This window comes from Carettochelys insculpta, chromosome 8 (genome assembly GCF_033958435.1).
Source record: "Carettochelys insculpta isolate YL-2023 chromosome 8, ASM3395843v1, whole genome shotgun sequence".
Classification (NCBI taxonomy): domain Eukaryota; kingdom Metazoa; phylum Chordata; order Testudines; family Carettochelyidae; genus Carettochelys; species Carettochelys insculpta.
In genome coordinates this window covers 40,710,926-40,855,104 of record NC_134144.1, presented here as the reverse complement: position 1 = coordinate 40,855,104, position 144,179 = coordinate 40,710,926, and the positions used below count along the sequence as shown (strand labels likewise).

Below are 144,179 nucleotides of genomic sequence, written 5' to 3'. Positions count from 1 at the left end.
CCTATATACATCAGACAAGGTTATCTGGGACATGCATATGTAGCAGTAAATATCGCAAATGGCTTAAAAAAATTAGGACAGGTTAAAAAGTTTCCAGTCAGCTGTTTTGCCATTGAGAAGTGTTTTTGAGTACATGAACTGTTCTATGAAAAAGTGTTTTAAGGAAAGCACTGACTTTTTGTTGAAAGAATAATGGAAACAAATCTTCCATTCAAAAATACTTCCTCAGTGGGGGCCTTATGTGAACAGAGGTTTGGCTGCCTTATACCCCCATTCTTCTGTAAGAGTACAATTCCTAGGGGATAGCATTTCCCTGGACTCTTTAGGAAGATGACAGTAATGCATCATCAAAAGTGTAGTCTGACCAGAAAAACCAGCTGAGAAGTGGGCCATAAGACACCTGAACACCCTTTCATATTTTAAAAAAAAAGTCTTTTGGACCATAAACTTCCAGTTTTCAACCAAAAATAGTTAAGATTTTCCACACATACCACAAAACAAATCTCAGCACCCGAAATTAAAAATGACAGTCACAGTGGCCATAACATACAATAGTGGAAGTCATGCCTGAGATACCAGGAGCTAAGGCCAGAAGCCTGTTGCACTCCCAAAAGGATAGTATAAATTCACATACAACACTATGTAAAAAAGTAACATAAGGCAGACCCCACTGCTACATTGATTGTAAAAAAATATACAAAATGGTTTCTGTCTTTCCTGAAGTGAACAGAAAGCGCATAATCTTAATAAATTCGTTAGTCTCTAAGGTGCTATGTGACTGCTTGTTATTTGCGAAGCTACACGCTAACATGTCTGCCCCTCTGAGACCATTTTCCTGAATGAATCAGTCAGAATGCTAACCATGGTGACTGCAATACACTGCTCAAAGTACAAGAGCCAGTACTAAGACACTGCACCCAAATCTAGGATGACATTCAAAACAGATGTCTTTGCCATAACATTTTGCAGTCACCCTCACAGCAAAAGAGCTGGGAGAAGCTGTATTAAACTTGCACACACTCCCCGCCCACCCATGAATATTTTCCAATAAAGCCTGTATTTTTTTTAAACTAAGAAACTGAAGATCAGAAACAAAAACCCACAACCAAATCAAATCATTAGTCAAAATTTTCCTCACCATACATGGGGATAGATTTTTCAGCTAAATCGAAGGATTCATCCTCCTTGAAAGGCAGAAAAGACTTGTTCATTCTCTGAAGGGGTGTGCTATTAAATTACTATTTTTATTTGGCCACAGTTGTAAGCTTGCTTGTATATCAAGATTTGAAAAATGTTACTTGCCTCAAAAAGCTTGAAAAAGCCCAAAGGCAGGGGACAAGGGGAAACAATTGTACCAAAAATCTAGCAGGCCTCACGTAGAGCTCTCTTTAAAGTGTTTGTTTCTTCTCAGATCAGGCCACAGCAAGAGGATGTGAAAGAATTAAGAATGGTTTGCTGGCCTAGCAAAGGATCTAGCATACACTGAAATGGATGCCAAGAGGAACAGGCCTTTAAATTAGCTTTCTGGGTTGAATACAAGCAGAATATGAATGGCTCCCTCACTGCTCGAGAGCACCTCTCCTATTCAAAGGAGAAGGCAGACCACCAGGACAACAAGTGTGGTCACAGGAACCTCTAATTTGTTTATCCAAACAAAGTCATTTTCTAGAACTCTGTAGTGACATGCAAATATTTTTAGGTGCTTGCAGGAGGGGCCAAATCCTAGGAGAATGAAAAAGAGAAGAAATAGAGGAAGGGGAAAAAAACTGATACCAGGCTCAGTAATGGGGAAATGGTTTCAGTATCTGAGAAAAAGGAAGGTCATACTATACAAACATCCTCCTTCAATTAAATAGTCCCTTTCATCATGAAGGATTTGAGAATCAAACTCAAGTTAGCTTACCATCTATAAAGTGATATAGGGCAGGATCCACCTTTTTGTTACATATTTGTATACTGCCCAATAGCAATATTGAAATGTCTTCCAGAACAGAACACAAAAGTAGTATCTTAGTGGTGAACAGGTATACCACACAACGTTTGAACATAGGAAGTAAGGAATGTCTTTCCAACTGAAAACTGGGGAAGTTCGATAAAAGCTGAATGCAATTGCTGGAGTTGGAGTTTGGCCAGGCTATTGGCGTTAACATGCCCACGCTTGCAAAAAAGTGCCATGAAATCTTTAATAACCACAAGTGGTCAGGACGGACCTTGAATTTACATCTCATCTAGAAGGACCTCAAGAGTGCTGCACTGTTATGCACAGAAAAAGAAAACACAGGTGTCAAAAAGGGTAATTCTTGTAGCAAAATTTAATCTCAAAACAGATTTAAGAAGCTATCATGAGATGATCTATGAGCCAGCTAAGGATGAAAACAATAGCCTTAAAACTGAATTTACAAGCCCTATCCATTTGGTATTCTGGTTTGAGAGACACTCAAACTAGTAAATAAGACCAAATTAGAAATTTTACCTCTGGGATATAGTATTTTACATGTTATTCATGGACAATCACACCCTTCACTCAAAATTAAGAAAGACCAGTTCCAGGAACCCAAGTAATTTTTCAGTCCCAGACTCCTGGGTGGAGAGGAACAGTGTGCCAAGAAACATGAGTGATGCCTGCATTATGAGAAAGGAAGGACAGGAGATCATATGGATGGTGATTTATATTCATGTTCAGAGACGCTGGGGGAGGGTAGCAGAAGCTGAGAGATTCAGGGGTTTTGCTCAAATCACAAAAGCATTTAACTGAGCACGACACGACATTGCAGTGCCCACTCACCCTACAAGCAAAGAGCCTGGATGTCAAACCACCTGATGGTCCCTTATGACTTTAAGGTCTGTGAGTGCCTTACTGGAGTTCTCTGTTCCACTGTTTATAAACTCTTGCTAGATTTTTGCCTCCATTGACACCTACCTATGCTCAATTACAATAAATCTTTAATTTGCCTAAGTCATTTCCTCCTTCGTGATCATTATTGCTTTATTCCTGAGTCCCTTCCATTCTGTGTTTGGACTGGATAGCAAGGAACAAAAACTACTACTGTTTACCTCTTTGGCCAGAAGAGTTAGAGGATGTTAAGGAGCTTAAGACTTGTTACTACTACAAAGAAAAATTAAGGGTGGAGTTAACCAAGATTGTAAACACATTTGGGTACAAGCAATGTAGATTAAAAATCACATTTCCCCATAGCATAATAGGAATCAAATATTAAGAGGCAGTTTCTTTACTTACAGCTCCAAACCTCTTTCCAGGCAGTACTCTACCTCAAAGATCTCTCCTCAGATCACAGTACAATATGTCCATCTCTTTCTCAGGCTTCCCTCTGAAATACAGTAAACCCCCAAGTTCCACGGAGGTTGCATGCCTTGCAACCCCCATGTAACTCAAATTTTACACAAGTCAGGGGAGATGGGAGCCAGGCTACAGCCTGGTTCCTGGATCCGCTGGGCTTGCAGGGGCTGGGGAATGACCAGCCCACCCCAGTTTGCAGGATCTGGGACACTGACCAGCACATGGCTGGTCAGTTTCCTGGGTCTGACCAGCACAGGGGACCCAGGAACTAGGTTGCCACTTGGTTTCCATCTCCTCGCCACTACCAGGATCTGGGAAACTGATCAGCCACATGCTGGTCAGTTTCCCAGAGCCTTCAAGCTGGGGTGGAGCTGGGAACCAAGCAGCAGCCTGGCTCCCGACTCCCCACCACTGATGGGAGCCAGACACGGCTTCTCCCTCATCCCCCAGCTGGAGGAAACCAGGCAAAAGCCACACCACCACAGCTGTCTACCTGCCCAGCTGCCCCAGATGGGGGAGCCCAGTGGTGGGGCAGCTTCTTTGCAGATTCCCCTCTCCATTCAAATTGAAGGTGTCTTTCCCCCGCAGCATGGATTGAAGATAAAACAGCAACCCTACATGATGCAAGACCCTCCCGCAACCAGGAGGTGGAATAAGAATTTGCACACCATAATGATGGGTTATAGTTTGAGTAGTAAAGCACAGCTAGCAATCAGACCGATTGGGGAATCGGACCATGAAACATTATGCGCCACCAGCAGTTGCAGCATCTGGACCGGCTTTCGCTGAGCAAGCATCAAGGCCTGACATCCTGGCCCTGCCTGGAGCAGCAGCAACCTTTAAGACCATTTAATAATTCAACTGCTACCACACTTTGGGTTGTCTACCAGACTAGCAATGACCGACTGTTCCCACACACACGGTCCCAGCTCTGCCAGACCATTACTGTTTTCCACCGCTGCATATCCCAGGTTACTAGGTGCTTCTGGAGAAACCTCTGCCATTAAGGGCAATTCTTGTCTCAAGTGCTGTATTGATGGAGTGAAACAAAAAGGCTTACTAAAACTACAGAATCAAATTCATCATCCACACAGTTTTCAGGACTGTCACTTGATTTCAACTCCATAAAAACTAAAATCAATTCAGCTAACTGGTTACAGCGCATGTACATTTATTCAGGAGTTAAATTTAATCATTTATGCTCCTTAGGGGTGTCCTGGAGTGCTGTTAATGGACTATGTGGTGGAAGAACCCTTCCCTCCCACCCCTCAAAAAAAAGTACATTGCTCTGAAGACAAGGTAGCAAGTGCAGTTTAGGGCTGTTCAGTGTAGCAGAGGCAACACACTGCTTGCTCTGCCTTATTTCCCACCTGTTCTACCGGGAATTTGTTTTTCAAAAAGTTGCCCTCAACAGCTCATTTATCAAAGTCTTGCCAGAAAAGATGAAAGTAATTAGAGAACTGGTGGTAGCTTCTGATCAAAACTAGGTAGTATTCTTGTGTCATGGAATAATTTTTCAAATTGTAGATTCAAACACACATGGATGCTCTAATCAGCCCACACCTAGATTTCAAAAGTTCAGTCTCAGCTCCCCTTCCGTATAGTTACGGCTCACTACTGCAATGGTCTTGCATGCTCTTTCAGAGAAAGACCAAAAGAGACTGAAACTGCTTCTGTGGCCAGCTTGTGGCCATTTGCTGTACCTTGTAAAGTCCCTTCCTCCTAGCTCCACCCCACTTCTGGAAAACAGCCTCAACACAATGGGCTTCCTCAGCAGCTGTGGAGCTAGCAAGAGCCATCAGAATAGAAGACAGGTCATTGCAGAAAGTGGGGGCAGAGGACGGACATTCCAAGATTTTGTCAAATGGCCAAGGGCTGCACTTTTCTATGGTGCAGGGGCTAGGATGGAGGTTGGATGCAGAAGAGAGCTGGGGGTAGGGGACTGGGGTGCAGGAGAGAAGGACTCAGAGGAAGTTTGGGCAAAGGAGGGGTTGTGACCTGGGGCAAGAAACTGGGGGGGCAGTGCCAGGGTGCAGGCTCTGGCTAGGAGGCACTTTCATAAGCAGCTCCAGGCCCAGTCCACTGGCTGTTCCATGCAGTTATCTGTGCTGGGCAAGGTGCAAACACTTCACGCTCTGCCCCCAAAAAAATCTCAGCTCCTCTTAGCTGTTTCTGACCAATAGGAACCAAGAGATTTTGCTGGGGATGGGGCAGTACACTAGGCTCTCCCTGCCCCACAGCCCAGAGAGCCACCAGCTACTTTGAGTTGCTCTCTGCTTCAGGGGTAGCTGCAGGCCAAATTAAAAGGCTTGGTGGTCTGGATGTGGCCTCCAGGCCATATCTTCTCCACAACTGCTGCAGAGCAAAGGAAAGTACAGGCTAGGGAAGGGAAGACACATGGCCGGGACCTTTCCAGACCCAGTCTTTATAAAAAAAAAAAGTAACATCACACTAGGTCACAGGAACTGTTACAGCAGGGATGGAAGTTAGACCACCTTTCAGACACATTCTAAACTGTGATAGCCATCAAATGGAGGTATTCTAGGGCCAAATCCTTCAAGCCCAATGCCAAGCTCAGCCTAGAAGTGGGGGAGAAGAAATGGGGCTAGAGACTCAAGCCTAAGTTTCACACGGTGCATGGAGCAGGTTAGCTCAGAAGCGTGGAGTTTAGTCACCACAGCGCAGCTCCTCAAGCAGCATAAATTGAGAGGGTGTTTTTCAAATACCCCTTTTTCAGAGAGGCTTAAGTGCTTAGCTATCCCAGTCTTTTGGGAATGGGATTTTAGCTCCTCTCTCACTTTCTAAACTTTAGCACTGTGGGAAAGGTTCATAGTGATGTAATTCAGTGCTAGGTCTCCTTGATTAAAGGAATGCCAAGTAAACAGCAGTGTAGCAACTGCATCCCCTCTGACTGCTGGAAATGGATGAAAATAATGAACTTGAAATTGAGCTGCGTTTCATTACATATTGAAACCTGCATGTTAAGACAATGAATTACAGACACTTGAACTCCAGCTTTTATGCTAATAGATGCCAGTATGTTACCTTTTATAGAAGGCTGTGAAATTGCAGACTCAAAGCAAATCCAGTAGCACCTGCGTAATCTATCTTGACCTAACCTTACCTGGAAATGTGAAGCTTTACCTAATCTAGCTTGACTTGGAAATGTGAAGGGGATTCAACCAGTGATTTCTCTACCATGAGAGAAACTGAAGATGATAAGCTTCGTTAGAGATCTCAGCATTAATGCTATTGGAGATTTTCTTTACTAATATTAACACTCAGACATTTCCCATGGCAAAGAGGTCCATTTCTATTTAAGAGAGTAGTTAAACTTTGATAAAGTACTATACCTCCAAGAGTCTAATGCTCTGCAAAGAGAACAGTGACTGTGAAATGGAATATTTTGATTAAAAATGATTAATGCAAGGACTAAATTCAAGATACTCTTGGAAAAAAAAAGTTGTTTTCTTTTAATCGTGGACATCCTACCTCAAATGGGCTGCTGCTCTGGGCAAAGACCATTTAATAATCCAGCAGCTGCTAGGCTTTGAATCTTCTTCCAGAGAAGCAATAACTGGAGAGTCTGTTCCAACCAATGTAGCCCCATATCCTCCCAGACAAGTTCACCCATGCACTTTTCAGGACTGTCAATTTTAATTCAGTCAAAAAGACTGAATTCAGCCAACTAATTATAACACGTACATTTATTTAGGGGTTAAATTTAATTGTTTATGATCATCTGGGATGTTCGGGAGGTTTAGTTAAACGGAGTGCTTGGTGGAAGAATGCTTCCACCCCCTACCCTACCACACCCAAAAACTACATTGCCCTAAGGACAGGGTAATAAGGGCAGTTTAGGGCAGCTCCATATAGCTAGGACAGAGCAAGCAATCTTTTGCCCTCCTCTTTCCTGGCTAGAGTTGGTTATAAGGAGAATACACCTTTTCCGGCATCCTGATGCAGCTGTGCCACTCTCTTCAATCTCAACCTGAAGTGCCCTTGCTATCTTAGCCCCACCCTGCTCATCACAGAAACTAATACAACTGGTGGCTTCTGTTATGGCTTTCTAGAGATAAATCTCTGTAAAAACAGAGACAAGAGATCACCAGACTCCACCATTCACCATCTACGATATCAAAATTTGACCAAGCCCTCCTGAAGCAAAAGAGGAGCATGTCAAATCCACCTTACCACCTAGCACGCCTCACATTACAGCATTAGTCACTTTCATTATTCAGTCAAAATATGCGATATTGAAACAAATTAGATTCTTAGCATATCTTTCATACACTAGATCAAGTCTTGCAAGGGTTCTCTTTTATTATTTATAAGATCATGTACTGTCTTCCTGCTAAAGATGAGATGGTCTGCATGAGGAAAAGAGGTACATGAAATGCACAGAAATTAAAATCAGATATTCCCTAATGATACTTAAAAATAGAAATTTTGCTGCTGTTACATACAGCATGTTCCATCTTTTGAGATAATGGCTCTCTTGTGGCTTAATGAAGAATTACTTTCAGTAATTGATTATTAAAATTTAAAATTGCTAACCATCTTCGTTATTAGATGAGTGAACATGTTATCCTTGTAATTAAAAAAAGCTTGAGAGTCACTTTCATCCTGTTGACAGAATGAGTAGACAGGCTCAGCACTCTAGTTTGATGGTTTCAGGCTTCTTCTTTGACAAAAATTAGCCAGCAAGGTATTTGATGATGAAAATGCAGAACATACAAAGACAGAGCAGAAAAACAACGAACAAAGATAAAATAGCCCTACGAACTAATTAAACTTTTGAGGCCCAGCTACTCTATGCAGCATTTATTGGACATTTCAGTGTATTGCATTCATGTTAAAAAGCACACTCTTTTTTCTTGAAAAACACACAGTGAATTGCATCCAGAAAAACTGACTCAGTGGATGCAGAATCACATTTGCCCTTTAGAACTCAAAATGTTACTATTTGCCAAACGTGGCAGTATGGTGTCTGGGAAGGGTCAGACAATGTTCATCAACTTTAAGCAAGCATAGTTTTGGTGTGAAGGGAACATATTGACAGATGTGGTATCCTCCAGTCATCCCCTCTTTGGTGCAAAATGCAGAAAGATCTTTGAAGAGCCCCTGCTGCCAGTAAAACTCAGATGTGACCTGAGCAAGCTGTAGTAAAACATAGGACAAACTCAAACTGACAAGTGGCAAATTAAGTTCATCTTCATCAACATTACAGCAATGGAGACACTTGTAGAAATAGAAAAAAGATATAGTTCACTCTGTATGCCCATTCAGTGGCTTTTCTGCTGAGACTACCTGCAAGATTTAAAATCTCTGGAACAGCCAAATGGACCATTAATTAAAAACCTTGGTTTAGGTGTACGAAAACCACAGTTGATCAAGATGAGCAAGTTAAATTTTTCCAAGCTTGATGCTAAAATGTTGCACAAGTGTGAAAGGCACAATAGGACCCTAAACCATAACCTGCATGCAAAGCCAATTCATTACTTCCCCCATGCACAATTATTTAAAATGCTGCTGAAAGAGGGATGAGTTTTATACCCCCAACTGATCACATTTCAGTATGCTCACAAAGTCAGACTAGAGGAGGGAAGTCAACTGGAAGCTTCCACTTATGCAAAAAAAAAAACAACCACACACACACACACACACACACACACACTCTTCTTTCTGTTAAGATCAAAGTAATGTATTCCTTCTGCTACAAGTGATATGAAGCCAGAGTCTGCTTTAGTAACGTGGGCTAAAAACCTATTGGATTTCAACATTTTGGTGTTCTGTATTTAGGAGCTCCAGTAATGCAGTCTTCTAGGATCTGCCAGTTCTTGCTGGTTTGTTTGTTTGTTTGTTTTTTAATCCCCAGCATAGGCAAGTTTCCTCATGTGGCTGGAAACTGGAGCCACTGGTGGCTCACAGAGTCAGGAGTGAGGTTGTGTGCTTTAGATCTTTGTGAAGTTAGCACCAAGCAGAGCACATATTGCAGCTTTCATTCTGTAAAGTGGCTGATGGCCTATTATAGAGCCAGTTGTGCTGATGCTGTAGCGGTTTTCCAAAATGGCTGGCCTAGCCAGCAATAGCCATCCTTACTAATGGCTCAAACCAGTAGAGCTGTTCTGTTAGGGTAAAAAGCCCTATATTTACACACTGACTATCTAAAATAAAAGATCCCTCCCTACCCCTCACCCCAACTTGGCTGTTACCTTTGTCATATTTTGCTCAATTTCTAATCAGTTATATTATGATCTCAAATAACTACAAAATGCTGCAACGTATGGTTGTAAATGCTTAATGACATTTTCTTGGGAAAAAAAATCCTGTGCTCTGGGTGTTATTTTGAAAAGGTGTCTTGAGTTTTAGGCTTCCAGAAAATTAATGTAATGTTACCATTTATGACCACACAAAATATTGCTTAGAAAGGACAACTGATAAATTCAGAAAATATCATCTTGTCCTCTCCCACCCAAGTAATATCTTGAAACAAAAAAATTTAGTAGCTGACTCTTTAAAATCCTGGGCTCTATTCCCATTTATTATCTGGTCTTATACTTTGCCTCATAGAAGCATGAATAAAGCATACTTCAATATTTGTAAGAATAAAAGCTTTAGTTTTGTAAGTAAGCTGTTTCTTCGATTTTAAGCAGACCAAAATGTGAAATCTTATTGACTGGCTATTTGAAATGCAACGCCTCTCTAAAAGAGAAGTCATTTTTAAAGACAGGTTGGTTAAGAACTAAGCGGTATGATTAGCATGGGATTTTGCTAAAATAGAATGTTTTGCCATTCAAGAATAGTGATGAGTTACCAGCACACTCAACAGTGAGAAAATGGTTACCCTTCCAGTTAGTGTACATGCCTTCTGCAAAACCAGAAAGCAATAACTGGTCTGTGAGTTTTCAGTTCTCCCCCAATAAAGACAATGGGTTCCTCCAGCTCCCTGATGTTTGCTTTTCATCACAATTCTGGACTTTAAAGACAAAATGGTACACAGCTGAAACACCACTATTTCAAAATTCTTCTGGTGGCTTATGTTCACCAGGTTCTTAAATTACAATCTGAAAGAGCATCACCTACAGTTCTCACCATTCAAAACCCGGAATTTGTTAACACACTTATCTCATAGCTATAGCTGAAACTGCATGATCATTTCCTCTACCTACACGGCATATGAGCAAGCATTGGCTTTTTAAGGTCAACCACTGTTCCTTACATGGATCTGAACCACCTCTCTCTTCCTCCCTGCCAAAAGAGTAAGTTGTACCTTCTCCAACACTTATCTAAGTATTTGTAACCCATTCTTGCCAGTCTGTGTCCTCTGCTTTTCCTCTTGTACACAGTTCTTTGCACCTTCCTCTAGAGTCTGGTAATGCTGTTTGCTGTTGTGACAGCATGGACACAAGTCATCTCAGTGCAATGGAAATGGCAGATTGTGAATAATCAACAGCAGGCATCACGGCACTGACATGTCATTCACTGGTAATACCATGGGATGGAGTGCCAATAATACTTTTAAAATATGCCATTGAGGGAATTCCCAGATCCTGCACAGAGTGTGCTTTCATACATTATGGATAAGAGAGCATCCAGTTTCTCCATAGAACTTGTGCTAAAAAAGAAATGTGATGGTGCACAGAGAAGGGGAGAAGACAGTAAGTGTATTCACACTAAAATATGCAGAACATTAGTTTCCACTATTAAAAATACATGTGGTTTTTATTACTGTAAAGGACCAATATAGATGAGATCTTTTAGAATAAAGAAATCCTACCATTAAAGCTACAATGGTTTTGCAATGCCCAATACCTGGAATGCAATTTCCTTAACAGGCAATTACAAAATCAAGATCCTAGTACTGCACCATGAGCCACACATGGCTCCATGGATGTGCAGAGACCCCATTATCTTAAGCAGTTTTTTTTTTTTTTTTTTTTTTTGCGCCTGCTGCAGAATAGTCTATCGCTTACAACCTAGTGCATCTTGGTGCAATGCTTGGCAGGAACTGCAGACAAATAGCAGCACAAAGGTTTAAAAAAAAAAATACAAATAATTTCACTTTAGAATCAGATACAGGGAGTCTTCTCTGTTAGTACATACTCATTTGTCCCAGATTAGGTTTAAAGATACTCTGTTGCTATAATCACACATGCACAGAGAATCTATTGGGAAGTGACAAAGTAGAGATGGACCAGTGAAGCAGGTTGTGCAAATTTAAAGGAGTTCTTTCAGAAGGCATGCTTCAGCGCTTACATAGAGAAGCCTACATTCTCTAAGCTAGCTCAGCCGCACAAGTTCAGAAAGTAAAGAATGGGGAAGTCATATTTTCATTTTTTCCCCCCAATATTCCATCACCTGATAGACAAAAGCAGTCTGAAGGCAACTCAGTTCTGGTCTATAAGATTACTAGCAGCCCCCAAGGGACCTTACAGCTGCTGGATATGAGCCGAGTTCAGAAGTGGCCTAACCACATCACCTGTGCTGAACTGGCAGATCCATACTTTAAGGCCAGAAGGGACCATTAGGATCAGCTTGTCCGACCTTCACTATAATCCAGGCCTTAACTTCCCTCAGGTAATTCCTAGTGCACATCTTTTAAGGATAAAAACCAATCTCAATTTTAAAGTGACCAGCGATGGATACAGCCTTTGGCAAATTGTTCCCGCAGTTGCTAACTGTTAAAGTGAAAGTACCCCTTACTTCCAGAGTGAATTTCTCTAGCTTTATCTTCCAGCAGTTGGATCCCGTTCTGCCTTTGCTAGACTGAAGATGTCCCTTATTACAGTCTAATCAAGTCAGCCCTGAACCGTCTAACCATCTTTGTTGATCTAAATAGACTGATAGAGTTTAGCTCCTTTTGTCTGTCAAGCTAGCACTTATGTATAGGATGAGGGGATAGAAGCCCTGAATTATTAGGCTAGGGCTACACTGTAGCCCGAGCTCAAAATAAGTTATGCAATTTGCAAAATGCAGGCTACACTGTACCCAAGTTCAAAGTTAGCATTTATTGTGAACTTCCCGGTAGTGTTACCAAGATCAAAATACTGCACTCAAAATAGCCCTGGTATTTCGAGCATCATGTTTGGCCACCTGGTTCTTATTTCAGGATAGAAATGTATCCTGAAATAGAAACAATAGAGTACCCTTAGCCTTACAGACTTATCCAATTACAAGGGGAATTCTCCACGGGCAGCTTAGTTTGTTTTACATCTGTTGGTTCAGCATAATGCAGATTTAGTTGTCCACCTCTGTAATTAGGCAGTCCCCACTCATATAATTAACTCCCACTAATTTTAATGGCTGCAATATGAAACTCCAAATGTAGCCAATATACTACCCCAATGCTTGGGCTTTTTATTTAAAACCACCCCCCCCCCCCACACACACACACCCCCCAGAAACTTCCATCTTTACATCTGTATGTTCTCAATACCTGAATGGCAGGTGAAATAGCCATTCCTATGACAGACCTTCCAGGTGAACATAGGTATTCATGATCCTTTACAAAGGCTTGCACTCCTAACGGATAGTAGGGCAAAATTAGAGGCTATATGTGGACATCTGGTCATCAGAACCTATCTTTTAAAAAACAGCCTGATTCGCCACTATCTTGCCCATTGGATAGTTCTTTTCATCTTTGACAAAATAGTAGAATTTCTTTATTTGTCCACTCATCTGACTTAGGAACATTTTACATATGGTGCAGGATAAAAGATGACTCAGGCCCACAGTTTCCAGTTGATCAGATTAATTCAGCCCTGGTGTTTGTGCAACAGGTGCACAAGAGACGTAAAAGTACTTAAATGCACTATGGAGCATGAAGGATCTATGGCAGTGCCCAACAGGAATTCAAGGATCACCACACTTGTGGCAAATATGGAAAGACGACCACATTATACAAAATGAAAATAATAAGAATATCGGTAGTTATTTCACACCAAAACATTTCAAATGATCCATGAATATTAGAAACCAACCAATGTGACACTTTGCAATCTTTGCCTTTTAGTAATTTTTTTTTGAATGTGCCCCAGAGCCAGGCGCTCCCAGCACACACACACACACACACACTCTAAATAAATGCCCTCCTCCTCGCACGGAGCCAGGCACTCTCAGCCACCACCCTGATCTAATTCAGTGCTGGCAATTTACTAGAATCATGGCAGAGGCTGCTGCCACACACTTCTCCCACCAGGTGGTGGGGCACAGGTGCAGAGCAGGCAGATGGTAATCCCCACATGCAGCTCTCAGGAGCAGCTTCCTTTAAAGGCTCCAAGAGCCGCATACAGCTCAAGAGCTGTGGGTTGGCCACCCCTATATTCACAACAGTGTCCTATTCACCACAAGTGGCAAGTAGCAAACATATCAGACACTGTGGCTCTAATATGACAGACTTAGGGATCTTACCAGATCAGTACTTACAAAATGGCTACATTTAAAGTTTAACCCACTAAAAGCAATATCTCAAAAGAAGTAAACCACAATCCTTTGAGAAGGAATAGCCTCCAATTTCTGAGAACAGCTACAGAGACACTCTTCCCCCCTCCCCAAACATCCAAGCTGCTTACAGAAGACCTGCCACAAATCATCCTTTTGATATAGTTTTCATTTGAGCCAGTATGAAACTAGTAATATTTAGATTTTAGCTATTCTACTTTACCTTGTTGATTTAGTCTGACACCCATAGGGAGCTTTTTCCCCCCCCATGTACCTAAATTACTTGCCAGAACTGCAAATCCAATGCTCATTTCACATTAATGCTTGAAAACGATGGGGTCTGGGTGGATCCGAATTGCTGAAGTAATGAAGTGGAGAGATGACATAAAAGCTATTAATATCTTAAGATTCTGTACCAACACAGGGGAAGTGATCGTTTTGGATGCCCTCAGAGCCAAAACGTTTCACACTTTACTTCCAAGTTCCTCCCTCCAGATAGGAGCAGGAATACCAATGGGCACAACAGCTTCCTGTGGTGCTCCCTTGAAGTTTTGTTCTAAATAGGCCTCTACTATTTCTGCTCTAAAACATAGGTTAAGAGCACTACCACTGGTCAATAGTGTCAAAAATAACTAGTGAATCCATATTTTATAGATTTAGACACATGACTATGAAGTGCACAGCACAAGTAAAATGCAATGTTGCTGCCTACAAGTATTAACAGGCTTATTAAATACTTTCCCAAAGGCCAGTTTTGTTCAAATAGACAACTAAGTATTTGAATTTTGTGCTATTACCTTTATCTTAAAAAATTTACTGCTACGCTTTTCTTTCTGTTCTTGTAACCATGACAGTTGTTGACCGATAATTTAGGTACTAGTTTAAAAATATCTTCATTAGCATAAAATATCACCATTCAATTTTGATGCACAAGTGTTTCAAAGAGCTACAGCTGACGTCTAGAGATGGTTATTAGTCAACTAATCCATTTCTATTCTATGGTGAATGGGGTGATTAGCAGCTAATATATTTCATAGAGGATTTGCTCGATTCCTCAAGACCGTTCCCTCCTGGTTTTAAATCCATACCCACAAGGTTCATGCAAGGAAATTTATTGCACAACTCTGAGCTACAGAGTCCTACACATTCCAGTTCCATTACAGTAGAGTGGGATTAAGGTGACCATTTGCCCCGTTTTTGCTGAGAGGGACTCATATTTTGGATGCCAGGAAGACTTCCCGATTTGTTTAAAAAAAAAAAGACTGACTAATGGCGGGGGGGAAGCCTCTGAGCTCCTGGCTTCCTGCTGCTCTGGGGACCTGGGAGGACCCCAGCAGGGCCACAGTCCCATTCCTGGCACCCCAAGGCATCAGGCAGCCAGGAAAGAGAAGTTACTCACCATAGTAACGATGGTTCTTCGAGATGGGTCCCCGTGGGTGCTCCACGCTAGGTGTCGGGCTCGCCCCGGCGCTGCAGATCGGATCTTTCCAGCAGTTTCTGCCGGACCGTGCATGCGCCGGCGCGCGCCGCTCCCTTGCACACTCCCGGCCACATGCACGATCCGGTCCCCGCCAGTTCCTTGACCAACCGCCTCAGATGCTCCTGAAAAACACTAAACAGAGATCCAAAGCGGGGAGGATGGGCAGGTGGTGGAGCACCCACGGGGACACATCTCGAAGAACCATCATTACTACGGTGAGTAACTTCTCTTTCTTCCTCGAGTGTTCCCGTGGGTGCTCCACAATAGGCGACTACCCAGCAGTAACCCAAGAAAGGAGGTGGGTAATCGGGTTATGTGCAGCTTGCTCCCGAAAGGACCGCTGTCAAGAGACGGGTATCTTCTTGGAATACCCTGTGTAGGGCATAATGCTTGGTGAAGTTGTCATAGGATGACCATGTCACCGCTCTGCAGATGTCTTTTAGCGCAATGCCTTTGAAAAAGGCTGTTGATGCTGCCACGGCCCTGGTGCAGTGAGCCCTAGGCGGGGCCAGTAAAGGAGTCTAAGTTCGTAGCACATTTTTATACAGGATACGATGTGCTTCGAGATTCTCTGCGAAGAGAGACCTTCTCCTTTTGATCTGGGAGCGAGAGAGATGAGGAGTCTATCCGTTTTTCGGAAGGACTTAGTCCTGTCTATATAAAAAGCCAGGGCCCTCCTCACGTCCAGGAGGTGTAGGCGCGCCTCTTTGTTGGAGTTATGAGGCTTTGGATAAAACGAGGGTAAGACTATAGGTTCGTTAATATGAAACTCTGAAGAAACTTTCGGAACAAAGGCTGCATGCAGCCGTAAGGCTACCGCCTCCTTCGAAAATACCGTGCAGGGTGGCGTTGCCATAACTGCCGTGAGCTCACTCACCCTGCGAGCTGACGTGATTGCAAGAAGGAAGGTCATCTTTATTGTAAGGAGACGGAGGGAAACTGTGGCTGAGGGTTCAAACGGTGGTCCCGTTAGTGCGTTAAGCACCAGGTCCAAGCTCCATGAAGGTGGAAGCGGTTTCCGAGGGGGGTACAGGTTTACCAGCCCCTTCAGGAACCTGGTAACCATGGGATGAGCGAACACCGTGGGCCCTTCCTCTTCATGTCAGAAAGCCGATATAGCGGCAAGGTGGACCTTCAACGAGGATAGAGAGAGTCCGCCTCTCTTGAGGTCCAGTAAGTATTCTAATATTACAGGTATAGGCACAGCAAGGGGAGCTAATTGCTTGGTAGAACATCATGCAGTGAATCAAGTCCATTTCTGCTTGTAGGTCTTCCTGGTGGAAGTCCTTCTGCTACTTTCTAGGACTTGTTGCACTCCCTCCGTACCTGTGCTCTCTAGGGAGCTGAGCCATGGATTAACCATGCTTGCAGTCGCAGGCCTCGGGGGCGTGGGTGCACTATAGACCCCTGGGCTTGCGTGAGCAGGTCCGGCGCCACCGGAAGGGGCATCGGTGGGTGGTCTGACATGCGCAGGAGTAAGGGGAACCATTGCTGTCGATCCCAAGTTGGGACCACTAGGATCATGCGGGCTCTCTCTCTCCTGGCTTTCTGCAAGACCTTGTGGATGAGCACTGTGGGAGGAAATGTGTAGAGCAGGGGGCCCTTCCACGAGATCACAAATGCGTCCCCCAGGGACCCCTGTCCCAGTCCTGCCCTGGAGCAGTATTGTGGGCACTTCTTGTTGCGATGAGTGGCAAACAGGTCTATCTGGGGAAACCCCCATGTGTGAAAAATTGGTCGTAGCAGATCGGAACGGATCTGCCACTCGTGTGTGAGTGCGAAGTGCCTGCTCAACTGGTCTGCCTGCACGTTGTGAGCGCCTGGTAAATACGAGGCTTTCAAGTTATATTGTTGGCGATGCACCAGTTCCACAGGCAGACTGCTTCCGCACATAAGGAGGAGCTCAGTCCCGTGCCTTGTCAATTTATATAAAACATGGTGGAGGTATTGTCTGTATTGATCCCGACTACTTTGCCTTGTATATGGTCTTGAAAGTGTTTGCAGGCATTGAACACTGCTCTGAGCTCCAGAATATTTATGTGCAGCGACTGTTCCATAGGGGACCACAGTCCCTGCGTCACCTTTTCACCCATGTGTGCTCCCCACCCTATGTGGGAAGCGTCAGTGGTGAGAAAGAGATATTTGTGGTTGATGAAAGGGTACCCCTGTTAGCATGTTCTTGGGGTTCACCCACCATTGCAGGGATCTGCGCACCTCTGTCGTGGGCGACACCACCCTGCAGTCGGTGTGTGCTGCCGGTTTGAAGACGCTCGCCAGCCAGTGCTGCATGCTGCGCATGTGCAATCTGGCGTTCTGTACTACAAACGTTGCTGCTGCCACATGGCCTAGCAGCTGTAAGCACATTAGAACCGGCACCGTGGGGCTGAAGGTGATGACTTGTACGAGGGAACCAATGGCGCGAAAGCGGGCATCTGGTAGATAAACCCTTGCTGTGATGGAGTTTATGCGTGCCCCTATGAACTCTATGTCCCATGTGGGGTCGATCTTTGACTTCGCCAGGTTGATGACCAGGCCCAGCGAAGAGAACGTGCCTGCTGTAATGCGTATCATGCGTAGTACCTCTTCCTTCGAGGCCCCTTTCAGTAGGCAGTCATCCAGATAAGGGAATATAAACACCCCGTCTGTGCAGGTAGGCTGACACCACTGCCAGGGTCTTGGTAAATACTCTGGGGGCCGAGGAGAGGCCGAACGGCAGAACCTTGTATTGGAAATGTTCTTTGCCGACCATAAAACGGAGAAAACGTCTGTGAGCCGGGTGGATTGTTATATGGAAATACGTGTCTTGTAAGTCGAGGGCTGCAAACCAATCTCCATCATCCAGCGCCGTAAGTATAGAGGTGACTGATCATCCGAAAGCGTTGTTTGCGCAAGTACCAATTGACGCCTCGAAGATCTAGGATGGGCCTCCAGCCTCCTGTTTTTTTCTCTGTAAGGAAGTATCTTGAATAGAACCCTTTCCCTTGGAGTTGCTCCGGCACTCTTTCCACTGCCCCTATAAGCATAAGATGGTCCACCTCCTGTTTGAGTCTCACTTCGTGGGAGGCATCCTTTAGATGGGGCCTGGGTGGAGGTCATGGCGGTGGGAGCGACTGAAAGGGGATCGCGTAACCCGTGGCTATGATCTCCAGTACCCATTTGTCTGTGGTGATCTTTTGCCACTGGGCGTAGAATGGTCGGAGGCGATGATGCAACATTAGCTTTGGATGACATTGCGCGATGGTAGTGATAGTGCAGCCCTCGATCTGTCCGTCAAACTTGTTGCCTTTGGCCCTGCCCCGAGGATGCATGGCTCTGTTGGGAACGTCGCCTGGGAGTTCTGTACTGTTGGTGCTGTTGATGCCGCCCTTGCTCGTAGCCCCTTTGGTAGTGAGCACGCTGGGGTTGATACGGGTATTGTCTTTGCTGAGGGTAATACTTTTTCTTCCTGTATGGAGGGGTATAAATCCCCAAGGTTCTAAGAGTAGCCCTTGAGTCCTTACTGGAATGAAGGACTGAATCAGTTGATTCGGCAAACAACTTCTGTGTGTCAAAGGGGAGATCAACGATCTTCACCTGCAGATCCCTTGGGATACCCAATGTCTGAAGCCAGGATTCCCTGCGCATGACCACTGCCGTAGCCGTTGAGCGTGCCGCCGTATCTGCTACGTCCAGGGCGATCTGAACTCCCGTCCTCGAGGCTGTGTAGCCTTCCTGCACGATGGCCTTCAGCACCGGCTTCTTATCCTCTGGAAGCAAGTCCATGACGGAAGTCAGCCTGGAGTAATTGTCAAAGTTATGGTTCGCTAGGTGTGCTGCATAATTTGCCACTCTCAACAGTAGGGTAGAGGAGGAGTAGACCTTTCTGCCGAATAACTCTAGCTTCTTGGCATCTTTGTCCATTCCCCCTGTCTTGTACTGAGAAGTTTTCGACCTCTGTTGAGACGATTCCACCACCAGAGAATTTGGTTGTGGGTGACTGAACAGGAACTCCACGCCCTTCACCAGGACAAAGTATTTCTTATCTGCTCTCTTGTTTATAGGCGGAGCGGATGCAGGGGTCTGCCATATCATGGTAGCGGACTCCATAATTGCTTCGTTGAGCGGAATAGTTATTTTGGAAGAGGCCAGAGGTCTCAGGTTTTTGAGGAGCTTATGGTGCTTCTCCTGCACCTCTGCTGTTTGGATGCCTTGTGTAAAGGCCACCCTTTTAAACAGCTCTTGGAACTGTTTGAGATCGTCCGGGGGGTGGACGTCCCCTGGGGCCGTAGCCTCGTCAGGGGAGGATACAGAGGAACCATTAGGGTAAGCCTCTCTGGATCCCTCTGGGTCCTGTTGACAGTGATACATCTTCTCGCTAGATACTTGCGAGGGGAAATCTCGGGGTTCCAGAATCAACTCCCCCTGAGATATTTGCGTTTCCGTCCCCATCCATGATTGCCCTTGGGGATAGTGAACCATCTGAGGGGACCTGTCCCTGGGGGTATGCCTATGGTGTCTATGCCCCGCATGATAGGGGCGACCATGGCAACACGGGCACGGTTCCTGGGATGGAGACCTGGACCACTCTCGAGGTGCATACCCCTGGCATCTGGGGGAGCGAGATCGTCTGGGTGATTGAGACAATGGTGAGACTGATTTGTGATAGTACTCCAGGGCGTCAAATCCCAGAAAAGGTGAGGGTGGCCCGAGCCATGATGATGCTGGCTGGAGGAACGGGGAGGGAGGCTCAGGGTAGACTGGGGGAGACCCCTACCTCCTTGTTGGAGTTCGTGGCATAAGGGGAGGGCTTAGAGAGAGCAGCCCTGCAGTCCTTTCTGGAGAAGGGCTGCGGTGTCAGGTTCTCTCTGCTGCCTTTCCCCTCCCCTGTAGGGCTGACTCTGCCCCTTTCCACACCGGGGATCTTGGCCCCCCTGTCGGCGCCACGCTCGGCACACTTCACTGCAGTGCCGCGCGGGTGGTCTCCCCCGGCGCCTGCAGGCCGCGTGCCTGCAAGCTGTGCACTGTCGGCACCCTGGGGGTCTGTGCCGCTAGCTGCAGTGCCGCCGGTTCTGGTGCTTGCCTGGCCGCCACTCTGCCCACGGTGCAGGCCGGCTGTTTGATTATCGGAGGCTCAGCCTCTGCCACGTGCGCTTCCGTGCCGCCACCGCCTGTCTGTGATTGCAGCTGGGGCATATGTGCTGCACCCGTCCCGCTCACTGTGGCTGCCAGCAGGGATCGGATTGGCAAGAGCTTCCTCCGTTTTTGCACTGATGGGGTGAGGGAAGCCACCTTCCTTTTATGGGCCCCTGCAGGTCCCTCTTGTTGGGGCCACTCCGGCACGTCTGGCTGGAGGGCCTTGTCAAAGAGCAGCATTTTTAGCCGCATTTCTCTGTCTTTCCTTGCTCTAGCCATGAGCTTTGCGCAGAAGTAGCATTTTTGGGTGACGTGAGATTCCCCCAGGCACCTAATACACTGACTGTGCCCATCGGAGGCCGGCATAGCTTCGCGGCATGACTCACTTCTTGAATCCTGAAGAGGACATTGCAGTGAGTCTTTGAGTTGTTAATAGGGTACTTAGCACCTTCTCTGTGCTTGTTCGCCTCTCGGACCCAGCCTGCCGCGGCAGGAGGCCTAATGGCCTTACGTCCCGGGGCCTCCGCTGCTCCTCGTTACTAAGGCTTTTTTTTTTTTTTGTAATAAGAAAAACAACAAGCTAACTTAAAGACTGAAAGACCGAAAAGAAACTCTAAAAACACTTAAAACATTAAATACGCTGACTCTGGCCGCAGCCTGAGCAGATTCCGTCTGCAGCCAATGGCGATTAAGAAGGAACTGGCGGGGACTGCATCGCGCACGTGGCTGGGAGCGGCGCGGTCCGGCAGAAACTGCTGGAAAGATCCGATCTGCGGCGCCAGGGCGAGCCCGACACCTATCATGGAGCACCCACGGGGACACTCAAGGAAGAAGCACCCTTCCCCCACCAGGGTGGCAGCCCTCACAAGGCAGCCACTGCCCAAGTAAGGGGACAGACGGTCACCCTTTGTCCAGGACAGTCTCCTATTTCAGGCACCAGGAAGGCATCATCCTCATCTCCAGGGTGTCCTGTATTTAGCCTAGAGCTGTGTCGACACTAGAGTGTTTTGTCAACAGAAGGGTAGGTGACCATCCATATTTGGCAGGATGGTCCTGTATTTGGTATGTCAGAAAGGCATCCTTACTTATTTTTCAAAAGGGACTAATTGTCCCATATTTGAGCCCTTCCCCATCGACTTCCTCTGCCAGCAGCTATGCAGGCACAGCTGCTGGCAGGAGTCACGTCCCCAATCCTTGGGGAAGCGGGAACAGAGCGGGCCAGAAGCTGCTGTTGCCACCTCCCTGGCTCACCAGGGCTCGATGGAGCCAGGAGAAGCCACCTCTCCTGTGATATCTCCTTGCTGCGTATTTGGTCATCCTAAGAGATATGGTCATTCTACAGAAGAGGCTGTGTGTCAATGTAACTCAGGGAGTGTCTACACACAAAGCAGTCTCTTTGACAGGACTCTGCATTTGTCTCAGTGTTATCCCTCAAATTTGAGGGGTAGCACTCTGTCACCAAGAGCAGCACAGACACTTCTGCTGACAGAGGGCTTCCGGTTCCATGGGCAGCCCAGTTTGCAGAGCTTCCGGTCAGCCCCTCTGTTGAGCGAGGGCAGAGCAGTCTGGCTGCTCTCTGGTCAAAGCAGCAGATTGCTCCATCAATCTGCTTTTGTATGTAGATGCAGTCTGTCAGAGTTGTTCAAAACTACTCTGTCGACAGATGCTTCTAGTGTAGGTGGGGCCAAGAGGAATATGGGTCACCCTAAAGTTGGGTCTACACTACAAAGTTTTGTTGACAGAAGAGGCCTTAGGTTGACAAAACTAGGGGGCATCCACACTACAAATGCATTCTGTCTAGAATCTGTTGACAGAACACAATCTTTTACCCCAGCAGACTTGTGTCTTGAAAGCTTGAGGCATAGCATGACAGAGGGAACCCTTAGCAGATGTGGATGTGTTCTGTAGATAGAGCTTCTGTTGGGAAATATTTCCTGACAGAACTCTGTAGTTGAGACACAGCTTAAGTGGGATGTATACAGTGGTTTTGCTTTTCTGAAGCAGGATTCCAGTGTGGATGCTAGATGACATTTGAGGAGTATGGGGAAAAATGAACCAGTACAGCATACAGACTGCTGTGCATCAGCTGTGGGCAGATATCCAATATGGGTCCAAAACCTTCAGAAGAAAAACCTGTAGAAAACTCTGCCACCATTAGACATTCATCATTTTAGTGGCATTCTCCCCTTTTGGGAGAAAGATTTAAGGCAGACCCCTAAGGCTTCTCCACATGGTTCTAGGCTGGGCTCTCTGCAGTACTGCCTTTCCTACCGCCAGCAAATTATGCTCTGCTCCCTCAAGTTCTTTCCCAGCCTCCACCCACTGTACCAAGTCCCCTACTTTGATAGGAGAAAGGCTCAGCAACATTTACTCCCAAGCAGCAATCTCTTAAAGGTGTTGGGGAGAGGCAAGAAGGGCCACATACCCCTCCCCGGATGCCTGGGGAGACACATTCATCATCAGGGAACAGAATACAGGAATAGGAGGCAGCTCCTAGTTCTGCTCCTTTTGCCATGGCAGTTCCCAGGAGACCTTGAACCCCAGGGAACTTTTGATTCCTTTTGCTAGTGTTGTTTCCAGATTTGGGACTGCTACTCCCAGGAACCAGCCACACCATGCTGGCAGTTCCTCTGGCACAGCTGTTCCAGTACCACCCTAGCCCTGTCCTCTGGCAGGTCTGTACAGACTCCAGGAAATGCAGCTACAAGGAAGGACTGGGGTAGTACCCAGTGTGAGGCTGCCCCGCATTCTCCTCTTGCTGCTACAGTTCTGGACAACCCTGTGGCTCAGAGGTCTGTGTGGTATGGCGGGTGGACTTTCCTGCCCCTATGTCATGTCTCTTCCAGTTGTGCAGAACAGCCATAGAAGGGCTGATTTACACTTTGGGATGAGTACAGCATATCACAGAGCCATTGATACTCCTGCTTCCGTGCTATGCCCACTTATGCTTTCCTCTAGGACTATAGCTGTTGCAGAGTAACTGGTCTCTAGTAATCACCAATCAGAGGACAGCGTGAAACAGCAGCCATTGTGCCACTTTGATTTTGCAATGGCACTGGAAAAAAAAAAGCCAGCAGAGATGCAAAGTGTGGCCTGGTAATTTAAAAGATGGAAAAGGCTTTACAAAAACATTAACAAGAAAAATAGCTTATGTAGACTCAGCCAGAAGAGCGTGGACTACACAGAGCCAAGTGATGATGTTAGTGACACTTGGGTATATCTGAATTAACTCCATTGACTTAAGTGCAAGCCAGAGCCAAGTTTATCTCAAAGTATAATTAAATAGGTTTTCCCTCTGAGTCCTCAAGCACTCAGATATATATTTTACACACACTGGATTTACCCAAATCAAAACAAAAAGCAGTCAAGTAGCACTTTAAAGACTAGCAAAATAGTTTATTAGGTGAGCTTTCATGGGACAGACCCATTTCTTCAGACCATAGCCAGACCGGAACAGACTCAATATTTAAGGCACAGAGAACCAAAAACAGTAAGAAAGGAGGACAAATCAGAAAAAGATAATCAAGGTGAGCAAATCAGAGAGTGGAGGGGTGGGGGGGAAGGTCAAGAATTAGATTGAGCCAAGTATTCAGACGAGCCCCTATAGTGACTCAGAAAGTTCCCATCCCAGTTCAAACCATGTGTTAATGTGCCGAATTTGAATATAAAAGCCAGCTCAGCTGCTTCTCTTTCCAGAACAGTGCGATAATTCTTCTTCAGTAATACACATACCTTTAGGTCATTGACAGAATGCCCCATTCCATTAAAATGTTGACTAACTGGTTTGTGGATCTGGAGTGTTTTGATGTCTGTTTTGTGCCCATTGACCCTTTGTCTAAGGGAGCTCGAAGTCTCTCCAATACACAAAGCATCTGGACATTGTTGGCACATGATGGCATATATGATGTTAGTAGAGGAGCATGAGAAAGTGCTCGTGATTCTGTGAGTAACCTGGTTAGGTCCAGTGATGGTATTTCCAGAGAAGATATGTGGACAAAGCTGGCAGCGGGCTTTGTTGCAGGGAAAGGTTCTGCTCAGGTCCTAAACTCAAATGAGGTTTTTTCTTAATTTCATCTCATTGCTTTGTGGGGGGGGGCTGGGGATGAGGGGTTCAGTATGCACACTGCCCTGAGATATAGAGGCCAACCCCAGCCCTCATTAACCACAGCAGCTTGGGGCACAGGTGGGAAGCTCCAGACCATGGCAGCTGCAGCAAGCACAGCTGGGACAGACACACAAACATCCTCAAGTATGTAGATGGCCCTTTCTCCACCCCTCTGCGCCCTGCCAGCCTGATGGGGTTATAGATGTCCCAGTCCTCATCTCTGGCCCCTTGCTGCCTCTCCATGGTCATTTTGCAGTATAACTGTCCCTCCCACAAGACCCTTCTAAGCTCTGCCCAAATTGCAGTGTGACAGGCAATGACCTACTATCCCCTTTTAGCCTGCAGTTCCTTTACATTGTTACAGACATTCTGTCCAACACCAGCCAGCACAGGTAATATCAGATGTGTATAGCCAGTGACAGAGTGCTTTGAGATGCTTCGATTATGAATGTTACATTGATCCTTCCCTGTCAAGATGCCAGCTGTTACAAGCAGACTCAAGAATAAGCACATACTATGCCTAGTCCTAAATAGATACCTGCTAATACTTAGTAATGCCTATTGTGGCAATATCCACATTCCATTTACAGTAAATTCCATCTCTAATGGGTTTACATATGCAGCACTTAAGAGGTTTGAAAGCCTGAGATCTTCTTGTTAAGTTCACTGCTTAGCATTTGGAAGCATTATAGGAAAATCTTTCCTCCTCCCCTCTCTCGACCCTTTCCCAAAATTCATACACTTAGTATCATACGTACAGTGATAGATGGGAGTGCTTTTTCCCCTTATGTTTGCATGCCATTCCTAACACCAATGACACTATTAACCTCTGTTTTTCAGCATCTAAACTGTTTTGCTTGTGACATCTAAAGTGTAAACTCATCCTGTAATATTCTGTTTGGAACTAAGGTATGTAAGAAGGAAAACGTGATATAAATGAAATAAAGATTTTAGGGAAATTTTATTGTATTTAATCTACCATTTTTCCTAAGTTGCTTTCAAGTTAAATGGCTTTTTACCAACTCCTTTTCAAAAGGTTAGAAGGGTATTCCCTGAGCGACAATCATTAGCATATAGATGTCTCTAAGTGTTAATTTCTGTTTTCACTGAATGAATGTAATTTAAAATGAGGCTTTCAAATCAGTTAACTTCAGCCATCTAAGAAAGATAAGGGGCGGCAGGGACACTGACTTCAACATGAGCCACCTCAAAATCTGTTTCTAAGGATAAATATGTAGTAATGAAGATTTATGTATGGACATCTGATAGATTTCCAGATGGTTATGGGGAAGGGTGGGTGGTAGGATTAGAGTCCTATTGCTAGGAGACAGGATCCATTAACAGGTTAACAATAACAAGGGGTTAATTTTCAGTTCATTTTAAAAATATTGAAAACCAGCCCAGAAATTAGAGCTGCAACAAGTAATTTTTATACCAACAGCAAAACACTGAATTTCCTTTTGTTTCATGTAATAAAGGGAGAATTTGTAGCCTGATCCAACTCTTGGCACAGCAACCTCTGACTTCAGAGGAAACAGGACAAGGGACATTTGTAGGTGTTAGTGCAGTGCAAAATGGTGTAGGCTCTACAAAGTGCTTGTGTACCAAAGCATGAACCATATGGAGTTCTCTAACAGCAAAAAAATGCTTTTTAGTCTATGGGCTTATAGGCATGTGTATGGCCTATAGAAAGGATCTTAAACACAAACCATGTGTATTTATCTGACGCAACATGCATGTCCCACCTAAAGTCAACCTTTCCTGACCACCTATTTTAAAACTGCTTATATCTTTGCCAAATGTCAAATCATTTGGGCTAATACTGTCAATGCTGCATTGTTTGCAAAATGGTTTGTCTGTTAAGAACAAGATCAGGGAGAAAGCATGTTCTGCCCAAGACAAAAAATATTCTTACTACTGTTTTAAAAGCTTAGCATCTGTATGCTTTGGAGTGGGAACTTGAAATTTATGGGTCACCCTGGTCACATCTTCCAGAAAAGTTCGCCTGATTTTAGCCAAGTTTTAAGATTTCACGATGTTTTCAGTTTTCACATGCTCACTAGAGCTTGGCAACTAAATATATCTGAAGACTGTCTTCAATGAGCATGCTCAGGGTCCAGGTGGGAGAATAACTTTTCCTGGCAGCGGAAGGCAGCTGGGGCTCCAGACACGAGAACTGAGATCTCCATGCTTTTGGTGCTGCTGCTGCTGCTAGTGCTCAGGCAGCAGTAAGGAGAAAACAGGATGCCATCTCACTAAGTTGGGGGAGGTGGGGAATAGTGCAACAGCCAGAAGATGATTGGAGCTGACTGGGGTGGGCTGATTGAGAGAAGGAGAAGGACAGAAATCAGCAGTGAGTATAGTAGACAGGAGCAGAGGGGAGATACAACCAGACCAAAGGCACAAGGCAAAGTACTGAAGTGTAGTCCCAGCTTGAGTCTGAAATAGATTCAGAATTCCAGAGCTCAATGTTCTTCTGCTGTCAGCAAACACCACCAACTGGTTAAGTGTGTATCTTTCTCTTGTGTTGTCCAGTCCATCTAGAAGACAGCTTGGTCACAGCTATGGTTACTCTTAGTTCTGTGGAGACTTGAACAGTAGATCAAAAGATCTGAAAACTTACTGATGACCAAGAGTCAGGGGTCAGTATCATTCCATGAAAAATTGTATTATCCAAATAACTTTGCAACATTAATGTTGCAAAGTCAGGCATTTAAAAGTTAGGAAACATCAGTACTAATACTGACAATGCAAAGCAAGGCTAAGCTCACATAAAGGAGTCCTCCTGGTTAGCACCTTCCAGGAGGTGTAGCCCGAGGGCCGGCTCTAGGAAAATGCAACAGCTTGGTCAGTAACAGATTCAGAAGCTACTAGATTGCATATTTCACAAGCCAAAAAAAAAAAAAAAAAAAAAGACACACAACCAAATACAAAGTAAAGAGCCCTAGAGAGCGAAGTACTGTTAACCCTGACAACAGGACAGCACCAGTACAAAGTTTCCCCAAAGTCATTGTGTCTCAGACATGCCCCAGGGAAGAGTCTGTAGATTGGTACCAGTGTTGCCTGGAAGCTGTGCACTTGCATGGCTTCCCAGGAGAGATTCTGGTGCAGCTTAGCTGATTGGCAGAGTGCCCACTGCCAGGTTTGTGTTTATCCTGGAGTTGCATATTTACATGCACCTTGGTGCACTTAGCAGCAGCAGCCAACAAAAAAAACAAAACAAAACCTTATTCTGCACCTACATACAAAAGAGTAAAGGAAACATTGATCAGCAATTCTGTCTAGACCTTCTGCCTCTTTGCTCAGTCTGCCCACTAGCCTGCTTGGCTCTGGACTGAGCTCCCCATGGTTGCTAGGATTTGATCCAACCATTTAGAGGTAAAACACTGTAAACATGACTAAAGTCTGGAATCATCCAGACCGTCTGTTTGCTAAAGAAGATAGAGGCACATGAATGTATCACTGTAAAGATACGTTCTTCAACTGCAGGAAAAAAAAAAACATGCTTTGCTTACATGCTGATTTGTGTTAGTGTAGAAGAACTGGCTACCTCTGGAAAGATGTAAAAGATCACCCTTTTTATCCTCATGTAAATAGCGAGTTTATCCAGTAGCATGCTGATAGGAAGTGGTTTGTGCAAGCATAGAAGTGTTGTAGATTCAAAGTGACATTAGAAGTACTCAGTAAGGGTGTTTTTGTTTGCCAGTGACCAAGCACTAGTTGCTCTTGACTGAAGATGGTTAGTTTATAATGGACCACTTCATTCAAGCAGACATTTCGGTTTCACAATCAGCCTAACTAAAACTGAAGTACTGTACCTGCATATGCCAGGGTTGCACACGTATAACCAAGTATTATAGTCAACAATGCAGTTTTCAAGGCCATACAGAAGTCAGACTACCTAGAGTGGTGGTTTGTGTGACTGCAGGCAACTGATTAAGACAGATTACCCAACCCACAGCCAAAACTAACTCTGCATTTGAAATGCTGTCACACTGCCTATGGAACAGGGCAGTCAAAATAATCATTAAACTAAATGTCTGTTGGGCGGTGCTCCTGCAGAACTGAGACACATTGACAACATGCCTCCACCACAACCACATTAGGAAACAATTTCTATGCACTATCTTCGGTCTGTCTGCAGGGTCAAATGGCTGGACAAGACTCCTATATTGAAGTCCTCAATCATTGGCAGAGGACTCAAAAGCTCAGATGCGTTGTCTGGGCATCTCATTCATAAGCCTAGCTAGAGTACATGCAAGGCTGTATTTTAAAGCACGACACCTGTTCTCATGATGGCTAGTGCAAACAAACAATGTAAAGACAAAAGAAGTTGACCAGCTTTTGAATTTAAGTTGATCCCAGCAAATGAGCAACAGCCCACAAACCGAGCAAGGTGGCAGCACATTTGTCATGCTGCTGTTAACTGCTTTGAAGCCAGACACATTAACCTTTTACATGGGGTGAGGGGGAGAACAGTACAGAGTAAGGATACGACAACCTGAAAATGGCCATGGACAATCTGTAATTTTGTTTGTGACTCTCTCATTGGTTTGACCCTGAATATTCATGTCCCCTGTAGTGTTTGCTGAATTCTGGTACATTAACACAAACTTAAGTTTGCATCATGTAGAGAACTTACCAGATAGTGACTGTCCATAGCTGCGTCTACACGTGCACGCTACTTCGAAGTAGCGGCAGTAACTTCGAAATAGCGCCCGTCACGTCTACACGTGTTGGGCGCTATTTCGAAGTTGAAATCGACGTTAGGCGGCGAGACGTCGAAGTCGCTAACCCCATGAGGGGATGGGAATAGCGCCCTACTTCGACGTTCAACATCGAAGTAGGGACGTGTAGACGATCCGCGTCCCGCAACATCGAAATAGCGGGGTCCTCCATGGCGGCCATCAGCTGGGGGGTTGAGAGATACTCTCTCTCCAGCCCTTGCGGGGCTCTGTGGTCACTGTGGGCAGCAGCCCTTAGCCCAGGGCTTCTGGCTGCTGCTGCTGCAGCTGGGGGTCCGTGCTGCATATACAGGGTCTGCAACTAGTTGTTGGCTCTGTGTATCTTGCACTGTTTAATGAAAGTGTGTCTGGGAGGGGCCCTTTAAGGGAGCGACTTGCTGTTGAGTCCGCCCCGTGACCCTGTCTGCAGCTGTGCCTGGCTCCCTTATTTCGATGTGTGCTACTTTGGCGTGTAGACGTTCCCTCGCTATGCCTATTTCGATGTTGGGCTGAGCAACGTCGAAGTTGAACATCGACATTGTCAGCCCTGGAGGACGTGTAGACGTTATTCATCGAAATAGCCTATTTCGATGTCGCAACATCGAAATAAGCTATTTCGAAGTTGGGTGCACGTGTAGACGTAGCCCATGTGTGTCATTAACCATCCCCATGTGCCCTGGTTTAAAATTAAGTTAAAATGCAGTGTGCACTACTTATTTCAACCTAAGAGCAGCTTCTCCTCTGCCACCTGCGCCCCCACCAAAAAAAGAGGGGAAGCTATAAGTTTTGTAGATATTTGCATATAAATATCAGCTGAAATTTCTGCAATTCCAGACACGTGATCAACTACAAAATGTGTAAAAAATACACACTGGCATTGTTGTCCCCAAGACACTGTATAGGCAGAATCCTTGTGCTTTGCTCCCAGTGTTTATTAAGTGGGCATATTCTTTAGAAATGCAGATAATCAGAAGAGAGCCACAAGGGACACAACATAAGAACATTAGTTAATGCCACACAGTAATGTTTGTTTAACAAATCTGTGTTGCATGCCTGACATGTCCCCTGGTATCAATTTATTTTGTTTTGCTTTTCTCTCAGAACACAAATACATTTAAAATGTAAACTTATTTTGCACATACCACATTGTATACACAATCAAAACTATACACATCTTTTTAATGTCTTGGGGGGAATATGCACTAGAGATGTGCAGAATGCCCTGTGGCCAAAATAAACAAACCATCTAGATTATGGAAAATGAACATTTTTAGCTCTTTCAAAAGCTACTGAAGCTGCAGCTGTCATTGCATTTTATCACCACATTGTGCTGTATACAAATACTGCAAAGTGACAAAAAAATGGTGCTACACATCAGGATCCAGCCTGAAGTAAAATTTGCAGAGGGAAGAGGAGGGGATGGAAAGGAGTCTACCCAGTCTATTCAAGATGGCAGTTGGGAGAGTCTACACTCGGCAGTTTTTAAAAGCACCCCACTGATTCTCTGAACAAAGTAGGACACAAACACATGCTCCCTCTCCCCCAGCCCCCTTTCATGCAGTCCTCCTACTTTACTACTTCAGACAGGGATTAGGATCCTTCAGGGGTACAAAGTTCTGGTCAGAGTTTCTATAGCTGCTAAACATTTACCATAACCTGAAAGGCCAGTGACCAATCTAAAACAACTCCAGCATGTGTTTCCACAAGATATAATAGAAAACAGAAAATATTTTTAATATTGGGTCTATACCTTGGCAGATGTAAAATATGAGAATTCTGTCAAATGTATGGACTTGGGCTTTCAAGCCAAGGAGAACACTGACTTGATGAATTGCCTGCAGCTCCATATGTACTGTATGAGGCTATGTGACTGAAGAATTCATTTGCATATCTGTTACAATTGTACAACAGTGGTAGCAACAATGTTATGCAAAGTGTATCATGCAAGGTCTCAAAGTGTATTTATCCTGTTAATATGCCTGTATCAGTTTTGTATCTGAGGGCTCAAATATTGGCTGGATACTTATACCTCAAAATGCCATGTCCTTGGGCAACACCCCAAACAGATTCACCTCAGAAGTAGACAGCTATATGTTCAGGGCCCACTAAAAACCTTCTCATCCCAACCAGTAGGTTTTTTATGTGAATGCCTTAGAAAGCCAGGATTCAGCTGCCAACCGTGAATCACAAACCATCTATATTGCCACCACAGAAGCATCTAGAATGGGGTACTGCTGTTGGCAATTGTACTGTACCTAGCTGACCTTCTCCAACATGGAATAATGTTTGGTTCCCAAACTAGAGAACAGTTTCAGCTATGAGAGCTGCTTACTAAAGAGGGGGAAGCTATTCACCTATAGTTTGCCCTTAAGAATTATATATATATATGCTACCATATATGTAATGTACTATTTCAAAGAAATCTCATTTCAGTTTGGGTCAATCAAGTTATTTTTTCCATAGCTATGTTTTGTTTGGTACAAGACAGACATGCTGAGTTCAAGGTCCCAGATTCCTTAACTTTGAAATTTTAGTTTAGCAAATCCTAACAGCACATATAGAAAACATTGTATTATACAGTGTAGTGTAAGGATTGTTGGGCAACAAGTGTTCTGCTATCACATGCTCAGAAGTCATTGTTTTGACCTTGACACTTTAAGATACCCCTATTTGATCTGATGCCCTTACCTTGATCCCATGGTATTGCCTCAATACAATACACTTCCCCCCAATAAGCTGGTAGCTACAAAGATCGATTGAGAAGTTGAAGTGACATCTCATATTTGCAATTAAAAAACTGTTTCAAGTACTATATTCCTTCACAAGATTTACTTAATTCATTGTGCTGTATTCTTCATAGTCTGCTCTTTGTTTTTTTGCTTCCCCTACAATAGCCTTCTGATGTAAGAACTGCTAGAGTTGCTGCTCCCATGGACAAAAAGAAGCTTCCGGTCTTAAGTTAACTAGACAGCTGATAAGAGAAATACTTTCTCTTCCTCAAAAGATTTCACCCAGATCTTTAATTGCTGGAGTAAGTTTGGATTTACTGGGCCAGTTACAGTAATATTATTGTATTTTAATCTAATGCCAACTCTGCTAGGGAGGAAAAAAGTAAACATTTATTAGGGTCACTCCATTCTCCTCTGACCCACTACAAATTAGGGTTCAAAGATCATCATTCACCATTCCCGATCTGCTGGCACGGCATCTTACTGCTAGAAAAGTACAGGTTGAACCTCTAGTCCAGCACCCTTGGGACCTGACTGTTGCCAAATGAGTGAATTTGCTGAACCATGGGAGCTCAGTATTGTCTAGCACAGCATTTCCCAATGTAGGGTCCACAGCTTAGTACCAGTCCTTTGGGGAGGAGTGGGGGGAAAAAGCCACAAATACCGGTGCTTAGAAAATATAAAAATTATTGCTACGTACTATCATTGTGAATAAAATAATGAATTAAAGTGAATAAATTTTCACTTTTTAAATGCATTTATATTTTTGGGCCGCAAAAAAGGGTACTGAAAAAAACTGGGTCCCAACGATATTAAGTTTGAGAAACCCTGGTCTAGCACATTACTAATACTTCCACTGGTTACTGGGCTCTTCAAAGACATTTTAGAGGTAAATTACAGCTAAGTCATTGCACAGAACACAGAGAAAGGACTGATAGTTGGTCCGATAAAGTTTGTTTACATGGGAAACTTGGCCACACCCATGATAAGTTGACATCTGGCTAAGTCAAGTCAGGCTGGACAATGGTTTGCATTGGAGACAAGTGAGAGTTTTATTTAGCCCATTCCAATTTGTTACACTTCCTTGTACATAGGTCCTTAAGACAGCAGAAAACAGCATTACAAAATAAGACAGTTAAAAGAAGGAGTCTAATCTACAGACTAGTATAAATACCTTTGGACTCAATTGTTCTGTGATTATTGCAGCCGAAGTCACTGAGTGGGTTTAGGAGCTATGATCCCTGACTAGTGCTAGTCCTATCAGCTCTGTTTTTTAACTACTTGAGATTGGGGCAGGGGGCAGATTGCATCTAGGACTCTTTAGGCAGAATCTGAGCCATACGGTTGACATATCTGTCCCTACCCTCCCTCCCAGTGTCAATTACATTTGGTATTTCTACCCCCTGCTTAGCAAGTGCTGTTCAGGGCAAGTTAATAATAATTCTGCCACCTCCACAGCACAGTAAGGAGAACAGTTCATTACCCTTACATTTAATACTAAAGTGAATTGAAACTCAAAAGTCAACCAAAAAAAGAGAAAGTTTAGCATAGTAGATCTGGCCGCTGAGCACCCAGGCAAAGTAAGATGGTCTATGCCAGTATGATCTGCTCATCGAGTCTTTTTGCCCCAGTGCATCACCAGAAGTCAGTGGAGACCTCCTGCAGACCTTTACATTAGTAAATCCAGGTTGGCTAAATTACCAACCAATGATAATCAAAGCATAACAGAGGGGGAGCAAGCAAAGGGAGTCAGAGCACAGCACATACTGGACTGAACACAGGTGAAAGTCTGCTTTGTCATCAACCAGACTGATAAGACCCTACCCAAGCTAACAGCAGAGTCCAGAGAGATCCAAACGAAAACCAAAGTAAACGTTCGACTCCCTAGGTAGTCTCTGCTTCCATTTACAAACTGTCTCAGGACTTCCTCCTGCAGGAATCTACTCTGTTCCCTGTAAGTTCTCTCTCTATATGAAGGTCCCAACTCCTTTGCAGTCTTTCCACATATCATTCCCAGGCCTTGCCCCTGGGTTCTGCCTCTCTGGTTCTCTCTCTAGTGTATCTGTTTCTGAAGAACATGGTTGATAGGCCACAGTTGACTCCTAGAGCCCTGGGGAACTTTAGGCACAACAATTAATGCAACAACATTGAGGGCACAAGGTGGTCAGCAAACCAGATCCATCCTCAAAAAGGAAGTCTGGAAAGAAACTAAACCCATTTCTGTAGTTGGTCTTATATCCTCTCCTTACCCACCTCCCAGTTCCTTAACAGCCATTGTTCAGATACCTCCTTCCTGCAAAAATCCAACTATTTAATCCCAAAGAGAGCACACTCACCCATGGAGCACCCTCTTTCATCTGCAGGCAGCATTGCTAGTATCCTTTGCTCCAAAGCCTCCTGCAGCTCCTCTGATTCTTGCCAGGTCTTATGTGCCTCAGCCCGCTACCTAAGTCATATAAAGTTGAAACCTCTTCCAGGGTAACTGAAAAGTCCAAATGAAAACCAAAGTAAACGTTCTACTCCCTAGGCAGTCTCTGCTTCCATTTACAAACTCAGGTCTTCCTCCCATGGGAATCCACTCTGTTCCCTGTAAGCTTTCTCTCTATATGAAAGTCCCAACTCCCTTGCAGTCTTTCCATATACCATTCCCAGGCCTTGCCACTGGGTTCTGCCTCTCTATTTTTTTCTTCTCTCTCTTTTTTTTTTTTTCCAGGCTGCTTATTTCTACAGAGCAGAAATTCTCTCACATAAGCCTTCTTCCTCAACTCAGCTCAGCTCTATTTAAGTAGGCCTCTGCAGCCATGTTCAGTCACTAACACCACCTCACCCACCTGAGATCACTAATTACCACTCTGCTGGCTAGATCAGGAGTTAGTGTGAGGAGTTACTGCTAGGTCATGGTTCAGACCGAGCCCAGCATGCCTTAAAGGGCCAACCCACCGGTAACAGTGCCCCCATTGCAAATACTGAGGCAACAGCAGGGGACAGCTGCACTGCCAAGAAAATCCAGTAATATCAAATTACTCTTAGCCCAAATGGTTTGGGAAAGAATGCCTGTTTGTATGCTCATAAACAGAGGCAAAGTGCCTGCACATCACCCTCAGGCATGGTAAAAATGGAGATCTCATCTGCACAGATCAACAGACAGACAACCTGGGAAAGCATCCAACACCCAAAGCACACAGAGGCTGGTCATTTGGCTCCAGGCTCTGGACATACAACCTCCCAGACAGAGGGCATCGGTGATGAATGCCTTTGCATGCTGGGAAGTAGTGACTGTGACCTCTATTAATCTTTAAAACACTAAGAGTGGCATGATACAATACAGATGTATGATGTAAACACTGGCCCAATCCCAATAGCTTCTGAAGTTATAACAAGCTCGATTTTGAAAGAGTTTACTCTGGCTTTTGGCCAGTCCAGTGAAGTACCCCTGCAAATGCTGATTAAGAAGTTTGCTTTTACTAAAAGTATCACAAACCAAAAAAACAAGTTATAAAAAATACTGCAGTTTAGGGACATAATGTGTTTGATCAAAGTGCATCAGAAAGCCCTTCTGCCTATTTGCTAAAACCTCAGGTAGGATTTTATCATCAGAACAGAGAAGGGAAATAGGGCTCCAGTTCCCTAACTCACACAGGTCCCCTGTCTTTGGCAGCAGGATTAATTAGTGCCCTGTGACAGCTGATGGGCAGCTTCTTCTCCTGGCCACACTCGAACACTCCCTGGAAAATATCAGAATCTGTAAGATTCCAAAAACACTTAAAATTCAGAGGGCTGTCTATTCAAACTGGGGGTCTTGCCTGTAGAGAGGGAGCTCCCACAGAGACAGGCACATTCAGATGCCCCATCTCCTCACCAGTCAGCCAGGGCAACCCTAGTACAGCTTCCAACATCACCGGCTTTAGGCAAACACAGAAGTGTAAAAGGAAACAGGTGCCCTCCAGATCTCGACAGTGTCAGTCATTACATGACCACCAAGACTATGATTCCTCTGGTGATCCATAATCTTTTTCTCATAATGAAAATAAATAAAACCCTTGTGGGAACATCAGTGTCATGCAGGTGCATGAAACAGGCACAAACCAGGACTTCCTGCACCTTCCTCTTCAGCAAGTACCTTGGAAACTGCTACTTATACCACACGCTTGTCTGACTATAATTCAGTCCCTCCCACTTCCTGTGAGTAGCTTCCTCCTGGCACTTTAATGCTAAACTGTTGCACAATTTGACTTTCATCCAGGCTGTGTTTTGGTAACACTGGAAGCTCCAATAGAAGCCCTTGTGTGAGTCCATGAGGAAGTGGTGGTATGTCAGGAAAGTCCAGTACATCACAGAGATGAGAAAAAAAGTGGAAAGAAGGGTATCTAGTGCGACATGAGCCAAGAGGGAGTCCATATGCCCTGAAAAGTCCCTGAAGGCTTTCTAACTACTTGGCATCTTTCTGAAAGATAAAAGTTTCATCCAATTGCTAGAAGTGTCTGAAAGTAGTGGCAGCTAAGTGGGCTAAGCACTGAAAAGCAGGTAAATAGGCCTTGACCTCAACTTACCACTCCACTTTAGCACCACCTAAGAAATCACTGGCATCTTGCACACTTTGTCTTCCCCCATATAAGATATAGTGCATAAAAAATACATACAGTGCTTCCCTTGTTTAAAAAAAATAAAAGACACTGATACTCAGCCTTCTCCCCACTCCTCCCACCCCACCCACTGAGGTGCTGGTACTCAGTTCCAGCAAATACTGGCACAATAAAAGCACAGAGAGAGAGAGATACCAGTTATGATTCACATGAGGCAAGGTAAACATTTTTGAAGTCTTGAAAGCTTTTGCTTTCCACCCAGCTCTACTTACGTAATCCATTGAGAGAAATTCTCTTCATCTGCTTGCTGTGCTGTTGAGGGGGAACTGGATCCAAGATTTTATGGAACCTGAAAGACCATTTTTCTCAGTGGCTGTTAAAGTGGATGAAGGCTGCAGCGGAATGACAGTCACTGATCATGTCCTAGCGATTGGTTTATGGTCCTCATCCTGTGTAACATCTTGTGGACATGTGTGCAACACTGTTTTCACGTTAAATGCATTCTTACATAGGCATCTTCCATACTCATGTCCAAGTCCTGTAGTGATCAGCAAATAGCAATGTTGTTGGGAAGCTCCTTGTCATAGACTGGTGCACTGTTGGTGGCTGTCAGATGGTCATGTTTGCATTTAGACAGAGAGAGGAGGCAACTCAACAGTTGCATCTGTGATCATGAAGCCCTCTTCAGGCTCCACTCTGCTCAGACTGCACAGCGAGGGGGGCTAAACAAGGCTCCCTAAACATAGTCTGCCTCACTTCTCCAAGACTGGACAACCACATCCAAAGGAATCACCTTATTGAGACTGAAACTGAACAATCAAATTTGGAACCTGGACTGTTCGAACCCTGATGGACCACCTGAAAACTAACCAGCACATGAAGTCACGGGAAACCCAAGCCCTTGACTGACCAAAATGGAAAAAGAACCTTATAGCTTGGAACAGAATGTCTGGAGATCCAATGGAGACAAGAGGAAATGGAGAAACAGAAAAGGAGGAAAGAACACAACAGCACAACTAAATAATCCAGATCCACTCTTTCTTCTGGGAAACGACTGCCCCAGATTGATCCTATGTCCCTTTGGATCCTAGATCAGTCTAATTAGCCACCTGCAGATTGTGTGGCAATCAATCTCGAACTCTGAGGACCTGCCAATGGTTTAGGAAATCAGAACAACTATGTTGATAAACTTATTTTATTTATGAAATATACTCCCAGTATTTTCCACAGCCCGTAAATCACAGCTGCAATATATTATGAGGGAAATGAAAAGCTGTTTGAAACCTCTAATTGGAAATCTAGAGGTATTTTTCACAAAGAGATTTTCCTTTAGCAGATGGTTAACACTGGTATTTAGTAATAAAAACTGGTGAAGGAGCTTATATGTTCAGTTACTTTGAAAGATGCCAGAAACCATACAATTGTGCCAGCAATTAATTGCATTCAGCTGAGTGTCTCTGTCAATTTCGTCCTGGTATTCAACAGCTATTACAGCATATTTGAGTTCATGCTGATTTGATGTCCACCTCACAGCATAGCAGACCTTTCATCAGAAACACTGTTTTTCAGCTAGATGGAACAAGCTTTTAATGCAAACTTAGCAATATGTGGGCATATTACCATTGTTTTAGCATAAAATGTAGGGTGACCGTCCATCCTGTATTGGGTGGGACAATCACGTATTTGGGATGACAAAAAGGTGCCTCAATTTTTTTTTAAAAGAAACTCATTGTCCTGTATTTGCTGCCCCCTCCCCAGCCTCAGGGAAGCAATGGGAGCATGGGCAGCTGCTGCTTCCTCAAAGCTCCCAGGGAGGCTGGCAACTGCAGCTTCCCACTGCTCCCAGCAAGTGCCAGCGGCTGACACCTCCTTCCCGGCTCCCCAGGGCTTGGAGGAGCTGCCCCTCCCTCTCCATATCTCCCTGTCCCATATTTGGGACAGGGAGATATGGTCAGCCTAATAAAATCCTCTGTTGTTTGTGCCACATTTTTACCTCCGTCCTTGATCTATAACTATCACAGGACTAGTAGAGTATATACTGTATTGTTCATCAGATGTACTTTGGTCCATCCATTTCGTAAACTATAACTTTGTTTGCTATGAAGTTTCTTGACATGTTGCTTTGTACAACAGCACTTTTTCTACTGATCCACTTTATCAGCATGTGAATTTCACCAATTCTTGCTCAATACTGATTGCTCTTTGACACACTATGGCTACGTCTACACGTGAAGCCTACATCGAAGTAGCCTATTTCGATGTGGCGACATCGAAATAGGCTATTTCGATGAATAATGTCTACACGTCCTCCAGGGCTGGCAACGTCGATGTTCAACATCGACCACATCGAAATAGGCGCAGCGAGGGAACATCTACACGCCACAGTAGCACACATCGAAATAAGGGTGCCAGGCACAGCTGCAGACAGGGTCACAGGGCGGACTCAACAGCCAGCCGCTCCCTTAAAGGGCCCCTCCCAGACACACTTGCACTAAACAACACAAGATCCACAGAGCCGACAACGAGTTGCAGACCCTGTGCATGCAGCATGAATCCCCCGCTGCAGCAGCAGCAGCCAGAAGCCCTGGGCTAAAGGCTGCTGCACACGGTGACCATAGACCCCCGCACGGGCTGGAGAGACAGCGTCTCTCAACCCCCCAGCTGATGGCTGCCATGGAGGACCCCACAATTTCGACGTTGCGGGACGCGGATCGTCTACACGGTCCCTACTTTGACGTTGAACGTCGAAGTAGGGCGCTATTCCGATCCCCTCATGAGGTTAGCGACTTCGACGTCTCGCCGCCTAACGTCGAAGTTAACTTCGAAATAGCGCCCGACGCTTGTAGCCGCGACGGGTGCTATTTCGAAGTTAGTGCCGCTACTTCGAAGTAGCGTGCACGTGTAGACACAGCTTATGACCTTTCAGCAGCCCACCATGGGGAGGGGCAAAAGGGGAACTGCCCTGGGGCCCAGTGATTCAAAAGGGCCTGGGGCTCCTGGCTGTTTCCACCACTAATGTGGCAAGAGCAGCATCCGAAGCCCCATATGGTCTCCTCTGCCCAAGGCCCCACCCCTTCCAAAGCCACAGAGACAGTCCTTCGTTCCCTGTCTTGCCCAGGGACTCAGTGAGTCTGTTGACTCCACTGCTTTTCAGATCAGACCAGCAAATGCATTTTATCCCAAAATAATTTACATTCAGCTTGAACCCAAATTGCCCCATAATATCAAACTCATGTATTAGCCCCACAGATTTTCATATTATATATTCCACTGCATAGAAAAACACAGGTACTGTATTAGACTTCTTACAGATATGCAAACTCCAGAAATGTTAATGGTAAAGCAACACCCAACCACTGCTGCATATGGCTGTGGAGTGGATGAATTTGTTTTGGAGTTGGAGCTAACAAAAATATGTATAGCAGTCACTTGTAAAAAGTTTCCTTCTCCATAAGGAGTGGCACTGTATGTGAAAGATAACATAGAATCAAATGAAATAAGAATTTTAAATGAATCAAAATGTTTCCTAGAATCACTATGGATAATAATTCCAAGCTCTACTAAGAATATAGCAGGAGGGATATATTATCGACCGCCTGATCAGGACAGTGATAGTGATGTTGAAATTCTAAGGGAGATTAGAGAGGCTACCAAAATAAAACAATCAATAGTAATGGGGGATTTCAATTATTCCCATATTGACTAGATACATGTCACATCAGGACGAGATGCAGAAATAAGATTTCTCGATGCCGTTAATGACTGCTTCTTGCAGCAGTTGGGACGGGAACCCACAAGGGGAGGGGCAATTCTCGATTTAGTACTGAACGGAGCGCAGGGTCTGGTCCACGAGGTCACTATTACAGGTCCGCTTGGGAATAGTGATCATAATGTAATAACATTTAATATTCCTGTGGTGGGAAGAACACCTCAGCAGTCCAACACTCCAGAATTTAATTTCAAAAGGGAGAATTATGCAAAAACGAGGAGGTTAGTTAAACAGAAATTAAAAGCCCGAGTGACTAGAACAAAAACCGTGCAAGCTGCATGGAGGCTTCTCAAAGACACTATAATAGAGGCCCAACTTAAATGTATACCCCAAATTAAAAAACATACTAAGAGACCGAAAAAAGAGCCACCATGGGTTAATACTTATGTAAAACAAGCAGTGATGGATAAAAAGGCATCTTTCAAAAGGAGAAGACAAATCCTAGTGAGGTGAATAGAAAGGAACATAAGCACTACCAAATTAAGTGTAAAACTGTAATAAGGAAAGCCAAAAAAGATTTTGAGAAACAGCTAGCCAAAAGCTCAAGAGGTAATAACAAAATGTTTTTAAATACATTAGAAGCAGGAAGCCTGATAAAAAAGCAGTGGTTCCCCTCAGCGATACAAATACAAAAGGAGCAATCAAGGATGATAAAGCCATTGTGGAGAGACTAAATGATTTCTTTGCTTCAGTCTTCACAGCTGAGGATGTTGGGGAAATTCCCAAACCTGCACCATTTTTTGTGGGAAATGAAACCAAGGAACTGTCCCAGATTGAAGTGATATTACAGGAGGTTTTGGAACAAAATAGATAAACAATGTTATCAAATCACCGGGGCTGGATGGCATTCATCCAAGGGTTCCGAAAAAACGCAAATGGGAAATTGCAGAACTATTAATACTAGTTTGTAACCTGTTCTTTGGATCAGCCTCCATACCTAATGACTGGAAGATAGCCAATGCGACACCAATATTTAAAAAGAGATCTAGAGGTGACCCTGGCAGTTAAGACTGCTAAGTTTAACATCTGTTTTGGGCAAATTAGTTGAAACAATAGTAAAGAATAAAATTGTCAGGCATGTAGAAGAACATAAGAACATAAGAATGGCCATACTGGGTCAGACCAAAGGTCCATCCAGCCCAGTATCCCGTCTGCCGACAGTGGCCAATGCCAGGTGCCCCAGAGAAGGAGAACAGAAGACAATGATCAAGTGATTTATCTCCTGCCATCCATCTCCTGCCCTTGTACTGAAGGCGAGGGCACAATACTTTACCCCTGGCTAATAGCCATTTATGGACCTAACCTGCAAAAATTTATATTGAGCTCTTTTTTAAACCCTAATAGAGTCCTGGCCTTCACAGCCTCCTCCGGCAAGGAGTTCCACGGGTTGACTGTGCACTGTGTGAAGAAAAATTTCCTTTTATTAGTTTTGAACCTACTACCCATCAATTTCATTTGGTGTCCCCTAGTTCTTGTATTATGGGAAAAGGTAAATAATTTTTCTATATTCACTTTCTCCACACCATTCATGATTTTATATACCTCTATCATATCACCCCTCAATCGCCTCTTTTCCAGACTGAAAAGTCCCAGTCTCTCTAGCCTCTCCCCATATGGGACCCGTTCCAAACCCCTAATCATCTTAGTCGCCCTTTTCTGTACCTTTTCTAATGCCAATATATCTTTTTGGAGGTGAGGAGACCACATCTGCACACAGTACTCAAGATGTGGGCGTACCATAGTTTTATATAGGGGAAGTATGATATCTTTTGTCTTATTATCTATCCCTTTTTTAATAATTCCTAACATCCTATTTGCTTTACTAACTGCTGCTGCACACTGCGTGGATGTCTTCAGAGAACTATCCACTATAACTCCAAGATCCCTTTCCTGATCTGTCGTAGCTAAATTTGACCCCATCATGTTGTACGTGTAATTTGGGTTATTTTTCCCAATGTGCATTACCTTACACTCACCCACATTAAATTTCATTTGCCATTTTGCTGCCCAATCACTCAGTTTGCTGAGATCTTTTTGTAGTTCTTCACAATCCCTTTTGGTTTTGACTGTCCTGAACAACTTGGTGTCATCTGCAAACTTTGCCTCAAAATCTTTTTTGGCTTTTCTTACTACGTTATGACACTTAATTTGGGAGTGTTTATGTTCCTTCCTATTTTCCTCACTAGGATTTGACTTCCACTTTTTAAAAGCTGCCCTTTTCTCTCTCACTGCCTTTTTAACATGGCTGTTAAGCCATGGTGGTTCTTTGTTAGGGCTCTTACTGTGTTTTTTTATTTGGGGTATATATTTAAGTTGGGCCTCTAGTATGGTGTCTTTAAACAGTTTCCATGCAGCTTCCAGGGATTTTAGTTTAGTTACTCTACCTTTTAGTTTCTGTTTAACTAGCTTCCTCATTTTAGTGTAATTCCCCTTTTTGAAATTAAATGCCAGGGTGTTTGACCGCTGCGGTGTTCTTCCCAACACAGGAATATTAGAAGTTATTATATTGTGGTCACTATTTCCAAGCAGTCCAGTAACAGTTACCTCTTGGACCAGATCCTGCGTTCCAGTCAGGACTAGATCGAGAATTGACTCTCCCCTTGTGGGTTCCTGTACTAGCTGCTCCAAGAAGCAGTCATTTAAGGCATCAAGAAATTTAATCTCTGAATCCCGTCCTGAGGTGACGTACCCAATCAATATGGGGATAATTGAAATCTCCTATTATTACTGTGTTTTTTATTTTGATAGCCTCTTTAATCTCCCTTAACATTTCAGCATCACTATCACTGTCCTGGTTAGGTGGTCGGTAATATATTCCTAATGCCATATTCATATTAGAGGAATTAATTGTTATCCATAATGATTCTACGGAACATTTTGATTCCTTTAGGATTTTTGTTTCATTTGATTCTATATTATCCTTCACATATAGTACCACTCCGCCACCCGCACGACCTCTTCTGTCTTTCCGATATAATTTATATCCCGGTATGATAGTGTCCCACTGATTGTCCTCATTCCACCATGTTTCTGTGATGCCTATTATGTCAACTTCCTCCTTTGATATGAGGTACTCCAGTTCACCCATCTTATTAGACAGACTCCTAGCATTTGTGTAAAAACACTTTAAAAAACTACCACTATTTATATGTCCGCCTTTCACAGACGCCTTGGATTTTTTTATATGCGATTGTTTCACATCTGATCTTGCCCATATATTATTTCCCACGTTCCCTATCTGACTAACTTCTAGGGCATCCCCATCTATGGAGCCTCATGTAAGAGAAGTCTCCGTCCGATCCACATGCTCCCCCGCACCAATCGGCTTTCCCCCACCTCTTAGTTTAAAAACTGCTCTATGACCTTTTTAATGTTTAACATAATTTGATGGGCAAAAGTCAACATGGTTTCTGCAGGGGGGAAATCATGTCTTACTAATCTATTAGAGCTCTTTCAAGGGGTTAACAAACATGCAGACAGGGGAGATCCAGTGGATATAGTATACTTAGATTTCCAGAAAGCCTTTAACAAGGTGCCTCATCAAAGACTCTTATGTAAATTAAGTCGTCATGGGATAAGAGGGAAGGTCCTTTCATGGACTGAGAACTGGTTAAAAGACAGGAAACAAAGGGTCGGCATAAACGGTAAATTTTCCAAATGGAGAGGGGTAACTAGTGGTGTCCCCGCAAGGGTCAGTCCTAGGACCAATCCTGTTCAATTTATTCATAAATGATCTGGAGAAGGGGGTGAGCAGTGAGGTGGCAAAGTTTGCAGATGACACTAAACTGTTCACGATAGTCAAGACAAAGACAGACTGTGAAGAACTTCAAAAAGATCTCATCAGACTGAGTGATTGGGCAACAAAATGGCAAATAAATTTTAATGTGGACAAGTGTAAGGTAATACACATCGGAAAAACTAACCCCAGCTATACTTACAGTATGATGTGGTCTAATTTAGCTATAACTAATCAGAAAAGAGATCTTGGAGTTATCGTGGGTAGTTCCTTGAAAACATCCACACAATGTGCAGAGGCTGTCAAAAAGGCAAATACGATGTTAGGTATTATTAAAAAAGGGATAGAAAATAAGCTGAGTATCTTACTGCCTCTATATAAATCTATGTTACACCCACATCTTGAATATTGTATACAGATGTGGTCTCTTCACCTAAAGAAAGATATCCTGGCACTGGAAAAGGTTCAGGAAAGGGCAATTAAAATGATTAGGGGCTTGGAACAGGTCCTGTATGAGGAGAGGCTAAAAAGATTGGGACTTTTCAGTTTAGAAAAGAGTAGACTGAAGGGAGACATGATCGAGATATATAAAATTATGACAGGTGTGGAGAAGGTGAATAAGGAGAAGTTATTTACTTGGGCCCATCATACAAGAACAAGAGGATACCAAATGAAATGAATGGTTAGCAGGTTTAAAACTAATAAAAGAAAGTTCTTCTTCACTCAGTGCATAGTTAACCTGTGGAACTCCTTGTCAGAGGAGATTGTGAAGGCTAGGACTATAGCAGAATTTAAGAAAGAGGTAGATAAATTCATGGAGGTTAGATCCATAAAAGGCTATTAGCCAGGGTAGGAATGGTATCCCTGGCCTCTGATTGTCAGAGGCTGGAGATGGATGGCAGGAGACAAATTGCTTGATCATTGTCTTCAGTCCACACTCTCTGGGGCACCTGGCACTGGCCACTGTCAGCAGACAGGCTACTGGGCTGGATGGACCTTTGGTCTGACCCAGTATGGCTGTTCTTATGTTCTTTTAATAAATGTGAGATCCCTTTGCTCCGAAAAGGCATCTAATTTCCAGGCCTCTCTCCATTACTCACATCCAATGAGGAAGCTGAAATCTTCCAGTCACCTTCAAAACAGTGATCATTTCTGATTTGGTTGGAAGGGCCAATACTCAATATTTTTGTTGCTGTTCTTCTTGTTTTAAACTACATTGTGTTAATTGGTACTGGTAGATGGAAGGCCTTATCACCTCCTTGGGAAGCTCTGAGCTCAGATCATTAAGAGGGACAATAAATAGTCTTGTTCTTTAGCTAGACTTCTCACCACTTCAGAACACAGCTACAATAAGCATCTGGTTCACCTCGTGCAGCACAGAGGGCTACACAATGCTAGAATACAGCTTTTGTTCATCTTAGCAGTGCATGCATGATCACCAAGCTCAATTAGCAAAATTAATAATTTTTAAAAGGCTCCAGGTGACAAATCTCAGCCACCCTCTAAGCCACCCAAATTGCAGGGCACATACAACCCTAGCATTCTGCTGTCTTTGTGAATGTGCTGTTGAAGTCTATATCAAATTCAAGGTTTTGCTATATGCCTTCACTGGTTTCTATATCAAATTCAAGGTTTTGATATATGCCTTCACTGACTCAACTTACTTGAGAGATCAAATCACTGACTCAGAGCAATCGGGATCACTTGGAAAACAGGATGCAAGCCAACAACTTGTGTTTGAATGTGGCTAATTGTAAATGTACGCATCTAGAAATGAAGATTGTAGGCCATATGCACAGGATGTGGGAATGCTTTCTTATGCCTCTGAAAAAAATATGGGGGTTGAGGTGGATAATCAGCTGAATATGACTTCCTAAGATGACCCTATAATCAAAAGAGCTAATGTTATCCTTGCCTGCTCCAGCAGGGAAATCTAAGTAGACAGGTTATTTTACCCCTACATTTGGCACTTGTATGACTGCTGGTGAGATACTATGTCCAGTTCTGGTGCCCACAATTCAAGAAGGATGTTGACAAATTGACGAGCATTCAGAGAACAACCAGTAGAATGACTAAAGGGTTAGAAAACCTGCCTTATCGGGATAAATTGTTTGAGCTTCTTGAATTTATCTTAACAAAGAGATTGTTAAGGAATGATTGATTTACAGGCTATAGGTACTTACGGACGGAACAAATGTTCAGTAATGGGCTCTTCCACCTAGTAGAGAAAGGTATAACGTGGAAGCTGAATACAAATTCCTACCAGAACTAAAGAGTAAAATGTTAACAGTGAAAGTAAAAACCACTGGAATAATTTATCAAGGGTCAGGACAACCCTGACAATTTTTAAATCAAGCTGGGGTATTTGCTCAAAGCTATGCTCGAGGAATTATTTTGGGAAAATTCTATGGTCTGTGCTGCACAAGAGGGCAAACGAAATGATCCCAATGGTCCTTTCTGGCCCTGGAATCTATAGCTCCTACACCTCACAGTGACACATGGCTATAGCTGTAGAACTGTCAGCCTCTGGAGCTGAACTGAGATAGAGCTTAGTCAGCAACTAACCCACAGATCTGGAACTCACTTCCAAAACTGATTAGACTGTCCACAAACCTCAGTGCCTTCAGAAAGGAAAGTTAAAGCCACTTCTTTGACAGATACATCTTTCAATAGTCCAGAAGTCATATTTTTTTCAAACAAAGGATTTATAAGTATTGCTCTCTAAATGAAGAAAGTCTTGTCGGTAAGTTAGAGAATGGATTCCATTCCTGGCTCTCATGCAGCTACAATATAGCAGTGGGTATGACACTGAAATATTGCTGTAGCTGTTGCAGGGCTCCACCAATAAAATGGGAATACTGCTACATTCACATGTGAGGGAGGGCATTGTAAAATCCATGCATGCCTAGTAGCCAATGCTCAGGTGAAAGCCACAGGAGTTCCTAGACAGACAAAATGGTGGAAGGGAAGAAAAGAGAGAGAGGGAGCTTATGTTCACTGTAATAATTGAGTGGCACAGTCTGCTGTCAGATACCAAAGGCTTGTGTTATCAGAGTCTCATCTTTCTCCTGCAGGTGCCATGCTTAATGTTAGTCTGTGATTCTGAAATTTTCTCTTTTGTTCCAACAGAGCTGACATTTACTGAGTTTAAGGGCATGCTATATGTTCTATGCCCAGAGACACAGTTAAAGGGGACTGCAAGTTTTGTTTCTTTGGGGCGCAAAGGATTTTACTGCTCCTTGCTGTCATTGGGTTCAAGTTGCCATGTATGAGTACCTGCAATTTGAGAGTGTGACAAAAATGACATGAAAAATAATCAGAACATGGTTTTAAAAAATCAACTTCCCATGTACAGGTTACAGTGGAAAGGAAGCTATAACCAGGGGGGGAAAAGAGTGCTTCCAAGCAGAGTACAAGGGCTGAATATGAACTTTAAAAAAGAAGTTTCATTACTTAACAGTGAACAAATTTGAAGTTTCCATATTTATGAGTATATCTGTCAACATGTATATTTGCTTTTATAAAAGCATTCTGGCTTACTGAGGTCTATTGGAATGATTTTCTATTTTAAATTAAAAGACCTTTTGTAAAAACTCATGCTGATCAGGGTTCCGGCTTCTCAGTTCTTGAACCTTCTTGATTGCTGGGAAGTTCATCTTCATGAAGGGGAAGGTAACTGCCCTTTATATCTAATATGTATTTTAAAGACTTTGTCTGTCTGCTTCATCAATAATTCTTCCTAAATGGTAAAAGCTAGTACCACCAAATTTGGTTTACAGCTTCCTCTTATCCTAATTTAAATCAACATAAGGGTTTAGTTGTGCCAGGAAAATGGGATGTGCCTTGAAAGGGATTGCTTCTCATAAAACCAAACAGAAAAGAGAATCACCAAAGCAAGAACAGTCCTCACAGTTGCCATAACTGAGTGGCTGTTGAAAGAAACTGAACCAAGATGAGCCAGAAAAATAGGATAAACCTGGAATAGATGTGCTTCTCAAAAAGCCTTATAGAAAAAGAGATGAAATGGAGAAATTTGGAGTGGTGCTTTGTTTTGGCACATCTAAATCAATGGTTAAGGTTTGAAAACTAAACTAAATGTTATTGGAAACCAAATTGACTATAGCCATTTTTCTCATTGTCACACAACAAAAAAAATCAAAACAATACCAGGAATATAAACCAGTTCTCACAAAATTATATGCAAAAATGCAAACACCAACACATGAAATGCCACACACAAAAACAATAGTATACAAAGGGGGACTTCACTGGTCATAGGAAAAAGGAAAGGTTCTAGAGAAGGAAAGGGTGAAGGGTATCTAAAAAGCTACAACATCAACAATATAACAAATTCCCCGCCTCTCAATATTCACAAGTATATCCCTGCCCCCAGCCTGCTCTCCAGCACCTTCCCAGGAAGATGGCTTGCATAAGATGAGTCTGGACATGGGTACAGCAACACTGCAAATGTTGTTTTACTTGGGGAAAAACACATAGTAGGGGCTCCCCTGAAGCATTTTTACCCTTTGGAGAGGCACAGTCCTCTGTGGGCTCCCTGTTCCAGAGCCCCGTGGAGGTATTGGCGCGCGCGCGCGCGTGTGTGTGTGTGTGTGCATATTGCTTTGGACATGGGCAACTGTAGAAAGTGGAAGAAACCTGTTCTAGCAAAAGACAGAAAATCTGCAAATATTATCTAACAACAAGTTATATCTAATGTTTAAATCACATTCATACTTTTATTAATGCAAGCTTCTTTTTAGCTTAATTTTTGAAAAATACGTTCATTTAAATAAAGCATGTACTCTTTCATTTTATTTTCCAACTCAAAAAAAAAAACGTATTTCAGGAACACCAAGTAAGTCTGCTTGTTTGAAATATCTGATGAAACTCCGGAGACTATGAGCACTTCATTCATGAGGTCACAACTTCAGAACAACTGGCTTGTTTATTAAAGTGCCTCTTCATGGAACATAAAACATTGAAAATAGCCCTTGGAACTATTAGTCTGGATGGGATGGAGAGTCAAAAGTTCAGAGTAAAAAGTTTGAGTTACAGAGGTCCCAAAACAGATCAATCATGTTATGATCTTGCCTCATTGTAACCGTTGCCACACATTGGTACAACTTCACAAAGTTCCACTGATTTGTCTGTCTTTCTCACACTCCATTTTTCTCCAAAGCTTCCTGGCCTCTGGATTTATGTGGCATTTCTTCCTAACCGTTCTTTATTTGTGCTGCATTACTCCACGCAGTCTGAACCAGAGAGCAACCTTGTGCCTGCTATTTCTTTCTGGCACTATGATGCCAGCCAGAGCATCAGTATCTCCAATCAGATATTCCAAAATAAATCCTTGCAACAATTTTTCCAGCACCATGAGGCTCTTGAGTTACAAGTTCAGGATTACTGAAGAGTATGACTATCCAGTGTGTCACCAATTACTGCACAGTTATTTTCAGTACAACTTTCTTCATTACCTTTATAGCAACTCTGTCTTAACCGGCATTCTATCATCCAGAACTCTCATATAACTGGCATTTTAACCATAAGTAAATCTTAGTGACAATTCCCATAAGTACAGGATAGTGAAAGTAAACACAAATAAATATAGCAAATCCAGTATAAGTTTACAGTTTACAATACTGCTGTTGTTGATAAATAAAATACTCTGCATACATTTTTGTTTCTTAATATTCAATCCTGTTTTTCTTTAGTGTTATGCATTGCTAGGCACACCTCTATATTCTCCTGAATATTTGAATATCCAGAAACCTCCCGGCCCTAGGGCTGCTAGATATGAGAGAGTTTACTGTACTCTTACATTTGAAGAGCTCCGTCACTTCCCCTTTCAAATTTGTTCCCCAATCCTCTTGATGTTTAGCTCAGACTTTTTTTTTGTTTGTTTCAGACTAATAGCCTCAATTATTCTTCTCCTTGTTAATGTTCATGCCCTTCCTACAGTTATTTGTCAATGTGTAACACCCACTCCCACAGTTTGTGGTTGGCCAAGTTACAGTAGTTTATTAACCTTTGTCTGAAGGTCAGGTCTTCCAAGCTCTTCAAGATTTTTGCAGCTTTTCTTTGGCTCACTTCCAATTTGTTGATTTCTTCTTTGAACTGGGGGCAAGCAAACTGTCCAGCATGCTCCAAAAGCAGGCAAACCATTACTCTGTGGAATGGTCAGTTGGCCCCTGTGCCATGATACTATTTCTCTGCCCAACCAACCTAGTATTGCACTGGATTTTTTTGCCATCCACATCACTTTGTAACTTCATATACAATTTACCATCATATTATTTTTTCACCATTATTGCTTTGAACACATCTCTTTCCCAAGCATCTCAATAAGCACATGTAGTTTAGCCCCTTCATTGATACGTTTTGCCAGCGGCAGAGTTCTCACATTAAAACCATATGATGAAATGTACAGGTGTAGTACTCACAATACTTTCAGATGCACTTTTGTTGTTAGAGAAAACTTATGTCATTCTGTAAATGTACAGAAAATGGGCAAGACCCATTCCCTGTCCCTGAAGAGCATAAAAAATATGCAATAATCAAGTTCTCCTCTGATAGGTCATTTAACAATAGCAGTTCAAAGTTTAAAATGAATGGTGAGATGAAATGTTCCAAAAACAAAAGAACAAAGGAAAATAAGTTGTGCCAGGAGAAAAAGAAAACAATTCAGGAAAGAATGCCATCAACTAGTTCTCTCTGATCTTTAGAACTAATGTGATGGCAACAGTAGGTTTATTTTTGTGATGCTGAGTTCACACAAGATGTTTAGCATCAGTTCAAAATGAAAGAAGCAGTAGGAGTAGAACGGTGTTTCTGTTGGCGGATATAGTAATTGTATTCATTACATTAGTTCTTTAATAAAACTAATAATATCAGTCAAAACTCCATTTTGCATAAAAGGCACGATCCTAGCAAACAGCAAGCCATTGACTTATTAGAAGTATTTTCTTCTACAGTTTACTTCTGTCTTTGGATTTTCTGGGGTGCTGTGAATGAATGTAGTAGTTTATTTGTAGCTACCTCTGGATGAAACAACAGTTGATTTGTGTTGTGTTTGTTAGTTTCTAATATTGTTTCCATTGACATGTATAATGTGGATTCCTTATATTTGTTATTTGCTGACCACCAGCAACATAATGCATCCAACACAAAAGAGAGGACATCATCATTTCAAATGTATCTATCCGACTGCACAAACAAATTATTATTTCCATTGTGACTACAGATTGAACCTCTCTACTCCAGCACCCTTGTGACCTGACTGGTGCCAAAAAAGAGAACTTGCCAAACCACAGAAGGTCAATATTGTCTAGCAAAATTAATATCACTTCCACTGCTTACTGGACTCTCAGAAGACATTTAGTGGTAAATTAATCTAAATAACAGCCCAGGCACTGGTGGCTGTAAACAAACTTTATGGGACCATGGGAAACTTGGTCACAGCCATGATAAGTAGACATCTAACTAACAAAAATCATGCTGGACAACGGATGTTTCCGGACCAGAGAGTCCCGTACTAGAGAGGTTCCACCTGTACAATAAAAGCATTATTTTATTTCACCAGTGGTTTTCAACTTGTGGTCTGTGGAACTCTCAGGGTCTGCAGACTTGGTCTAAGATTTCCGAGGGGTCCATACTACCATTTGTAAAATGTTTTAGGAGTCAGTAAATAAAAAAGGTTGAAAACTTAATTGTGTATGTCAAGATTTCCAGTCCTGAAGTCTTAGGTCCCAAGCCTGAAAAGATTGACTTATCAGCTTAAATTTACGCACTGTACTTAATCCCAGTGAAGTCAATAGTCCTATCTATGCTGCATAAAGTTAAGTGCCTCCTTAAGTCCTTGCAGGATCAAGGACGTAGGTTTTCCTTCCTACTACAGAAGCATAAACTGGGCCCCTCCGGGTACAGATGTGACGGTGTACTGCACTGTGGGTAGTAAGAGCCACAGTGTGGAAATGAGTCCAATGGCACATCCTCATATAATCCTAGGGCTGGAAGAGACCTCAGGAAGTCATTAAGTCCAGTCCCTGCCCAAAGCAGGATCTACCCTAACTAAGTCATCCCAGCCCAGGACTTTGTCAAGCCAGGACTTAAAAACCTGTAGGGATGGAGATTCCACCACCTCTCTCAGTAACACATTCCAGTGATTCACCACCCTCCTGGTGAAATAGTTTTTCCTAATATCCAACCTTCTCTTCTACCTCTGTAACTTCAGAGCATTGCTCCTTGATCTGCTGTCTGTCACTACTGACAACAGCCTCTCTCCATCCTCTTTAGAGCCCCACTTCAGGAAGTTGAAGGCTGCTATCAAATCACCCCCCATTCTTCTCTTCTGCAAGCTAGATAAGCCCAAGTCCCTCAGCCTCTCCTCATCGGTCTAGTGTGGCCACAACAACTGTGTAACAAGGAATAAATGAATTTTTGAACAGATAATCTGTACTTGTCATTTGAAAGGCATTTTCCACAATCCACTTTCCAGAATTTTGGCACTTAGACTGCAACTGCAAACTTGTGAACTTCCGTAACTTTGGCAGAGTTTGTTTTGTGATAGAAATTTACTGCAGCAAAAGAAATATCTGCAGCCCCCTAATTCCTATTTCACACAATGTGATAACATTTGAATGCTAATACTCATCTTTGCCAGAGAATTCAACAGTCTTTTCTTTAGCAATGGCTTGATATCAATAGTCTAAACTTATTGCATACTCACAACTAGATCATCATAGCCCTTTCATAGCCATGCCATGCATGGCCTCCTTCCCTGGCTACTCAGATTTTAATTCTTGCCACGGTGATAAAGAAATAGCTACTCACCCAGTACTCCCTGTGGCTAGTATGCACGAGGGATCGAAAGATGTAAGTAGTGGGAAGTGTCTTTTGCCCTGCCCCCTCCTCCCACTAACTCATTGGCCAGAGTAATTAATTGATGCATACTAAGGGGCAATAACCTTCATGAAAAGGGGGAACAGACCTACCCTCCTTCCCTTCACAGCCAGGGGGAAAGCAGGAGAAGAACCGTGACTCAAAGTTGTCTGCCAGAGTCCCAGCGCCTCCCACTACTCCTCTTGAAGTAATACAGCTGGGGATCTACTCCTTACTCCTGGCTGTACCAAGCATCACTTCCTAATCCTTTACAATGATCACATATGGAAGCATTTTGTTGCTAACAAAGCTTGGCATGACTACTATTTTCTGTTAGACTTGTTCTCACATGAGTGAAATCTTTGCTATTCAAGCTCGGTGATCTGAAGCATTTGAAATATTCTCTTCAAGCATCATGCTAAAAGTTCCTACTATATGAGATGTTGCCTATTATAAAAAGCCCAGGAAATGCTCTGTCCATTAGATGCTATTCATAATCTAACTAGAGAGTCTCAGCTAATTGCACTGCCTTAGCTGAAGATTTTGTTTTTTTAAATGACCAGTTCCTCCCACTTTACACAAATGCTAACTGTACAAGGCACAGACTTTACACACATAAATTTCAGGTTGAATTTCACCTGCCAGAACTCATTAGTTTCATTAATTTCTAGTTATGTTGAGTTTTTGTCAGAAGATACATACATTTTTGTGGGCCTCCTCAGGCTCTGGGGTGGGGTCAAAATAAGGGTTCAGGGTGGCGGGGGGTCTGCCAAGAAACAGACTTGGGGTGTGGGGTCTGGTCAGGAAAGAGGATCCCAGTGGGCTGGGGTTTGGGTGTCTGAGAGGGTGATAGGATGCAGGAGCTGGCTGGAGATGGGTGATCTGCATGAGAGTGGGGTGCAGGAGCAGGCTGGGGGGGTGGGGAGTCTGGGTAGGAGTGCGGGTGCAGGAGTGGACTGGTGCGGGGAGGTTGGGTTGGGAGGAGAGGTTCAGGAGTGGACTGAGAGTGCAGTCTGGGTGGGAAGGGGCACAGGAACAGGCTAGGGGTGGGATGTCTGCGCAGGAGGGGGTTGTAGGAGCAGGGGGTGATGGGGATCTGGGCAGGAGGGGGGTGCGAGAGTGGTCTGAGGCTGTGGGGTCTGGGTGATGGGGGTTCCTCACTAGTCCCAGGCACTGCTCCCACCCCACTGCTCTCATTGGCCACAATTCTAGCCAAGCAGAATGGAAAGGGAAAGCCTCTCCAGGGAGCACTACAGCTGCATTCCCCCAGCTGAGAGATGGAGCGCAGCAGCAGCGCACACAGCCACTCCTCCCCCTGCCAGCCAAAGCCCATGGGCCATATCTGGCCTCGCTTATGTGACTCTGGCCTGTGAGGCTTGGGGCTCCACATCCCCATCCCATAGCAGGATGGAGCCTGGAGAGAGGAGCCCAAAGACTTGGGGACAGACCCAGCCAAGCCACAGTCCGGACACAGACCATGGGCCAGGGTTTCCCCACCCCAGTTCTAAGAGACAAGTCAAGAGGAAATGGCCCATGAACACTTTGCAGTCACAGAATAAAAGAAGTTGAGGTTTAGGGGGTTACAGATTGTTGTAATAAGCCATAAATCCAGCATCTGTATTAAGACAATGGTTTTTAATGTTTAGCAACATGATGAATTTAAGCTCCCAGGCTTGGTTTTGAAGGTGTGCAGGTTTCCTTTGAAGGTGAGAACTGAGGTCACACACAGATAGAATGATTGTTCTGTGAGAAATGTTTGCCTAGGGGTGATAATGCTTTGTGTCTTTTATCATTTTTCTGAGCAAGTTCATTCACGAGCAGTCATTACCTCTTTTTACCCACATAGTTTTTGTGGGTGCATTTGGTACATGAGTTAAGGTACATCATATGTGATAGGCATGTGTTGGACCTGTGGATCTCAAAGGTGTGCTGTGAGGGGTACAGCTTATTACAATAGTGGAGCGAAGTCTGCAAGTTTTGCATCTATTGTTGTAAGAGGTCTGCTGCACTGTGAGTTGATGGCTCCTAGTCTGTGGAGAGCTTGAAACTATTAATTCCGTAATTATTGTAAAGGGGAAAAAGCAAAAATATTCTATAAGCAAATAACTTTAATACCAGCTCCTTTAACAGTCATGTTCACTGCCTCCTCTGTATTTAATCCTCTCTCATGTTCTACTCTGCCTTTTTAAAAGGAGTCTTTCATGCTTTTTTTTTAAATTAATTATACAAATCATTAGTATTAAAAAGGTAATGTAATGGTTTCAAGAACAAGCTTCACAGACTATCTGCATATTTAATCATCTCTACTAATAAATTTTTTATCATTCATTGAGTTCAGGTTCTTGAAGCTTAACTTGATAACAAACCTAGCAACTGGTAGAACTAATTGGTACAGAACTAGTGAATAATTTATAAGAGGAAAAAGCACTGTGTGTTCTGAAGCTGTATGCAGACTGCAAGTCCCTGATATTTCCAGGACGGAATAGGCAAACAATGGGAGATGGTAGAGATTTCATGATGCACTGCTGACATCCAGAGGCCAACTTTCAGTATCGTTCACATTGTTTTCTATACGACTATAAAGGCAACTATAAAGTCAAATTCATTACATTTTAAATATTCATGCATTTCATTAAAGTTAACATTAATTGGACTACCATACACATTGATTATGCACAGACCATCAAGTGTTTAACCTCTGAAAGCTTGCAAGGTTCAAATAACACTATGTCCCATCTTGGATGGCTTCAAATCTTCTGCTATGACCTGAATTAGAAAAAAATTCCATTCCAGTGCTAAGAGATAACAATTTAGAATATCAGAGAAGTAATACAAAATAATTGTATTAACTGAATATGAAAATTAGTATCTGTTATGCCTTGCTTCCATATGTTTGCAAAGGAATATAGATGTAAAACATTTGTAAAACTAATAAGAGGGTAGTATATCATTGATAAGGGCAGGATATCTCATTGATAGACTACCTAAAATATAGTATGCAAGCTTTCAATTACATATTTAATAAAAGTGTGTAACATTCAAAATACAAATTAGAGTCAGATGCTCTTTTGGTAAAAATGACAACTTCCACATGTGTATCATATTAAAAACAAGATGATTGATCTCTTGAACCAGGGAAAGATAATGTTAGATGCCAATATTTAATAAAAAGAGCTACACAATAGATTTTTCTTCCCTTGCAGAAAAACACAGAGTACTACAATCACAAAATGGAATGCCCATGCCACTGGCAATTCTTGATCCAGAAAGAACCACCATTTAGCCAATTATATATCTAATGCTGTAGTATTTAATAGGTTAAGCCTATGGGCTTATCAATGCACAGCCACAAAAAAAATCCATCATGGAACAAGAAATCTGGCCTTTTGTACATTTTTATTCTATACTGATTTCAGAGGAGAGACCAGCATTTCTCAAACTGGGGGCACTGACTGAAAAGGTAGTTGCAGGGTGTTTGCAAGGTTGCTTTAAGGGGTCACAGTATTGCCATCCTTACTTCTGCTCTGGCTTCAGAGCTGGGCAGCAGGGCTACATCTACATAGCAAAGTGCGGGAATCAAACACAGGATTCCCCCCTTATGAGAATTCTGTATAAGGCAGGGGAGGAAAAGAATCAAAGTCTTCAATTTTCTTCTTCTCTGACTGCCCCCCCAAGAAATATTCAAAAACACTGGGGGGAGGGGGTGGAAACCTGAGGGGATGGAGAAAACTGCTGGACCCAGGCTAGAAAGATACTTCTGGCTTGTGAAGGACTCTACCTAAAACCATATCTAAGATGACAATATCTAATCCATTATTTTTAGTAAATCCCAGTTTGTATTTCTCACTCATCTGCTTTGTTCTGTTTTCTATCCCTTTAACCAATGAAAATGCACTTCTTTATAGTTAAACTTCTCTTATTACATAACCTAATTTACACATGCACAACCTCCTCCACATTGAAGGAGAAAACAAATTTCATATAATTTTGGTTTTATACTTTAAGGCCTGATCTACACTAGGGATCAAAGTTGATCCCAGATACACAATTCTAGCCACACCATTAGCACAGCTAGAATCCAGGTGTCAGGATCAGCTTTGTTCCCTGCTGTAGATCAGGGCTCTTGAGGCTCATGATGACATCCCTTACTCCCTGAGGCAGTGTGGAGTACCAGGGTTGAAGGCTAAGCCCAGAGAGATCAATTTTGCCACATCTTCAATGACATGGCCAAACTGAATTCTAGCAGATCGATTGCAGCATGTCATACCCACAAAAGTATAGACATACTCTAATGGAAGCAAACACTAGGGGCTCTGGGAAGTCCCTTCAGCTGAATCTTCCCAGTGCTGAGTGTTTTAACTCTGCTTGGCTGGAAGAGGCCTATGAGCCTGGCCCAGCAAGACCAGGTAAAGGGGACCCAGGCTGTAAGAACAGGCTGATTCAGTGGTATTTTAGCTTATCAGGTGACAGCCCCAGGGTGGTCAAACCTGTCACAGCAAGAGAGCTGCAAGATTATTTTAAGGGGTCACAGTATTGCCACCCTTACTTCTGTGCTGCCTTCAGAACCAGGCAATCAGAGAGCATCAGCTGTTGGACTGGCGCTCAGCTTTGGAGACAGCACCCTGGCAGTGCAGAAGTAAGGACGGCATGGCATGATACTACCTCACTCGCTTCTGTGCTGCTGCTTTCAAAACTGATAGGCAGAGAGTAACAGCTGAGAGCTCAGCTCTGCAGGCAGGAGCACAGAAGTAAGCCTGACAATACCATACTATGCCATAGTTACTTCTGCGCTGCTCCTGATGGCACCTCTGCCTTCAGATCTGGGCTCCTGGCCAACAGCCAGTCCTCTCCAGCTGCCCAGCTTTGAAGGCAGAACCACCACCACCAGTGTAAAAATTAGGGTAGCAATAACACAACCTCCCTACAATACCCTTGTAGGTCCCCATCCACAACTCCTTTGTCTCAGAACCCTATATTTACAACACCATGAAATTTCAGAATAGCTGAAATTCTTAATTTAATGATTTTTAAAATTCTGTGACCATGAAATTGACCAAAATGGACTGTGAAGTTGTTAGGGCCCTAGTTAAGTCTGATTTGACGCTTTCCAGAATATGCCTAACTTAAAGCATGTGCTTGAGGTCTGTCTGATTTGAGCAGATTAAGCGCTTTGTAGAATTGAAGACTTACCTCTTACATACAAATAATTTACATTCTTAATAAAATTATTTTTTAAAATTGGGAAATAGCAGCTGTCTTGTGCAAATTTATTTCTGTCCTTTGAACAAACTGATTATATAAAGAGTATAATAATACAAATTCTCTACAACCTCCCCACTCCTTAAGACCACAGGAAAACATGGTCAAAGGAGGAGGTTTTTCTTTAATGTCTTTTTATTTCCATCAGTTATTTATTGTTCCCCATCCAAATTCTGCAATGAACATTGAATTCACTTTTCAGGAGGTTTTCTGCAACAGTCAATGCTGTAGTATCAATGTGCATCTCAAACATTAATGAATCCCCATTTTACTGAGTGCAACCGAGGAGCAGAAAGATTGCAGCCAAAATATACACAATGTGCATTAATTATGGTTCCTCAGTAATTGAGCACCCCACTTGACACATCTTGGAGCATTTTGTTTTTTGCCATTGATTTCAACATGTTCTGAACTTCACCCTTATATGTTCCATGCCCCTAACTAATCCTCACAACATACCTTTAAGGTAAGGCTGTCATCCTCATTTCGCATATCAGGAAGCTAACAGACGGATCGCTCAAAGTCACATATCAATTAAGTGGTAGAGTCAGCATTGGCACTCATGCTCTCCAGACTGCCCTCTTAATTTGGGTCTCCAGAAAATGAGAAATATATAATTATAGTAAAACCCTGAGTTACATGGCGGGTTGTGTTCCTGCAGCCCCCATATAACTCAAATGTTTGTGCAACTTGGAGGGCAGATGGGAGTGAGGCTGCTGCTTGGTTCCCAGCTCCCCTCCACTGGCAGACCCAGGAAACTGACTGGCCCACCAGGGCTGGTCAGTTTCCTGGCTGCTTCTCCCTGCCTTCCCCCAGCAGTGCGGCTGTCAGGCTGACAACCATGTGACTGGGAGAAGGCAAGGAGAAGGGGCTGCACAGCAGCATCAAGTTGTGCTTAACTCATGTTAAAGTGTCACATGCAACTTGAAGCTGCACGTGGCCAGGGTTTAGTGTAGGGGCCATCTGCCAAAATTTTGGTTTAAATGACAACATCGCATTGAGAGTCTATGGTAGAGGCAGAACTAAAACTAAGTTATCGGGGGTGAAATTAATGTTATATTCACTATATGGCTTCCAACTTTTACCCTGTGTGAACACTAAAGCAGGGTCTACACATAGAAGTACATTCAAAATTTCTGGCTCTCTTTTGAAAGAATGCAAAGAGTGTCTATACACAGAACACATTCTTTCAAAAAGAAACCGAAGGACCACAGTGCAGATTTCAAAATCCCTATCCTGATCCCATTTTAGGAAGAGAATTCCCTTTCAGAAGACTCTTTCAAAAGCATACACATGTAGACGCTCCACGGCCTCCTCTTTCGAAGATGAGTCCTCCACAGCGCCAGCCAGCTGGAGCATGGAGAAACCCTAGTCTGCAACAGCGGGGTTCTATGATCGCAGCATCTGGCCACCCTTAAAGCTGTATGGACCCAGAAACCCTGTAGCAGGAAGCTGACAGCATCCTAGTTACAGGCAGACCACGAGCCAGGCACAGAATGTCCTCCCAGTCCTCACTGCAGGCCAGATGCCCCACATGGTGAACAGCCAGCCACCCCCGGAGCCCCAGGGCCTCCCCTCAGAACCCTTGCAGGAGCCAAGGCCTGAAAAAAGGGCCTCCTCCTGGATTAAGCCAGAGCTCAGAGACCTCCTGGGACTGTGGAAGGAGGAGGAGGAGGTAGTTCAGGAGATGGGGGTAAAGTGGTGCAATGCTGCAGCCTTCGGCCGCCTGGCCCACACTCTTGCCCCTCAGAAACACCCCAAGTGGACCTCAGACAAGTCCAGAGCAAAGTGCAGGAGCTTCAGCAGGGGTACACCGGGGCTTGGGACAAGGCCGGTTGCTCAGAGGCAGGTCTCGCAATCTGCCCTGACTGCAGGGAGCTCTGGGACATCCTGGAACCCCAGAACAGCTCCCACCGCTTGTCACCCTCGAGACCTTGGCAGATCAGCTGGACCTGGAGGCCCAGGAGGAGCTAGGACCAGCAAGCCAGGGCCAGGAGCCATCCCTCTCCACAGAGTGGCGCAGTGACGAGGGGCACCTCATCATTGATGTGTCCTACCAGTCGTCACCAGACCTTGGCTAGGGACCATCTGGTAAGCACTCAGTGGGGTATGCACCTGGCTTGTGGAGTGGGAGTGACACAGCTGCCAGTGAGTCACATACATGCCCCGTGATCCCAGCCTGGACACATCCTAGATGGCTGTGGCCCCTGGCACGCCATGACATCCGCCAGTAACACTCAGCATCTGCCCCCATGGACAGCACCGTGAACCACAAGCACAGCAAGAATCGGGCAGGGATGGACCATACACAAGGACTACCCCACATGGGCGGGGACCTCTCTGAGCTTGCAATACCCTATGGCTGCCATGCCTTTGGACAGGCGGATGCTCCCCCAGGGGCAGGAAGCAACATATGCCAACTGGCTGCCACCACTGACAGTAGAGGTTTCCTTGCTCCTGTTAGTGGCAGCAGCCGAGAGTCAGGCTTTCGACTGCCACCACTGACAGGAGTGGGGAAACTAATGAGCTCTGGCTCACCAGCTGTGGCCAGTTTCCCAGCTCTGCAAGCAGAGGGGAGCCAGGAGCCAGGCTGCTGCCTGGTCCCCAGCTCCCCTCCACTCGCTGGAGCTAGAAAACTGACCAGGGCTGGTGCCCTTATCAGTTTCCTGGCTCCCCTAAGTTGCATAGGAAATTTGACTCACACTGGGGTTGCAAAAACACAACCCCACGTAAGTTGGGGGTCTACTGTATCCTTGCTTCCAAAACAAAACACCAATATCAGGTCCCTCTAAAATATTTATGGAAAAGTAAAAGATTTCACATATACACATTATTGCATTACAAAATAAATATATGCATGTATATATGCATATCACTTCCTAATCACTATAATCAAATGTGATTCTAATAACTACTTAAAGTAGAAAAACCTACAAAGAGTAGCAGCAATAGAGCAATTCACAATACAACTGATCCAGAATTAATCAATATATTAGGAATAATTTTAATTAGTTAATTCAGGTCACAAAATAGCACTAAAATATAGCGCAAAATAATTTTATTTACAAATTTAAGAATAACCATCTTCTAGAGTTTTTCCCACCCAAAGTTTATGTTATACTCTACAGTGTGCAATAGCAATTGTGTGTGTATGTAGGAAGTATTTCTGAATGCAATTAAGCCATTTATTAGTCATCTATTACTAATTAAGAGGCAACCTTCAATCTCATTTTGGTAAATCACATTGCATATTAAAAATATTTGTTTCCATTTGAAAAAAAAGATTCCAGTACTGCAACATTACATGACATATTTTTTTTCTGAAGGTCATTTGACTGCAAAGTTATTTTGTGGTAACAATTACAATGCAATGTACTTTCTGAATGGAGTGTACAGTTTTTTCTTTGCATTTGAAATTTCCAACCATTCCAATGTAATGACTTTTCCACTTCAGAAACTGTCTTTGAGAAAGAAAGAAAGGAGAGGCTAGAACACTATCTGGTGAACAACCTGTCTTTTGGTTAAAGAGCAATTCTGGCACAATAATGTTTTAACTTGCACGGTAACACTCCTTTATTAAGCTGGTAGAACTCCACTAGCTGGATGAGATCAGTAAATCTGGTGTGACCATCATCCAGTGTATAGAATGGCTTCCCATCATCTTCCAGCTGCAAAAGGGAAGATACAAAAGATAACAAAATACTACTGAGCTACAGCATTTCAGAAACTCAAAATATGTACTTTGTTGATCTTTAATGAAATCAGGACTTGTGACATCTTGGGGTAGATTCATGATCTTGAATTACTTATAGTCCGTGGGAAAGGGGAGAAGTTTAGTATTCATTCATCGCAAATTCAAAAGTGACTAGTACAGAAGAATGCATTCTTTAACTTCTTGTTAATTTTAGGTAAATGCATATGGTAAAAGGGACATAAGGCTGAATACGTAATAGAACATTAAGACTGCTAACCTCAGCCTATTATGCCTTTGCTTTTATTCAGAAAGAACATCTGATGATCACACATGCAAATATTTAACCGGAATCATAAGAGCCTCAAGCCTTCATGGAACAAGAAATCTGAATTTATGCACACTGTCTCTCTGAACAAAGAGATCTTGTCAAACATTTTTTGCCCTACATTCGTTATATCCAATGTTCTGTGTACTTAGTATATTCTGTGTAGCAGCAAGTGCCAGAATGTTCATAGCTACTATTCTGCACTGAAGCAGAGGGTGCTGCAGAGGGTGCTTCCAGGCACGAGCCTGTGTACTGTAACTTACCATGTTAGTGGCAGCCATACATATGCTAACATGCTAATCACAGGAGGCACGAGGGAGGAGAATTCGAAAATACCTATAGTTTGAATACCTGGGCTGACAAAGATTTGCAAGGAATATTTACACTTTTAAACTATTATAAATAAATAAGCACACAATTTTAAGCAAATTCTTTGGCTAATAGAATATCCTCAATCAGCACAAAAGTACAAGGGGGCTTCAGATTTCCCAAAACATTTGATACTTCTCAGTAATATTGATCAATTAATGAAAGAAAGAAATTTATAGGCAGCAGAGAGTAGTGCACAAACGATGACCCTGAAATTGGGCTAACGTTGTAGCTTCAGTTACTGCAGCATTAAGAAAATATGTAACTATACTTCTGGAAGGAAGAGAGTACGTTTTCTAACCTGTATTTAAGATTTCTTGGTGGAAGCAGCAGTTGGATTGGCCCACAACTACTGGGTTATCCTACCCATTCTAAGTCTGGAGGCAGCTCTAATTTTTTTCCCCCCCAAATTCACCAATCCAAGGCAAACACTACTAGGTAAGGAAGTATTAACAGCAGTCATTTGATGGGTCTCAACACTTATTTTCGAGCAAGAAAAAGTGCGGTCATCCATCCAACGCAATAAAATGCACACAACTATTGTGCTAGCATGAGAGAGACTGCAGAGCTGAAACATTCAGAAGAGCTGAGGCATTTGTTAATCAGGAATTAAAATTTATCAATGGTTTTTTTATACCCTAACCTCTATTTGCTTTGAACTGAATCTCAGTTCTTCAGTAGATTAATGAGGAAACCATATTGTCAAAGAACCTAACACATACAGCATGTTTGCAACACTGTTATTCAGAATCATCAAGCACTTATTAAGAGGGTTGTCCAAGAACTAGTATAATTGTAACCCTTTTTCACTCAACCTGAACAGTCATTAGCTTTCTGGACGTTAGAAAAGCAGTATATATGGTGATTAAACTGGTAGCGGTAGCCCAAAGACAAAGCGTAAATTGGGAACGGAACATACAGCAACGAAGGATTTTTTTTTAAAAGGAATGTTCAAACGTTTTCATAATGAGGTGTACCTCAATGAAATAGAGAAACTGCCTGCTACCATATCCCCCTTCTAATCACCCCATCAGACATACATTTGCACAAAAACCATGCATGAACTGCTAAATAAATTGCTAATATTGGAGAAGTTGGAGAAATTATGCTCTACAACCATTAAATACAGGAACTACTTTGGTGTGTTTTCTCAGATCTAACAGGCTAGAATCCTTGTGCAAAAGCAGAGAATATTAACAGATCAATTCAAGTTTCATTCATCTAAAACTTGGCAAAAACCTCTAATCCTTTTGGGATCTAAAGCATCTGAAGCTGAATTCCTAACTTGAGTGATCTTTGGTAAGTGTGCTGATCATATTTTTATATATATATATATATATATATATATATATTTTTTTTTTTTTTTTTTTTACACAAATAAAATGATTTGTTACCTTGAATCCTGGGAAAAGCTGAGTTGAGGAAATAATTTGGAGGAACAAATATCCTTTGTCTAGGATTACTAGGCCACATTTGTCCAAGCATGTCACCCTCCCTTATAAGGAATTAGTTAATGGAGATGATAAAACCATCAGAATTAAATAAGAGGAAAAGCTGTTTTTTTTTTTACTTGGAAAGCAGTTAGCATCTATTTTTAAAAAAGCAGAACATGCTATCCTTCAGACAATTGGAGGATTAAAATAATCATGTGTTCTTTTAAAAAAAGAAATCAAAGTTTCAATGCCCCTGCTTCCTCCACTGAGATCAATATCTTCCTATACGAGGAGCACTCATGGCAGAGGTATAAGGAGGAGGGATCAATATTTGGAATGGATGAGAATTTTAGAATACTTTCCTTCCAGACCGATATTTTAATGAGGCTCTTTCTGTGCTCTCTCCTTCTGGCTGGAACTCTTCTGATTTATGCTATTTTTTCTCACGATTTTGGTATAAGATAAAAGGGAAAGTAAAGGAAAAGCAGTTTATAAGAATCTATCTTTTGAAGTGATACAGACAAAAGTTACTCCATTTCCAAAAGATAGGAATAAGTGTGCTGAGATCTTCCAGATCATTCCTTGGAAAAGTTGGCTTGGACTCTTGATGGCAAATGTTACTAAGCAGATATTTCCTCTTCCTTGATCAAGAATCCCATTCCAGGAGAGAAAGGTGTTAGTAACCATAAAGGACGAACAATACTTGTAGGTTTTGTACTATGTTTCTGTTTGGAAGAACAGCCTACAGGGGAGTGTGAGAAAGGACTAGCTTTTTGAGAAGGGAAAAAGGGGCATGTCTGGGTCAGAGAGAAGGGAAATTTTCTTTAGAGAAAATGAAGTTTTCTGCATAGGAGAAGTTAAAGAACTATGGGGCCTGTTTCCTGATAGGGAAAAGAGGAAGTGGTCTCTGAAGTTGGAAAGTCAAAGGAATGTCATCCTGATGGGACTGAATCATTCACAGTTTTTGTATGGAACCCTAAAAGCTGTTTTCGGCTATATACCATCGGCTCTAAGAGTTGGATACAAAAACAACTGGATACTGGAGGTGAATCCTCAGTGGCCCTGTCTACAGAAAAATACAGGATGGGTCCAAAGAGGAATGACACAGGTACCAAGATGCCTCTCCTTGGATAATTTGGGCTTGTGATACCACCATCCGATTTGTCTAGGCAGTGCAAAACTGTAGACATTTCTTTCCACTGCCATTGGTTCTCCTTTGCTTAATGGTTCACAGTGCTTCAGGGGTTACAAGCTGGTTTCCAAGCAGATCAAGTTCACTGAATCCTAAAGTGTTTCAGCTTCAGAGGGAGGTTTCTAGAGTGCTGACTTACAGGAGCAGGGTGAAGCATGGAAATACCAAGAGTGGGCCTTTGAAATCTCTCAGTGGAACCACTGAGCACCAGTGAGTCCAGGGACAAAGCATTTGGGGAAGTGCCTGGTCTGGCAGAATAGACAAAATCCTGAAAAACCCGACAGGGGACGCTGGCCTGGAGATGGTGGGTTTAAAAAAAAAAAACACCTAGGAGGGTGTTTCTTTGGGAAAAAGGAAGTTGTATTTGTCGCTCCCCACGTAAAGTGCTAGAGCTAAAGCAGGCAATGAAAATGTATGTCAACATACAGCAGAATGGACAGAACGTGGAATAATTTTAATGCTGCTTCAGAGTCAGTTCAATGGATGGGATAACTCCACAGTTGTGACAAGAGCATCACATGCTATGCGACTGCTTTCACTGAGAAATTAATCGACATATGGCTGTACCTCAGTAAACCCGCTGAGGATTTCAAGATTTACCACAGGCAATTGATCTGTGGAAAAAACATACACATTTAACCAAAAATGCAATGTACACTGAGAAAAAATGAAAATCCCTATGTATCCTACTGGCCCTTGTACATGGAGAGATCATGGCAGCATGGAGGCAGGAAATGGTGCCCCAAACAAAAAATACTGAACCCTAAGACAGGAAGCTGCTCTGAACAGAGGGACTGCCTGTGCATATGGCTAAAAGTTCTAACCCAAATGCATTCATCTAACGAAAATTTAAGGGGAAAAAAAAAAGGCAGAGGGCCAGGAGGCTGAGAGACATTAGAAAATAAAATATCTTCATCCCATAGAAGGCATTTCTATTTCACTTGGAAAACAGATTTGGCCTCATCTTAGGACGGCTCACACAAAACTCAAACAATATTGCCAAATCTTATAACAAATCAAGCAGCAAGTACCATAAATGTTTAATTCTAGTGGTGCCAGGTTGTTGCAAATGTGCTGGTCTCAGGATATCAAAGAGATAAGGTGTGTGAGGTAATATCTACTAGTAACAGAAAAAGCTTTTCTAATGTCTAATATTGTTGTACCAATATCCACCATTTTCCATATACGAGAAAAAATATCTTCAGAAGCATGGTATGCTATTATGCCTTTTCAATTATATACAAATTAACAAGTTGTTACTTACTGGTACAATTTGAAAGTGCTTTATTTTTAATCCATGGCTCATTGACAATACAAATGTTTTGGGGTTACTTTGGCTATCCCGTATCAAGAAAACCCTAGGGAAAGAGATTAGGAATTTTCAAAGTAAGCTCATTGCATGGTAAGAATTTTTTGTAGCTGTCCAATAAACACTATAACGAATTGCAAAACACATTCTTAATGATCACAAACAATTCATTCAATATTGTACTAAGTTTAATTTCAAAAGTTCTGCTTTAAATCTTTGTTTTGAGAAACTATCAAAATTGGAAATACAAGCTTTAAAAGTCTATTTCATCTGTTTATTATCCATCGAACACTGTCTCTATCACGTTAAAGCATGTCTCTCCACAATGACAGATAGAGCAGCCATTAACTTTAAATACCTTGTATGTCTATGTCAAGGTGTATCTCTTTATCACAGACATAAAACCATGTTTAAGAGTTTCCTAAAAAGTGCAAAGTTTTAATGAAAGCAAAAAACAACCCATAAAATAAGACAAGTGTAAAACTCTAAGAATCCACAGCCTATGTTTTTTCATGCTGGAAGATTGCAATTGTACTTGTAAAACTTTTATTTTCTTCAGAAGAAGCCACAGGCACCTATCACTAGTAGGCTGATACACAGTAATTTTATTTAAGGAAGTACTTCAGTGTGAAAGGAGAATATTTCAGTTTCTATAGTCCATTTGATACATTTCTACTTGTTCTTTCAAGTCTCCAAATAGCATGGCTGGAAATTTCCTATGAGGCTAAGGCAGTGGGTTGGCAACCAAAATAGCAAGAGGAGTCATTTATTCCAATTCAGTAAAAAAAAAACTCAGTAATTCAAGAGCCACAATGCATGTGAATATGAGATTGTCCTTAATAAATAATGTAAAACCATAATTTTTGTAAACCCTATTTTAAGAACAATGCACACACAATTATTTGCAGTGTGATACATGTTTACTGCACAACATTCACAAACTTTTTACATATTTTATTTCCTCACACTTTACTTGTGTGTTTGTACCACTGTCATCCTGACTGTCACTCCCAGACCTGCTCTCTCTCTCTCTCTCTCTCTCTGGAGGATGCTAGGAGGAGTTATCCAACATTTCAAGATATCGTCTGCTATTTAGATAGGAGTTGTTCATTTTCGGGCTTTTAGACTTTTACTGTTTATATAAATTAATCAGGAGTGTGGAATTTTTTTTTTAAATTTTGCAGTTAATGTCAGGAGCCACAAAAAAAGTCCTTAAAGAACCGGATGTGGCTCCGGAGCCACAGGTTGCAGACCCCTGGACTAAGGAACTAAGCATCTTACTCACACTAAACTCTGTGTGATTTCGGCATCTAATTCCCTTAAGGATTTACAAAAAATTCCAATGTACACATGTTGCAAATGTTGTGTAACAGCATATACATAAAATAACTTGCAAAGTTAGGACAGGTTGAACTTCTCTCATCTGTCACACTCAGGACCTGACTGGCACTGGACGAGAGAATTTGCTGGATGACGAGAGGTCAATATTTTCTAGTGCATTACCAACACATCCACTGCTTACTGTGCTCTTAAACATTTGGGGTAAATTACAGCTAAATGACAGCACAGAACACTGTGAGCCAGGACTGGGGGGCTGTAAACAAACTTTATGGGACCACAGGAATCTTGGCCACACCCGTAAGTGGTTGTCTGGTTAACTAAAATCATGCCGTATTACGGAGTTTGCTGGATGAGAGTGTTCTGGATTACAGAGGTTCAACTTGTAGTTCAATGGAAGGTTTGTAGGAAATACAGTACAAGACTTTAAGCTGGCCATTGTATAGGCATATATTTGCCAGCGCTAAACACTAAAATCTGCACAGCAGGAAAATTCACCATTCAGGAAGAAACTTTCAATCCTACAAATTATTGGTTATTTTATTGTGAGCTGAAGTAAAAAATATTCTTAACTATCAACAGTTGGGTTGATAAGAGTGAACCCTAAGAGTGAAAATCCATTGCAGACCAGTTTTTCTGAGAGCCCTTGTCCTGGGAACTGTTGAAGCTGAAGGGGTTTTGTAACAGTATTGGCAATATGATGGAATAGAACTGTAAACTGCTGTGCCCTCTGGGGCTCCAATTAATGGGTCTGGGGCTGGAACACATACAGAAGAGAATAGCTTAAAGTTGTAGAACTAAGCAGTCCCTACAGTTGGGAGATAATCTGGACTGGATGAACAATATAGAATAGAGGGGTAACTATTCCCAAATGAAAAAGGGGAAATGAAGAAAATCCAAGGAGAAATCCAAATGGGTGGAGAAAAATCAGTGCCTGCCTCTTATAGTCACCTTTATGATGAGAACTAGCATTGTATCCACTCCAGGCCCATGCTGTGAGGGTATAAGGATATTGAGCAAATGGGCCTTCCCCTACCCTTAGCAGACAATTAATATGCAAAGGAGAGGCCATTGTTAGGGCAAGGAAAGTAGAGTGGGAAGAGTAGATAATAGGTGACTTACAGGGCCCTCTATTGGCTCATGTATGGCCTCTGAACTGCTACACAAATTAATATAAATCCCAAAGCTTAAGGCTCTCCCATCACCAGGTCTACAGGTATTGTTTTAACCACCATGTGGGACAATCTGCCTAAGTTTAGCAGTTTTGAAGTCCTTGATAATTTTATATTAAATTGAAATTCACCAGGATTTACTCAGAACCCTCATGCTCAGCTCATTTGGAGGCATGTCCACGAGGAGGAAAAATACATATACAGGCATCTATTCATACATTACACCAGTAAAAGGAACCAAGTGGGTTTAATTATAGCTATAAAGCAATAAATCTATCTAGACTTTTCTAACAAGCTCTCCCATACCATCTAGTGGCCTATGAAAGTCATCTCTTAGCCCTTTCCAGGGCTGTACAAAAAAAGGTTCAGTGTACAATTAGATTCCATGCATAAATCATATGGTATTTTATAAACTCAAAACATTAAGGATGGGCAAACTGGTCTGGAAAACTATCCATTCTGACATCCAAAATAAGGCCACCCTCCTACACAGCTTACTGCCCAAACTAAACATTGTGGCTATGTCTACACTAGAGAGTTTTGTCGAAACCCCCCATGGATTTGTCTACAAAACTTGCTGAGCATCCACACTAAAAACACATTCTGTCAACATACTGTCAACAGAACTTGGCACTTTTGTCGAAAGCCTTCTACCTCTCCGCCATGAGGCGGAACGCCTTTGTTGACACATTCTGTTCTTTTGACAAAAACCAGGTGCAGACACTCCATATGGGCCTTTTGTAAACAGAACAGTCCTCCCTGGCTCTGGGGATGCACTGGCCACTGCAACCACAGCTGTATACTCTCTGCCTCTGGCCATTCTTTAGCCACAGGGAGCCCCAGAAACCCTGCAGCAGGGAGTTAAGAGCATATGAGCAGCAGTGTGATGAATGGCTGTCCAATGTGCCTCAAAGCCACACAGCATAACCGATGGCTGAAAGCTAGCCACCCTGAGACACCTCCCAGGACCCTTGGGGGAGCAGACCGAGGAGTCCCAGACCCCACCACAGGCCAGCAAATGCCAGGTCCCATCCTGGACCAGCCCAGAGCTACAGGACCTGCTGAGCCTGTGGGCTGAGGAAGTCATGCTCCTTGACTCCACCGCTAAGAGGCGCAATGCCCTGGCCGACTGCAGACACCATGCCTGCCCCCTGGAGTAGGTGTGAGCCAAAGTAAAAGAACTGTGACAGAGGTACGTCCAGACACAGGTCAGGGGCAGGCACAGCCACCTGCCCCTTCTATGCAGAGCTCCACCAGCTCCTGGGGGGCAAGGACAGTGCCCCCAGCTGATAGACCATGGATATGGCCGAGGAGGTCCCCACAATGCAGCAGGAACCAGAGCAGGCAGGAACCCTGCCAGAGCCTGAGCCAGAGCCCAACTCAGACCCTGAGTATACCCAGGGGTCCCTCTATCAAGGCAACATCCAGGGCATCTCCAGACTTCTTTGAGGGATTCTCCAATGAGTACCCCACGAGCCCCAAACTCCATAGCATGGAGGAGGGGTGAGTGCAGATGGGGCGTGTGATGAGCCTCACCCGGCCAGCTGAGGAGGGACTCCACACTGTGGTCCCAGTACATGCAACCATGTGAAAGGCAGCATGTCCCAGCTGGACCCAGCAGGCAGCCTCTGCTGCCAGCCCCACCGGGGGCCACACAAGCCCCAGGTGAGGGCCTGCCGATCCCTGCCACAGCTGGGAGCAGGCCAGCCACACGGAAGACAGCCTGACACCATACACACCACCGAGGAGTACAGCTCTCAGCTCGCAGACATGCCCACAGGCAAGAGGCAGCACCCGCCCCCGTGGACAGTGCTGCAAGCTGCACACTTTTGGAGGAGGGTAGTTCTGGGGAGGACCATGCTGCTCCTGGTGCACCTACCACTCATGTAGGGACCCCTCTGTGGCCGGACACCCTACCCTGGGCCACTAGCCTGTTGGGCAGGGCAGGAGGGGCGCAGTGGTCAGCCTGGTCCAGGCACCACAGAGCTCTGTGCATGGAATATATGCCTGTGCTCCTGGGACATGCCTGTCTCTTGGCCTGGGGGTGGGGGCTACCCTCAAGGGGGTGAGGGGCAGGTCCTTAGAGACTGGTGGGAATGACTCACCATCTCTCCTCCAGTCCCATCCAGTGACGAGAGCCAGTCAGCCCAGGAGTTGCAGCAGAGAGGGCTGACACTCCACCACCACCAGGGTGGGTCTGTGGGGCCATCACTGGCCCCATCACTAACACCCTGCAGGCCTACATGGCTGCACTCAGGAAACAGACTGAACTCTTGGGCTATATCTACACTAGCCCCGAACTTCAAAATGGCCATGTAAATGGCCATTTCAAAGTTTACTAATGAAGCGCTGAAATACATATTCAGTGTCTCATTAGTATGCAGGCGGCCGCAGCACTTCGAAATTGATGCGGCTCGCTGCCGCATGGCTTGTCCCGACCGGGCTCCTTTTCGAAAGGACCCCACCTACTTCGAAGTCCCCTTATTCCTGTGAGCAGATGGGAATAAGGGGACTTCAGAGTAGGCGGGGTCCTTTCAAAAAGGAGCCCCATCGGGACGAGCCACGCGGCGGCGAGCCGCGTCAATTTCGAAGTGCCACGGCCACCCCCATGCTAATGAGGCACTGAATATGTATTTCAGCGCTTCATTAGTAAACTTCTTTGAAATGGCCATTTACTTGGCCATTTCGAAGTTTGGGGCTAGTGTAGACACGGCCTTGGAGTGATGGCTGTGGGAGGACAAGGAATGGCAGGCATGGGAGTGGCGGATGTGGGCCTGTGACCAACTGATGTCCTGCCTGGATACTGTCGTCAGCGTCTGGTGGAACCAGTTAGCCCAGCCACCCACAGCTGCCACCCCTGCTCCTCCTGCGGCTGTCCTTTCCCACCTCCCTTTCCCACCTCCCAAGCCCCACTTCCTTGCCCCTACCAGACAGCCTGATGGCTGTCCTGAACCTGCTCCCACCCAGCATGCCAGCCCCCACCCCTCAGGTTCTCTCTACTCCCTCTGCTGATCTCAAGCCCTCTGAACCACCCCCGCATCTGCACCTCCCCTTGCTCTTGGCCCCATTCCAGCCTCAATGGGAACCCCAAACCTGTAGCAGGAGGGGATCCTGTGGCCGATGCCACTTGGGATCCTGCACCCCAGCAGTGTCGCTGCCCCGACCCCCTCTGTAGACTGAAGCCCCATCCCCACCCCGTCCCAAACCCTCTCCTCCGAATTCAGCTGCCCCCAACATATATAGTTACCTATCATTGCACACTGCAAATAGTTATTTGCACAACTTTTATTTTGCATGTTTTTCTATTTTAAAGTAAACACATTATTTGTTCACAACCCCCGTGTGCCTCATTATTGTGTAGGGGCCGGAGACGGGTGAGTGGATGAAGGGGAAGGTTGTGGTGGGGAGAGGACAGGGTTGCAGGCCCGAGGAGGCACCACCTGGAGGACATTGTGCTCCACCAGATCCAGCCAGGTCAGGAGGTACCTGAACCATGTCTTCAGACAGCCAAGGGCACACATGAACTCGTTCTGTGCCTGGTTGAGGCAGATGCTGACCTGGTCCTGTGTGGGGTCCACTGGCCGGTGTAGGACCTCATGAGCTAGGGCATGAGGGGGTAGGCAGCATCCCCCACGATGCACAGCAGCATCTGAACGACCTGACCACCAGCTCCCGTGGGGGACGTAGGTGCCCACTTCCATCCTCTGGCACAGGCTGGAGCCGCAGAACATGTGAGCGCTGTGTGCCCAGTCCGACCATCCAATGTAGATGTTGAGGAACCCTCCCTGCTGGTCAACCAGGGCCTGCAGCATGATGGGGTAGTACCCTTGTAGTTTATGTACTGGTCCACGTTGCGGTCCAAGACACGCATAGGGATGTGGATCCCATCAATCTCTCTGACGCAGCTGGGGAACCCCAGGGCGCTTAGGCTGGCCATGACCGTGTCCAGGTCTCTGATGCAGACAACCCTCCAGAGCAGGAGCATGTTGATGGCTGTAACTATCTTCAAGGGGAGGAGACCAAACACACAGATGATGGACTGAGGGAGGGTGTCACTGAGCCCCAGTGGGCTCCCCTGCTCCCTCCCCACCATTGCCAGGCTCTCTGAACACCTTCCATCCCTCTGGAAGAGGTCTGTGTGAGGGTGGGATGGCATAGTTCCCAGAGACAGGGCTTACCTGCCTTCCCAACCCCACCTTTCATACCCCACTCCCCAAGGTCTCCTCTCAGGTGGGACTCCCTCCTCACTCTTCCACCCCTCCCCCCTGCACTGCTTTGCAAGGCCTGCAGCTCCAGGAATGCCTTACCTGTATAAGGACAGCCCCAGTGGCGGATGCCCCCATGCTGAACTGGTTCCCAACAGAGCAGTAGCTGTCCAGGGTGGTTATTTTCCTTAGAGCAATGGCGACCCACTTTTCCCTTGGCATGGCAGGTTGCACATCCAGGTGTCCTCTCTGGAGGGTGAGTGTGAACCAGGTGCAGAGCTTCAGGAAGGTATCCTTCCTTATGCAGAAGTTCTGGAGGTGCTGCTGAAGTTCTACTGCCACATGACCAGCCAGTCTCACCAGTAAGAACAGGTGGGCCCCTGGGGCACTGAAGACCTGCTCCTTGATACCAGTGGCAGGTGCATCCCCCCAGAAGAGCTGGATGACGGCCATGATCAGGTTGATCAGCAGCTCAAACAACTTGGAATGGGTCCAGCGCAAGCCCCAGGCTGCTCTGGCACCATAGCTGGAACAGTCAAACTCCCACAGAAAGTGTGTGAGCCCTGCAATAGCTATGCTGTCCATCAATGAGGTAGGCAAGCCTTAGCATGGATAGGGAATGTGGGTTGCGGGGGAGTCCCTTTAAGGATGCGCCTGGCCAGGGCTCCTAGAAGGGCTTGCTGGCCATGTGACCCTGTCTGACAAGGTCCTGGGGTCTGTTCTGTCAAGAGAGTGGCCTGGTTGTGTGGCCACTCTGTCGACAGAACTGATCACTTTTTCAATCCACTTTTGTGTGTGAACATGTTCTACAAACAGAGTTTTTGTCGGAAGATCTCTTCCGACAGCAACTTCTGTTGACATATCACTCCAAGTGTAGACACAGCCTATGAGTAACTACATCAGACCACAAGAGAGGGCCTGATTCAGCTAAGGTGTCGACATTCACACTCTTTTTAGGGCACATTACAGGGCCTATTCATTTCAGCAGCCTGGTCTCTCTTACTGGGACCCATCCTTTGTTTTATTAGCTATGTATTTTTTTAAATTAGTTATAGCCTTTCCTAACCCCGTTTCAGTGTGGATTATTCTTTAAAATGACGGAATCCCTCAACACTAAAACTATCCTTGTGCATGCTTTAGGAGCTTTTAAAGCTTATTATAATGAACAAACAGAAACAAATATCCAGGGATAGTGTTTTTCGATACAAATCTAAAAGCCATCTTCCTCCCTCATTAAACCCACCCGATTTCTAAAAACATCAGTCCACTAAACTCCAGGTGGCAAAGCCCAAATAACCTCCATTTTTTTCCCACTTGAGTAGACACATGCTGAACTAGGCTCTTTGTTGATACAATGCTGCCCAGGTATCAAAAGCCTGGTAGTTTTAAATTCTGGCTGTCAGCCATTTATTAATTGAATAGCCTTCAAATAGCCACTAAGGGTCTAATATCATCATCCTAATCTGGCTGCAGTGTCTGACCCGCTTTAAAGCACACATTGTTGCTTAAAATGTAGTGGATTCAAAATGAAATAACACCCCAAAGTACACATTATATATACACAACTGATACTGCATGTCAGTTACAGTTGCACTCATTTTTTCATTTGTAAAAGCTCCACAGAGAAACTAAAACATGTGAACTTGGATTCCAAGTAAAATAAAGATTTAACCTCAAATGCTTTCAAAATTATTGCACTACTTCACCTAAACTAGGGAAGAAGAATGGCGTAGAAATATCACTACTCACAAAATTTCCTGAAAATACACAATTTGTAAAACTGCTGGAGATGAGACCTGAGACTTATTAGTATTATCTTGATTTCCCAAGAAAGCAGTTGTACCATGATGAGTCTCAAATATGCTGTAAATAGATTCACCGCTCTCTTCACACGACAGCACCATTATCAGCCTGCTGCAGTTCCTTCACATAATGCACCTTGTTAAAACTATTAACTTTCCTCTTTTATACGACTACATAATCACTATTTATCAGGACACACATTAGAGCAGCAGCCCATAAATCTGTTTGTATCTGCATAGTGGGTTTCATTGTCTGGAATGCTTATCTTTGAGCTGAAATCCACAAAGCTGCTGTACACAGTTTTGCCTGATACATGAACGTAACTATACAGAAAGAATATGCAAAGCCTCTACATGTTCATGGTGGCAGTTCATTTTTTAAGACAACTAACTAAGTGGAACAATTTGGCACAGAGGTTACCTCTATACTAGAAGCACCTGTTGACAGTAACGTCTGTCGACAGAGTTGTGTTGACAGAAACGCCGTCGACAGATTGAATCTACACACAAAAGCAGATCGACAGAGCAATCTGTTCTGTTGACATAGAGCAGTCAGACTGCCCTGCCCTCTGTTGCCAGAACAGCTAGCCAGAAGCTCTGCCAACAGGGCTGCCTGGTGAACTGGAAACCCTCTGTCAACAGAAGCATCTACAGTTTTTTCAGGCATAAGGAGCTGGTGACAGAGGGGCTTTTAGCCAGCAGAGGCACATCTACAGCGCCTGTTTAATGCCAGTGGTAGCCTCTACCAGCAGGGAGATCTCATGTAGCTGGGCTAATTAGCCCTGGGATTATGCTAATGAGCAGCCATTTGCAATTGTGAGACTGCTCATTAGCATGAAGCTGCCGGGAGAACAGGTCAGTGTAGCCCCAGCCGCTTAGGTGTATTATTAGAAACCTTATTGCCTTATATTAAGCCAGCTACAATCTCACTGCAGTGAACAGAATTTAAGGAGGATGGAGCTCTTGATTTTGCAGTTGACTGAGATTCTGCGCACCACAATGGAAAATGTTTTCAGTTCTGTGAACCACTTTTTCTGCAGTCCTTTCTGGGAGGCACAGGAAAAACTGTTAAATCAGTGATCCGAAGGGGGATTCCAACAGCACCACTCTGAACTCCAAAAAAGATTAGAAGTGGTGGCCAAATATCAAATGTGAGATGTATAACTGGCATTCCTGTTTGGAATGCCAATAGGAAAGCTAAAACGTGTGCGGAACTTACCTATAGAAGTTATGGGAATGAGGAAGCCCTATACTTAAAAAGTGCCACAAAATTCAACCATATTACAGTAAGGTAAGAGAAGAGATCTGTAAGCAATAAAATATGAGATTTGGAAAAATAAACATAAAATATGTATTATCTTTCTCTGAAGAAGTACAAAGTATATTAGAAAAGACTACATGACTCATCCTGAAGCTCAATATTTTCTCTCTCTCTCTCCCCGCATTGCTTCCGTACTGTCTCTGCTCAGCTTCCAAATTAAATGGCTTCTTCCAACTGCCAGTGCTAGAAACTCAACCTTTGTGTTTACTGATTCATAACCAGTGAGAGATGCTGGAATCCAATGTCAGGCCCTCATCTTACAATTGATAATATAGACGGACTGTTGTGCCAATCCAGTGCCCACTGACTTCAACATCAGTGTGTGCAATGCAGCAGCCCAGACACACAACTGTAGGATCAGTGCTTCAGAAAACTATTTTATTGTTACAGAAAGATGTCTAATACAATCTAACTCATCCTCCCATAGTTCTAAGAATATGAATGTTTAATTTTATTTCTATTTACATAAGCTGCTATCATGAGACAAATCCTAGAGTAAGGAAATAATATTATTTCTACATAATTATTTTTGACCATTTTTCTAAACGCAGAAAAGTTTAAAAAAAGAGTCAACTTACCCATCTACAAGTCCTTGCTGTAAAATAAGTTGTTGAGCTTCATCTCTCGAGATTTTATGGTGAAACCACAGCTGTGTTCTATGTATAGCTGGAAAAAGTCATAAAGATCTTTGTTCTAACAAAATTGTTTTATAACAAACATTATTGCATTGTGTTTCTTCTGGAACTATACATTAGTTGACCCATACCTACACTGGATGGGGCACTTTGAGACGTATTAGGACTTCCATGTGTGTTGAGTCGTAAACACCCTTTTTTCTGAGTGGGAGAGAAAAAAACATACAAAAAAGTGTGTCAAAGCTAATGTGTAAGAATAGAATTAGAAAAAATACTGGGGAAAAAGTGAAATATTTATACCCGCCATGCTAACCCTTCTTCAACTGCAACTGAAAGGGCCTCTGTTGGATTTTCAATTACTCTGCTTTTATGTCCTGAGAAGTCCATTGCTACCAAGGAATTTTCTGAAATGCTTCTCTGGGAAAGAAAAAGGAGGGCAGGGGGAGTAATTCAGATTTGGGGAAAAAAAGGTTAGGAGTTTCTAAGTCTTATTTTGAAATGTTATAATTTTGCCCGTTGTTTCAGATTTCTGCAAGATTTGCTCCTCTCAACCAAGATTTCTCTCACTTTAGATAACATTTGTAGTTCTAGTAACAGAGATAGCCGTATTAGTCTATATTCTATTCAAAACAAAAAAAGCAGTCCAGTAGCATTTTAAAGACTAACAAAATAATTTATTAGGTGGTGAGCTTTCATGGGACAGACTCACTTCTTCAGACCACTTCTTGGTCTGAAGAAGTGAGTCTGTCCCATGAAAGCTCACCACCTAATACATTATTTTATTTGTACTTCTAGTTCTGAAGAGAGTCTACCCAGCTGAACTCAAAGCTTTCCACCACTGCTCTGTGGCTCTGATACCTTAAGAGAAGGTACGCCAAGCAAGGATTCAACTATCCTTCTCTTTTTCACACTGACTAGAGTGGTTAAAGATATGGAAAGAAAAATGCCAACCAAGATAAAACACCAACAAAACAACCTTTCTGATGGCTAAATTATACATTGTGAGTGCTACAGTTACAGTTTTGTGAAAGTATATCATTCTTCCAAGATCCCACCCAAATTTTCAAGTGGGTATTTGATGGGGCTCTCTAACTGACTAACTACCACAGCTTTAGAAAATTGATGAACGTGCACTTCTTAATATGATTTCATACGCACAATGCAGATCTCTTCTTAGCATAACAGTGCTACTCACCTGACACAACTCAGCTGCATGTGAATAAGAAGGTCAGGATAAGGCAAGGGGAGGAAGAGAGTTTATTCTAAATCAGAAAGCCCCTGTAACTACATTAGCAGGAAAACCTATTAAACTCCACGCTTCTCCATGTACACCTCTACATCCAGTGCTATGCCATAGAATGGCCAGCCTGCACAAACTGCAATTAAATGTATTTAGGCACAGATTTTTCTGGTACAGTTTGCACCTTTCTGGTCTGACATCCTCAGGATCTGACCAGTCCCACATGAGGGAATTTGCCAGATCAGAGGAAGTCCCTGGCCCTGGTGGCCCCCTAACCGCAGGCCCTGTGGGCCCTGGGCTCAGGAACAAAAGCCCTGCAAGCCTGCCCTGTGCAGTGCTACCTGCCTCTCCATCACCAGGCTGCAGCTAAACAAGGCTTTCAGCCACTGCCCCTCCTTCCACTAAGTCTTCTGGCCCAGAGCTCTGTGGTCTAGTAACATTCATGGTCCAGCAGCACCACAGATCTTCCCGGAGCAGAGAATCCCAGTTTTAGGAGGTGGAACCTGTAGTGCCCAATGAAGTTTATTTTTCTGTTTTGGAACAGTGGATACCAGTAAATCTCACTGTGCTATGGTTTGGCTTTGGCACTTTCCTTTCTATTCAAAAGCCCTTTATAATGCCACTAAAACCAAGAAAAAATGGAGATGCCTTTCTGACCCTCACAGAAAGATTCTTATACTCTTTCTTCCCCCAAACAAAACCCCATGATATTTAAATTCAACCAAAATTGCTAAGGATTAGGCTGATGAATTACAATCTCCTAAAACTTTTATTAAAGTTCAAACAAGAACTGGATAAAAGGTCATGGCTTGCCTCTAGGGGGAGTTTGGAGAATGGGACCTGCATTACTGAGACCATTGGGATTATGATTGAGGGGGTGTGAGAAAGTAACTGCTTTCTGTTCTGAGAATATTCTGCACGTTCAATCTCTGATCATTTATATTAGCCCTTTTTCAAGAGTGCTACTGGACTGATTTACATAAAAAAATAAAGCGATAAATTACTTAACACTCCCCTTAGCTCAAGCATGGTGCAAGTAACGGCTAGATTCTTTTGTGCACCAAAATCCACTTGGCACACAAACAGACACACATGAAAACTGCAAGCCAGGAAATCAGTAAGGGCTCGGGTTCCAATGTGAAGGAGGACAGCTGGACACTGTCATTAAAGATTTTAATAAGTGCTCACATCCTTAAAGTTAAATCACAAATACAAACATTTCTGGGACCACAATCACAGGTTATATTGCTTCTGCCATAATTTCTATTAAAGTAATTGATTTGCTCAGTAAGTTATTACAGTACATACCACGGGTGATATAGTCAGAGAACTGCAGCCACCTCTACCTTGATATGGTTGCATGTAATTCTGATACAGCTGCATTCCATACTAAAAGCAAAACAGAATATACCTTTTCACTATTGGGTTACTGGGGGGATTTTAGTAGTGCCATCCTGAAGAATTCAATCAAGATTATACAATGAATTTTATTTAGAAGGATTTTGACTTACTAGCTTAATTATATTATTCTAAAAATAGAACTGCCTCTACAGGCCATCGGAATCCTTGCCTTAAAATATTTTTCCATTATAGTTTTCTGACACGGACTTTTAAAGAGAATTTTCTAAATACACAACTGTAATGTTACATTTTGCTCCCTTGAAAATAAAACAAAAATTTGGCAAGAATGAGCAAATGGCTCCAGTCTTCGCTTTCTTATGGAATAACCTACATGTATGTTAATTCTAGCCATTTATATGCATGATATGACCATTCTGCCTACTTTGTCACTAAAACTAGCCTCTCTGACTGCTCACATAAGTTCCTGCATCATAATTGGGGCCAACACCTGTAACGGCAGTGGCTCAAATTGTATCATTGATTTATTATAATTCTACTTATCTTAGGAACTAGAAAGTGTTCTTCCATTCCATCAAGTACTCTACTGAAGAGTTTGATATTGTACTTTTATTGTACTAATTATATATTACCATAAAATAAAATTAGCTAAAAAGAATTAAATTCAGTTAGTAGGTAAGATTTAACACCTGAATGTCACGCCTCAAATACATTTCAAGGCCTTGGTACTTCCAACATTGACACATGGACTTAACATTACTCATTTTAATAGTCTCACTGAATTCAAAGGGTGTATTCCTGCGCTTAACGTTCAACACCTTTATAAGTGTGTGCAAGACTTCAGTGCTCTTAAATAAAGAGCATCATGCCAGCTTTTTCTGTTTTACTGGAAATTCAATGTCAATTTTTTTTTTTTTTGAGAGAAGAGTGTACAGATTTAAGGAATGTTATTGCACTGAAACCTCTCAGTAACCCCTGCTTCTATAGTCCAGAATATAAAAAGCATTTAACGTGGTAAAGTGCTGGCAAGAAATTAAACTTCACAGATTTTACCTTAAGTAATCGAACTGCTGTCATCCAGCAGGTCCTACTCTGCTCATCATCTGCACAAAGCTGCTTCAGGTCTCTGATTCCTCCTGCTTTGTTGGGCTAGAAGGCCACAGCATATTGTTTAGCATTAATGTATATCTTGAAGATAATACCTGTTGAAATAAAAGCCACTAATTCTCCTATTTTATAAGAGGCAGCTGGATCTTTTTTTTAAACTTTACAGAAACTTAAGCTTACCTAATAAATGTGGCTTGCTTTAGCATATATCTATCAAAATATTAAGCATGTACCTTAAAGCAGAATCCATAGTTTGTTGGTGTTCCAGACATCTTTTTGCCTGCCAAAGACATATACATATCACTACCGCTGAATTCACTGAAAAATTGCAGATGCCTTGGTTCCTGAAAGGCAAAGCAATATAAAACAATTAGGCTTTTTTACTTTATTATAAACTGATGAAGGAATAAGTAATTAGATGAAAAGTAGAAAAAAATTCACAGTGAACTATGTATGATAAAGATCTCTTAAAATACACAACAATCCACGTTCAAATAGATCTAGGAAAGATTCCTAACTAGTCAGTTAGTTAGCAATCATATCGCCATATGATAAATGTACCCAAAGAGCTGGGCTAACAAGAACATTCAGCACGGATAGAAGCTAAAATTTTAATCCTATTTTAATTCACAACTGTTTTACAGAAAGCAGGTAAAATTGCTATGCACATACCAGACCTGACAAACTAACAACATTAAGATTATAGTCAAGCTACGTAGTAGTACTTGTACTCTGAGCTTCCATCTCAAGCATAGACACCTTACAACCCCTGCAAACGATGCACTTCAGTCTTAACACTGCCCTTACTTTCACCCTATTTCACACATCCCTTCACCAGATTATCTACTCCCTCTCCCAAAAACAATACCACATAGTTGTTTGGGAGAGGGGAGTTTGGTAAAAAGTGTGCAAGACAAGAGGGCTGGAGGCTAGCATCTCTAGAAGGGGAGAAGTAAAGGTACAGGACTACTGCTGTCTGATAAAATTTGACATCTCCCCATGGAGATGAATTCATGTGCATCTAGGACCCTCCCCAACAACCAGCCAAGTTTGTATGTGCGTAAGCCCTTACTAACAGTCAAGTTATGTGCTTTGTGTCTATCAGGCTTATATGTATCTGGCCCAATCAGATTTTCATGCATCCAACCCCATTAATTAATTTTCATCCGGCCTCCATCAATAAAGGATTGTGCACAATGCATACATTTTCACATACAATATAAAGAATGGCTATAATGGCCTTAAATCAAAATTTTAAAAGCTTCCCTGTTTCACCTTCTCTCTGAAAAGCCTAACTTCTTAACTAGCTGTGTGCTGATAGCATTTCACCCAGTGAAACATGCTCTGCTCACAGGAAAAAATAAACAAACATACATACATTCAGGTGGAGTCTAATCCTAATTATTAAAAATGCACGAGAAGAAACCAATCCAAGCTGTATGAAAACTAACCTGGTGTGACATTTCACAAAAACTGTTCACCCTACTTTTAGAGAAACAGGTTTTTATTATCAATTTTAAAACACAACCTTGAGTGCCCAAGTGAAGTCATCCAGCGCTTCCTAGTGAAGAAGCTGGGTGGAAGAACTTTTTTTGTTTTGGGCAGAGTTGCTTGTTCCTTTCAGCAAATAAAAAGGGGGAGACAGGAACAAATTGTACAGCTGTTTTAAAATTACATTCTTTGTATGTGCTCTAAGGTACAGTAATAGAATTTCTCTTGTAAAACAGGAATCACCACTTTCTCTGCTTGAGGGAGTTTGAAAATTCACCTTGTAATTTACTTTTTAAAAGGAAACAAAAAGAGTTAGGAAAAGCGTAATACAAAAAGTGTAAGGCACACAGAACACCTTCAGGGAAGAGAAAACACAGACCACTTCCCTTTTAGGCAAACAGCTCTTTTTAAATACTAATAACCACTGCCATCTGAGGTTCTTATGTTGTTCCAAATGGCAGCCTTCCTGAAACTGTGACAGTAGAAGTTGAAGTGACTGAAGCATTATACAAAAGGCCACAGAACATTGTACCTGCTGCAGTAGAGCAAAATGACCAGAACTAGACAAAACCAAAAAGCAAACTCAATTTTCTCCAAGAAAAACATGAAGTACCAATGAGCTAATTTCTAGAAACACATATGTGAAATGTAAACCACAATGCTTAATGATTCACTATGCTAAAGTCTAACAACTTCAGAACTCATTCTGCAATTCATTTGTAATCCCATTTAAAGCAAATTGTCAGATACAAGAAAATATATTTTAGCTGTTACTGTGCAGTCCCATTCTAAATACTAATTCCATTCCCCAAGGTGGAGCCAGTCAAGTTTCTTTTGTTTACTTCTGTGTTTCTTCAATTAGATGAGTATAGCTGTGGAAATACCCTAAAAATAACATATTCCAAGGATCACAAAGCCTTAATTTTAAGTGAATTACATAAAAGTTCTCATTTCCAATGCACTTTGTTTTACATAGGTGACAACAGTTAGAGCTCGTCTACACTAGCCCCCTCCTTCAAAGCGGGAACGTAAAAAAGCCTGATCGGAGAATAGCAATGAGGTGCTGCGCTGCATACGCAGTGCCTCATTAGCATAAATTCCCACCACACAAAGTTTGAAGTTGCTCACCTCGAAGCAGCACCAAGCAGTCCAGCTGTGGGCACCTCAGAGTACCCGTGCTACTTCGAAGTTCCCTGCGGCTAGACTGCTTGGTGCCGCTTCGAAGTTAGCGACTTCGAAGTTTGTATGGTGGGAATTATGCTTATGAGGTGCTGCGTATGCAGCATGGAACCTCATTGCTATTCTCCGATCAGGGTCATTTATATACCCCCTTCGAAGGAGGGGGCTATTGTAGACAAGCTCTTAAGCTTCCAGTATAAATAGAAATAGAACAAATGAAGTAGAAGGAGTATGAATAGTGAGGTTGAGAGTAAAAAAAACTGAGGCTCTCTAAAAGCTTTCCTATGAATTATTTTTTTGCAAATTTGCTCTTTTCATTTGGTTTAAAATAGAAAAATACTCTGAAAGACAAGTCCAAATGGTGCATTCAAGAACAGTTAACATTTGCTTATGTTCACACCCTTCAGACTTCTAAACCAGTAGATCTCAAACACATATTTTAAAGAGCGCTGGTGTTGACTGAAAAAAATTTAAATTCATATATTCAGAATGCACAAGACTTGTTAGGCCAGAGTCCTCTGGTTTATACAAGAAATTCTCTAATGTATTCTAAACCCCTTTTATTGCATATCCTTACCCCCACCATTCATATGTCTTATACTTAGAACGGATGCTTTAAAAAGAAAAAAACCCAGCCTTGCTTCCAAATTTCCTGTTGGTTATCATGCACTGAAATGAAATTTGGTTAGAAGTACTGCAAATAAAAATACATGCTTGCCCTATGCTTATTGTTCTTTGTCACGTTTTACCTTTGATGTCCCTTCAGTCTTACCTTTGACGTCCCTTTAGTGGAATAATACAGGCCAGATCTTCTCAAAAGAAAGAATACTTTTTTCCATTTCTTCCCCAGCTCTTTTGCATGCAAATAGCCATGAATTTCTGGATATGTGCTGGAACTTAGGAACATCTGAAACAAATACTACAAATGTGTTTCCAACCTCAAGCCTGCTTTTTCTTCTATTGACATACTATTCCATAGTTTTGCCTACATCATGCTAAAATTTAAAGGTGAAACTTAATTCTCTGCGAAAAAGAAAAATTATACACATGCTTCAGAACAGTGGGACCATCTACTTACAACAGCATAAAAGACACTGAACAAAGCTTCTGGAAAGTAAAGATGCTTAAACTTTCAAAGAGTCATCAGAAATTTTCAGAGAGCAATAAATATCATAGGATTGAAAATCTAACTTCTTACACTCTGAAATAAAGAACAGCCTTGGCACAAACTCAGAGTTCAGAGACACGTTGATGGCAGTAGTTTACAAGTTTTTAGTTAAAACCAGTGCTCTAGAAGTTTGGGGTTTTTTGGTTCCATTTTTTTAAAGGAGTAGGTTATTGCCATATCTCCCATTTCTAACCCCTTCCAACTGAAAAACCACTGGAAAGGAAACAAGTTCCGTTTATACGAGATAGAAACATGCTATCATACCACAGTGAAGGAGCTTATCTCTTATACATGTAGGGCCTCTTTCTCTGTCCCACACAAACCCAAACATGAAAACTCTGAGTGCTGACTGATAACTAACGTGTACATGAAGTGACCCTGAAATCAAAGTTAAATTTCAAACACTCAGGAAAAGAGGTTTTTCCTCTTATAGAAAACATTTAGCTGCATCATTTTTCAAACATGCTAGACTGAGAAGTATTCCAAGTCCTTGAAAAAGTAAAATTGTGTTATCTCTAAGGACAGTTTGCAGATATCTTCACAGTACATTTTCACAATGTTTTGTTCCAAAGTGACATTATAGTTTTACGAACACTGAAGCCACAGAGAGGCAAATGCCATTTATTATAAGGGAATTGGCCTTTAGTAGACGGATGAAGACATGTACACTCCATAAAGAGCATTCCTTATTAGTTCAATGCATTGCCCTTGCTATTTGGATTGAATTTTTAAAGGAATATATCATGCCTTTTGAAAAACTTGACAGAATGCCCAAGAAATTGTATCAGACACTGGAACACTTCCTAATGCAACACAAGAAAATTGATCTCCAGGCCAGGAGATAGATTTATAAAAGGGAAATGGTTTTGAGATGAAACTCTCATCTTCAAGTCCTTTGTGTACATTCCTGGAGCTACTCAAAGCATTTCACACACCTGGGGACAGGGCTCCATTCACTCTTCTTCTCTACCACTGCCCAACTCCTCAAAGAAGGTTAGTGCCTTCTTTGCTCTCAGAGGTGTCTGAGCCATCCAGCCCCTGATGCTGGTCCTTTCAATGCCTCTCAAATACTTGTGTTTTTATAGCTTTCTCTGCTCTGCCCTGTACACAAATTAAGGAAAGTTTGAAGCCCTCCTGGGATCAACACTCCATTCCTTCTCTGAGACCAAATGGAAAAAATTGATCCATGCAACGCCTACCAATCTCTCTTTTCCCAGCACACGCCCCCCTCAAAAATAATTAAAAAGGACAGTTTGCCTAAAGGACAAAAGTATCTATTCTAGCTAAGAGGTTCAGTTGCAGATAAAAAAAGAACTTGTGTTCCGTTATCAACAGAGTAATCTGTCTGATACACTAGTGCATGTTCTTGTAAAGTCTTAAACAGGCTTTATGCACTCTGTAGCTAACTGTGCATCAGAAACTCATGTTCTGCAGCAATATTACATTTTGCATATTGTCATGCAATACCCTCCATCCCCACATCTTTCCACCCTGAAACACAGAAGTGTAAATACTGAAATACAATTCTTGATTGTTTTCTGCAATGGTTATTTTGTGTCACTCTCCAGATGGACTATTCCACACCAAGGTCCTGGACTACGCACAATGTTTTCTAGACAGTCGGGTCAGAATCACCTTCCCTTCCTGCATGGCAAGGAAAAGGCAATGCTCTAGCTAGTTGTCATGGTTCGCCTCCCTGGCTCCAGAATCCTTGGCAGTTGTGCTTTTCGTCAAGTGGCCTAGCTCATAAACTTGAATTTCTGACGCTCCCTGCTCAACACCAGAAGCCTGCTGTAGCATCCAACAACAGGATGGCTTCACATCACTGAGAAAGACGCATGCACTAAAACTGAAAATAAGAAATGAATTAATGGTGAGAATGATTTAGCCACTGGAATAGTTCACTGTGGTCCTGGTGGCTTCTCCATCACCAACCATTTTAAATCAAGATTAAGGTTCTTCAGTCACTGCAGTAAATCCACCTCTCAGAGGCAATAGCTAGGTCAATGAAAGGCTTCAGTCATCGTAGCATTGTCCACACGGTGTCTTACACACCTGAATGACACAGTGAGATCAATCTAAATTTCCAGTACAGTTTAGCTGTTTGTTATCTTTATGCAAATTGTGATTAAGACACTCTGTCTCTCTCCATCCCTCTGCTAGCTCTTAATTTCAATGCCTTTACCTATTTTATCTAAAGAGTCAAGAGTCACTGTCTGCCTGACAACATAAGACTCCATTAGACCCTGTATCCTTGCACCTAGGAAGATAGCCATGACATCATCATAACTAAAACAACATTCCTGGAACAGCAACCCAAAGTTACTGAAGAGCAACAGAGCTCTGTTTTAGCAACCAACAGAACAGATATACTAATAGTCTATTAAACTAGTTCACAACAACATTACTTGGAAAGAAGCAAGACTAAATCTTTTATTAAAATTCTCTCTCTCTCTCTCACACACACACACACACACACACAAAGTTTGCATGGTATCAACTACTAGCATCTGACAAAAATCATGATTGCCACAATGAAAGAAGGCTGAAAAATCACCGATAATGAGAATAATTTGCTCTTCATGATATTGTGGAACTGTAAAAGATAGTTGCATGCATAAGTTGGTTGGATGTTCATGGAGTATGTTTAAGACCAACAGTCATTACAGCTAGAAGAAGTCAATGTCAAAGAGAAGCTTTATTCAGGACCCAACTAACAGTGGATAAAAAGGTGAAGAAAATTAGAGGATTTCTCCCCCAACTGATGGGTTGATTATAAAAAATGCAGTAGCATTCAATTTATTTTACTCTATGGGAGTAAGATTTTATATCTATATCTATACACACACACAAAATACAGGAGTATAGCAAACAAAACTGTACACTTCAGTGTCATTGTGTGCTACAGATTCTAGTATACAGCAGTATCTGACTTTTATAATTTGAATTGGATCTCTCTAAAATTCTTGCAAAACAGAAATTAAATTTAGTAGGTGACAGAAGGATAGAAAAATTCAAAATCTGAGATGAACATTAAGGAAGAGGAAAAAGTTAGAGGCCAATAACCTTGCATGAGAACATCTAGACCTAATGTTACATATCCCATTTATATACACTTATTCATAGCATCCCCAGAACTTACACTGAAACAACTCTACCACTTTAGATGTTAACGGCATCCTTACAAGTAGATGCACCACCTACTGAAGACTAATTTCAGAGAAAGCCAGCTTCTTTTTAACTTTCAGATTTGAATGAGAGCCTTTTTTGTACCCAGTTTGTGCCAAGACTGCTTTTAAGCTTCTACTTAATTGTTCATATTTTAACTTAGTCCCATAAAATCCAATTTGATCTTGAAAGCTTCCTTTTTGTTCCATATATGTTACCATTGGTCAATATTTAAGAATTACCTCTAAAACTGTTCAAATACATTTGTGAGCTGATAATGCCGGCACAGATGGAGGGTTACATGTGCACAATTAGCACATTAGCTACAGGTACAATCTGCAAATAACTTTGAAAATTACTAACTTGAAAACAACATTTTGGGCTCAGTTACAGACCAAAACAGTAGCACTATAAACAAGTGAAGTTGCCAAATTACTCCCATTATAAAGCCTGGTTTTCAGTTGCTTTAGACTTTGCCAAACTTTAACTGTCCACATTGAGCATCTGCCTCAGACTGAATATTTTTTATAAAATCATAGACTACTAGAACTGGAAGGGCCCTCAAGAGGTCATCAAGTCCAGTCCTCTGCCCTCATGGCAGAGCCAAGTACCATCAGGATCATCCCTGACTGATGTTTATCTAACCTGCTCTTGAACACCTGCAATGAAGAAGATGCCTTGACAATTTATTCCAGTGCTTAACCACCCTGACAGCTGGGAAGGTTTTCCTAATGTCCAGCCTAAACCTCCCTTGCTGCAATTTAAGACCATTGTTTCTTATACTTTTGGAAGGTGTTGGCAAAAAATAGTTAATTATTTTTGCAGAAAATAATTTGGTTTGCCCATCTTCAAACCATTCTCACCATGCCTGTTGCACAGTTCTAATGCCTTCACTCTTTGGAGCAAGGACATGAAATTTGATTTTAAATTAGATTTGAAGACATCAGCTTCATATGTAATTACCAGAAATATGTGAACTATAAATGACTTCATTCATACTAAGAAATCTACAACTTCTCAAAGAAACAGATAAAAATGAAATATTAAAATATTCTGTTACTGTGAAGGCCTCAGGTTTAAAATCCATTTGGCTATTAATTTTCTGTTTAAAATAGATCACATTCATGAAAACCCAGAACGTTAGTTATTCTCACCGATTCCACGCTTAATATCCAGGGAATGTATGCACAAATATCGTGTATCCCTATGATGTAGCCTTGTACCAGCTGCCTATTGCACCTCCTTCATACTTCAACTTTTGGGGACAGGAATTAAACCTTTCACTCTTTAGGAAATATGACCAGCAAGATTTTTTTTTTTACAAAAATCAATGCACGTCTCATAGCTAAGTACCAGAATAGGCATGCAAGGGAGGCTGAGCAATTTTCATCACTGGAGATTTTTAAGAACCGTTTGGGGTGGGGTGGGGTGGGGAATAGCTGTCAGAGACAGTCATGGTATATTTGGTGCTACCTCTGTGCATGGTGCTGGATTAGATGACCCCCTCACCCTTGCATTTCTATGGCTACTGGAGAACAACCACCAAGGAAAAGAAATCAAGATGATTTTAGGTATTTTTGTTCTTTGAGGTAAAGCAGGATTTTTGGTTCCTTGCTTGTATCCTACTCTTGCCTTACAATAAAAACGCAAGAAAAATGGTTTACATATCATCGGAAAATATTTTACTTGCTTATAGGACAACACAAACTATAAGAAAATTTAATAACTGGGTTGTTAAAACTAACATCTTTTGATACTTGACCAAGCATGTCACAAACAATAATGCAAGCCCATTAACTTGCCTTAATGAAAGTTTCCAAGGAAATGGTAGCATACTGTAAATGAGCTTCTAAATGTGTTTTGCTGAAATGTGCACAATGGCTGTAATTCACAAGGGTACTCACCACTTAATGTCTAGTAAATGCTATTAAACCAAATATAAATAATCAGACAACACAATGTATGTGCGTAGGGGTCCGTTGACTGATCTGCCCTAGGGCCCAAAATTGCTGTCAGTGTGCCTGGATATGTTTTGAAATTTAATTCATTGATGTTTCTAAAGCACTTGGTGGCTTTCCCAGCTTGGGCTCACCAAAGTATATTAAACTATCTTCAAATTTTAGCAAGTCATCCTATATTTCTTTTTTAAACAAAAATCCTACATTGTCACTGTTTTTTTTTTTACCCCAGTAGGCATCCTTCAGTCTACGTATACTATGGATCGCGCCCTTCGTAGTTCCATTTGGAATCATCATTTGCAGTGTCGACTGTGAAGGCCCACACGAGAGTGACAGTCCTTGCTGCATCTGTTGCACGTGTAATGGGTGTCTGGCAGGTCCTTACTGTGCTTTCTGTGGGCTCAATTCTCCTCTGCTAGCTGTCTGATCCTCATCTCGCCCTTCTGAAGGCCCTTGTGTAGTTCCTGCCTCCATCTGCTGCGATCGTCTACCAGCTCCTCCCAGTTGTCCGACTCGATGTCTACCTCTCTGAGGTCCCTCTTGCAAACATCTTTGTAGAGCAACTGGGGGCGTCTGGGAGGTCTTTTGCCGGAGGCTAGCTCACCATACAGGATGTCTTTTGGGATCCTTCCATCATTCATACTGTGGACATGGCCAAGCCAGCGGAGCCACCACTGCCTGAGGAGGGTGTGCATGGTTGGGATTCCAGCTTGCTCAAGGACAGCAGTGTCGGACACTCTGTCCTTCCATGTTATTCCAAGGATGCGCCTGAGGCAGCGCAAGTGGAAGACGTTCAGCCTCTTTCCTGGTGGGCGTACAGGGTCCAAGACTCACTGCCGTAAAGGAGGGTGCTGAGGATGCAGGTTCTGTAGACTTGCATTTTGGTGTGGGTGTACAACTTGATGTTATTCCACACTCCCTTGCTGAGTCTGGACAGAGTTGTGGCTGCTTTTCCGATCCTCCTATTTAGCTCAGTCTCCAATGACATGGTGTCAGTGATGGTGGACCCGAGGTAAACGAACTCGTGGACGACCTCTAACGTATAGTTGTCAATGCTGATTGATGGAGATTCAGCAATGTCCTGACCAAGTACGTTTGTCTTCTTTAGACTGATGGAAAGCCCGAAGTCCTTGCATGCTTGGAGAACTGATCCAGCAGTTTCTGAAGCTGGTCTTCTGTGTGTGACACTACAGCAGCGTCATCTGCGAACAGCATCTCTCTGATGAGGACTTCCCGCACCTTAGATTTAGCTTTCAGCCTTGCAAGATTAAACAGTTTCCCATCAGATCTTGTGTGCAAAAAGATGCCCTCTGTTGAAGATCCAAAGGCATGTTTCAGGAGGAGTGCGAAGAAGATCCTGAACAATGTCGAAGCAAGGACGCATCCTTGTCTGACGCCGCTCCTGATGCTGAAAACATCGGATAATGTGCCATCATATTGGATGGTTCCTCTCATGTCTTCGTGGGAAGACTGGATCATCTTGAGTAACCGTGGTGGACAGCCTATCTTGTGGAGCAGTTTGAACAGTCCATCCCTGCTGACCAAGTCAAAGGCCTTGGTCAGGTCGATGAAGGCAATATAGAGTGGCTTCCTCTGCTCGCTGCATTTCTCCTGCAGCTGCCTCAAAGAGAAGACCATGTCAATGGTAGATCTCTCTGCGCGGAATCCGCACTGTGATTCGGGATACACCCTGTCAGCAATCTTCTGGAGCCTGCCGAGGATGACACGAGAGAACAGTTTACCAGTGATGCTTAGGAGGGAGATTCCACAGTAATTGTTGCAATTGCTTCTGTCTCCTTTGTTACAATGTTAGCATCGCACATATCCTGTGGAACCTTTCCCTTTCTCCAGCACAGGCACAGTAGCTCATGTAGGGGTTCCAGGAGGGTGTCCGTGGCACACTTGATTACCTCTGATGGTATATCAACCTGGCCTGGGGCCTTTCCTACTTCAATGCTGTCGATGGCTTTCTTCAGTTCGTCCACAGTTGGTTCCTGATTCAGTTCATCCATTACTGGTAGGAGCGCAACGGCTTTGAGGGCTGTATCAACCACAATGTTCTCACGTGAGTATGAGTGCAGCTCGGAGTAGTGCTCGACCCAGCGCTCCATCTGTTTGGCTTTGTCAGTGATGACTTCACCAGATTTGGATTTCAGAGGTGCCATCTTGTTCTGGGTGGGTCCTAATGCCTTCCTGATGCCCTCGTACATTCCTGGAGATTACCAGTCAGCACTGGTCTGGATGCTGCTGCATAGCTCGAGCCAGTAGTTGTTGGCACAGCACCTGGCTGTCTGCTGTCCTGTTTTTCTGGCTGCTCTAAGTGCTTGCAGGGTACTCCGGCTCGGTGTGCGTTTGTACTCTGAGTGCAGCGCGCTTCTTTTCCATGGCTGGAATCATCTCATCGCAGTTAGCTTCGAACCAGTCATTTGTGTTTCTAGTTCTTCTTCCAAACACCAACAAGGTCGTGTTGTAAATTTTATCCCTCAGATGCTGCCATCTGGATGTCACATCGGCACCCCCAAGGCTGCTGCACCGATTCTCCTCAAGGGTCAATCTGAACATTTCAGCTCTCTCTGAGTTTGCTGTCTTTCTGGCATCAATGCGGGGCCTTCCAGTTGGTTTACAGTGGTACAGCTTCTTGGGTTTCACCTTGAGTATGGAGCAAACTAGGGAGTGATCAGTATTGCAGTTGGCACTATGATAGCTGCGTATCAGAAGGACATTTTTGAGGTTATCACGTCTAGCGATGATCACATCTAGTTGATGCCAGTGTTTCAAGCGTGGGTGTCTCCATGACACCCTGTGCTGTGGCTTGGTTTGGAAAAATGTGTTTGTGATGCACAGATTGTGGTCTGTGCAAAGTTCAAGATGACACTGTCCGTTTTCATTCATTTTTCCCCACACCAAAGTGGCCTAAGCAGGAAGGCCATGAGTCACGATTGGCTCCATCTCTTGCATTGAAGTCACCCAAAACATGCAGTTGCTCTCGAGCAGGTATTTGCACTATGGCAGCACTAAGCACGTCATAGAACTTGTCTTTTACTTCTGGTGTGGCGTACAGGGTTGGAGCATAAGTGCTGATCAGGTGGGCAGGACCGGTGCAAGTTTGAAGTATGACCTGAAGGAGTCTTTCTGATCTGCCCATGACTAATTCCATCATTTCTAGAAGGGTGTTTCTGATGGCAAAGCCAACACCATGCTCCCTGGGTTCATCTTGGGCTTTACCCTGCCAGAAAAAGGTGTAGTCCTTTTCCTTTAGAGATCCTGAATCTGCGAGTCACGTCTCTTGCAGAGCAGCAATATCAACTTGGAGCCTCTTCAGTTCCTCACTGATGACAAGCAGTTTTTTGGGTGTTGCTCATGTCCTGAAGATCTTCAGTCAAACCAGTCAACATGGTCCGCACATTCCAGCAAGCAAGCTTAAAACGTTGATGGTTTCCTTTCTTGTTGATTTTCTTATTGGTTTGCCTGGTGCTCAAATTTCAGTCACTTGTCAGGTTTGGGAACCTTAAGCCTCACGCACCCAGTGAGGCAGGTGAACTGTGGCGGGACAGTACCCTTCTGGCTGGGGACTGCCCAGCTTGAGGTGGGCAGTGACTGTCCAGTGAGATACGATGATCTCTCCCACTGTCAAAGGCAACCTCTGGCGCTCATTCTCTACGCCAATCAAGGAAGAGCTTATAACCGGTATCTGTTACCTCCTGTGTTGGTTCAATGCTGTTAAGCGATGCTGAAGTACCTCTCCAGGTGCGAGCCTGGGCAATTTTTTTGGGACCCTGGGCTGCCCAGACGCCAGTGTCCCACTCTCATCTTTACTGATATAGTCTTAAGGAGAGGATAACCTCTACGTCTGGTACCAGCTCAGCTACAGGAGTTTCCGGGTCAATGCCAGAAGTTGGCACAGAACCGTTTTAGGCACCCTTCCAGATTTTCTGTCAGGGTTTACTCCCCTAGCCTTGCTCCTTCCCAGGATAACTCATAAGGCAGTGGGGCAAGGAGAATGTGGGTCACGATCCCACTACCTCTTGCACCTCCCTGGCACCATGTGTCCCCACGTGTCCAAATACATGTGGCAGGTTGCTCTTCCTAGAACCAGTGTAAGTTTGCCATTTTAAATATATACAAAAAAGAAAGGGAAGATGCTTGTTTAGGTCATTAGTCCATCTCACAGCCATTACAGGGATTGTTTTTTATGCTGCACATTGTGCCCAATTTTACATTTACATGGATTAATTAAGTTTATATTTGAAACATGCTGTGGATATTACTCATTATTTGTATTACCATCATGCCTATAAGCCTGGAAATCATGGACCAGGGCCCAAATGCTCAGTTCCACCACTTTTTTTGGAATACTGCAGCATTCCACAGAATAAAAAACTTCACCAGCCATAAGACTTTTTTGCCAATCTGTCCAAATCTTTTCATTAAGTTTATCCCTCTACTCCTATTTATGCCCACTTATAACATGTTAAACTCTTTCCTTTGCATATTCCACTTTCAAACAATTGAGAATGACTATGCTCCCATCCTTCTAGACAGGCTACACTACTTCAATCCTTTCTGGTAAATCTTCCCAACCATTTTTTGCTCCTTTTTTTTTTTTTCTTAACTCCCTTCAATTGACCAATATTTTTATGGCAATGAATTTCCCAAAACTGAATCTAACATTCCAGGTGCAGCCGTATTAGAACTGCACAGTGGGGAAATATTTCCTTTGTGACGTCTCTCTAGTCAACCAGAAGTCCATCACAATTCCATCAATGACAAAATACTACATAAAAACAAACTTGACACCTAAAATTGAGGTATTCTGCTGTGACTTGGTTCATCTTAATGCAAATACTGAATACCTGTAATAGCATTGCGTGGCCTAGGACTCCAGTGGTCTCGCTTGACAATGACACCATATGCTCTGGAAAATAGTTCTGTTAAAACAGAACATATTAAAACTTCTGTAAAATGTGAATACAAAATCCTTCAGATTTCTCTTAGACATGTAAACAGAGCCACCATCCAACTGCAAGAGGAAGAGCAAAAAGACAATGGGATCTTCCCACTCAAAAAATTTAGGAAAGGGGGAAAGCTACTAACAATCTCAAATTGTGGTATTTTGTAAATTCACATGGTGAGTTTGTGAGAGTAAATTCGAAGTTTTAAAATATTTCAATGCAGGCATAAGGGTTGGCCAAGTTAAGTCAGATTGCCAGAAGGACTATTCTTTGGCTCTGTTTACACTCAAAAAAAAAAAAAAAATCACAAAACTGCACACACACACGTCAGCGAGTCACAGGTTCATATTGGCTACACCTACAAGAAGTTTTTTCCCTGCAAAACTGGACTTTAGTCAAAAAAACCCATGGAGGGTCTACATGCAAAATGTGCTTTGCTGACAGTTTGTTACCAATACTTGGCACATCTGCCAGCAGCATTATATCTGAATGGGGAGAGGTATAATGCCTTTCTTGACAGTTTCTCGTTGAGAAAAACACCCATGTAGACACTCCAGGGCCCTTTTGTCAACAGACAGGGCTTCTGGTTCACCTGACAGTCCTGTCTGCAGAACCTCCTGTCAGCTGTTCTGTTGAGAGAGGGCTGGGCAGCCTGGCTGCTCTCTGTCAGAGCAGATCACACTTTCGATCTGCTTTTATGTGTAGATGCCACCTGTCGATAAAAGCCTTGCTGGGAAATCCCTACTGACAGTTACTTCTGTCAATAGATGCTTCCTGTATAGACTTCACCAATGTATAATAGATATGTTCCCACTTGAGCTGGAGCACAAGCTTTGAAACTGCCACAAGCCGAAAGAGGCCAGGTCTGTTGACCCAGGGCTTGTCTATACTATGTGGAAGGTCGACCCTGACTGGCTCAATCTTCCAGAGTTCAATTTCACACCTTTGGTAGAGATGTGTGAAATTGATCTGTCTGGGGTCACCAACTGACCCCTGTACTCCTTGCTATTGTGAGGCATAAGGGAGGTCAACAGGAGAAATGCTTCTATCAACCTCCCTCAGTGAAGAATGTCAGGTAAGTCTATTTCAGATATGTCGATTCTAGCTACACAATTGCCATAGCTAAAATTGCATATCTGAAATAGGCTTATTCCCCTAGTATATACCTGGCCTTAGGCTCAAACTTGCTGCTGGGCTGTGGTTATTTGTATTTTTGGTAATTTTTGTTTTACAGTGTTGAAGTACTCTGATTACCAGGTCATCGTTTACCTTTCCCTTCACAGAGCATAGACAGACCCTAGGATTCAACAGAATACCAAAAAAAATGGGAAATCCTTCTAAAATGTATTAGCATGTAATGTTTTGTTGAAGTTGACACCCCAATGGAAGGGAAAAAGAGGGATACACTGCCAAAAACATTTACTTAAATCACGTAGAAATAAAATGTTGGTTAATGTATTGGATACTAGCTTTTATCAATGCAGAAAAATCCTCTATGCTTTGCTGTGATTGCTCTCTTTATTCTGTATGATATGAAGATGGATCAAAGGCTGGAGAAGTAGCAAAGAACGTAAGTGGTATTATAGATCAGAGCTAGAATAAGTCAGCACAGCTCCACTGCTTGAACTGCAGCTATGCACCACAGACTTTCATTCCAAATGATCATGTATATTATGTTTAGGATTAATTAATAGATTTAAGTGGTTTTGAGACAGTGTTCCAATTCCACCTCCTTTTGGGACTGTACCATTGTTGTTGGGCATATAAGGGCGCCAATGGGTTAGCTAATGAGAGCCCATAGGGTCTACCAATACTGCATGATTGTAAAGTGCACAACAGTGCACATGCCCTGGTCAATCCACCTACTAGGTCTAATTATACAAAGTGATTTCAACAGACCACTGTAATAGGGGCTCCTGATTATTAATTCACTCAGCAACACCCGTGATATAGAGACTAATTCCCATTCAGAAATAGGGAAAAAGAGAGTGATGCAGGGCAAACAATAGAACCTCAAGTTCTTGTGTCCCTTGAAAGACATGTCTGCACCATAGCCAGAAGGCGTAAATTTCAGCTTAAAGAGACATGCCTACATTAGCTCCAGTCAAGCTAGTGTGGTAAAATAGAGTGCAAGTAGGACACAGTGTGATGACAGAGAGGGGCTAGCTGCTGTAAATACAACCACATTGGAGACTGCTGATATCTACTTGGGCAAGAACCCCATCCCATAGCTCATACTGTGGTGACTACACTTGTGCTTTTAGCATACTACCACAACTGGAGATAGTGCGGGTATGTCTCCTCAAGTTTGAATTTACAACTTCCAGCTCTGGCATAAACATAGCAGAAGTGATTTCAGATCATTCTGTCTTTCCTTGAACAGTTCACAGGTAGATTTAAGTTCCATGTCACAGATAATTCTAAATCCCCCTACATTTCTAGCATTCCCCCTCATCACTATGCAACATGGCTTCAGATGTCAGGGCAGTGTCTGAAAACCCACAGTGTTTTTAAGACAGACAGACTTACCATTGGGTGTTTAAAAAACTCATATTTAGCATAGTTTTTCCTAAAATACAGTCTATTTTCTTCTTCCATTCCCCAGTTTGACTGAACTTCAATTACCAATTCATGGTCTTCTATAATTCTTTCTGTAAAAGAAAGAAAAATACATTGTCCTGCACACAAGTCCACCATCATGGTAAAACCATGAAAATTTAACACTTCAGTTGTGTCCAAGCTCATGTTGAGATCAACATGAGCAAGTCATGTGAACATCAAGTTGTTTTTTTTTAAATGTTTCAACACCATAATCAGTTCTCTTGTATAACCCACGTCTGCTTATAAATATCAATGTCTGCCTCCTTTTCTTCAAACATCAACAAAGTTTTATACTCAAATACAAAAGGCCAAAGCCAAAGCCAAATTACTACATATTGTAATGTTTTTTACATCACTGGGATGAGAGATGGTGATTTTGGCAGTAAGAAGTTTCAATTATGTAACTTCCTTCTTTGAGACAGACAGAATTAATTAAAGGGAATGGTTGATTACAAAAACACCCTACATTCATTCATAAAAGCATTATATCATATTGGAAGAATTCTTCATGAATTAGTCAAGAGCTGGCAAATCTATTAGAAGTGATCCATTTGTATAGATGTGAGTTCATAAGTTAGGTTGGATGCCAGACATTTAGATCTGCAAAGCCATGTGGGGAATTGAAATTTCTGAAAACCAATTCTGATTGCTAATTAATTTTTCAGTAATAGGGGATTTTAAAAAAATCTAATGAAATGGCAAACAAAGGACTTATGTAAATGAATAATAAATAGCCAATCACTTCATCTTTGTCTGCTCCGGAGTTCTTTTGAAATTTTTGTGGAATACCGTTGCATGTCCCTGCAAGCTATTTTCATTTCATTTTGTTGACCATTTCCTGCACTGTAAAGAACACTAAACTATATATGAAAGGGCATATGATTTCAAATTTAAGGCCCCAATCCTGCAAAGAGTTGTGAATGTGCTTAAGAGCACAATCATTGATTTCAATTAGACTACTCAGAGTGTGTAAAGTTAGGCCTGTGCATAACCCTTTGCAGAATTGTGACTAATTTTATTTCTGTAAATTGGATATCACTTTTTAAAAAGCTCATGATATTAATGCTGCAAAGAAAAATATTTCAGTGCTTGGACAAAGTTTAGTGGGCAATTTTTATTTTGATCCCAGGATGAACCAATAAGGAAACACAAGTTATTTTACATGTAAGTGGGAGTTTTCTTCTGCAACTATATTGAATTGTAATTAGAAGGGTGCATTTCAAATCTAATGTAACAAATAAGTGATTTTACACTTCAGCTATTGTTACTTCTCCCCCAGCCAATTATACAGGTTTACACAACATTATAATTTTTCTATCCTTCCCAGCATTGCCAAAATGCAAGAGCACACATAAAAAAACCATAGTCAAGCCTAAAAACGCATGAGATGAGAGAGAGGTTTCATAGAACACTAGGACTGGAAGGGACCTCAAGAGGTCATCGAGTGCAGCTCCCCTGCCCTCATGGCAGGACCAAGTAGTGTCTAGACAATTCCTGACAGACATTTATCTAACCTGGTCTTAAATATCTCCAGAGATGGAGATTCCACAACCTTCCTAGGCAATTTATTCCAGTGTTTGACCACCCTGACATTTAGGAACTTTTTCCTAATGTCCAACCTAAACCTCCCTTGTTGCAGTGTAAGCCCATTGCTTCTTGTTCTATCCTCAGAGGCCAAGAAGAACAAGTTTTCTCCCTCCTCCTTCTGACACCCTTTTAGATATCTGAAAGCAGCTACCATGTCCCTCCTCAATCTTCTCTTTTCCAAACTAAACAAGCCCAATTCTTTCAGCCTTCATTCATAGGTCATGTTCTCTAAACCTCTGATCAATTCTTGCTGCTCTTCTCTGGACCCTCTCCAATTTCTCCACATCTTTCATGAAATGCGGTGTCCAGAACAGGACACAATACTTCAACTGAGGCCCAACCAGCGCCTAACCTTTCTATGTATTTTCCTTCTAGTTTTTCGGCCATTAAGCTATAGCCAAGTCATGTTCTCCAGCTTCACTCCATAACACGAAGACTTTAAAATTTAAGCTTACCTAGTCACTTTAGTCCAAGACCTGGAGCTTTAAGAAACATTAGTTATCTCATGACATGTGATAATATTATGAGCTGGCATTGGCAACACTGCTTTCCAGAATGGATGTAAACAGAAATTTTGGAATATACTAGGGAGAATTGTTTGTTTCAGAAGACAGAGAAAGTAACCCAGGGAACTGCCAGCAAAGAATTTATTTTAACAGCATTGTGAACCTAAAGTTGAAGGCAATTTGGGCAAAGGTGATCATGAAATGATTACATGAAGGAAAAAGATGACCAAGAGTTGCAGAATAAGGACAACAGCCTTTTTTTAAAAAAACAGGCCTTCCAAACTCAGAGAAGTGGTTAGGCATGGACCCTAGGAATAAAATCTAAAGGAAAAAAAGTTCAGGAGAGTTCTCAGATACACTGAATGGTAAAACAGCAAACAGCTCCTAGCAAAAGTGCTTGAAGTACCCTGTATCTGTGGATGCAGATACCTCTGGGCATAAAAGTGGATATCCAGGGAGCTACAGGGCTCCACCAGCAACCACAGCAGCATTTCAGCCCACCACAGGATCCACTATGCAGCCTGGGGCAGCTTCTCTGGCATGGCTGTACTTACTCCAGCCCTGTTCACCTGGACAGGCACCAGGCTCACTGGCAGCTGTCCCTGTTCATGCTCGTGTCTTCAGGAAGGTCACAGGCTGCAAGCAAGTAGTAGTAAGCTTAAGGGGCAAAAAACAGTACATTTCTATCTTTTTATGGAATTGTACCTAATTTTCTGTATCACTAAGGTAACACAAAGACTAAGATTTTTTCAAAGGGGTTAAGTGATACCTATCCCCTACAAATCAGACTCTAAAAAAATCTTAAGTTGGACACACAAACTCAAAAATCTTTGAGTAACTTGGCCCTGAAAGAATTTAAAGGGCAGGAACAGGGGCTTCCCACGAACGGTCCTCATGTATAGTGGCAAACATCCTCCCCAACCTCAGAAAAATAATACTATTTACAACCCAAATACCATCAGTTCTACAGACCTAAATTAATTACTGTGCCAAAAAGCTTCCAAATGTCCGCTGAGTTATTATACTCACTCAGCTAAATTATACCAGTAAGGAAAAAAAGGTAGGCTCATTGTAGGTTGTATATACTAACAGGGCTCATGCAATAATTACACCAATCATTCATCTTAAGCTATTAGCTTTTTAGTTACTGCAAATATGAATTGGTTAATTCCTCGATTTAAACTAGCTTTATTATAACCTTACTGCTTTTTTTCCCTCCAAATTGTTCGTGCTTCCTTCAAGTGTTAGAAATGACTTAACTATTCCTTAACCATTAGTTGTTCATGCTCTTAAATAAATATTGTAAAAATCCACACTGGCTTCCTCTGAAATGGTGACAAGGTAAAAACACCACCTTAATGGAAAGGACTTCAATTAAACATTTGACACAACTGATGAAAACCCTACTACAGTAAACCCCGGATATAATGGCCCAGTGTGAGGGGGGAAGGTTGTCTGCTAGTATATTACATGAGAGGGTTTACTGTCCCCCAGCCCTGTGAGGCTCCCCCAGCTCCAGTCCCTCCCCCCAAAAGAGAAGCTAGAGCTGCTTCGCCATATGTGGCTGGAGGGGCCACTGCATGGCCTGAAGTAGCCACTGCCAGAGGCGCCATGTACACGAGTACCAGTCTGCCTGTGGCCCCACCCCTTGTGGGAGGAGCGCATGGCAGGTCTGGCAGAGGAGGTGGCAGCTCCTCCAGGCTGCACCCATCAGCAAGTCTCAGCTTTTCTTTGGTTGGCATGGATGATTTTACATACCCCAGCAGACTTCAGGAACAATGGGCAATGTTCATTGTTCCTGAAATCTGCCAAATCGGGGTCCATAAAATTGAGGGTTTATTGTTTAATTACATCTTGCCCAATCCAAAGAAAAAAGCAGCAGCCCCCCATAAACTACTAAATACCATACGCTCAGAGAGATAGCCATGTTAGTCTGTATCTTCACAAAACCAAAAAGCAGTCCTATGACACCTTAAAGACTAACAATATTATTTATTAGGTGATGAGCTTTCATGGGACAGACCCACTTCTTCAGGTCCGTTTGGAAACTAAATGACTTCCCCTCACAGACTCTAAAAAAAACACTTCAACTCATCTGAGAAGCTAATTTAGCCCCTTGTCACAGGCATAAATAAAGGAGGCGAAATTTTGAAGTAATAATTCAACCTGAATAGTTTCTTGAAAATTCTCTGTGAAAACTAAACTGAATGAGGCAGACAGAAACCCTTTCTCCAAAATGTATCCTTCACAGTTTCAGAGCAATGGGGTTCTCCCTCAAAACAGTTTTTGTTGACATTTTCCAGACAGCACGTGCTGTTCTGGTATGCCATTTAAACCGTTAAATTTCTGGCACTGTGATAAATAAATATGGTCTCCTGGAAACTTGCTTCTTGGAACAAAAAATAGGTAGCAGATTAAAAATAATGTAAATCCACACAAATTCTATAAAGGAATCGAAGTATTAACCAGATACCATAGTTTAAAATAAGCCTGTGATAGCATTACTAAGCAAAGTAATTCAATCTGTCCTGTCTTGCACGTGACTAGAGACTCCTTAAGACAGGGTTGTCTAAAAGCAATTGATCGCGAAAGTCTCCTGTCCCCTCCCCCCGCCACAGCTAGGCACCCTACTCCCAACCTCCCCCAAACTCCTGGTGACTCACCAGAGCCATGCTGCCCCACAGCTCAAATAAGCCACAGGAGGAGCAGCCTCTGCAGCTGCCATCACATTTGTCCCACCAAGTGGCAGGGCACAAGCATGGAGGGCAGAGGTGTGTGCAGCTCCAGTGAACTGCTTCACCACACCACGCTGTCCAGTTTGCCACATGTAGTGAACAGACAGCGTATTGGACACTACAGCCTTAAGACCATAGTGCAGTTCATTTAAATGATATAAAAAACTTCCAGGAAAATAATCAGTAGAAATAACTACAATCTCAAGATGCTATCGAAAACATTAAGTCTCAACACCACAGTAAAATGATTTAGACATTTTACTGATTGGTAAACTGAAGCCACAGAACTTGAGTGTCCAAAACTCCTCATCCACTGTTCTAATTGGTAAACCACACTTCCACTTCCACTTCACACTTCCAGTTTACAAAATAATTTTAACTTCTTTGCCCAGCTCTTTCCCCCGAAAGCCTGCCTAATAAATGCTGAGATCATTTTCAAGCAGAAATGTAACAAGGTTACTTACTTAACGTCTTTTAAAAGGCTTCTTTTGGTTATGGACAGCTTTCAGCATCCTCAGAACCACTTCCCCTTATGAGAGCATACAAGACTGAATTGCAACAGACAAGATCCCTAACTAAAACTTGTTATGGAGTGAAGAGAGCTGGCAAAATTCTGTCTGGGTTTAGAACAGAATAGTTTTACTCTGGAACTTAGTTTCCTCATTCTCTATTTCTAGAAAGATCCAGATGGCAGCCACCATCTTCCTCCTTCTTGTGCCAAAGCTATTTCCTACTATGCTGGCTAGCATTTATCATGGCCCGATACTGAGATTTTTCCCTCATTCAAGGGTGAGGCTTAAGCTTACAGTAGATTATCATCTTGAATGCTTTCCAGCTCCTGTCTTGTGCTGTTTATCTTATTCAGCTTTTCTTTTGGGGATAAGATTTCATCCTTGTCTGGGTTATAATTCCTTTTCCTAAATAGTGCGTTTTGCGAAGCTTAGCCTGAAAAGAAGGCTTCAAGGCCTATGTGTTTTCACTGGCTAGGTCTATAGTTGGGAAATAGGTCAATTCAGATATGTAATTCTAGCTCTGGCATTTGCACAGCTAGAACAGACACATCAGAATTGACTTATTTCACTAGTCTAGACCTAGCCTCTATATTCTCCGTTAACATCCCTTAATCCACGTGATCGGGGTTTGACTGCTGACCCCTGAGAGCTTGATTTTGCCACATGTTTACCTGACAGACATAATAGAACTCCAGAAGCCTGACCTTGACTGAGTAGATCTTCCTAAAGTACAGAAATAACCACTGAGAAACCCCAGAACCTCCACCTGACAGTCAGAAAGAATGCCAGACTCCTTGACGTAAGATTCAATTAGCAGCTGAGAATACAAGCAGGGACTCCACAACTTTTCTTCCTTGAGTCAGAGAAGGCTAAGTGGCAATTAGATGAGTATTTAGACTTAGCTTGCAAGACATCCTTAATCAACTTAGATGCTAGGTCTCAAATGCTGACCTCTGATGTCTTAGGAGAAGTCTCTCACTCTATGGGACTTCGGAAAACTATCCAAAGTCTAACACTTTCTCAAACCAAATCGTGGCAGAGCTCATTTTTTGCAGCACATGGACAATCTTCATATTCCATTTTAACTGACTCTGCCATGCTGGAGAAGGGAATCAGCAGCGGGATCCTTACAGAGAATAACTGGGAGAGGGGAAAAGGAGAAGAGGGAGAGGATAAGTACGTGACTTCTGCATAAGGAAAAGGAGTTGGGGGGGGGAGAATACCCCTTCTCCAAAATTTGGCTTCAAAAGTCTAGGATGACAAAGAAATAACATGGTTCTCTGCATCCAGGCAGAAAATCTGGAGAAAGGACTGAGCAGGCAAAACTAAAAACTGTATCTCTGACAAAAGGGAATTGTTAAGAGCTTTAAAGAGTTTTTAAATGAACATGCCAGAAAAGTAGTAAATTTGGAAGAAACAAAGTTAAGTGGATTTCCTAGAAAACACCCCAGGGAGGGAACATTAATTCCCCATCTCTGGGCTAAACCTATGGAAGTGTCCGTCCCCTTGTGGAGAAAAGAAAGGTTACTCACCGTAGTAACGGTGGTTCTTCGAGATGTGTCCCTGTGGGTGCTCCACATTAGGTGTCAGGCTCGCCTGGCGCCGCAGATCGGATCTTCCAAGCAGTTTCTACCGGACCGCGCATACGCCGGCACGCGCCGCTCCCTTGCGCGCTCCTGGCCACGTGCACGATCCGGTCCCCGCCAGTTCCTTGACCAACCGCCTCGGATGCTCCTGCAAAACACTAAACAGAGATCCGAAGCAGGGCGGATGGGCGGGTAGTGGAGCACCCACGGGGACACATCTCGAAGCACCACCGTTACTACGGTGAGTAACCTCTCTTTCTTCTTCGAGTGTCCCCGTGGGTGCTCCACATTAGGTGACTACCCAGCAGTAACCCAAGATAGGAGGTGGGTAATCGGATCATGTGCAGCTTGTCCCCGAGAGGACCGCTGTCGAGAGACGGGTATCCTCTTGGAATACCCTGTGAAGGGCGTAATGTTTGGCGAAGGTGTCATAGGATGACCAGGTCGCCGCTCTGCAAATGTCTTTTAGCACAACGCCCTTGAAAAAGGCTGTTGATGCCGCCACCGCCCGAGTGGAATGAGCCCTGGGCGTGGCCAGTAAAGGAGTCTTTTTGAGTTCGTAGCACATTTTTATGCAGGATATGATGTGCTTCGAGATTCTCTGCGAAGAGAGACGACCTCCTTCCGATTTGGGAGCGAGAGAGACTAGGAGTCTATCCGTTTTCCGGAAGGACTTGGTCCTGTCTATACAGAAGGCTAGCGCCCTCCTCACGTCCAGGAGGTGTAGGTGCGCCTCTTTGTTAGAGTTATGAGGCTTTGGATAAAACGAGGGTAAAACAATAGGTTCGTTAATGTGAAACTCTGAAGAACCTTTGGGAACAAAGGCTGGATGCAGCCGTATGGTTACCGCCTCCTTGGAAAAAACAGTGCAGGGTGGCGTTGCCATAACTGCCGCAAGCTTGCTCACCCTGCGAGCTGACGTGATTGCGAGAAGAAAGGTCGTCTTTATCGTAGGGAGGCGGAGGGAAACCGTGGCCAAAGGCTCGAACGGTGGTCCCGTTGGCACATTAAGCCCCAGGTCCAAGTTCCACGAAGGTGGAAGCGGTTTCCGAGGGGGGTATAGGTTTACCAACCCTTTGAGGAACCTGGTAACCATGCGATGGGCGAACACCGTGTGCCCTTCCTCTTCGTGTCAGAACGCCGAAATGGCGGCAAGGTGGACCTTTAACGAGGATAGTGAGAGTCCTCCTCTCCTGAGGTCCAGTAAATACTCTAATATTACAGGTATAGGCACCGAAAGGGGGGCTAGCTGTTTGGTAGAACACCATGCCGTGAAGCGAGTCCATTTCTGCTTGTAGGTCTTCCTGGTGGAAGTCCTCCTGCTACTTTCTAGGACTTGTTGCACTTCCTCCGTACATGTACTCTCTAGGGAGCTGAGCCATGGATTAACCACGCTTGTAGTCGCAGGCCTTGGGGGTGCGGATGCACTATGGACCCCTGGGCTTGCGTGAGCAGATCCGGCGCCACCGGAAGCGGCATCGGTGGATGGTCCAACATGCGCAAGAGTAGGGGGAACCATTGCTGTCGATCCCACGTTGGGACTATCAGGATTATTCGTGCTCCTTCCCTCCTGGCTTTCTGTAAGACTTTGTGGATCAGCACTGTGGGAGGAAAAGCGTAAAGCAGGGGGCCCCTCCACGAGATCGCGAATGCATCCCCCAGGGAACCCCGTCCCAGTCCTGCCCTGGAGCAGAATCGTGGGCACTTCTTGTTGTGTTGAGTGGCAAACAGGTCTATCTGGGAAAAACCCCATGCATGCAAAATCGGTCGTAGCAGATCGGGACGGATCTGCCACTCGTGCGCGAGTGCAAAACGCCTGCTCAGCTGGTCTGCCTTCACATTGTGAGCGCCTGGTAAGTACGAGGCTTTCAAGGTTATATTGTTGGTGATGCACCAGTTCCACAACCGGACTGCTTCTGCACATAAGGCACGGGACCGAGCTCCTCCTTGCCGATTTATATAAAACATGGTGGAGGTATTGTCTGTACTGATCCCGACTACTTTGCCTTGTATACGGTCTCGAAAGTGTCTGCAGGCATTGAACACTGCTCTGAGCTCCAGTATATTTATATGCAGTGACTGCTCCGTGGAGGACCACAGCCCTTGAGTCACCTCTTTGCCCATGTGTGCTCCCCACCCTATGAGGGAGGCATCTGTAGTAAGAAAAACTGATATTTGTGGTTGGTGGAAGGGTACCCCTGCTAGCAAGTTCTTGGGGTTTACCCACCATTGCAGGGATTTGCGCACCTCTTCTGTGGGCGACACCACCCTGTGAACGGTATGTGCTGCCGGTTTGTATACACTCGCCAGCCAGTGCTGCATGCTGCGCATGTGTAACCTGGCGTTCTGTACTACGAACGTCACCGCTGCCATGTGGCCCAGCAGCTGTACGCACGTCAGGACTGGCACTGTAGGGCTGAAGGTGATGACCTGCACGAGGGAGCCGATGGCCCGAAAGCAAGTCTCTGGTAGATACACTCTCGCTGTAATAGAATTTATGCGTGCCCCTATGAACTCTATGTCCTGTATGGGGTCTATCTTTCATTTTGCCAGATTGATAACCAGGCTGAGCGAAGAGAACGTGCCTGCTGTGATGCATATCATGCGTAGTACCTCCTCCTTCGAGGCCCCTTTGAGTAGGCAGTCGTCCAGATACGGTAATATAAATACCCCGTCTGTGCAGGTAGGCTGACACCACTGCCAAGGTCTTGGTGAAGACTCTGGGGGCCGAGGAGAGGCCAAACGGTAGGACCTTGTATTGAAAATGTTCTTTGCCTACCATGAACCGGAGGAATTGTCGGTGAGCCGGATGGATAGTTATGTGAAAATACGCATCTTGTAAGTCGAGGGCTGCGAAGCAATCTCCATCATCCAGTGCCGTAAGGATGGAGGCGATTGTGATCATCCGAAAGCGTTGCTTGCGCAGGTACCGGTTGAGGCCTCGAAGATCTAAGATGGGCCTCCAGCCTCCTGTCTTTCTCCGTGAGGAAGTACCTCGAGTAGAACCCTTTTCCTTACAGTTGCTCCGGCACTCTTTCCACTGCCCGTATGAGCATGAGATGGTCTACCTCCTGCTTGAGCCTCGCTACATGGGAGGCCTCCTGGAGGTGGGGCCTGGGTGGAAGTCATGGCGGTGGGAGCGACTGGAAGGGGATGGTGTACCCCGTGGCTATGATCTCCAGCACCCATTTGTCTGTGATGATCCTTTGCCACTGGTCGTAGAATGGTCGGAGGCGATGGTGGAATAAGCGCTTCGGATGACCTTGTGCGATGGTAATGATGGCGCAGCCCTGGATCTGTGTGTCAAACTTGTGGCCTTTGGCCCTGCCCTGAGGACGCACGGCTCTGTTGGGAACGTCGCCTGGGAGTTCTGTACTGCTGGTGCTGTTGATGTCGCCCTTGCTCGTAACCTCTGTGGTACTGGGGACGCTGTTGCTGGTACTGGTACCGTCTTTGTTGAGGGTAGTACTTTTTCTTTCTGTATGGAGGGGTGTAAATCCCCAGGGTTCTAAGTGTGGCTCTTGAACCTTTACTGGAATGAAGGACCGAGTCAATTGATTCAGCAAACAGCTTCTGCGAGTCGAAGGGAAGATCAACTATCTTTGCCTGCAGATCCCTCGGCATACCCGAAGTCTGGAGCCAGGACTCCCTTCGCATCACCACTGCCATAGCTGTGGAGCGTGCTGCTGTGTCCGCAACGTCCGGGGCGATCTGAACTCCCGTCCTCAAGGCCGCGTAGCCTTCTTGCACGATGGCCTTGAGCACCGGTTTCTTGTCCTCTGGAAGCGAGTCCATGAGGGAGGTTAACCTAGTGTAGTTGTCGAAATTATGGTTCGCTAAATGCGCTGCGTAATTTGCCATTCACAACAGTAGAGTGGAGGAGGAGTAGACCTTTCTGCCGAACAGCTCTAGCTTTTTGGCATCTTTGTCTGTTCCCCCTGTCTTGAATTGAGATTCCTTTGATCTTTGTTGCGACAACTCCACCACCAAGGAATTTGGTTGTGGGTGGCTGAACAGGAACTCCATGCCCTTCACCGGCACGAAGTATTTCTTATCCGCTCTCTTGTGGACAGGCGGAATAGTCGCAGGGGTCTGCCGTATCATAGTGGCGGACTCCAAGATTGCTTCATCAAGTGGTATTGCTATTTTGGAGGAGGCCGGAGGTCTCAGATTTTTGAGGAGCTTATGGTGTTTCTCTTGCACCTCTGCTGTCTGGATGCCTTGCATGAAGGCCACCCTCTTAAACAGTTCTTGAAACTGTTTGAGATCGTCCGGAGGATGGACGTCCCCCGGGGCCGTAGCCTCGTCCGGGGAGGAGAGCGAGGAAACACTAGGGTATGCCTCTCTGGACCCTTCCGGTTCCTGTTGGTGATGGTACATCTGCTCGCTGGAAGCTTGCAAGGGAAAATCTCGGGGTTCCATAACCAGTTCCCCCTGAGATACTTGAGCCTCTGTCCCCGTTCATGATTGCCCTCGGGGATACGGGACCGTCTGTGGGGATCTTTCCCTGGTAGATTGCTGGTGGTGTCTATGCCCCGCGTGATAGGGGCGACCATGGCAGCATGGGCACTGTTCTTGGGAAGGTGACCTAGACCACTCCCTTGCTGCATACCCTCTGCGTCTGGGGGAGCGAGATCGTCGAGAGACCTGGGACACTGGAGAGAGCGATTTGTGATAGTACTCCAGCGGCTCAAACCCCAGGAAGGGTGAAGGTGGTCCCAGCCAGGGCGAAGCTGGTTGTAAAAATGGAGATGGGGGCTCCGGGTAGGCTCGGGGGGACCCCTGCCTTCTGGTTGGAGTCTGCAGCATAAGCGGAGGGCTGAGAGAAAGCAACTCTGCAGCCCTGTCTGGAGAGGGGCTGCGGTGCCTTGTTTTGTGTGCAGCCTTCCCCCTCCCTTGAGGGGGTAGCTCCGCCCCCTGACGTGTAGGGGATCTCGGCCCCGTCCGCGCCGTGCTCGGCACGCTCATGGGCGGTGCCGCATGGGCGGTGTCCTCCGGTGCCTGCAGGCTGCGTGCCTGCGCGCTCTGCACTGCCGGTTCCCCGGGGGTCAGTGCCGCTGCTTGCGGTGCCACCGGTACCGGTGCTTGTTTAGCCGCCGCCCTGCCTGTGGTGCGGGGCGGCTGTTTGATTATCGGAGATTGAGCCGCCCCCACGTGGCTCTCCGTGCCGCTGCCGATCAGCTGTTGCTGCAGCTGGGGGCTGTGCGCTCCTCCCGTCCCGCTCGCTGTTGCTGCCGGCAGGGATCGGGCTGGGGAGACTTTCCTCCGTTTTTGCGCTGATGGGGTCAGGGAGGCGGCTTTCCTTTTATGGGCCCCGGAGGGTCCCTCCTGCTGCGGCCGCTCCGGCACGTCTGGCTGGAGGGCCTTGTCGAACAGCAGCATTTTAAGCCGCATCTCCCTGTCCTTCCTTGCTCTGGCTGTTAATTTTGCACAGAAGGAGCATTTCTGTGTGACATGGGACTCCCCCAGGCACCTTATGCAGAGACTGTGCCCATCAGATGCTGGCATTGCCTCTCAGCAGGACTCACATTTCTTGAATGCTGAAGAGGACATTGTTGGTGAGTCTTTCAGTTGTTAATGGGGTACTTAGCACCTTCTCTGTGCTGTTTTCTCCCTCTCCGATAGCCTGCCGCGGCAGGAGGGCCAATGGTCCTAGGCTCCTGGCCTCCGGTGCTCCGCTTGTTACTAGGACTGGACTGAATGCTGTCCTGCTTGTTGTTTCTTTTTTTTTTTTGAAAATAACAATTGGCTAACTTAACAGTAGCCTAAGAACTTGAAAACTTTAAAGAAAAACAGTTAAAACCATTGAATACGCTAACTTGGCCGTAGCCTAGTCGGATTCCGTCTGCAGCCGACGGCGGTTAAGAGGAACTGGCGGGGACCGGATCGCGCATGTGGCCAGGAGCGCGCAAGGGAGCGGCGCGCACCGGCGTATGCGCGGTCCGGCAGAAACTGCTTGGAAGATCCGATCTGCGGCGCCAGGCGAGCCCGACACCTAATGTGGAGCACCCACGGGGACACTCGAAGATCTGGACACCTCTTCCTGATCTCTAAGGAAGAAAGACCTAAATTGCATAAAAGGAGAGGAAAAAAAAAAAAAATCAGATTCGTGGATGTGCTACTCCTGAGCAAAAATATTCATGTATCAGTAACCACTGGAAAACCTTTGGTGGGGTCTGAAGGACTGTTCACCTGTTGGACGTAGGGTAGGCTCTGATAAGCTTAGTTGCATGTGTGTAACTTTTGATTGTTTTCTCCAAAATTCTTGTACTTTAAGAATAAATGTGATTGTTTAGAAAGAACCATGTGGTTACCTATTCAGGGGCAATTACACTGTTTAGTGTTTGAGAAAAAGTCAAACAGGAATGCTAAGGCACTCTGTTTTGCTGGGGAATTCACAGTACAGGCAGGGAACTCTGCAACAAGGAAACTCCCAAAATGGGTTGGGGATCGAGGAAAGAAAGAGAGAGAGATGGATGCACTTCTCTCTCCAAGATAGGTGATGGCTGGGGAGCTGGAAGCCTCAGAGAAGAGATAGATGTGCTTGTGCCCTGAACTGTGAAAACGGCAGTTATGCTGTTTTTATACATTAGCTTTATGCGTACTAGAACTGGAACTCAAAACTCCCCTCTCCAAATGTAGATGTAACCTAAAATACCTGTCTACACAGCTGCCCTGTTTGGGCTATGTGGGTATGCATTGTATCACACTCTTGCACTCCACTGTACAGACAATGATAATGCCAACTACAAGGTACATAGTTCTCTTTATCATCGTCTTCTTTAAACAAGATTATGGGATTGCAAACTAAGTATCTTTTAGTTTGCATCCTCAGCATCTACACAGGGGAATTACAGAGAGGCAATCTAGTATGCACCGCAATTCGTACCCCTACAGTCTGAATTGTGGGACTGTGTAAACAAACTTAAGATTCAAGTGCTACCTTATATTCTGCAAAAATGAATCTGGAACCTGCATAGGAGGAACAACAGTGACATCCAGTGGATATTAAAAAAAAAATTTCCAAACACCTGTGATGAGCATAATTGTTAAGAGAAGGAACTGTATGTTAAATAATTGTTATTTCTTCAAATAGTTCTGAAGTGTACTACGCAGAACCAAATATATTTTAGTGTTTGCTGTCCACCACAAAAGGTCAATACTGTTTAAAAATTGTAACCTTACATTAACTTAATGAGGTCTTTAAGATTCTGAAGTTTCTGGAAAACACATACCCTTCCAGTATATATACACACCCATTTGACTGCAGAAATAGCTATTCAAATATATGCACACAGATGAGACCTTATTCCAGTGACTTTATTATAATTGTCATTTTTATAAATACAGGTGACTTGATTTGCAAATAAACACCATGAAACACCATGTTCAGTTCACTAAGATTCATGGAGTCAAAAACCACAAACATTTGGAAAGATGTTAAATATTAATGAAAAATGTGCGTGTTAATGGCAGACACCACAATTTTTACAATTATTTTTCATTCCAAAAATTTTTTTTACTTTAATTTTTTACTTTTTTTACTGTTAATTAACTATTTATTATTTTTACAATTATTATTCATTCCAAAATTTTTTTTCTTTAGTTTTTTTTTTTACTTTTTTAATTTTTTAAATTTTACTTTAAATTTTTTCCCTATTTTTGGTTTCAAGGGCTTCAGTCATCCAACCAGGCAGCTAAAAAAAAAAAAAATGCTGCGTGCAACTTGGAGGATAAACCACACAACAGAATAAAGGGTAGCAAACAGTCAACCAAAACAGTTCACAAACAAACCAGTCTGAAGCTACATCTACACTACAAGATAATACTGAGGTTAAGAATTTGAATTTACTAGAAGCAGAATTTACGAATTTGAATTTAAGGGTCCACAAACCTTCTGGAAATTCAACCCTCCATTTTGCTGTGTCAAGTTTCTGCATCCTCATTGCCTTATCCAAGTTCGACTACGTGAGCAATGCATTGTAGGTACCTATCCCACAGTGCCTTAGCCCCAGTTGCTTGTGGCTGTTAGATGTCACTATCACAGAATGCAAAGTACTGTCCCAGAATTCAGAGCACCCAGTAATCGCACAAGAACGAATGGGGACAGTGCTAGTGCAGTCATGGACCCTCAAATGCTTCAAGTCATTACACACACATTGTAAAGCAACTTCACAGGCTGGCGTGCAATTTTTGCGTCAATTACAAAGTGAGATGATGATTCACTATTATGAAGAGGATGATAAAAGTTTTGAAGAGGAAATCTTTCCACTGTGGTCCAAGAACTCAACTGCTGGCTGCCCTGAATGCACTGTTGACACTGGAGCAGTTGTTTTGGACTCATGAGACCAGCACACACTGGTGGGACCACATTTTGGAGTCCTGGAATGAGGAGCAGTGGCTGCAGAATTTTCGCATGCACAAATCCACTTTTATGGAACTTTGTGACGTGCTGGGACCCACTCTGAAGTGCAGCAACACATGAATGAGGCTGGCTTTAACAGTTCAGAAGCAAGTGGCAATCACTCTGTGGAAAACTGCAATGCCCAACAGTTACTGGCCAGTGACAAATCAATTCACAGTAGACAGATCTACAGCGGGGGCCATGGTGATACAGTTAGCCAATGCAATCTGTCAGCATCTCTTCAGGAAGACTGTGATCCTGGGAGATGCACAGGCCATAGTAGATGGCTTTGCTGGCCAGGGGTTTCCTAACTGTGGTGTGGCAACAGATGACACACACATCTGCTTTATGGCCTTGGCCCACCTGGCTTCTGAGTATATGAACAGAAAGGGGTACTTCTCCATGGTATTGCAGGTGTTGATAGATCACAAAGGTCGTTTCACAGACATCAACATGGGATGGTCCACGACACATGCATCTTCAGAAATTCTGGGCTGTACTGAAAGCTCATGGATGCGACTTTTTTCCCCAGACCAGAAAAAAATCAAGATTGGCGACATGCAAATGCCTATTGTAATATTGGGAAACTCTGCTTACACTCTGCTCCCTGGACTTATGAAACTCTACACATGAGCCCCGGACCACAGCAAGGAAAACTTCAAAGACTAAACAAGTGCAAAATGGCAGTTGAATGTGCCTTTGGCCATTTAAAAGCAAGGTTCAGATGCCTATTGACCTGTTTGGACCTTTATGAAACTAATGTCCCCACTGGGATTACAGCATGCATGATTATGCATAATGTTTGTGAATCCAGGCAACATTCTTTCCTGAATGCCTGGAATATCAAGGGTAAGGCCAGAGGCAGGGCTTACTTGCAGCTGCCTACACCGCCATTCACCAATAACTACGTGGAGGTAGCAGCAATCAAGGACATTTAAAAAAATAGCTTCATGAATGACCTTCCATGCATTTATGGTGATGTATTTCTCTGCTGTAATAACAGCCAACCTCGACTCAAACTCATTTGTGCTCTCTGCCAAATGCAAAACAATAAATCAGATTGTCTTACACAAATGCTTTTACTTGGAGGGAGGGAGTTAAGTTGCAGGCAGAAGAATGGATGTGGAGGGAGGGTTATTTTCCCTAAAAAAAAGGCAGCTGTGCTATCAGCCCTCCCCACCCCATACCCAGGAGCCTCTGCCATGACTCCTCTGTGGACCTTGGTGTAGCGGTGAGCAGTTGTGCTATCCCCACCCACACCCTGTTCCCAGCAATGATTTGTGCATCCTACTGCTCATGCATGCCAAATAACAACAATAATCACAATCACACAGAGTTCACACGAATAAGTTTATTTTGGGTGGAAGAGAGGTTTAAGCAGCAGGGGAAAGAAACATGGCCAAGCTTGGCTGAATAGTATTTTGCAGTGGCCCTTGGGGCTGTAACGACAGGCTGCCCTTTCCCTGCCTCCCCATGTTTGGGGACCACAACCACAGGGGTGAGCAACCTGTCTTCAGGGGACTCCCAACTGCTGCATTGGGAGCCCCTCTGCAGTTCCAGCATGGGGTGCAGGACCTCCATTTGGTTCCTCACTGCTGTTATGAGCTTTGCTACATTTTCCACCTGCTTTGCTGCTGGCTCTCTCTGGAAATGAAGCATACTCTGCTGCCACTCTACTGTACTGTGACCTAACTCTACTGTCTCCCTTTTCACATCACTGGTTTCTGCTTCACACCAGTGCATGTGCTGCAAGATCAGATCCTGCTTGCACCTTTTGCGCTTCCTCAGCCTGTCTCCCACGCTGGGCATGACAGCTAGAAAGTGAAAATCACAATTCACACTAAGCCCTTACCCATGGATTGAATGGTCTCTGTCCCTACTATCAGGGAAAGTTTCTTTCTGCAAGACCCTTAAGGCTTATTAAGGATGGCATTCAAGATATGCATTGCACAAGCCATCATTTGCCACCATTTATCCGGGTAAGCTACTGGCCACTTTAAGCAGCGGCAAAGTACTATAAAAAAGGGTAAGCCATCTGTTGTGTGTTCCACCCCCCCAGCTCCAGGACAACTTTTTTCACCTATTTATGGAGCAATCCTCCACAAGTAGCAAGGACTGCAGCGATCAGCAGCCACATGGCAAAGGGGAAAGGTTCCATTCTAGCCACATGGATGACTGGGAGTGGAGGGACCCCTGCAAATGGGGGGGAAAAAAAAAGCCAGAAGAGGGTTTCCAGCCATCTGCCAGGTTGGGTAAAAAAAAGGTTTCTTGGCAGTCACCAGAGCAGCCCTCATCAGGGAAAAAAAGGCCATGTACAGGAGGGGAATCTCACCTGTGCTGCACACGCTGGTTTGCGTTAACAGGGTCTGCAGAGCTCGGCAGTCACATCGTGAGGGGGTAGGGTGGGAAAGGGTTTAATTCCAGCCACATGGACAGCTGGGTGCGGAGGGATCCCTGTAAACTGGGGGGAAAAAATATGCAGGGCTGGGGGAAGGGAAATGGGAGGGGAGAAAGCCCAGAGAGCCCACCACGCACATGGAGGGGGAGAGACATAGCGCGCACCAGCCACATAGTGCAGCAATGCACTCCAGGGAAATGTAAAAGGTCAGGAAGCATTGCAAAAAAATTCAGTCCAAATTCCCATGGTTGTTTAGGTTGTGAAAGAAGACGTCACCATCCTAAAACTAACAGATATCAACAAAGAGCTACTTATCCTGTGTGACCACAAGCCTGGAAAATTTGCCAAAATGCTGTGTGGTGCCATGATACCCAATCGCTATCTAGTTGCCTGGCATGGCAAGGTGTGCTAACATGGAAGCCACAGTAAGTTAGGCCTGCCCAGAAACCTGGGCAAAAAATGCAAGAGTGCCTGGATGAGGCCTTCGAGGAGATCTCCAGAAAGGATAAGCGCTCCATCTGCAGAAATATTAACATGCTGTTTGAGGGGCACAGATGCACAGAAAATCTGTACCCATATTTACACCTATCCCCACCCACAACCCATTTCTAGCATTCAGAAAAAAATACTCACCAGAACAGATGGGTCCCAGAGACTTGGGGACCAGCGTGGGGGGCAGGGCCCAGGGAGACCAGTTCTAGCTCTAGGGTGAAGACATCCAGGCTGTTCGGAAGAACTTCCTTGGGCCCTTGCTGGTTGCCCCAATCCTCCTCTCTATTGGCCTCTTTCTCCTGGCCTTCCAGCTCCACTCAGATCACCCTGGACCCCAGACCAGGGCCTCCACAACTCTTATAATCAATACTGGGCAATATAGTGGGGTCCCCCCTGCAAGAAGCATGTGCAGCTATTCATAATATCAGCAGGTCTGTGGAGATGACCCAGAATAATGTTGGCTTCCCAGACTCTGTGATAGGCCTGCCGGAGTTCTTTCACCTTCAACCAGCATTGCACTGAGTCCCAGGAGTAACCTCTGGTGGTAAACAACTGTGAGATCTTATCATATACGTTTGCGTTTCTCTTGGATACTCAAAGTCTGCTCACCATGATTCCTCTCCCCAGACTGCAAGAAGATCCAAAATCTCCTGATGGGTCCATGCTGATGCTGTCTTGAAAGCCTGAAAACTACTAAGCAGATCGCTACCCTGAATGCTCATGATTGAAGGAGATGGCTACCAGTGCAGTGCAATGCAATGAGTAAAAGAAATTTTTCATTGTGGGTGCCCTTTACATTTCAAGTACTGGATGCTGATGAATTCAAATTAAAATTTGCAGGCTTCCTGTGCACCTGGAGAGCAGCAGCCATACCTGGCGGGTAACCATGTAACTTCGTGGGATACATACGTGACACTTCCAGAGGCTAATAAAATTGATTTTAAAACATGGAGCTTTCAAACTGGCCTTTATTTGAAATTTTAAATTCGAACTTGACACTACACCCAGCCAGTACCAACGATATTATGGTATCAATATTGGTGCTCCCTAAGTCGGACTAAGGGTATTTACAGTGAAGACAGTGACATTTTAATATTGCATTAAACTTCCTTAATTTGAATTTATCTCATAGTGCAGACTTTGCCTGAAAATCATTACTCCAGTACATACATATAGTGAATTCATTCGATTACAAGACAGATCAGTTTATGACTATATCACACATTTAAAAAGTATCTAGATTTGTGTCATCATAATATTTAACCCAACTCAATGTTTACATGTTACAGCAGGAGGAGGCATCCTGAAAGGGAATTCATCTCCATACCTACTGGTACCTAGTCAGTTTCCAGCACCATCCTGAAGAAGGCAGACTGATTAAAAAAGGGAAATCTAGCTTCTTGCTACAATTACACCTGAAGGAGAACGAGATATCCTAGAGGATTGTTTAGGGAATACAGTCTCTTAATTCTGATTCACATTCAGCAGAGGTCAGTATTGAGCCCAGGAGTTACTGCTATAGGAGCTTGTATGTCTAAGTAAAACAGCCTGATGGTCTCAAACTTGTTCCCTAAAGGAAGGACACATCCTTTAACAAAGCATATTGTATGTACATTTTTAAACTTCTGCAGATTTAAAATGCTAGTACTGAATGACATGCATTAAAAACAAAATGGTTCATTGTTCAAATATCCTAAGAAAAGTGACAACTGAAAGACTGATATTTCTGCAGCAACAAACATCATTGTGGTTAGTGCAGTCCAACTACATGACAAAATATATATTGCAGGGGTGTGCAACCAAACTAGTGGGAAGAGCCATTTTTTTCAAATTCAGTTAGGAAAAAAATCAATACTTCAAGGCCAAAATGCATGTGAACATGAGACAATGCTCAAAAAATAGTGTCAAGGTTTTAAACTCATTTTAGGAAGAGGTCTGTCCCCATCATGCCAGAATAAGATGTTTTTGCACAGAGGATCTAGGCCCCATCTACTCCACATGCTTTAAATATATTTGTAGAATTAGTGCTCTAATATAATTGAGTAGTAAGCATGGTTATCGACTCAAGTAAGAAGTGGTAGGAAGTAGTGTTTCCCCAACAGTAGAAGATTCAGTTAGCTAGCAGAACTTATTTTCTTGGAGCTGGTTCAACTCTTTAAGAGCTGTTCAGTTGCAAGGTTATGATGGCATAACCATATGGTCAGTTCACCTATCTAAGCCTTTTTGACATGAGGGACTGGCTTGCTGCCTTCTTAAATTGTGTCAGGGAGATTTCAGTGCTCCATACTGGTCCATCAACTAATCATTGAGATACTTTGTCCTATAAAAGAAGGCAACACAGACTGCATTTGCTAGCGATGCTCCACATGCATATCCTGCGGGCACTGCCAGAGTGAGGGTCTCTGCTCTGCACCCTCCCCCTGCTGTGCAGCAGTAACAGGCCCAGTGGACAATCACTGCTTTGCAGAACCAGCACACCCAGAGCAGGGTGGGGACAGGATGCTGTTGCATGCACAGAGATCCCAGGGCTAAAGCGGAATGGCAGAGACATTGCCAGACTGGCTTGCCTGGAGACATGAGGAGTCACCACACAGCTGATGGGGACAGAGCAGCAAGGCTAAGGGAAGGAAGATTCAGGAGGAGCCCAGCATCAGGTGGGGGGGCAGGAAAATGAACCCGAGAAGGGGGTGGAGACACCCAAACCATGCCATACCTGTCTGGAGCAGGAGACCCCACCCACTGTAGCCCCTGCACCATAGTCCGCTCGAGCCCAGATGGCTCAGCAATAGGGCCAGCCCCCACTGCCACCCCTCCCACTGCCACATGCTGGCCAGTCCCTGCTGACGCCTTACCTGGCTAGACGTGAGATGAGGAGGAGGAAGAATCAGAAGGGCTGGCCAGGCTGGAGATAGCCTCTATTGTTTCAGCAGCAACAGGGCAGGGTCATTATGATGTCAGGAGCTGCAAATGACTCCTTATAAAGCCCCATATGCAGCTCCAGAGCTGCAAGTTGCCTATCCCCTGTTATATTGTATCAAATAACTGTAATAGACTGGACCAGGAACCATTGTAGCATCACTTCATTATAATTTATTTTTACTATCTGTCATCTCTGTTTTACACACCAGCCATATAGTTAGAAAATGCTTCTATTGTAAATTATCCCTAGCCTTCCCCCAATTGCACACTTAGTCATTGTACTATCCTGACCCATTTTTAACACTGTTCAAGCACAACTCTTACTGTTTGAGCTAGAAACATCTTACAATCAATGTACTCAGGGTAAAAAGTTATAAAATCTCTCTAAAAGGCTACAAAGGAGAAAACTTTCTGAAAAGTATTTGTGGCTGTCTTTATGCACCATAAAAAAGTGGTAAAAGGCAAAAACAATTTTAGCTTTGAGTTCATCTTTAAAATATTGCTCTTAAACATAAAACCATAAACAGGGTTACTGATCTGTCTAGGTCCACGTGTGGGGCATGTGCACAGGCAGCCTATGCAGGCAATGGCTGCCCCAGCAGGGAACGGCCTGACCACAAAGTGAGAGGCTATGCCTTCTGAATGGGAAAGAAAAAAAGGCTTAAAATCCATAGCACCACAGACTGGAAGAAAACTGCTTTTGTACACTCCCCCAGTACTAAGCACATGTTTTATTGTTACTGAGCTTGTGCCCATGTCATCATTCCAGGGACTCTGCCTGCTTATGCTTTTTTTTTTTTTTCCAATTTTTCTTTTATGCTAACCCACAAGGAGACCAAAAGTCATGTAATATAGTCTAAGGTGCACAGTTCACTATAATTTTACATAAACTTTGGACCGGTCTCTCTGGGCCAGCGGGAGCAATTTTCACAAACAAAGAGATAAAGGTAGTCCCAGTCCTGAAGCTGCTTTAAAAGTACAGTTCCCTCCATGAGACAGAGTAGCCTAAAGGCCACTTTGAATTTACCTCATATCCCAAGAATCTTCTAGAAGGTGTAGATGCAAAAACTTCCAAAACATTTTGGGAGTAAGGGAACTTCAAAGTTTGGCGGGTACTTTGAAGCACCTGTGGCTACACTGCCTGTCAGCACTTCAAAGTTAGCAACTTCAAAGTTCCCATGGCAGCCCATTATGCTAAATACGTGATGCATATGCACCATGGCACCTCATTAGCCTCCTCCGATTGGGCTGATTAGCATGTCCCCTTTGAAGGAGGGGGCCTAGTGTAGACAAGCCCATACTGTATTTGCTGTATTTACTTTCACTACACTGTACTTCTGGAAACATCATTATGGTTAAAATGCCAGTTATTTGAGAGTTCTGGATTATAGAATGGCAAATGTGAAAGAGTTTACTGTACAGCTTTATGAGGATTCATGGTAGATTTCTCCACTGTAGCTCTTGAAAAGTCACAAGCTCTAATATGAGGAGATGATATCTAACTTTTGATCCTGAGAAAATGTTATAGTCTGATTAAGGTAACTTTTAAACTGTTGCCTTCTGGAAGAAGCCATCTATACTAGATCCATACACAGATATAAAATTTTACCTGCATCTGCAAAAATGATGGGCAGATTAATTTGTGGGGAGATAATCTATACTAATTCTTTGGGGATTGCAATCTTTGTTGAGTTACCTATTTTCCAAATCCAACACTTGATATGCCTTAGTTTCAAACCTTTTACATTAAAAAAGTAAATTATGTGTCTGAATTAAAGAGTAGTGAGAGCCCCTACAATAAAATCATAGTGGTTACCCAAAACACACAAGAGTAGTTTTCTGTCACATTTCACCTTAAAGTATAAATGTTCCCGACTTTATACTTGAAAGCAACATATAGATAGTACCAATAGGGTAAATATAGTTGTTATTGTAGAAGTCTGAATAACATCAATTTCTTGGACTTGAAAGCTTAAGCTTAATTGTTTTACTGCAGGCTTTCAAATATTTAATATGTAGATTTGGGGCACGGGGATTTAAAAAAAGTGTAGGTCCAAATTTCTCTAGCTTTTAAACCAAAGCCTCACCAAGCTAATTGACTATTGCAGGAGGATGTTGTAAGTCTACTCCAATAGAATGGGTTGTAATTTTAGAGGGATGACACCCACTGTCCACATAAAAGTATGAAATAGGATAGTTCCTCTGTACTATGCCCGAGAGATCACTGCTTCAGAGTCATATCAAGGTAATCTGGGAACAGTGAAAATGCATACCTTACAACTGTGTTCCAGGAAAAAAAAATAAAGATGGGAATGGGAATGGGAACTAGAAGAATGATTTTTACTAGCTTCCAAGCCTTCCTACATATATTTTAAAAAAAATAATCACATAAGCATCTACAATACTTTTTCATAGTATGAACAAGGCAATCTTACCTAGACCTATGCGAGGAAGGTGTTCAAACAGCGTCCAGCTGTGGTCATCTATGTAATGATTCTTCAGTATTAATAAATGGCATACGTCTCTTGCTGTTATATCATTTGGCACTTCCAAAGCTCTGCTACTCTCATCCTCACTGTATACTTTAATTACCTGCAAAAACAATGAGAATACACACAGAAAGCTAAAGTGCCCATGCATTTACAATGGCATAGCATTGGTTTAATCCACAGAAAGCTTCCACGTCCCCCTGTAGTGACTGGAGGATCTCCACCTTCTTGAGAGACAAAGATGATGATGCAGTTGATGCAATGTCAATGAAGGACCCTGAGAACGCAGTTCTACAGAAAGATTGTTAAAGCCAGGTGTTAACTTGTTGGAAGAAGTTACACAGAGAGAGGGAAGCTAATCTGAGATGCAAACAGTTCTGTAGAGAACAGAATAGATAGAAGCCACAAGACTCAAAATTTTGAGAAAGCAAAAATCGTGGTAATAAAGGGGAGGCACAAGGGAATGGAAGTAGAGTTTAAAACAAAACAAAAAAAAGTGAGACCATGGCAATCTTTTGCATGTATATGAGCAACTAGACAGTAGTTCAAAATATGGCAGAACATAACATGATTTACTCTTACACCTTCTACATTGCTTTTATAATATACTTTTCTGGAGACTTTACAGCAAGATTTAAACTACAGCCAATCAGACGGAATTAATGAAACTTTCTACTGCCTATTTTCTGAGTGCTATGCACCTACTTCTCCAATTAAAGTTAACACAGAAGAGTTTCTGGTACTCAGGGACAATTTTGAAAATTTCTTGACTTGTAAGCAATTATAACAATCTTAAAATTGAATACATACAGCATAGCATTTTACATTTGCCATTAGTTTTAATTTTCCAATTTGCAAAGATATAAAAATAAGCAAGACAAAATAGAGAAGATGCCCAGCAACAGACTGGGATAGCAATAAACTTCACTGTGGTACTGAATTAACACAGCTGTTTTGTGTTTAATTGTAAAAATGATAGTCAGGTCAAGATATGAAGTACATGCAGGAGAAATACACAAATTTTAAAAGAGAGTCTTCTAGATCTTCTGAAGTCTAGTAAAATGGCACAATCTGAAACTCAGCCCTTTACTTTCATTAACCTGTGTTTTGTTTGTTCCAGGAAGAATACTGTGTTCCTAAAGCTATTTTAAAATTATTGAAAGGTAGAGAAAAAATAAAATTCTGTAGGTCATTTTAGTAATATTTCGTGCCGGTATAAGTTTCTTCCCTAGCGTATATATTTTCTAATAGCTTGAGACAACACTAAACTGGCAAAATGATGTCTCACATAAGCTACATCTATACTAGAGTTTTGTTGACAAAACTTGGAGCATCTACATTAAAAATGCGTTCTGTCAACATACGGTCAACAGAACTCAGCACTTTTGTCAACAGCCTTCTGCCATTTCCCCCATGAGGCAGAATGCCTTTCTTGACAGAATCTGTCAACAAAAGAGCCATGTGGACACTCCAGGGGGCCCTCTGTCGACAGACAGTGCCTCCAGGTCACTGCGGTGCTTCTGGTTGGCCATTTTGTTGAGAGAGGGCCAGGCAGCCTGGCCACTCGGTCAACAGAACGGTTAGACAGATGGCTACAATCTGTCAACAAAAGTTTCGTCAGAAGATATTTCCAAAATTAACTTCTGTCGACAGACTGCTGTAGTGTAGACATAGCCTAAGCGCCACCATTCCCTGAGAAATCCATGACACGCAATTGCAGACCTCACCATTATCTAGTTCTTCATATTCATTTTTAAAATTTTTCTCCATTTTTCCTAATGTATTTAAATGTCCTTTTATCTACTTGTATGTATACTCATCTGGGCTTCTGAGGTCTGTGCACCAAGTTAGCATAGCTTTGTACTCCCTTACTTTGTAATTGAAATGAGCTAAAGTTAGTTATCTTCTTTTTCCTTCATGAGGCAATCCTGCATCCCTTAAATGTGTGTCACCCTTCACTGAATTTCATTTTGCTTAACCTGTGAGAAGTTTATTGTGGAGCACCTCATCCATGCTTCAGCAGCAGTGCACTGACAGCTAACTCCTCTGGCACTCTGTTTCTCCACATGAAAATTGGCTAGACAGCTGTCAGGAAAGCCCAAGCCTAAACCATGCAGCCAAATAAAGAGCGACACCACAGACTCAGAAAATGTAGTTACTTCTGCTGCAGGAAAAACAACAAATCCAAATGGAATCTTCCAGGAGAAAGACTAGGAGATTAGTTTGAATGAAAGATCACTGTAAGCCTGCACAGCAGGCATGACTTGCCAACACAAGGGGAAAGATTCCTTAACATAAAGGAATGATTCCTGAGCGGAACCTGAGATTGTTTTTAGCACTGGAGTTACATCATTAAACACCTTGGATTTGTGTCACACTCTCATTAACTGTCTTTTTCAATTACAGCCACCTTCTGTCTCTATAGGTGTTGGAATAGATCTATACATGGGAATGATTCCTGCAAACACAGCAGACTTGGCTAGGATATTTCAAAGAGGCCACTATCTCTAGGAAAAAAAAAAAAGCAGCTATGTCCAAGATACACAGTATTATTCATCATATATATTAAACATTTCACCCAGAGGCACAAGGGAAGTTTGGTCACCATTGCAGTGGGCCCTATCCAAAACAGCTTACTGTTTAAACTGACAACACAGAAACTGTGGAAAATAAACAGAGAGAAGTGACTTGCCCACAGTACCACAACATGTTGGTTGCAGGGCCAGAAGCGACTCCCATGCCATCAACTGGTCTCTTCAATGATACTGCCAGTACGTGGGCTGTGTGTAGAGATTCCTTTTGCTATACACCAAGTCAGGTGTCATGTAGTGTCACTTTATAGCATGAATGTGTGCACAGTGTATATTAAGGCCTTTGGTACATATTTTTCTTTCAAAAATGGTTGGAGTGTAGATGACTAATTGTATTACTGCTGAAGAAACAAACTGGCTTTTTAAACATACTAAAGATGGCAACACACGTCCTGATAATGAGCTGCCTGAGGCCATTTGACTTTGACAGGAAAGCCTTGGAGGTGGCCTTGGACTATAACGGTATGGAGGAAGCAAAACAAAATTACAAAAAAGCGTAGTGTATATTCTAAGTCTCTTCATTTTTCTTAGTATAGGCGAATACATTCTGCCTAAGTCTAAGAAAGCCAATCACCCTGTTCTCAGCTCTGACACGTTATCCTGTAAAATGTAAAACTGCACCACTTAGTTCTGTTCCTTGCAAATGATCCAGATTCTACTGAAAAATATCTGACTACCTGTAACCTAAGAATCTCTCTGAACTTTTTTTAGTTTGATGAAGTCTCCTCAAATTAGAAATAACCTTTTCTTTTCCTTATAATTAATAAAAACTGTACTGTATGCATTGTCTAGATACATGCATTTGAGACAACACCAGGGTAAATTCCTTAGGAATTTCTTTGTTTCAAAGGTCTCCAAGACTAGAACCACCTGAAAAGTAGATATGCGGAGATTCCTCCTTTCCTTAAAATACAGAGCTATATATTTCTTGTCAGAAGCAGGTAGAAGAGAAATGCTCTTTAGGAGTAATAAGAGGACAAAACCATGGCCAGGAATGTGACTTCACTGACCTGCCCTGATCTACAACCTGTGAAAGTGCCCACAAGGCATATGACTGAATGAATGTCTCTTTCTACTTCTGCTATACCTTTCCTGAACCCAGCAAGCCATCTTTACTCTCTAACTATTTCCTAGCTCCTGAAACCTACCAAGATTGGAAGTAAATAAGATAAGGAAAATAAAGGCTGCGTTTTTTTACTTGGCTGTGTACCTGCCAGGTGTTTAAAATAAGTCAGCACAGTAGGACATTTTAAAAGTGGAACTCAGACCCTGGTACTTATAGGCATGCAATAGAAGACTCACAACCTGACTGCAGCAGGCCTGGGTCAACCAACTCAGGCTGGTGAGTTTTAGACTGCAGTGAGGCAAATAACTGCAGTGTAAACATTTGGAGCTGGATCCCATGAGAGTCATTAGGTTCCAGCCTGAGCCTAGATGTCTGTAGCACAGGTCGGCATTCCCCACAGCACGTGCACCAAGAGCGTGCCAGTGGCACCTGAGCCAATTTTGACTGGCTTGTGAGCTGGGATCTCAACCCCACCGCCTCCTCTCCCAGTGCAGTGGGAGAGCAGAGATCCATGGGCACTGCTCTGCTCCCACAGGTACACATTCCTGCCTTCCCACACCTGTGAGCTGGCTGGCAAATGGGCAGGACCAGCCAGGTTGGGCTGCAGGTGCAGAGCTGAGTGGAGCTGCTAGGAGCATGGGGCTGGGCCCTTCAGGCCAAAGTACGAATTTTGGCACTCCACCTTAGAAAGGTTGCCGACCCCTGGTCTAGACTGTACATTTTAGCCCTTCCCCCCAGCACAAACCCCACCAGCCTGAGCCAACTCTCCTAAGCTCTGAGACTTGATGATACAGGTTTTTTATTTCCATGAAAATATGCGTACCGTCTTTAAGAGGAAGAGACTGTATTTTGGCTCACAGAAGTGTGGGTGCACAAAGGAAAGGCACCACTTTTAGTGCAACAGGCATTATTAATTGGTTACACTGCATGAAGGGCAAGGGAGTCAATTTGTCATTTTTTTATTTAATTTTATCACTACATTTTGTATATTGAATAGACTCACGAAAGCACGTCAAACAATCAACCCAGAAATGTCACACACTCACAGTATACATATTATTTAGATTATATTAGCTTCCTTAGTCATCCTATCCAGATTGTCAAATCATGGCTGACTTAAACTTAAGGTGGAAATGAACAGTGTGAATTGTTTTGAAATATCATTAAACATACTGCTTGAAATGAAGAGGGAACAGCAAAGGGAAAGAAAGCCTAAAAGCTAACCAAAGCAAGGGATTTATTTTGTCCCCTGCTTTTCCAAATGTGTCTTGCTAAAAAGTCTTCTAGCAGACCAAGGACAGAAACTGTGAAAGACATGGATTTGTTTGAGGAGTCCTGCAAGTCCTACAGAATCAGGTTTGAAAACTAATTCCTATTAGTACTCTATTCGGACTGCATTATTTGTATTACAATACAAACCTCTACAGTACGAGGATCTCAGTGCGCAGACTCTATATGAACATATAGGAACACACAAATTAGGCCCTAAAGCAGAGATGAGCAAAATCAGCCCCTGGGGCTGGATCCAGACCACCAAGAATTTCTCTCCAGTCCACCCAGCTGACTAGCAGATTGTGCATACTTACACCCAGCACCATGTGTTCAGCTGTCCCTCCGCAACCTTGTTCCACCTGCAGCTGAGCTGCTCCTGGGATTCTCCTACTAGCTGGAGGTGGAGGGGGCAGGGGTGTAAAAAGGGTAGGGCTGGAGTCAGGTTGTTACCCTGCCCCTGTACTCCATCTCTGCAGAGCAGGCTGAGGGAGTGGGCCACATACAGAGGAGCTGCTCAGGCTTGAAGCACAGAAGGTAAGTGACTCAGCTGTGTAGAGCAGGTGAGGGGTAAGACAGAGTAGGACAAATTTCCTTTAAAGTGACAGAGGGTGCATTTTTTCAGAAACTTACCCAGCAGCAACCAGCATACACAGTGTTGTCACTGTCACACATACATATAGTTACTGTTTTATACAAACTGAAGCACACGCTCAATTTGGGTCAAAGTATGTCACACACAAAGGCTCCGTCTGCACTAGAGAGTTTTGTCAAGAAAACTCAGTGTCCCCATTACAAATGCACTTTATCAACAGGAAATAGATAGAAGGTGAGCAGCACTTCTGTCAACAGTGTCCTGCCAATCCCCCAGAGGGCAGAATGCCTTTCTCGACAAAATCTGTCAACAGAAGGCCTGTGTGGATGCTCCGGGGAGCCCCTCAGTTGACAGACAGGGCTTCTAGGACGTCAGGCAGCCATGTCCGCTGTGCTTCTGTTTGACTGTTCTCTTGAGAGAGCAGCTGGGCAGTCTGGCCGCTCTGTCGATGAAGCTGATCGACAGAGTGATCTGTTTACAGAAGATATCTTCCGTCGATAGACTGCTGTAGTGTAGAGGTATGCAAAGCGTTTTTCTTGCACGTTCACACTGTCTTTCTGCAGCCTCCATCCCCAGCCCTTCTGCTTAAGGCCTAATCCCTTCCAGGGGGGCCCAAAGACAGTCCATGGCCAGTACCAAAGTTTGTGGAGTGGCCCCTCTGTGAAAGTAATTGCCCACACTTGTCTTAGTGTTTAAAATCTAATCTACTTAATGTGTGGTGTAGTTTACATCTTCTTGCATTTTCTATCATACAAATCGAGAGGAAACTATAGATAACAGACAGAACTACTGAATTTGAGTGTCAAAATTTGGGCACTGAAATCCATATTTAGACACTTAAATCAAGATGTTGATCATCTATGTCATTAATGGGTGTTCACAGATGCTCAACAACTCTGAAATCTAGTCAATGTTTATATATTTAAGTGCCTAACTTTAAGTCATTACTTCCACAATTACTTTTTGTCCTATGAAGAAAATGTGGAACAGTTTCAATCACCGTGTTAAATTATTGTATGCCAGAACCACACTTAAGAAATCCTACTCTCCAAAGGCCTTTATGCCTCTGGGATCCTGCAAGATAATAACCACCCACTATCACACAGTTCACTGACAGGCTGTTTCCCTGGAGCATTTGTTCTCCAGCTCCCTGCCTTCTCTTTTAGTCAGAAAGGTTTGGCTACTGAGTCTGGCGGAGTAGGATAATGGAAGGTGCAGACTACTGCACTACAGCGGAGGCACTGTGAAACATTTTATAACTCTCAACAATAGGGCAGTGAATGCTGCTAGAAATGGGCAACCCTGTATTTTAAAAAAAGCTAATGATTTAGCCTATCAGCCAAAAGGCAGGCTTTCAACCTGCCCATTATGTACGGTCTCCGTCAAAAGGTAGGTTCCCTGGACATGGAAGATGTCAGACTAGAGAGATTAAGGACCTTTCCAGGATTTTTCCTTCAGCCTAGGGTTAAATTTTTCAGCCTTCAGCATTTAAACAAAGAGACCAGGTGTAAATAGAGAAAAGATCATCAGATCTCACAAATTACATTATGTAGTTGTGTAAAAGGAAAGGAAGATATGATCATGACAGACTTCTCTCTACATTCTAAGAGAAGTAGATATTATGAATTATTTGTATTACCATAGTATCCTTTACCCTAGTATCTGAGCTCATCACATGCATGTATAAATTTGTACTCATAGCACTCAAGCGTGGGAGGGAATTCTCACCATGCTGCAGATGGGGGAACGGAGACCTCGGGACACTAAGGCTATGTCTACATGGCAGCCTAAACTTGAAATACACTAAGTCAAAATAATGCTCTATTTCAAAGCATCCCTTACTCCTCCTTGCAACAAGAACTACAGGGATGCTGAAATATCATGCCCGTTATTTCGAAAACTATTTTGAAATGATGGGTGCACACCAAAGACACGGAGTAGCTATTTTGGGATACCAGACATAGACACAGCTTAGGTGACTTGCACAAAGTCATACAGCAAGTCCTTGCCTGAGCAAGTATTGTCTCCTCGGTTTCAGGCTATTGTCCTAGGCACTGGACGATCCATCTTTTTGCTTTGAATATCCAATAGACAGATACTGCCAACAAGGGTGATGGCAGTGAAATATCATACACTGAACTTATAATGCAAGCAGGAATCCCAACTAGCCACCACCACCACCTCCTCCTGTGTTTCTCGGGTGGGGAGTCAAAGATACAGATAGAAGATGTTAGCAAAAAGATTTTATAACCGAAACATAAAACCAGCAGGTGTCTGCAATGGACAGCAAGCTCCCAAAAATATTTTTGGCAGGATGTGTGTGTCGGGGTTGGGGGGATGCTGTGGTCCCTGGCTACAGTGCCGCTTGGAATTCTGAAGTGGTCTCTTGACTATCAGCAACAAGCCCTTGAGTATCTTAGGCACTGGGGGAGGGGGGAAGAGACCTCCCCCTCGGCAGCTGCAAGCCCCAGTAGTCCCACGCTATGGGGGGGGTGGGGGAGGCCAGCTGGGGGGCCAGTTGAAGTGGTCCTACCCAAGTATCTTAGCCACTGTGAGAGACATCCCCCCAGTGGCTGCAAGCACCTAAGTATCTTAGCTGACAGGGGAGACTTCCCCACCCCCCGAGGGGCAGCAAGTCCCAGAGTATCTGGGGGGAGACTTCCCCCCCAGTGACTGCAAACCCCTAAATATGTTCCTGACCTTGGAGCCCGAAATACACACAAGTTAGGACGTGGTGCTGCCTGGCAGCCTGGTCAGCACCCAATGGCAGGTACATCCTTTTATTGGCTATCCACGTGATGTAGCCGAGCATGGGAAAGACTGGACTGTGTGGTGCCTGTAGGGGAGAGAAGAGCATTTGTGCACAAATGTAAACCAATTAGAAGTTTCTCAGCATCTTATACAAGCACAACCTCCACCACAGCCTTGTTGCCACGTGGTGCAGCAGCTGGCACCAAGAAGCTCAGAAAAAAAAAACAAGTGTAGAGACAGAACCATGAACTCCCTGCAGAGGCTATCTGTAACGGGTAGATGCACGCATAGCGCTAATAGCAAAGAGACATTTCTCAGGCTCTCATACAAACATGAGCCCACAGCCACAGGCTTGCTGCTCCTACTTTGAAATTCAGAGTCTTCCTGTTACCTAATTAACTGGAGAGCAGCGGCCAGAGCACAACAGTGAGGGGCACTGTGTGTTACATATGGCACACCTCTGGAGGCTAATAAATTCAATTTGAAAGACATGACACTTCCACACTAGCTTTTAATTGAGCTTCTAAATCCAGGCTTGACACTATAGGCATCAGGTGACAGCAATACTGTAATCTTGATATTAGTTCCCGCCCCCCCCAAAAAAAAAAAAAAAAAATCAAGCTAATGGCATTTACAGGGAAGACAGACGTGGTAATATCAAACTACTGCCTTAAATTCGAATTGATCTTGTATAGACGCATGGGGGAGGACCAGCCTAACCTTACATACGATTCAGTACATGGTGTTGAATTCTTCTGAGCAAATTCATGTGTAAATTTTATACAAAGCTCAAATACAATCAAGTATTCTGCTATATATGAACACTCCATTAAATTTCAAAGCTACATATAAAATCTTAGTCATATGTATGGGAAATGCTTAGGTTTTTTTAATGCTAAAAACTAAAGTAATTCCTTTTGCGCACTATGACAGCTATACTTATTGCTTGACGTACAGCTATGCAGACTCATTTCTGCTAAGTGAGAGATTTATTCCTAGCAGAAATAACTATTCAGCAAAGCCTCTTGATAAACTTCAAGGCTAGACAACAGTGTCTGAAGGTTAAGTTCTGACTTACTGGAAGCCTAATTTTTAAAAAAGGAGACTAAAGTGGAAAGGCCAAGAAATAGCCAACCACTCGCCCCAACTGATGCAAAAATCAGTTTTCTTCCAACAGACTTTTGCCAGAAAGACAGGATTATGAGCAGAGAAGGGTACTAAAACATAGTCCCTTTCCTTGGTTACTAAATGAAGAATGTCAGGTCTTCAAAGAAGTCAAGAGGAAACTGAAGAACATACCAAAGAACTATTCAAGAACTGAGGAGGGAAAGGGGTGGAGGGCAATATCAATTGTGCCACTAAAGCTGGTCAAACCACACCAGATAATGAAACAATGTACTACACCACTGAGATTTAAAGACTTACAAAAAAACCCCACACATTTATGACTTCTCTCTCTCTCTCTCTCTCTCTCTCTCTCACACACCACACACACACATCTGAAGAGGGAGAGTGTAATACTTTGCCATACAATTCACATTAGCTTAATGTGAGTTCTATGATGAAAATCATCTGAAAAAGCCACAGGAAGTAGAGTCCTGAATGCCAGTGAGTGACTATCATATTGCTATCAAACTGAACCAAATATATGGTATCTTAATCACATGGCAAAAATACTCAGCATCTACATGTTAGAAAACGAAAAGGGCTGAAAAGGGCTTTTTGCAAAGTCTGCGTAAAAACCAAAACATGTTGGCCTCTCCTGCTAGGTTTTGTTTTAAAATAATTCCTTTGAAATGACTAACAAATAAAAGCCACACACATCTTATTGCGTATTTCTAAACAAACATAGCAATTTGTTGAATTAATGTTTAAAGAACATACACTTGTATATGAAATGGAAAATGTTAGAAGTTCATTTAAATTTTAGAAACATGTATAGTTACAGAACTGTAGACCTGGGAAAATTAATACAACCTAAAAATCAAAAATTTAAAATTCAGTCACAAGTATCTTCTCCTCAAAACAGCTACATCAGGCTACAGCCAGTGCTGGTCACACAGCCAGGATTTACAGCTTGCAGGGGAGACATGTAAAGCAGTGAGATTACAATGATCTAAATGCCTAACATTAAAGTAGATATGCTTCGAATAGGTTTCCAAACTCACAGCCTGTTAAAAACCTATATGGGAAAATGCAGTTGTTTGTATAACAGCAGCAAGCAGGGACCTCAGCTAAGCCTGAGGTCCCATTGTGCTACACGCAATACACATGTTGAGCGGAAAACCGACAGGCACTGCCCTGAAAAGCTGAGAGTGTCAGACACACAAACAGCAGAAAAGAAAACTGAGGCATTGAATAGTGAAGTGATTTACCAAAAGTTGCCTATGAAATTAGTAGCAGAGTCAAAAAACGGAGCCCAAGTGACTTGATTGTCACAACAGTGCCTTGTCTGTTAAGACTATGCCACCTTACTTGGTTTCCCTGAATATAAGGAAACAGGTTTACATCCCCCAGTTTTGTTACCGAGCAGGCCAGAACAACAGACATAGCTGCTCTCCAGCATTGGTGGTCTTCCATAGCACTGGGTTAGTAAGATGCCAAAAATTCAAATGGAGATTTTTAGCTAAGCAGGTGGTTATACGTTGTATCCAGTCATATGTATTTAGACCGTAAGCTCCTTAAGGAAGGGCCTATCTACTATTCTGTGTCTGTTCAGAACCTAATAAAATAGGTCCCCTTTCTGTCTCTCCCTGACACAGCTACATAATAAACAATTAATAGTGGTTTTCATCCCTCACTTAGGGTATGTCTAAACTAAAGCTGGGAGCATAATTCCTAGCGCAGGAAGATAAGGACATGCTGTTTCTGCTTGAGCCACCACTGTAGAAATAATGAGGTAGCCAAGGACAATACAGGCAAGCCGCTGGAGTACTAACCTGCCCAGACCCCTGGATCTATACTCAGGCAGCTAGTCTAAGCTACTACCTGCACCACCTCTGGCTCAGTATCACCTCTCTCTCTGAGCTACAAAATATTCCCCCATTGCAGTCTAGAGGTCTCCTTAAAATGCTTGAACTGTTCTGCATGCAGCACAGTGATCTGTAATCACTACCTGGACCAAAACAAAAAATACCAAGATTTATCTTCCTCCCTATTTCCACTGCAATGCTTAGCAGCACTAGATCTATTATCCCATCAAAAGGGCTAGGAAGCCACCTTATGCAACATCTAATACAGTAAACCCTTGATTTAATGGACTAGTGGGGGGGAGGGTGGAAAGAAGTGCCCATTAACACTTAAAGTCTGTTATATCCAAATGGTTATACCGTATATGATGATGCACTGACCTTCCCAGCTCATTATTCACTCCTGTCCTGACCCTGTTCTTCCCTTCCTCTCTCCTGCCCCATTCTTCCCCTCACACCTCCATCTCCCACTCCCAATCACCAGGAAAGGCCTGACTCCTTCCACCTCCTGCAGCTTGCAGCACTGTGGTTCCTCCAGCCCCTGACTCCAAGCTGCCCCTGCAAAGGTAGAGCATGGCTGACCTCAGCCTGCCAGTGGGCAGCAGCCTCCAACACCACGGTTGCTGCTCAGTGCCATTGCAGGCAGTGACGGCTGGGCACTGACATGCTCCACAAACATGGGGCTGGGGATGGAGTGCTCCTGAGCTCCACCACAGCCTCCCAACTCCCCTGCCCAGCTCCTCTGACCCTGGTGGCCCCAGCCACTGCAGTGGCCCCTCCAGTCCTGGCAGCCCCAGCCACCCTAGCAGCTCCTCCAGCCTCAGGTGGTGGCTCTGGTGAGTCTCCAGCGGTTATTTGGCAAGAGGTGTGGGGGCTGGCAGACAGCACCCATTATTTCCACAGTCCTTTAAATCGAGGGTTTTCTGTACTGCTATTGAACAGTTCGGATTTTTCTCCATGCAAGACAGCTCCCCATACACGCTTACGGGAAGTTATGGGAAGACACAGTGACTTGACTTTATGCATGGAGGGGGTTGGGGGGGGGTGCTATAGAAGCACTGCTAAACTAACTAGAGCAGTAAAGCAGACCACTTCAGTAACCAGACCAGCTCTGTAAGCTCATGGATGCTTGTTTGGGCTGCTGTAATAGTGCACGGTTTTATGACAGTGCCAGAAGACAGAAGTTCAGGGTAGAAAAAGTACACTAATCTCCATTCCATCCTGTCTGGAATTACTTCATTTCCTGCCTTTAGTGTCTGTGGTTGCAATATGCTAAGCTATTTTTGCTGTAGATTTCTGGTTTGAACTTGCCAGGCTCAGCAGAAGGGAGGCAAGTCTGAATACAGTTAATGCCCACAATGAATTCATTCATTCTGGTAATATACCAGAGCCTGGATTTAGTGAGCTTCAAGAAGCAGAATAAGAATTCCCAGTTCAGATGGGCCTTTACCCAAATAATGGCAATGCCTTAGGCGATGCATTTCAGTTTAAGTCTATAGAGGTGCTTGGTGTAGTCGCAATGGGTGGGGTTTATCCATCTTTAAATAACTCAATTTTTCCTGATGTGCTTGTGGATAGAAAGACAGAATGTTCAAAGAGGGGAGAAACACACACACACACACACACACACACTCCAGCATTATCCATTTATAGACATCAAAGATAGGTCAATTTGAGCATTATGTGAAGTTCCTAGGTTAATGCACTAGCCTTTCACCTCTGGGGACCCTAGCACAAACATATGTATTCTTGTCACTAATTCTGAATAAGGTTTAGCTTAACTAGCAATTTTGGAGAGAAAAGTCCCAAAATTAAAGTATGATGCACTAAAGGTTGGGGGGGGACTTTCAAAATTGCCTCCTTACATCCCTGACTTGAACCACTCAGACCCTCATTTCTCAAAAAACAAAAAGTCATTAAAAAAGATTAATAAAATAATTTTAACAATAATTACATATAATGTGCATGATAGTTACAGAATCATGTGTCGTGCTATACACAAAATGACTTATGAAACCTCATGAAAGTCCAGAGCTAGTCTGAAATGTGACAATGTTTTCATCATAGTACATGACAGCATCCATGCTTACTTACTACCACAATTAACCCTGAGTACGCATCAGTATTTATTTTTCACAACTCACTAATTCTGCAAAAAAAAAAAAAAAAAGAATTTTTAATACAGGTTGACATTTTTTAAATCAGATTCCTTAAAACAGTTTACAGAAGAAAAAAAAAAAAAGTTACCAAGAAGAGAGAAAAAACAACATTAATTCTGACTGTTTGACTGTGTGGCCAAAATGTACAGACCTGATCTGAACAATGCTGAATATGTACATTTGCATGCATATTCAATAAATCACCTTTCTGGATGATTTTTAAAGACCCTTTCGGAGAAAGGGTCAGGCCCTTAGAATAACATCCATAGCAAGCAGTGTCCATGTATGGTCGGTAGAAAAGTGCATGAATTGTGGAAGTACATTCTAGAGGCAGTAAAGCTTGTACTGCATTTTATTCGGATGAGATGTAGTTGAGTGGCAGTGGTATGAATAACATTTGTCTATATTAGGGTACAATGGATGCATGTTTTGAGTATGTATTCCTTTCAGCTTTTCAAAAAGAAAATGAAGAGAAGTAGTACACCCATCAGGAACTGGCAGGATAGCCAAATACCAGCTAAGTCATGCAACTTATTTTTCTTCTCTTAAAAAAGTGCTATTGCAATTTTTTGTATACTTGGTAAAGGCTACAGGTTTGCCCTACTATATTTGATACATAGTAAGTCAAATTCTTATGGAACAGATGACCAGCAATGGAAAATGCTTTGTGAAGACTCAGAGGTCATTTGATAAGAAGCAGAGCTGCTATTTCCAAAACTTTCACACAATGTATTCCAGATGATCACTGAATACCAACATAACATTTCACACTTCACTTACTCCTTTTTCCATTATTAATCTAGTATAACTCAAAAGTTTGTCAAATATGCTGTTTTTGAGCACCTAAAGGCACATTTTTGGAAGAAGAAAACAGTGGAGATTACTTTTAAAATGAGCATTCATACTTCTAAAGTAGAACTTGAGAAAAGCCTAAAGATGCTGTAGTTCAAGTTAGTGAAAACTTCGCCCCTTGTTTCAATAACAGTATGATCAGATCCTAAACTTTATGCTCAGGCCCACTGGTGGGAGTGGGAGGGAGGCACAGGGGGCAGTTGCCTGGTAGCTCTGGGCTCCTTTGAAGTGCTGCTGCTCTGCCACTTTACATGACTGTGAGGGAGGAGGAAAGGCCCAGTGCCACAGTTAGGACAGGGGTACGGGCCAACTGCCCTAGGCCACACTCATTCTGCCCTTCGCCCTGCGCCTTCCAGGGGCCTCGGGTGGCTGCTGGCTCCACTGGTTATGCAGCATGATGCAGTCTGTATATTTAAACATAGATTTGAAAAAGTAACCAAAAAGATCTGAATTGGTTTTTAAGTTAAGCGAGAATGATTACATTAAAAAAAAGTTTCCCCAACTTTGTTTCTACAGTACAGCAATTTCATTACAGCTATTTAAACCTGGAAAGAGATTCCCATGAGAAAACCTCTGCAAGAAGTGTTCCGCAATGGTTTCAGAGTGGAGGCTGCTCCCTATAGAACCCACCCTCCAACCTGGAGGCTCCACAGAATACTAGAACTATGCCCACAGAGACCTCCTGCACCCCTTCACTCAACTACCCATTCTCCCCAGCTTCCAGGTAACACAACTCCATTGCAGCTGTTCTTCCTGTCCATCGTAGCTCCCAGAAGCATTAGGTGAAGCAGCTATACTGAAAAAGCAGGACGTAAGCCTTTTTTAAAATCTTTTGCCTAATGTCCATGAGGAATCAGGAATATCTTCATCCCAGCCTGATCCTCTCACATGCACACCTGCCTTTGGGCTGACCAGTCTTTGTTATCCTCTTGCATTGTGGCTGCTCAGAGTCAAGAGGAAGGGAAGATGGCATTACAGAAGTGGCTGAGTCATTCTTCTGTGGCAGGAGGAGATCCATACAGAAGGTATGCTACGTATAAGAGCACAACCTGCACCAGAAAGTTTAAGTCTGGCACTGAATTAGCCCTAATCAAGGACCTATGCCTTTGAATATTCAAGTGTCAAAGTGTCAGGGGGTAGCCATATTAGTCTGTAGCTGTAAAAACATGAAGTCCTGTGGCACCTTGTAAATTAACAGATTTATTGGAGCACCAGATTTCCTGGTCAAACCCCCTCACAAAAGAACAACAACATCAGAAGATTGGGCACTGGTGGAATCTAACTAAATAGCAAAAATAAATTCCCAAATATGGAATTAAATTATATCTTTATTAGCACAGAAAATTCTGACAAAGCACTTTCAGGCTCTCAGTAAAAGTATTTAAAAAAATAAATAAATCAGTGAACTCCAAAGTTACACATGAACCCTTACCTATGCCTGCATGTATAGCATACATGTAGTGAGTAAAATTGCGTATTACTGTCTGTACTAGGTAAAGTCCATTAACACAAGTGCCCAATAAACAAAAACAATGAAAGACAGTGGCACATGTAGACCACCTAAGTTGACAACTGAATTACCTTTGACACGAGCTGCCATGTTTCCTAAAACAGACATAAGAATTGTTGAAAATAAAATCCAAGGGTATTAATTAAACTTAACATTGAAACATTTTAAATAATGGTGAAAAAAGCTCTCTGGTAAGTCAGTCAAGATATATTGGACTATAAAAGGACAAACAAAATTTAACACCACAAAAAACATATTATACACATATCCAGGATTATGGGGGGAGGAATACGATATAATGTAGCTATAGCATGCATTCTATATAAGCTATAAATGCTGTAGACATCACTGGGTCAAAGAGGCTGTAGAAAATATGCCCTGTGTCTTATTTCTGTAGGGATGGTCTTGAAAACCACATACAACTATGATGATGTTTCACTGAAATTCCATCTTTCATAGCTGTGACATATCTCAAAGACAACAAAAGACCCTATTTACCAGGATTTCATTTTCTTCAGGGAAACAATGCACATGACAATGAAACCTACCTTTAAATCACCTGTTTTTTTTTTAAATTGAGATTCCTGCATTTAATATAAGACATATTAAAAAAGAAGCATGTCCCCCTTCTTGTTGCTTATAAAAATCTATAAAGCCACAACATATAGACTGGTTAGTATGTAACTCTAGTTATTATCCACAAGCTGCAATACCAAAATTGTATGATTTTATATCAATTTCATTGTAAGAATTGAACTCTTAAAATAAGTATAGGTTTTTTTAAAAACAAAATATTTAAAAGGTTAATGCTCATATTCAACTTGTTACAAACAAACTTAGCGAAGAGTATCAGTAACCAAGTGTAGGTACATAAAGACTGATCCAAACTTCAGTGGAATTTGGATAAAGCCTTTATGCACTTGTATAGAGTTTATATTTAAATATTAAAATGGAATTATGATTTTAGTGGTTATTTCAGCCCCAAGATGAAATATTCGATATATACAGCTTTCTCTAGAAAAAGGTACAGCAGCATAACCACTTTTTTTCCCCTCTATCATAGTGTTTGTATGTATGATTAGTAGTCTAGTAAATATTAAATCCCCTATGCGACAGACATTGCACTCTTATGAAAATGCAGGACTTTTAAAAATTGTCTATGTCTACATTAAAGCCTTCTTTGCTTAAACTGCGCAACCACTTATCCCACATACACACACTACAGTGAATGTTGCAAAGTTATATAAATGCCCTACCCTTTGTTGCAGAACTATCGGAGTAATTGCTGGCAAAGTTACCCTTCTTGCATACAAGCTCATGTCTGCTCTCCACAGAATTAGAGTAACAGTGTTGGTTCAGGTCATACATGAAATAAAAGTTCCTAGCAATATTCCTTGAAGCTTCAGTAAGTGCAAAGAAACAAGAAAGAATTCAGTAAAATGTCACTCCGCTTATGTGAATCCAACCCTACCCAAAGCCAATTAAGGATGACTCTGGGACAGGACTAACTAGCAAAATCAACCAATCACAGGGCTTGCAAACTCCTCCTTTGTCCTTGGAAATACATTCTGGTATTTTTCTTTATGATATTTAAAGAACCAGATTAACAAGTATTTAAATCATGCAGGAATTTATCCCACATACCCCTACTAATCTCTTCCCCCCCCGCCGCCCAAAACAGCATTCATATGCCCTCTTGGCTGCTCATAGAAAGAGAGGAGATTGTTTACCTTGTTAATCTAGTGTGAGTAATATTTTAGATGCTTCATAGATGATCAAAAGAGGTTAGTATTTAAAAACTACTTTAATCTCCTAGTTCTAGCCATGTCTACTGCATAAGCTTCTTTAAGTCATTTTAAGACCAGCATATTTTAAATGTGAGCTAAGTAAGCCCATGTTAAAATTTAAAATAAAAGAAGGCACAATCTACAACAGCCCAAGTCAGGCATTCGTAACATTTTCAAACAAGGGTATGCAAGATATACAGCTAATGCACCCTTTAAAAAAAAAAGTAAATTATTTAGTGCATGTCTGAGTATTGTACATATCCTTGAAATGTTCAAAGCTGACTTGGCAAATACTACAATAATTCATGCCAAAACCACCTTAACTGTATGATTATGGGGAAGGGGGGATTAATTGGAAGATGAAGACAGACATTTATGCTCAGAATGTGGTAGGAAGGGAAAAAAATCTGATTATAAACCACATTAGTCAGTGATTGCAAAGAATTACATGCTGATGAGTTACAGAGGAACAATACCATAAACTCTCTTTTAACCAGTATTCACTTAACCGATACTCTCACACAACCAACACTGACAACAGGCGCTATTCCCTGCACCCGGGTTTCCTCTTCTGAGGGAGCTATGCCACTGGCAGCTGTTTAACCATGGAGGAGACAGGTGGCCAAAGCACCAGCCTGCCCCCACACCCCATGGCAGCATTGAGCACCTGCCCCCTCCCACTCACGGCAGCACAGGACAGGGCCTCAGCTGCTGGAAGCACAGAGTGGGCTGCGCTGGTGGAAGCAGCGCTCAATGGGCTGGGGTGCCCAAGGCTTTGGGAAGGGGAATGCTGGCATAGTGCAGACCGCAGATGACGAAGTGATCCTCTCTGTTATCCGGACTATTTGAATATCTGACAACCTCCCAGTCCCAAAACTGCCAGATATGAAAGAGTTTACTGTACTATGAGCTATAATTAATACTCTCTATAGAAGAGAGTTTTAAATAGCAAAAGATCCCATCTAACAAGTGATTGCCACCGATAGGGCACAGAGTTGAATGGGCTGCCCATGTGTGATTTTAGAATTAGGCATGCGCTTGATCACCTGAATGAGCCCTGAAGTCACTGCAGTTTCAGCATATTACGTACTCTGCAGAAATGGTCCCTAAATCAGCCTTAAATGCTCTTCTGCACAAAGTAACGTGCACATTTTAGGAAGTGGGGTGGGGCAGTGGAGTGATGAATAGCTTTTGCAAACTGTTGCAAAGTTATGAAGGGATCTAGTTTGGAGGCCTAAATTTGATGCCTGTCTAGTTAACTTTAATCACATACTATTAATAGTCATAAAAATCAATTAAAATGTGGCAAAATATCTTCCTGTTGGCTCATTAAAAGACGCTGAGTTTGCAGATTGGCTTGTTTCAAAGTCAAGTAACAAAAACCGCACTCATGGTAATGCTAAACTCCCGAACATTAGACATTGATCTCATTTGCTTTACACTCTTTGCTTATCTTAAAGTTTAGGAAAAGAATTCGTTACATTAATGTGTTGGAAATTTCCAGAATGTGGTGGCATTTGAAGATTAAATTTCAGTGCAGGTTCTGAAGCATCCAAAATGAACATTTCCTTTTCCTATCACCTTTTGCAGATTGACTACAATAAGTGTCAAGTGTTTGATTATGTATTCTACATAACTACTATTCTACAGTAGTACTTCTACCTCATAAAGTGACTTTAAGAATTTCACAGTAAAAACTTGAGACAGACATCTTGGTATTAGACCCACTCCTAAAAACACTTTACTCGCAGAAATACAGTTACAAATGTACAAGTTGGAAGCACTGGGGCTTTAAGATCCCAGTTTTTTTTAATTTAAATCTTACCCTTGGGTACTGAAGTTGCTTGTCTGCTGCCAAGAATTTCAATGTTTTTTGTTGTCATTATTTCCCCTCTGTCTTCAAGGTGATGCAGAGGAATTATTTTCCCCACTGAGAATATTTGTGTTAGTTCTCCTCCAGGCAGACATATTGGCCACGCCAGGTGTCTTCCTACTTTCCAAGGTTTTACCAAATGTTTGAGTTTTTAAATAGGAAGCCGTTATGCAGATGTTCGGTTTTTTGAATTTATGTTGGTAAGAGTGAATGTCTGTTTTCAAAAGGTGACTCTAAAATACTACTGTAGAATACTTCCGTTTCTTTATTATTTCCATGTCAAACCAGCACTGTTTTTAAAAGATGTCTTTTAAACTTGCATTGGTATAAAGCCAGAAGAGACCACTAGACAGGCCATTAGTTTTTCACCAACATAGTAAAATATTTTGGGCTTAATGTAGAGGCAACACTAAAGCATTCTGGTCCTTAGGACTTTAACCTGTTCATTTAAGGTTTAAAAAAAAAAAAAAAAAGACTAAGGTGCCACCAATATCTGATGTCTCTGTGGTAGCAGAGAATTAATTAGGTAAGATGTGTTTTGATCCCAGCAGCCAAACTATGCTCCATTCTGGAAGGGAGCAGGAGAAACCCACCCCCACCCCCTTCACAGTCTCAGCCAATCTGACCTGGGAGAAATTCCTTCCTGATGCCAAATCGAGCAGTTAAGTATGACCCTGACCATGTGAGCTATATCAAGAGAAGAAGTTAGTTTAGGCTACTTTCAGTTACAAGCTGTATAAATGAAATATAAATAAAGGAAATTCTCAGGCATAATATAGTTTAAAAAGACGGTGGAAGTAGGCCTCATGCACCTGACAATGGGTTTCCTTGGAAAGGAAAAGGGAGCGAGCATTTATTTAGGCCTTCTTCGGCAGTGACTGTGCATCTCTGGAAGTATGCAATTGCCATTTTCCACCTGTGCTTCAGCAGCTATTTCACCTAGAAGAAGGATCCTCCTCACCACCTTAGAGCACTGTCCCACACCCTCTGGCAGCCACAGGTAGGAATGGAATAATCTGATGTTTCGGAGGATGGAAAAAATCCAGAATATATCTGTCAGTTGTGCATATCAGGGAGGCGGGGTGGGGGGGGAGTGACCTTCACCAGTGACCCTGTGAAGTCTTGAAATACGAGATTCGATTTAGTAATTAATTTAGGCCTTGCAGCTCTACCCTTGGAGCATGATGAATGCCATTCCAACAATCCCATTCTCACTATGACTCTTAAAGGAAGGGGATAAACAGAGTGAACTTCTGACAGCTCTGCATGTCAAGCTGAGGTCAGCTTATCATTAATCAACTTCAGGAATAAAGATATTATTTAGCTTGAAAAATCTATATTACATATGTTCAACTCTGTTGCCTTCTGTGGGTTGAAATTATTACTGATCTAGAACTAGAGCAGACATTTAGTAAGCATCCATGTTAATGATGCACAAGAAATAGAATCAGGCCATGTTATGTTCATGCCATTTTGAACTATTCTCCACACTAAAATAGAAGAATTACTCTGAATACATACAGAAAGAAGATCATCTGAGTAAGAAGGTGCCAGTTTTTCCCCAGTACTTCTGAAGGTACTTAAATGTACGTTATATTGGATGATGAACTATAGAGAAGCTAAGTACATTTGTTATTTTTTAAGAGTGTAACCGAGTGAAGGGAACAGTATCTAAAATCTGTGGAAAACTCAAGAAAGTCAGCAACTACAAATGTTTTATCTATAGCACAAGCAGTATGGATATAATTCTAGTGGTAGAAGGCTGGCCTTAAGGCACCAGCTTTGGAGTCACGAGAGCCAATTCTATCGTTGCCTCTTCCACAAATGCAGCACATGTGCATTTGGACAAACACACAATCTTCATGCCTCAGTTTCTACTTTAGAGTAAGGATAATATCATCAAGAAGCTAAATTTGTGAGTGTTTTTAAAGAGATTTGAGACCCTTCCTTGGGCGGGGGGAGTGGGGAAAGGTGCTACAGAGCTACTATTTTAACCTATTAAATACAGTATTATTAGGTGACCACAAAAGACCAATATTACAGTCAAAGTAGTCTGTCATATCATTTGCATTTCTTTATCAGAGAGACTGAATGGGTCAAACCATCATCCTTTTGGGTTTCTGATCTCTTTACCAGAAGAACAGGGTTATACTAGAAACATTAGAGAGTAAACATCTTATAGGACAGAACTGAGTTTTTCTGAAAAAGTATTTTCTTTGTAAGACATTCCAGCCCACAGAGTCCAAATGCCAGTGCACGGACATCTACCAGGGCCTGGAGCACCACCAAATAGTAGCCCTTGTGGGTCACGTACTGGTTGGCACTGTGTTCGGATGCACAGATGGGGATCTGCATCCCATCCAGGACACTGAAACAGCTCAGGAAGCCAAGTGCAGTGAATCCCACAATGGCAGCATCCGGATCCTCCAGGCAGATAACCCTGTGGAGCAGCACGGCATTTGTGGCTTGGGTGACCTACAAGGGAGGGAAGACATCTGCTCTCGTGAGGGTGTGGAAGGGTGTTCCTAGCCCCCTGCCCCCTCCTGGCCTCCTTCCCTGCCCCCAAGGGTCTCCCTTGCCCTAGATCCCCCACCCCCGGTGGAGGGTGTGTGACTGCGCACAGCTCACCTCCAGGAGGACGGGCCCAACAGTGGCCTTGACCACCATGAACTGTGTTGTGTGTCACGGAGTGGTATGAGCCCAGGGTGGCCAGCTTCCATATGGCTATGGCAACTCATTTCCTGAGAGAGAGAGCAGGGTGCATGCATGTGTCCTGGTGCCTGAGTGTGAGGGCGAGCCAGTAGCAGAGCTCACGAAAGGTCCATCTATTCATGTGGAAGTTGCAGATCCATCGGGCCCTGTCCCACTCCCCCAGCACCAGGCGCTCCTTGGTGCGGCTCCAGAGGTGTCAGGCCACTTGTGGCAGGGGGGTGGCAGGGTCCTGGACAGGGGGACTCCATGGCCCCGGGGGGCTGCTCAGCCACCCATGCAGATGGGGGACGGCCACAACGACTGTGCACAGCAGTTCTAGCACAGTCTCCACGATCAACGTGTCCTCAGCCAGGAGCAGCAGCTGGGACTCCTTGCTGGTGCACACTGAGCTCTGCTTGGCTGTGGATAGCTAGGCAGCACTCAGCTCACCAAGGCTGGGGTGGGGCCCTTTAAGGGAGCAGCTGGCTGCAACCCCAGAAGGGCTTGTCAGCCATATAGCCCTGTCTACAGCATTTCTGGCTCCTTTCTTTCGAAAGACCGTCTGGAGCCATGTGGACACTTCCTTTCGAAGGAATGTAGTGGTCTTTTGGAAGGGCGGATGAATGATCTATTTTTATGTTGGACGCTATCCTTTGAAAGCCTCACTTTTCAGTGCCCTCATTCAATTTTCAGCCTTTGGAAAGGGTGCTTACATGCAGACAGCTCAGGTGAAGTAGGAGGAGGTGAAAGAGATCCTGAGATAATGACCAGGGCTGGGATGCAGGGTGGAATGTAACTAGGACTCCTCCCTTCAGAAAATTCTGGTTGTACCCTTGTCTGAGGAACTGAGACAAAGATTCAGAGACTTATTCAAAACTATAAAATAGGGAAAATACTTCCCTATAGCAGGAGGTAAATTAACAAGATATTCAAATAATATGGTGATGAACATGAGGGGAAAAAACCCTATAAATAAAAATGAAGCCAGAATGTTCTGTAGCCTTATTAGACTATGCATCTGCACAGCTGCTGTGGGGATATTAGTCCCCACCTTGCAGGTCAAATATGCCTAAGTTTAGACACATAGTGGAGACAGCTGAAGATTGCTTTCTTCTAGGTTCTTGACTACAAAAATTTTGAGAAGAGTCACATTAAACAGCATAATGCATTGTTCACTCCCTCCTATGCCCCCTTGCTCCCATTCTGTTTAGTTATTTGTAAGCTGTTGAACTCTTCCTAACAAGCAATTCCTGGAACTCTTTGTACTTCTCAACTCTGCTATTCATGTAATAATTGATATGCTAA

The 144,179-nt window shown here is 43.2% G+C and overlaps 1 protein-coding gene across 4 annotated transcripts; it reads right to left on the bottom strand.

Moving 5' to 3' along the window:
• Positions 1 to 61,151: 61,151 nt before the first annotated feature.
• GRB14 (growth factor receptor bound protein 14) lies at positions 61,152 to 137,941 on the bottom strand. 4 transcript variants are annotated; one of them, XM_075001233.1, is made up of 13 exons: positions 137,780 to 137,941; positions 120,708 to 120,864; positions 97,062 to 97,183; positions 94,434 to 94,508; positions 84,059 to 84,193; positions 80,850 to 80,960; positions 80,563 to 80,658; positions 79,459 to 79,539; positions 77,211 to 77,327; positions 77,042 to 77,111; positions 76,854 to 76,941; positions 66,393 to 66,486; positions 61,152 to 61,783 (listed from the first exon to the last, which is right to left on the bottom strand). In XM_075001233.1, the coding sequence occupies exons 1-13, from the start codon at positions 137,840 to 137,842 to the stop codon at positions 61,637 to 61,639; spliced, it is 1,356 nt and encodes a 451-aa protein (XP_074857334.1). In that variant the 5' UTR covers positions 137,843 to 137,941; the 3' UTR covers positions 61,152 to 61,636. The 4 variants fall into 4 exon arrangements, 3 of the variants coding, with proteins under 3 accessions (XP_074857334.1, XP_074857336.1, XP_074857335.1); XR_012646401.1 differs by having other exon boundaries at positions 61,740 to 61,783; positions 77,046 to 77,111; XM_075001235.1 differs by lacking the exon at positions 77,211 to 77,327.
• Between the last annotated feature and the right edge of the window lie 6,238 nt (positions 137,942 to 144,179).

Excerpts from the sequence above, each read along its gene's own strand:
- GRB14 (XM_075001233.1), bottom strand. The coding sequence starts at position 137,842 with ATGAGCTTGTATGCAAGAAGGGTAACTTTGCCAGCAATTACTCCGATA. Across the intron at positions 77,328-79,458 it reads CTCTGACTATATCACCCGTG|AGAAGCATTTCAGAAAATTC; the intron begins GTATGTACTGTA and ends TTTCTTTCCCAG. Across the intron at positions 66,487-76,853 it reads CAGCAAGGACTTGTAGATGG|GGTTTTCTTGATACGGGATA; the intron begins GTAAGTTGACTC and ends CTCTTTCCCTAG.